General features: G+C 34.3%; 13 protein-coding genes and 1 pseudogene across 15 annotated transcripts in view; 7 read left to right on the top strand and 7 right to left on the bottom strand.

Moving 5' to 3' along the window:
- LOC117926573 (elongation factor 1-gamma-like) overlaps window positions 1-483 on the bottom strand; it is a 3,638-nt gene extending 3,155 nt beyond the window's left edge. Inside the window, exon 1 of the mRNA XM_034845710.1 lies at window positions 90-483. The gene's annotated coding sequence lies outside the window, so the exon portion shown is untranslated. The remainder of the gene's footprint in view (window positions 1-89) is intronic.
- A 25,917-nt stretch (window positions 484-26,400) lies between these two features.
- On the bottom strand, window positions 26,401-30,286 carry LOC117926571 (elongation factor 1-gamma-like). Its single transcript, XM_034845707.1, has 8 exons — window positions 30,220-30,286; window positions 29,670-29,713; window positions 29,198-29,347; window positions 29,069-29,129; window positions 28,939-28,991; window positions 28,669-28,770; window positions 27,326-27,842; window positions 26,401-26,964 (listed from the first exon to the last, which is right to left on the bottom strand). The coding sequence occupies exons 2-8, from the start codon at window positions 29,676-29,678 to the stop codon at window positions 26,585-26,587; spliced, it is 1,272 nt and encodes a 423-aa protein (XP_034701598.1). The 5' UTR covers window positions 29,679-29,713; window positions 30,220-30,286; the 3' UTR covers window positions 26,401-26,584.
- Window positions 30,287-38,063: 7,777 nt separating this feature from the next.
- Window positions 38,064-41,317, top strand: LOC117925871 (ras-related protein RABA2a). The gene is made up of 2 exons (XM_034844981.1): window positions 38,064-38,333; window positions 40,658-41,317. The coding sequence occupies exons 1-2, from the start codon at window positions 38,169-38,171 to the stop codon at window positions 41,138-41,140; spliced, it is 648 nt and encodes a 215-aa protein (XP_034700872.1). The 5' UTR covers window positions 38,064-38,168; the 3' UTR covers window positions 41,141-41,317.
- A 2,751-nt stretch (window positions 41,318-44,068) lies between these two features.
- On the bottom strand, window positions 44,069-48,087 carry LOC117925851 (ras-related protein RABD1). Of its 2 annotated transcripts, XM_034844963.1 has the most exons (8): window positions 47,988-48,087; window positions 47,804-47,876; window positions 47,630-47,677; window positions 47,488-47,535; window positions 46,241-46,312; window positions 45,304-45,459; window positions 44,451-44,554; window positions 44,069-44,280 (listed from the first exon to the last, which is right to left on the bottom strand). In XM_034844963.1, the coding sequence occupies exons 1-8, from the start codon at window positions 47,999-48,001 to the stop codon at window positions 44,187-44,189; spliced, it is 609 nt and encodes a 202-aa protein (XP_034700854.1). In that variant the 5' UTR covers window positions 48,002-48,087; the 3' UTR covers window positions 44,069-44,186. The 2 variants fall into 2 exon arrangements, with proteins under 2 accessions (XP_034700854.1, XP_034700855.1); XM_034844964.1 differs by lacking the exon at window positions 47,488-47,535.
- A 7,451-nt stretch (window positions 48,088-55,538) lies between these two features.
- On the top strand, window positions 55,539-58,321 carry LOC117926827 (cinnamoyl-CoA reductase 2-like). Its single transcript, XM_034846118.1, has 5 exons — window positions 55,539-55,694; window positions 56,221-56,352; window positions 56,884-57,000; window positions 57,102-57,411; window positions 57,510-58,321. Exons 1-5 carry the CDS (start codon window positions 55,539-55,541, stop codon window positions 58,319-58,321), a joined length of 1,527 nt encoding a protein of 508 aa, XP_034702009.1.
- Window positions 58,322-62,032: 3,711 nt separating this feature from the next.
- On the top strand, window positions 62,033-66,561 carry LOC117926898 (leucine--tRNA ligase, cytoplasmic). The gene is made up of 2 exons (XM_034846204.1): window positions 62,033-62,140; window positions 62,950-66,561. Exon 2 carries the CDS (start codon window positions 62,987-62,989, stop codon window positions 66,242-66,244), a length of 3,258 nt encoding a protein of 1,085 aa, XP_034702095.1. The 5' UTR covers window positions 62,033-62,140; window positions 62,950-62,986; the 3' UTR covers window positions 66,245-66,561.
- Window positions 66,562-66,893: 332 nt separating this feature from the next.
- On the bottom strand, window positions 66,894-68,706 carry LOC117926900 (glucuronoxylan 4-O-methyltransferase 1-like). Its single transcript, XM_034846207.1, has one exon. It carries the CDS (start codon window positions 68,219-68,221, stop codon window positions 67,133-67,135), a length of 1,089 nt encoding a protein of 362 aa, XP_034702098.1. The 5' UTR covers window positions 68,222-68,706; the 3' UTR covers window positions 66,894-67,132.
- Window positions 68,707-68,789: 83 nt separating this feature from the next.
- LOC117926899 (probable serine/threonine-protein kinase At1g09600) lies at window positions 68,790-74,739 on the bottom strand. 2 transcript variants are annotated; one of them, XM_034846205.1, is made up of 8 exons: window positions 73,459-74,739; window positions 72,625-72,909; window positions 72,008-72,325; window positions 71,148-71,375; window positions 70,641-70,741; window positions 70,312-70,426; window positions 69,703-70,209; window positions 68,790-69,510 (listed from the first exon to the last, which is right to left on the bottom strand). In XM_034846205.1, exons 1-8 carry the CDS (start codon window positions 73,921-73,923, stop codon window positions 69,304-69,306), a joined length of 2,226 nt encoding a protein of 741 aa, XP_034702096.1. In that variant the 5' UTR covers window positions 73,924-74,739; the 3' UTR covers window positions 68,790-69,303. The 2 variants fall into 2 exon arrangements, with proteins under 2 accessions (XP_034702096.1, XP_034702097.1); XM_034846206.1 differs by having other exon boundaries at window positions 69,703-70,206.
- A 3,281-nt stretch (window positions 74,740-78,020) lies between these two features.
- Window positions 78,021-81,934, top strand: LOC117926806. The gene is made up of 2 exons (XM_034846094.1): window positions 78,021-78,149; window positions 80,029-81,934. Exon 2 carries the CDS (start codon window positions 80,436-80,438, stop codon window positions 81,645-81,647), a length of 1,212 nt encoding a protein of 403 aa, XP_034701985.1. The 5' UTR covers window positions 78,021-78,149; window positions 80,029-80,435; the 3' UTR covers window positions 81,648-81,934.
- Window positions 81,935-84,019: 2,085 nt separating this feature from the next.
- LOC117927324 (cytochrome c) lies at window positions 84,020-90,411 on the top strand. Its single transcript, XM_034846811.1, has 3 exons — window positions 84,020-84,210; window positions 87,347-87,480; window positions 90,098-90,411. The coding sequence occupies exons 1-3, from the start codon at window positions 84,099-84,101 to the stop codon at window positions 90,188-90,190; spliced, it is 339 nt and encodes a 112-aa protein (XP_034702702.1). The 5' UTR covers window positions 84,020-84,098; the 3' UTR covers window positions 90,191-90,411.
- A 4,085-nt stretch (window positions 90,412-94,496) lies between these two features.
- On the top strand, window positions 94,497-110,003 carry LOC117926714 (non-lysosomal glucosylceramidase-like). Its single transcript, XM_034845964.1, has 20 exons — window positions 94,497-94,601; window positions 96,889-96,953; window positions 97,725-97,835; window positions 98,798-98,854; window positions 98,988-99,058; window positions 99,247-99,346; window positions 101,712-101,782; window positions 101,886-101,986; window positions 102,087-102,190; window positions 102,283-102,336; window positions 102,492-102,547; window positions 102,721-102,759; window positions 102,875-103,019; window positions 106,468-106,649; window positions 106,747-106,814; window positions 107,012-107,084; window positions 107,157-107,218; window positions 107,302-108,229; window positions 108,442-108,732; window positions 109,496-110,003. Exons 2-20 carry the CDS (start codon window positions 96,894-96,896, stop codon window positions 109,770-109,772), a joined length of 2,850 nt encoding a protein of 949 aa, XP_034701855.1. The 5' UTR covers window positions 94,497-94,601; window positions 96,889-96,893; the 3' UTR covers window positions 109,773-110,003.
- A 1,033-nt stretch (window positions 110,004-111,036) lies between these two features.
- LOC117926535 (mitogen-activated protein kinase kinase kinase NPK1-like) lies at window positions 111,037-112,774 on the top strand. Its single transcript, XM_034845652.1, has one exon. The coding sequence runs from the start codon at window positions 111,452-111,454 to the stop codon at window positions 112,541-112,543; it is 1,092 nt and encodes a 363-aa protein (XP_034701543.1). The 5' UTR covers window positions 111,037-111,451; the 3' UTR covers window positions 112,544-112,774.
- Window positions 112,775-112,793: 19 nt separating this feature from the next.
- Window positions 112,794-122,170, bottom strand: LOC117926826 (annotated as a pseudogene).
- Window positions 122,171-122,465: 295 nt separating this feature from the next.
- On the bottom strand, window positions 122,466-128,177 carry LOC117926825 (disease resistance protein RPS2-like). The gene is made up of 4 exons (XM_034846116.1): window positions 127,987-128,177; window positions 124,810-126,260; window positions 123,352-124,638; window positions 122,466-122,981 (listed from the first exon to the last, which is right to left on the bottom strand). Exons 1-4 carry the CDS (start codon window positions 128,175-128,177, stop codon window positions 122,911-122,913), a joined length of 3,000 nt encoding a protein of 999 aa, XP_034702007.1. The 3' UTR covers window positions 122,466-122,910.
- Window positions 128,178-143,720: the final 15,543 nt, after the last annotated feature.

Here is a 143,720-nt window from a genome sequence, read left to right as displayed (position 1 = left end):
TTTCAGAAACAGAAAGGACAATCAAAATGACCTGTACATAACTGGTGAAATTTGGATTCGGAAGAGAGAGATAGATCTGAGAGACGAACCTGAAAAGAATTGCAGAGAAATCGAAGAGAACAACAGGATTTGCAGAGATATCCGGCTCGAAGCTTCCATCATCCCTCTCTACTTTCTCTCTCTAAACCCCTCTCTCTTTCCCAGTGTTTAAAAAACCGGACCGGACCGGCCGGTCCAACCGACAACCGGTCGCAATTCCGCAACGATTTACCTATTAGACCGTTGTAACATTGAACCGGTCACGGACGCCTAAACCAACTATCGGACCGGTGAACCGGCGAAAACCAGAGAGTTCCAAACGAACCGAACGGTCCCATCGTTCTGCAAGCTACCCAATCATATAAAAACTGTAAGCAAAAATCCATACTGGTCCATGTCTTAATACGACAGAACCCACACCCAAATCTTTTAAGTAGGCTGAGTCTTGAGCCCACAAGATGTGAATACTGTGGCTTTCAACGAGGATACCTCTTATAGGCATCGTTTGCACCCTTATTTCTCTCACAATCCGATGTGGGATTGCAAACTGATATGATAATATCAATGAAAAAAAATTAACAAATGGAGGAATACGCTTTTTGTAGTATTCCTCCCATTTTTTGCTTTATTTTTTGGTAGGTACTAAATTATATGAAAAATGTGATTAAAATATTAAATTATAATAATTATAAAATAATGAAAAATATAACTAAAATACAAAAAATATTATTGAAATTTAAAAGATTTAATTATTGTACAAAATAGACTTTATGCATTTTTTGATATCCTAAAATTATTTTTAACAATATAAATAAATTTTTTAAACTTTTTTCTATTTTTTTAATGTAATTTTATTTTTTTGTTTTGTTCTTAAAAAAAAAACATATTTGAGAACCAAAAACCATTTTTTGTTTTTAAGAATATAAAATAGTGTGTTTTTAAAGAATATCTTTTGGTCGTTTTCTATTATTTTTACTTATTTTTGGTTGTTTTAAAAAACAATTATATAAACATGTAAAATAATTAAAAATAAAGTATTGGATACAAGAATGATTTTTGAAACTTATTTAAAAATATTAAAAAGAGGTTAAAAACATTTCGAATTTTCAAACAGACTTTTATTTTATAAAATATCATAGAGCAATTTTCAAATATTCTCAGAAATTATTTTTCATAACTATTTTTGAAAAGAGTTACTGAAGTTTTTAAATAACTTAATTTAAGGTTTTTCAAAATTTAATTTTTTTAAAGACTATAACCTTATTTGGTAATTGTTTTTTAGAATGGTTTTTCATTCTTCACAAAAAAGAAAAAAAGAAAAAAAGAAAAAACAAAACATGTTTAATAACTATAACATTGTTTTTATAAAATATCTTTTAATTATTTATAGTTTTTTTTAGGATTGTTTAAAAAAATAATTATACAAACATGTATGGTGATTAAAAATAAGACATTAAATATAAAAATTGCTTTTATAATTGTTTACCCCCATTTGGGGCTCATTTGCATGCAGTTCATTTTCCCAGGTGCTAGGATTGGAGTCAGCCACGTGTCGACTCTTAAGAGGCCATGAGAGAATCATAATAGTGGTTTGTTGAGAGCTATCAGAGGATGACACCTGTAAAGAGAGATTCTAGATGAGCGTTTTCGGTTAGCAGAGAGGGTGCTTTTCAGGTGGATTTTGAGAGATATTTTTAGAGAGTATTCTTTGGCTTGAGGGGCAAGCCAGAGGTGGGAGAGGAGGAACGTATGAGAGGATAGAGAGGGAGATATTTTTGGAGAGGTAATCTTGCTAGTGGATGGAGTATTCATTGTTGTGAGGCAAGTAGGAGAAGTTAGGGAGACAATACTAGAGGAGAAAATGTGAAACATAGAGGAAGTTTTCGGGAGCTTGAGAGGATTCTAGAGAACAAGTTTTGCTAGAGAGGGAGAAGAACGTATTCAATTTCCTTAAGGAGTGGGATATTCTGTTTTTTTTTTTTTCTAGAGATATTTGGTTTCCTTGAGGAGCAAGCTTGCCTAGAGGAAAAGACTGAGGAAAAAGATAACTGAGGAGAGGCAGAGGAAGGTTGCATTGTTGACTTCCCGGTAAGGTCACCTTTAAGCTCGGTATGTTTTTGTTTTTCTCAACGTACTATTTCATTTTCTGCTGAACTATGACCATGGTTTCATTGTTTGCTGTGGACATCAAGGGCCACAGGGTTATTTTGGTTGGACATTCTTATTTGCCTAAAATACTCTGTTTTTGTTGCCTTTCATACTCTTGATCTTTTCCCCTGTAATGACGGGATTCTCCTTTTGGGTTTGGGTTTGATGTTTAATAGTTGTATTGAAGACTTCTCGTTTGTCCCACAAGTTTTGAGCTCATTTATCATTCATGAAACCTGGCTTTGCCTGAATATTCCTTGAATCTGATCATTTTTTTTTTACTCTGTTTTTAAGTTATTTCATCATTCACACCTTTATGCTCTCATGAAACTAGTTGTGGAAAGTTTTGATCCGCATTTACTACCTAAGACTAGTAGCACCGGTGGCTTTATGAGAATGATGTTCCTTGAGAAATGGTTCCATGCTGAAGCTTTACTCAATGCCATTATGATCCCAGTCTCATCATTGCTCAGGTCGATCCTAATTGTATTCAATTCATCGAGTTTGATGTTGTTGGGGTTTGCTCAGATAAGTTAGTTGGAGAGGTGTGAACACACAAGTCAATTTCCAAAGATAGATTGACCAAGTATCATGCATAGACTGAAGCACATAAGGCAGTAATCACTCCGCATCAAAATTCTATTATTGGCTAAGTTGAAGTAGATGTTGGCTGAGACATGGACATTCTTTTCACATTTGGTGCTCGCGTTGGTATAGAAGGAGCACAAGTTGAGGATGCAGCTGAGATGGTTATCCAGAGTGAATGGGTATTACATGCCAAGCTGGAAAGGATCTGATGGTCGCAACAAGGAGAAAATGAATTGTGTGGGATTGATCTAATAAGAATAGGAAATAGTTGCCCAGAAATCATGAAGGAAGACAACGTATGGTGGCTGCATTTGTTATGCAATTACACACCCAAGGTCAGGTCTTGACAGATTCGATTTGGTGATTACCCTTCGTCATGATTATTATCCCATGACCCCTCATGCATAAAAACAAATCCCTTGGTCTTCTGGAAGGTGGATGGCCCTTCATGAACCTCCTAATGAACATGTGATTCTGACTGTCAGGGTTTTTCATCAAGGTGGTTTTACTACGCATAGGAGTGTTGTTTCTGCTTGGCATGACAAATCGGTATCTCTGCCCGGACTTTTATTTGTGGTTTACATTGGAGGACCTATAAGTGTTGTTTAGATGGGTAATTTGGATCTGTCTATGTTAAGCCATGTATAGTTGTAACTAAACAACATTAGTTAAAAACCTGTAACTAACCTCTAACTAGTTGATCAGTTCTGGTATTGTTAGATAATCAATTATAAGGCATAACTAACTTCAAATACATGTATATATGTTGAGTCACGACTCACAAAAACTAGAGATGAATCTCAGAAAATAAAGAATTCATAAGATTCAAGAATACTCTGTTCTACCCTGCTTTTCAGTTTTCATTCCTTTCAGCTTTTCACTTCTCACATGGTATCAGAGCAGACAATAATGGCAGATCACTCAACCAATGTGACTCCATTACAAGATTTTGGAGAGGTTCCAACTGCTGGAACTCGTCTGATTACGGGACAAACTACATCTCAGATGACGAATCAATCATTTCCATTACTCGGTCAATCCCTTATGATCAAACTCGATCGTAATAACTTTCTTATTTGGCGCAATAAGATGCTTAATGTGGTCATTGCCAGCGGATTTGATGATATTCTTGATGGAACCTGACCATGTCCACCACATTTTCTACCTGATCTGAACTCTACCTCTGCCACAACATTCAAATCTCCAGTTGTAAATCCAGAATACATCAATTGGTAGCGTCAAAATCGATTGGTGATGAGCTGGATTTACTCCTCACTCACCGAACCGATGATGACTCAGATTATGAGTTACAACACAGCTCATGAAATCTGGGAATCCTTACGACAAAGTTTCGCTTCTGCTTCTCGAGCTCATATAATTGAGCTTTGTTTGCATCTTCAAACTATAGGCAAATGTGGCTTGAACATGCTTGACTACATGCTACGAATACGTAATATTTGTGACAATCTGACTGGTGTTGGAGAACTAGTGTCTGAGCAAGATCAGATTATGACAATACTGGGTGGATTAGGGCCTAAGTACAATCCTTTTGTAGTGACTATTACTTCACGAGCTGAACCAATCTCTGTTGAAGAATTGCAAAGTCACCTCATCGTTTTTGAACGACATCTTGAACGACAAAGATCTGTAGAAGAATAGACTCTGATCCAAGCAAATGCTACTCTGTTTCAACAACAAAAGAACTGGAAGAAAACCCACAATTCTAATTTTCGTCCAAATACCGGACATAACTCAGGAAATGGTCAATTTTCTGGTGGTAACAATCAGAATTTTAAACCAAAGAATTCTGCTACTGGACATACCATAAACAATAGTGGTAACACACCGCTTTACAATGCTGGTATCGGTTCAACTCTAATTATCAACCAAAAGATTCTAAACATTCCACATCTAACAATCCTCAAGCTATGGCTGCAATTTCTACAACACTAGAAGACACTTCTTAGTTTCTTGATACAGGGGCTACCCATCATCTCACATCTGATCTTAACAATCTAACAATCCATAATCTGTTTACCAACAGTGACAAAGTAATTGTTGGAGATGGTAAGGGTTTATCCATTGCAAATATTGGTAAATTTTCTCTTGCCTCTTCAAATGGTTCCTTAGTTTTCAATAATGTCTTACATGTTGCCTCTATTACCACCAACTTAGTTAGTGTGCAACGATTTTGCTCAGACAATGGCACCTTTATTGAATTTCATCCTCTCATTTTGTGCTGAAGGATCAGAAAACGAGACTTGCTCTTCTTCAAGGAAAAATTGAAAAGGGTCTCTATAAACTTCCTGTTGCACCAAGAGTTGTTGGTCATCTACTAGCATTTTACTCTACTAGTAGTACTTCAGATGCTGGTCCTTTAAGGCTTTGGCATAATAGACTCGGTCATCCCTCTATTGATGTAGTTTCCAAAATTTTATCTCTTTGTAAAATACCTCTAAAACATGACAATAATAACTCCGTTTGTGAGTCTTGTCAGTTGGCTAAAAGCCATCGTTTGCCATTTGAAAGATCCACTTTTAGAGCAATAAAACCATTTGGTCTCATCCATGTTGATCTTTAGGGTGCAACTCCTATAGTTTTTGTCAATGGTACTCGATATTTCCTCTTGCTAATTGATGATTTTAGCAGATTCTCATGGTTGTACCTTTTGGAAACTAAAAATGAAGCTTTGCTTATGTTCCAACGTTTTCAAGTCATGGTTGAAAGACAATTTGATACTAAAATTTAATGTGTTCAGTTTGATGAGGGGGGAGGGGTGGGGAGAAGGAGGGTGAGTTTCAGGCTTTTCAGAATTATTTGGCTACAAATGGTCTTCTTCATCAAGTCTCTTGTCCTTATACTCCTCAGCAAAATAGAAGAGTTGAAAGGAAGAATCGTCATGTTGTGAAAGTTGGTATTTCTTTGTTAATACAAACTGGAATGCCTCTGAAACATTAGTCATTTGCATTTCAAACTGCCATTTTTCTCATAAATCGGCTTCCTTCTATTGTTCTTTAACAAAATTCTCCTTATGGAGTTCTTTATAATCGTTTACCTGATTATACATCTCTTCGAAGTTTTGGATGCTTGTGTTTTCCTTATCTTCGCCCTTATGCTTCTCACAAGCTAGCAAATAGATTTGTTGTTTGTTGTTTTTTGGGTTATAGTGCTAAACACAAGGGATTCCTCTGTTTGGATATGGCTTCCTCTCGAATATATGCTTCCCAACATGTTAACAAAATCTTTATTCTCTCAACCAGTATCATCATCCAACTCCTCTTCAACACTTCTTGATTATGGTATTCTCTCTATTTCCCCACCATCTACAAAGAATCCTCATCATCCTCCACCTCATTTTTCTTCTCCTATTACTGTCCCTACCGATTCTGTTCTATCTCTTCCACCTTCCTCTCCTACTTTACCACAATTCTCTATTCCAACCTCCACTCTTGATCCTTCTTCACTTCGAAACCGAACCATTGTTACTTGTAGCCAAAATGGTATTTTTAAACCTAAAAAAATATTCAGCCTTGTTGTCCAAGCTACTGCAGCTGAACCATCATCTTTCAAATAAGCAATGTTGCATCCTGACTGGCAAGCTGCTATGAAGACTGAGTATGATGCTCTTCTCACCAATTCCACATGGACATTGGTTCCCAAACCTGTTAACAAACGCATTATTGGTTGTAAATGGATATACAAGCTGAAACTCAAAGCTGATGGCTCAGTTGATCGTTTTAAAGCCCGCTTAGTTGCAAAGGGTTTTAATCAAACATATGGTATTGATTATTTTGAAACCTTTTGCTCTGTTGTAAAACCAACTACTATATGAATTGTTCTTTCTCTTGCTATATCTCATAGTTGGTTAGTGAAACAATTAGATGTTAATAATGCCTTTCTCAATGGTGTGGTAGAAGAAGAGGTTTACATGGTTCAACTTCCAGGCTTTGTTGATCATTCTAAACCCGGTTTTGTCTGTAAACTTCACAAAGCCTTGTATGGTCTGAAGCAAGCTCCTCGGGCATGGTTCACCAAATTGAAGAACTCCTTACTTGCTTGGGGCTTTTCTTGTTCTTTATCTGATTCCTCTATGTTTCGTTTTCGGAAAGGGACTGACATGATCATTATTCTTATCTATGTTGCTGACATTATTGTTACTGGTTCTAATACTGTGTTAGTCTACCAAGTGGTTTCTTCTTTACACTCTCAGTTTGCTCTCAAGGACCTTGGTATTCTGAATTACTTCTTGGGTGTTGAAGTATGTTGGCAAGGATCTTCTCTTCATATCTCCCAAACCAAATATATTCAGGACTTGTTAACTCGTGCTAGACTTGCAGATTTTAAAGCTATTGCTACACCAATGACTACCTCTCACACTTTATCTGCCTATGAAGGTTCCCTCTTGGCTGACCCTTCTCAATATCGCAGCATTGTTGGAGCCCTGCAATATTATACCATTACAAGGCCTGACATCTCTTTCTCTGTCAATAAACTTTGCCAATTCATGCAATCACCAACTAGACTTCATTGGCAAGCTGTTAAACCATTGTTGCGCTATCTTAAGGGCACTACTTCCTTTGGTCTTTCCTTTCATTCTTCTTTTAATTTTCAACTTACCGCTTATGCTGATGCTGATTGGGTTGGTTGCCCTGATGATCGTCGAAGTACAAGTGGTTATTACTTTTTTTTTTTTTTGCTCTAATCTAGTCTCCTGGAGCTCCAGTAAGCAGAAAGTTGTGTCTTGTTCGAGCACTGAAGCTGAATATAAGGCCTTAGCAAATGCTGCTTCTGAACTTCAGTAGATTCAACATCTTCTTCAGGAGCTTTCTATCTCATCTTTCTTTTCTCCTATTGTATACTGTGACAATCTTTTAGCCACATTTCTTGCTGCAAATCCTATTTTTCATTCTCGAGTCAAACATGTGGAACTAAATTGTCATTTTGTTTGGAAAAGGTGCTCAATAAGACTTTGGTGGTTCAACACATTCCTTCTTGTGACCAGATTGCGGATGCTCTTACCAAAGCCTTACCCGTTAAACAATTTCTCAATCTATGAAGCAAACTCACTGTTCTAGCTAGACTTTTGAGTTTGAGGGGGGATGTTAAGCCATGTATAGCTGTAACTAAATAGCATTAGTTAGAAACTTGTAACTAACCTCTAACTAGTTGATCAGTTTTGGTACTGTTAGATAATCAGTTATAAGGCATAACTAACTTCAAATACATGTATATATGTTGAGTCACGACTCACAAAAACTAGAGATGAATCTCAGAAAATAAAGAATTCAGTTTTCAGTTTTTAGTTTTCATTCCTTTCAGCTTTTCACTTCTCATAATCTAGATATCATTGGCAATTTGAAATTGGATTATGCAAAACCCATTGTGGCTGAAAACATTGTGGCAAAGGCTATTTGTGATGGTGCAATTGATGTCATATGGGATCATTTCAATGGCTGGATGGTATCAAAAGAGACTGGAGATGTCAACTTCCCAATTGAGCTGCAAATTGCTTTCAACTCACACATTGCGCTTTGCATGAACACGCCCAATGAAGCCGTTTGAGCCCTTTGGTACCCACCAAGTTCCTATGACCAATACCCATTTACCCACTTATCTCACCACTATTTCCATCCTACACCTACAAACTCATTTCATCTCACCACCATTATCACCATCGTCCATTACACCCATTTCCATTCTCATATCTCCCATTTTTTTATCCCACCACCCAATATATTCCTCTCTTCATGCCCACTACTCTTTCATACCCATGCATTTTGCTACTTGATCTCTATATCTTCCATACCCTTATCTCATACCTCCCACACAGATACTCATCAAGCCATCCCACTAAACCCACTTCTCTCTCTAAGCCTATTCATACCCATTTCTTACACCCTAGAGTTGCCACCCTCATTCCTCCATCTTATCTACCCATGAAATCATTATACTCATAAAATCTCATTACCCTTCATCTCTCATTCCATTTAGGCTAACCCATTTTTTTCATTTCCCGATACCCCTCCCACTAATCTCCAACTTCATATTCCATACCATACCCACCACATGATCAATATTCGGACCTATTCTCTTTGTAATCCCATGTACGTAGTCATCTTCTTTGGTCCCCATACAATCATCCACCTATACCCTACCCTCTACCCTACCTGCATGTCACTTTTTTCCTATTACCCTATCTGCATGGTGTGCATGATATCTTTCAACAAAGGCGGGAATATCGGCTTGATAGGACGAGTTTCTCAAGCTATTCATCGTGGAGACGTACATGCTCTTGAGGACATTCCCAGAACTCTAACATGCAAAGAAGTAACATGAGAGACGGTTTTGGAAGACAACGTATGTGGTCGACACGACTAAAGAATGACCAAAATAATGAACAAGTTGTTTGAAAATGGGATGAAAATAGGTATGGAAACAACATATTGAAAGAAAGAAAGATCTACACATGAACCATTTTATAGTTGTGTTCATACCCTCACAGAACCCACTTATGAGCATCATTGTTATGACCTTCATCAATGAGACGCTTGCCTCTTACTTTGTTTCATCTTGCACTTCTCGGCTACAGTCGGATTTCAGTAAGGCTTGGGAAGTCTTTGTTTGGTCAATCCTCGATCTAAAGACTTGGAACATCTAAGGAATTATACTCCGCGACACCCTGTTGTGATCCTTCCAATCTGCCCTCAAATACGGACACCCATTTTCAATGATCCTGCCTTCTGGGAACGGTTGGGTCTGGATGCTTTCGGCATCGACACCTTGCTCTTTATATTTTACTATCTGCAAAATACTTATGGGCAATATTTTTTATGCAAAAGAACTAAGGAAGCCATCGTGGAAATACCATAGGAAATGCAATGACATGTTCTTGTTAATGGGAATGATGATATCTTGAACTTTGAGAGCGCTATTTAGCCGAATGAAATGGTCAACTGTGTTTTCTAACAACGTTGATCTAACAGAAGACCACAACTTGCTTCCGGATGTTACTTTTGTTGGTGATGGATGGAAAGGAACAGGCAAGTGGAGAATATTTCCCAAGAACCAATGGGCCATAATTATGTGATTCATGCCTAATTGGTGTCTCAGCTGATTCGTGTCCAGCTGGTGCTCCTTGATTGAGGGAGTAATCAACAAAATTTATAACCTATTACACCATATACTAGGGTAGCAAAGACAAAGCTACTATAGCATAGTGGCTCTAGGATCGTTTACTGGGATGGGTTTTCACTTCACAAATGATATTAATTCAAAGCTGAATTGGTGCATTTTCATTTCAAGGTTAGCTTTAAAAGAAAACATAAAGATGTTTGAAAAAGGATTGGTTTTAAGCTAACAAAAAATAATAGTAACTAATTTTAATTACAAAGAAAAGTGTTTCTTGGAGTTTAGATCACTGGGCTCAGATTCCTTATACAAAAAGGAGAGTTCCGGTCACTTGTTTCTTTTCCTTGCATTAGAGAATTAACATATAGTTCCTTCTCCAACCGGTGTTGTACAGATGCTTCTCATTAATGGGTTCAAACACTAAATCTCTCTCACTGATGCATCTTGCAATGGCTCGTACCTCTCACCTAGCACTTGCCATTCAAGGTGATCTTTAACCTTGGATTACCCGTCAAAAGCTCGCAAGAGATAACTAATGGATGTCTCCTTGGAGTCCAAAAGCTTACCAAGTGTTGGCAATTCTAGAAAATCCTACCTTCAAGTCACCTCCCAGAGGCTCGCAAGGGGTAAACTAGTGAATCTCCATGGATGGAGATCACTTGCCTTACCAAGTGTTGGCCCAGGTGATTTAAAGGCATTTTAAGTTAACTAAAAAGATAAAAACCATTAACGGGTCACACTTTCTCTTCATTAAAAACTAAAACAACAAAACTTCCAATTTATGCATGTGGAAACTTACCCGGCTTTCTTCACTCCAAGAGACGAAGAACCTAGCCTCTCATCCTCTGAGGAAAAATCCTCAGAGTTTGGTTGGCTAGAAAGAAAAAGAACGAGAAAACAAGAATATATATGAAAAATAGAGCAAGTGCTCTGTTCGTTGATTCTATATATGATATATTATATGATGGATCTCCTGGAGAAAGCTCCCCGAGAGTTTATATAGGAAGGTAATTTACCCTTCCTTGGATACTTCCTACCTAAGGAATTACATGAGTGGTTGAATACAAGGAGAAAATGGAAATTTAGACACAAAAATCTGAAGAAAAATATCTCAAAGTGTCAGTCACAAATATCGGGAAGCACTAAGGATCATTTCGCAGGTGAAAACGAGGTCTGCGAGATTTCGCAGACACACAAAAAAGGCTGTGAAATCACTTCGCAGCAAAAGGCTGATTCCGCAGTACTGCGAAGTTGGCTTTCAGCTTGTGGTGTTCGGCTTCCAATGTGTCGTGAAACTTCAGGGGGAATTCCACAGCACTGTGAAAAAAGGCTGCGAAATCATTTCGCAACAAAAGGGTGATTTCGCAACGCTGTGCAAAATTCTTCCTTCAGCTTGGAGTGATTGGATTCCAATGGCTGTAACTTCCTCATTTCAGCTCCAAATCATACACGGTTTGAAGCGTTGGGTTTTTGACTTCCTAAGCTTTGAAATGGCATATAGCATGTAGAAAATGGACTTCGGGAAGTGCTCCAAAAGTGTGAAGGAAGATTGCAGCTGCTGTCCTCTATTTTCTTCACTCTGTTTTCCTCTTTGTTTTTCTCCTTTGCTTGGCTTGTCTTAATGATACAAAAAGCTGTCAAAACACTAAAACTAGCCACAAATATGATTAGAAGTCATTGCTAGGTCCTTAACATGCCAATTGGAATAAAAATGGAGAACTACTACACAAAAGTGCTTAAAACATAATGAATTAAAGGCACAAAATATCACTTTTTGGGTAGTAATCATTATGTTAATAGACATCACTCCTTGTCTTTGGTCCTTCACATGTAAGTTGTTTTGGTGAGTAAAGTCACATGGACTCATTGGAGAAGACTGGTGCTGCAATTAATTCATTCTCATCGAAATGACCAATTGGCAATGTTGTAGCTATCATTGAGAGGCCTCCTTGTCGTGTTGTTGTTGGTTTTCCTAGTGTTAAGCAGTGGCTTACTAGTCATGTACTTCACAGAAAGAGCGCTAAAATGAACAAAAAAACTTATTTGTCACTGTTTGATAGTGAGTACATCGAATTGACACCGACTGACCCTAAATTTTCAAAGATGGCGGTTCCTGTGAAAGGCTTGCCTAACTGCATCAAGAAACAATTGGAATATGGCGTTGCATAAATGGAAACGGAGCTTGTAGCTGCACAAATTAGTGATTGGGATGAAGGAAAGTTCTCTTTCCCTAGTTCACGTCGTGCATATTTTTGGGCGATGAGGAAATTGAAAGAAGAAGAGATCTCAGTTATTTGTGCTTATTTACTATTGATCCTTCTACTGCCATTGATTTTGATGATGCTCTATCAGTTGAAAAACTATCTGGTGGCAATCTCAAAGTGGGGGGTCCATATTGTTGATGCATACAAGAGGTAGCTTCAGAATGATCTATCTGGGACGCAAGATATGATGACTGGTGAGTCCCAAGGTCCCAGGATGATGAACCCGTATTGAAATGATGGAGCTTTGGAGTTCTTAACAGAGGCCTCAAGATAATTCTTTTCAATGCCAAGAATGGAATGTGTTTACACTTGCTGATGATGTTACTAAAGAAGCTTTGGTGACAATTGTCATGGAAAATTTCAGAATGGTAAACAAATTCTCTTAGGGCATGAGCAGAGAAGATAGAAAGAGACCCTTGTTTCTGCAAGCATTCATTTCCACCCTGACACATATTCTTGCATCTTTGCATGACCACCTTGGACATGCAGCTTTTGACCATGTGCCATCTCCTTTTATTTTCTCATTCTCTGATTTTGAAAATAATATTCCCAAAACCCATTTTGTAAGTAATTTCTCCAATTCTTGTTTTAAAATATTTTCAAATCTCCAAATTTTTTCCATCCTTAGCATTTTTTTAGGTTCCAAAAATCTTTTTTCCAATAAAATTTGCCGCCATCTTCTTCCTGGCAAGCCTTATTTTCACATCTTCCATGATTCTTAAAGTGTTTTAAAATAAGCGTGAATTTAATCCCTTAATTCCAAATAATGGAGTTATTGGAATTGATTCATGCAAATAAAATGGGCTTTGGTGGGAATCCAACATATGTGATTTTATGATTGATTGATTGACCGGTTGATTGCTATATTTGTGTGAATTATTCCACTCCATGACTTACATGCAATTATTCTATGTTTGTTTACTGACATTTGTTTTCCCTAAAGTAAACTAGTTCATCACTCAGGTATGTTCTTTGCCTCTCATATTCATTTGGGTATTTTGTTGTGTTTTTCATTCGATATCCATTGATTTACTCATCAATCGCCATGTTTGCTTCATTTTATTAGTAGAGACCCGTTTTTAGGGACTTAGAGGGGTGCTACAGTCTTTACTGTACCTTCCCGATAAGTAACCTGATCCCCGAGCCTCGATTCGGTTTTTCGCGGACAATATTTTCCGAAATAAGGAGTCACACTTAGGGTTTTCTTTCTTATTTTGTTTACCTTTTAAAAATAAAACAAAAATAAGTGGCGACTCCAAGTCATTTTTCTAAAAAAATAAAAATAAATCATTTTTCAAATAAAAATCGAGCTTGTCATCGAGCTTGAGCCGAAATGTGGGGTTCACAATAATATATTTAAAAATATTAAAAATAGTTTAAAAATATTTTAGGTTTTAAACATACTTTTGTTTTGCAAAACATCAAAAAACAATTTTTAAAAAACTATTATCAATTTTTTTAAAAAAATAAAAATAAAAAACGGTTGTTAAACCATATATATGTTTAATTTTTCAAAAATACTAAAAAATGATTTTTTTTTTGTATTTTATTTTAATATAGAAAAAATAAAAAATAATTAAAATTATTTTTAAACTTATATTTATTATTATTTTTATCTTTTACCTCTATTTTCTTTTTCTCACATTTTCCCCCCCATTTTCTTAAACCAAATATGATTTTTTTAAAAAAAATTTTAGATAAAAAAAACTTTATTAACAAATTTCATATATTCCAAAGGATTACGGATGGTGAGGTGGGGTTGTGTGTGGTGGAAGTGGAACCGCCCAAAAAGTTTCAGTCTCTTCATTGACAAACACTCAATTTTAACTGTAGTGCACTAAAAAGTTTGCAACCAAAGTAGTGTTTACTTAAAAAGAAAAAAAAAAACCAAACTAATACATCTTTCAAACTATTTGTCAAACTAGTCTTTTGAATCCATATTAGCAATCCACTACTCTGAAAACCCAATTTTTCATCCGAAATCATTCAACAAAGAAACCCTAACTATTATTTTCTCCTCTGCGGCTCTCACCATCTACGACTCCCACCAGCAACTCCACTAGCAACATCTTGCAGTGGCTAGGTAAGTTTTTTTCCCCCATTTTCCTTAGCTTTCTTCCTAACCAAATAGAGGAAAACGAAAAATTAAAAACAACCTTTAAAAATTTTAAAAATCTCAAGTTGTTTTTTGTGGTTTCTACTTGTAAACGGAAGAAAAAAAAAACACCAAAAAATGATGGAGAAGAAAAAAAGAAAGATTGACAGAGAGAGATAAGAGCACTAAAGGAAATTGGTTTATGTACTTTGGGGGTTTGGGTAGATTTCGAATTTGGGCGATGGTGGGTTAGGGTTCAAAGAGGAAAAAGAAGTGCAGGTCAATGTGCAAAAATAACGAATTTTTTACCCAAATGCAAATTCTTTGATTTTGCCCAGTTTAAAAATAAAAATAAAAAATCTTCTAGCTCTGTTCTTAACCCAACGAAACCCACCTCTCAAGGAGGCCTTCATCTTTCCCTCGACGTCATAAGCCTTATACAATGCGATCCTCTTCCTTCTCTTGATCTCAGGATCACTGAATCCCCATGATGAAGACAAGGAGTCCTCGTAATAATAGTTTTTGGAAACGAAGGTTCTGTCGGAGCAAGGAGGAGGGTATGACACCCCACTCACCTGCATGTTGGTGGAATAGGCCCTCGGCTCGCCCGACCTTTTATAGCTGTCATGGGAATATTGTGGATCTCTCATCTTTCTCACCTCTCTCATCTCTGCAGGTTGAAGCTTGGAATTTTTTAGTTTTGATGATAGAAAGAGGACAAGAAGGAAGGTAGGGAGGGCTGCCGGAAATGATGGTCTGGAGAGCGCAAAAAGAAATTATTTTAACTTTCTTTGAGGGATATTTGATAATTATTTTTGAATTAATTTTTATAATTTTAAAATTGTGAAAATTGATTGAATTTTTTAATATAAAAATTATTTGTTTAATCATTTTTTATTTTCCTTTTTTTAATAAAAAAAATTAAAAATTAATCATAATCCACTTGTTTAAAAATCAAGTGGGAACAAAAAGAAATAAAAAATAGAAGAAAATTAAAATAAATAAAAAAAACCACAAAGGAATATATATATATTTCACTTATTATTATTATTATTATGAAAACTAAAAAATATCAAATTGTGTATAGTTATTAATTGTTTTCAAACACAAGTTTTTGATAGATAAAATATTATAAATAAAATATATTTTTAATAAATATTTGAAAAACAAGAAAACATGTCCAAAATCTTCCCATATGTATTTTTATTCTATAAAAATATTACAAATAGAATCAAATTTAAAACTATTTTCAAAACACTTCCTAATAAATCCTTAGGGTTATGAGTTATAATTACTTGTTTATTATTAAAATATTTTATCTTCTTATTTATTATAATTACTAGATTTACCGAGAAACCATCATTACAAATGCTTAAGTTTTTCAAATTATTTTCATAATTTATTAACTTTATAAAATTGGAAGTGATTATTAAATTTATTTTTCTTTCTTTTTCTCCTCTAAAAAAATATATTCTTTTTATTATATATATTTTTATAAAAAAAAAAATATTAGGATCAAGGAGATCTGAGTGTGTCATTTTTCAATCATCATTTTTCTAAAGATAATATTATTGCGCATATAACAATCTCTTCCACATTACAGGGCTCCTAGAACTCAAATCATGACCAAACTCTAGGGCTCTTAGAACTCAAATCATTTAATGGCATGTGGAACATTTAATAGCACCTCTACAAATGCTAACAACTTTATAAAACTGTAAAAAGACATATAGAACCTAGGTTGGATCTCCAAACCATGAAAATTGCTTGTAATTATTGGTTAACTTTTGAATTGTATCATATATTAGAAAGTGTATCAAATTCTCAATTAGTATAAATTCCTTTTTGTAAAGAATATTGTATAAAGTATTTTCTAAGTTAATTTATTATTGTGATATCATATTTCCTCATAGAATAAGGAAAGTTATTTAGAATATTTTTATAAATATTTTAGGTCATAGAGGGAAAAATCTATAAGATCGAGATAGACTCCTAAAGATTATAAGATATTTGAAGAACTCAATAGTTATAAAAAAAAAAACACTAAAAACAAATTTAATATATATAAAATATTAGTTTTTACTTCAAATTTAACTTATTAAATTATAAATTGTAGAAATTTAATTAAATTTAAAAAATTTAAAAATTAACCAAACATAAGCAAAAATGTATTAACTATTCCGCTTTCTCTCTTTTAATTATTTTAATGGAAAATATTAAAATATTTATAGTCGTAACTATTAATTATGTTGAATATGTACACATTACATCCATTTTTGAAACTTATATAAAATCAAATTTTGAACAAATTTAAAAAAAAAAAATCCCACTTAATTTGGGTAGCTTAAACAAAGACATTTTAATTGTTAATGGAAAAATAACAACCTTTTATTCAATTTTATTGGTAATAAATAATAAGAAAATATTATTAATAAAAAACATTGAATTATTTGGATATTAAGGTGTTATTTGTTATTTGATTATTGTTAATAACATACCCTATTATTGTTATTTGTTATTTCATTACAAATTGATGTTATTACTAATGTTTTCTATTGTGTAATTTTGTGGTTAAAAATGAAATTGATTTGATTTTTTTGGCTTCTTCTATAGGTAAACTATGTCTAATTTATCGGTGGCAATAGTTTGTCTTTGTAATGGGAAAATGGTGAGAACACAAACCGATGTTGATTATGTTGGGGATAGAGTTGTGGTTGAACCTATTGATGTGCCTCTTGGGACAACATATGAACAACTGTTGGAAATGATATACTCAGTCACTGACATCAATAAAGAACATTTTCGATTAATTCTTAGTTGTAAGTATCCTATGAAAAAAGGGAATAAATTCCAACCTTGCCTAGTAAAGAATGATAGTGATGTAGCTCGAATGTTAGAAATGCATAACAGATTTGGGATGGATGAAGTTGAGTTATTTGTTGAACAAGTACCTATTGACTTATAAATGAATTCACCAGTTGGTAATTTCATGCCTTTGTTACATGATGAAAATGATGGTACTAGTAATGTTTAAAATCCATTTACTTTTGAGCATAGATTAGAAGAGGATGAGGAAGACGAAGAAGGAAGACAATGTGATGATGATAGTATAGGAGCCGATGATGTTCATAATGATGATAATCAAGATAGAGAAGGTAGCTCGCATTTTTTAGTTGTTCGTGAGGCAATTGAAAGAGAACAAATGAGATATGTAGTTGTGGATGGGGAAGGATGTAACTTGTCAAACAATCCAAATACAGAGGATTTAGATGACCTAATTGAATTATCGCTAATGCAATATCATTTGGCACCATTACCACAGTTTGAAAATGTTGAAAACAATGGTCATGTTGTGTCAAGTGAATGGACCCCATGGGGAAACACTCTTATGGGACATCCAATTGGAGAGTTCATAATTGGACAAATATTTAATTCCAAAGGAGATTTGCAACATGCTGTAAAGATGTACTCTATTAATTCGCACCAAGAGTATATCATTTTGTCATCCACAAAAAAAAATTGTTGGTCCTAAGATGCAAGAAAGCTGAACAGTCTCAATGTCCTTGGAGACTTTGTGCTACGGTTGTTAAAGGGACATCTTTATTTGAGATCAACAAATATAGTGGCCCACACACATTTGTCAATCCTTGCATGAACCAAGATCATCATCAGTTAGACTCAAACCTGATAGCCACCCATATAGAGGGAATGATTAAGACACAATTCACACTTTTCAGTGGCTGCCATTCAAGCAAGTGTTGTAGAAAGATTCGGGTACCATATCTCATACACTAAAGCTTCAAAAGGCAAGCGTAAAGCATTAACTATTTTTTTTTAGAGCAAGCCAATCCAAGATGTGTTGTAATTTCTAAAACATTCCCAAGAAATATGTGAAATGAAGAGGTATTTCGGCGAGTCTTTTGGGCATTTCATCCTTCCATAGAGGGCTTCAAGCATTGTCGTCCTGTGCTAACTATTGATGGTACACACTTGTACGGGACGTATAAGAGCACTGTAATGATTGTCATGGGATGTGATGGAAATAATCAATTGTTTCCTCTTGCTTTTACATTAACCGAGGGTGAAAATGTTGATAGTTGAGGATGGTTTTTGACATGTATTAGAAATCGAGTAACTCAAAGGAGGGGTCTTTGTGTTATCTCTGATCGTCATCCAAGCATTATGGCTGCGTTTGCTGATGTTTATCTTGGTTGGTCTGAGTCAAATGCATATCATCGAATTTGTATGCGTCATCTTACTAGCAACTTTATGACTCACTTTAAGGACAAATGCTTGAAACAACTTTTATGCAGAGCCGCCTTAGAAACTAAGGTAGAAAAATTCAACATGCATATGGAGACAATTGGGAGAATCAATCAAGACGCACTCAGCTGGTTGGAGGTTATTCCCTTTGAGAAATGGGCACTATCACATGATGGAGGTCGACGATATGGCATAATGACTACGAACATGTCAGAAGTGTTCAATAGTGTGCTTAAAGGGGCATGAAGTTTCCCTATCACCGCATTTGTTCAATTGACATTCTATCGAGTTAATAGTTACTTTGCTGTAAGAAGAGAACATGGTGCTAGTCAACTTGCTTCAAGTGAACAATACACTCCTTATGTTGATACTAAGATTAATGCAAAGGTTGTTAAGGCAGGTTCTCATGAGGTTGTTTTGTATGACCACTTCCAAGGATTGTTTCATGTGAAGGCCAGTAGGGGTAGTAAAAAGACATCATCTGGTGGAAGAACATATCGTGTTAACGTACATGAGCATGGATGCACATGTGGCAAAACACTCATATATGGATTCCCATGTAGTCATATTCTAGCGGCATGTCATTTTCGTTCAATTGATTTTAGATCATTTGTTCAACATTATTATACTATACAATCGTACTTTAGCACTTGGGCACCACTGTTTAACCCCATACACAATGAGTACGAGTGGCCACCATATGTTGGTCCAGTTATTGTGCTTGCAGATTCAATGAAACGTGTGTCAGGTGGATGACCTAAATATACTCGTTTACATAATGAAATGGATGTTAGAGAAGGTAAAACCTCGGTTACATGTGGTTTGTGCAAACAAAGTGGTCACAATCGTCGTTCTTGTCCAAATAAGAACATGGGTGCTAGGCCTTCATGATGGGTGCTAGGCTTTGGATGCTGATATTATATTATTTGTATTTTGGACAATACTTATGTTATAAAAGAGACTTTGCTGTTAATTTCAAAATTGTAATATGAATATTTTGATGAATCAGGTTGTTTGTATTTTGGAGAATACCCTATTTATAGGGAAGACTCTGTCAAAATTTTTAATATTTGGATGCGAACATTATATTATTACATTTTTTTTCATTATTGTACTTGGATATTGATATTGGTTGCAGATGAATATTTTGATTAATCAGGTTGTTTGTATTTTGGAGAATACCCTATTTATAGGGGATACTCTGCCGAAATTTTTAAAATTTGGATGTGAACATTAGTGTTAGACAATTTTTTTTTAAAATTATTGTACTTGGATATTGATATTGGTTGCAAATCAATATTTTGATTAATCAGGTTGTTTGTATTTTAGAGAATACCCTATTTATAGGGGATACTCTGTCGAAATTTTTAAAATTTGGATGTGAGCATTAGTGTTTGACAATTTTTAAAAAAAATTATTGTACTTGGATATTGATATTGGTTGCAAATAAATATTTTGATTAATCAGAATCTTTGTATTTTGGAAAATACCTTTTTATAGGGGTGACTTTGTCGAAATTGTTTAAATTATAATATTAACATTAGTTTATTATGACAGTATAGTAATGGAGCATAGAGAGGGCAGATTCAATCCAGATCCATTAGATCGCGCTATTTGAGTGCTACAGGACAAACATAGGTCTCAATTAGTGGATTCTGATCAAGTATATATGTATATATAAATATAGATGTATAGAAAAACATAATCATAAACCTTAATTAAGTTCTTATTTAATCGAAATGGTATCTTTTGTAGCTTAATCAGGTATTGACATGTCGACAACATTTATGGACATTCATGCGAGAGTGGGATATGGACCCTCGTATTCGGCGATATGTGATGCAGTCTGGATTTTATGGTGTATATTGTGTCGAACACATTTCACTAGATTGGCCATTGATCATGAGTCTTGCTGAGCGATGGCGGCCCGAGACACACACATTTCATTTACCTATTGGAGAGATGACTGTTACTTTACAAGATGTAGTCATGATTCTAAGATTACGTATTCATGGGCCTCCTATCACTGGCACATGTGACATAGATTGGTCACAACTATGTTCTGAGCTTTTAGGTGTCGTCCCACCTCCATCTCATATTAGAGGGTCATCTATATCAGCACGATGGTTGTGTGAGCAGTTCTCATATCCACCAGCAGGGGTCGATGATGTTATTTTACAGCGTTATGCGCGTGCTTTCATATTAGCACTATTGGGTTGAGCATTGTTCACAGACAAGACTGGCACACATGTACAGTTATGTTACCTTCCACTGTTGAGAGACTTCACTGAGATTTCTCACTATAGTTGGGACAATGCAGTGTTGGCATACCTATATAGAGAGCTATGTCGTGCGAGTTTGGATAGTGCCACAGAGATTTCTGGACCTATCACACTATTACAGGTACTTCGACATAACTATCTATTCTAATTAATTGACTCACATTATTGTTGTAAGTTGTCTAATTTTGATAATGCTATCTGATTTTGTAGTTGTGGTCATGGGAGAGACTTTATGTGGGTTGACTTGATTTCGGTCGTCCTCCAGTGCCTATAGTAGTCCCACATGTACATGATGATGTAGTTGATGGTTTACATGATCATCTAGTGCCAGATGAGGCACTCCCATTCAATCCATTGGGCCACAGGTGGAGAGTACCCCTATCTTGGTCTCATAACCCATCACCACATGTGTTGACATTCTATCGAGATCAATTGGATGCCCAGACACAGGATCAGGTAAAGTGTAGATGCGTAAGATTACCTTTGCAATATTTTCCACCAATGTGACTAATTATTTTTTAAAAAAAAAATTACAGGTATTATGGGAACCATATACAGCAGATTTGATTGCACATCTTTCGGCTATATGTCAGGCTGATGAAGAAATTTGGCGAACTATGTCGCCTCTAATTTGCTTTGATATTACTGAGTGGCATAGACCAGAACGAGTTTTATGCCAGTTTCGTATGCAACAAGGGATACCTCCACCTTGTTTGATAGATATGGAGCTACATTTAGTGGATAGGCGAGGACGACATTAGTATGATTGGGTCACATTCCATGCTCAGTATATTTCTCTTTGGGCTACTCGTTCTGAGCGTATTGCGACAGCACCATTTGCGATTACTACCATGGATTTTTATGATCCATATATGCAGTGGTATCGATGTATCACGCGACGCCTGATCGCACCTGTTTTGCATAGAGATCATATGAGGTTCCATAGTACAACTTTTGCCACTGAGTTATTAGTGAGAACATTTGAGATACAAAACCATTTTTTAATGAATGTTAAACTTAAATTATGTGCAAATGCCTCATGTTTCATTTTCTTATACAGATCACCGTCATATCGTAGATGGTTATTTCAAATGATTTGGAAGAAACTCATTGAATTGCTATTGATGTTTTACGTGCTATAGGAGAGGACCATCGTGTACACTTGACACATGAGCCATCCACATCTTCAAGGTCATTCATGAGACCACCATAATTGATTACGCCTGTTAGGGTACCACCCATTAGAGGTCGGGGGAGAGGTGGTCGTCGAGCTAGTCACCGACATGTACCTTTGGCATTTACTTTGGTACAACCCTCACATCCACCAGTCACATCTGCCTTTCCTCTATTTCAGCCATCTGCATCATTAGAGTCGCTACTCTCTCCCTCTGATGTATCCATACCAGCCCATTCATCTCGACCCGAGACTACCATACCATCTACCCTTACCCCTGTTCAGCCATCTATACCATTGGATGCACCCCCACCTATTACAGAGTTTATTGCACCCCCACCTGTTACAGAGTCTATTACACCTCCACCTATTACAGAGTCCATTGCACCTCTACCTTTTCTTCAGGGGACAGCTCATGCTGCACGATTACATGTACGGGTACCTAGAGGACATCGAGCTCCACGTGTACATCGAGTTCTACCTCCATCAGTTCCATCTAACTCGACAACTCGTGTAGATGACGTGTCACAATCTATAGAGATGGAGACTTTTTAGATAGCACAAATGGATACAACAAATATGGCCATCTACCGTAGATGTTCACAACGAAAGAGAAAGATTCCATCATGTGGGACACATTGAGATCTTTTTTCATGTTTGTAGAACTATAATACTTTGGTTTATACATTTAAGGTTATATAAAGTGTTAATTCAAATTAGTGATGTTATGTTATTCACCTATTTCCTTGATAATTTAAACAAATAAAACTCAAATGCATCCTAAAGTCTAAATGAAAGAAATTCTAACTAAATAAACTATTATAACCATTACCTATTTTTCTTTCATATAATCAAAAAATTATACATTTTAACCAAGACATAAGTTCAAATCATACTTAATAAGAAATAACCTAAAATCATAATCATTGGCATTAATTTTCATATGAAAATATAAAATTTTAAAATAATATAAACAATTTCTTTAGTTATTTTAAAATTTAAAAATAATATGAATAAATAATTTTCTTTAATTCATATGTGAAAATATTCGTAAAACAAAAAAAATTTTATTTACCATAAATATATAAATTTTTATGGGAATGCATGTAGACCAAATTATTTTCTCAAAATTTCAAGGAAAATATGAAAAAATAAAAATAATATATATATATATATATATATATATATATATATATATATATATATATATATATATATATATATATATATATATATATATATATATATATATATTAAAATAGTCGTAACGAAAAAATTTGTGAAAAGCAAAGTTCTAAAATCCCATACTTTTTTACACATGAGTTCCCCTTAAAAATATTTGTGAAAATTGTAAAACCACAATCTGTGACTGTGGTTTTAAAGAAAATTATAAAACTACCATCTGTGACTGTGGTTTTTATAACATTTTTAAAACCACAGTTACTAATTGTGGTTTTATGGTTATTTTGATAAAAAAATATTTTAAAAATAATATTAAAATTACAACACCATTAAAATAGACGTGGATTAAAAATAATTGTAAAACTACAGTTACTAACTGTGGTTTTATGGTTATTTTGATAAAAAAATATTTTAAAAATAATATTAAAATTACAATACCATTAAAATAGACGTGGATTGAAAATAATTGTAAAACCACAGTTACTAACTGTGGTTTTATGGTTATTTTGATAAAAAAAATGTTTTAAAAATAATATTAAAATTACAACACCATTAAAATAGATGCGGATTAAAAATAATTGTAAAACCACAGTTACTAACTGTGGTTTTAAGGGAAATTGTAAAACCACAGTTTGTAACTATGGTTTTAAGGATATTTTTGTAGGTTTTAAAACCACAAACACCAATGGTGGTTTTTTCCCCTTAAAGAATAAAAATCCATGTGGATGCTTACGTGGATAAAGAAGATTACTTTGATAAAAATATTTTGAAATGGGTACTATTCTTACCATTTTTTTTTACAAATAAATTATTTTGGTCTTAAACTCTGCATTAAACGGCATCCACACCTTCTCAATATGCTCCATTCAATGTAGCATATTATTTGCTTTTTCAAATTCAAACCGACGCTTTACGACTTTAGAAGAAAGAAAGAGAATAAGGGAATCAAGATTGAAATATTTATAAATTATAAAATTTATTAAAAAACAGAACATGTATAATTTTATTCTTATGCCCTTGTTTGGGAGGGAAAATATAAAAAAAAATCAAAAAATCAAAATCAAAATTAGAATTAAAAATTTCATGTAGATGTTTGCAAATTACAATATTCACAAAAAAAAATGAATTCAACCCGGTTTCTAGTGAAAGTGTTTTCATTGAAAGTGTTTTCTTTTACGATATTTTTATGAAAAACATTTTTATGAGAATTTAGAAAAGTAATTCAAATAATATTTTTGTTAATATATTACATAAGTTAAAAAACATATTTTTAATAATAATAAATTAACCATTATTAAAAAAAAGAAAATATTATAATAAAACCAAAACCTTTATTACACAAATATATATATATATATAAACATTTATATCGTTAAAAAAACTCAAAAATCATTTTTATAAAAAGAAAGTGAAGAAGGAAAAAGAGAGTAAGAAAGAAATGGAAGTGCTTCTCTATAAAACACTCTTAGGGTTTTTTAAAATTTTCAAAAATGTTTTTTAAAATATTATCAAACACCCTTCTTTTTTTTTTTTACCATAAAAAGGTTTTTAAATGCTTTTAGGACTATAATTATGTAACGGATAGAGTCCATATGAAAGTAATTTTAAAAAACACTTTTAGCCTAAGAAAACATTTTAAAAAAAAGTTAAAGAATTGGGTAAAATTTAAAAAGTACTTTTAAAAGTTGAAAAATCACTTACAATACTTACCCGAGAAACACCTAATAATCGATTTTTTTTAAAAAAAATGCTTTTAGAGAGAGCATTTCAATGAAACAAAATTGAAAAATCACTTATAGTTATTCAAGGAATTTAGGAGAGAGAGTTAGAATTGAAATGCTCATTGATCACAAACTATTTTAATGGAGCAACTAGAGCTAAGAGGAAAGCCCATGGCATTTTAAGAAGCCAATACAAACAAGATCTAAGCCTCTTCTAGGCTCCCTTGGACACATCATGATGCAGAGAGAGATATCGTTTCAGGCATTTGGTAATTCATCTGAGAATGCAAATGAAATTAAATTCTAAATGCTAATGCAAGAATAGAAAGAAGAAAAGCACATCAGCATTCAAAGATTGCCAGTCAAAGTGGGCTCTCAGATTTCCTACGGTACCCTGAAAGGATTTATACCCGTCTTCTAAGAACACGGGCATGCACGCACGGACACAGATTCTGTTGGTACAGACTGAAGAAGTAACACCTATATCTCGACAGTAGTTCTTCTCTAGGCTTGTCAATGAGAGCATCAGAACAGCTGTAGTTTCCCTTTCTCACCCAAAAACCAGAATCATACAATGAGATGAATCTATTGGGCAGATTGGTCTCCTTCCTGGGTTTTTGGTTATTCATGGGAGAATGCAGATGAAGAACCTAAATGCAAAGAAATTTCAACGCTAAATGCCCAAAAAAGAATTGGAAATAGAAGACCAATTACCCTTCTTGAAGAGGTTCAAGAACAGAGCAGGCAGCTAGGCGTGCCCACAGTTTTCTTTGGTGGTGAGACCTCTTATATAGTCAGAGGCAGATCCCTTGAACTTCCTACCATCCGCAATGTCAATATTCAATACAACCAAAACGGCCAAGAGGGCAGACCCGAAAGAGGAATAATACAGTTGTTTTCAAGCCATTTCAAGGTCTTCACTTTCACAAGACTAACAATTTTCAACTCACCCCATGCATCATGCGATGAGAAAAACATCTTGCTTATATACATCCAGCAAATGATCGAATGACAAACACAAGGACTATGTTGACTTGATGTATGCGCTATCGAATTGATTTTGAATATGTTGATTTCTATGTTTTTTGGAGAGCTTGATGTTTGGTTTTTTTTCCTAATTCCTTTTGTTATATATGGAATCATTTGATTCCCTTTTAACTGCATTTTGTCATAGGATGTTATTTTCTTTTTCTCGTCACGAGAAAAAGAAAATAACATCCTATGACAACGAGAAAAAGAAAATAACATCCTATGACAAAAAAGGGAATCAAATTATTCTCATATACAACAAAATAAAGAAATAAAAAATCAAACATTAAGCTCTCAAACAAACATAGAAATCAATATATTCAAAATCAATTCTATCATGCATACATCAAGTCACATAGACATGTATGATTTTTTATTTCTCATCAAGTCAAAATGAATATGTTGATTTCTATGTTTGTTTGAGAGTTTGATGTTTGATTTTTTATTTCTCATACACAACAAAAGAAATGAGAAATCAAACATCAAGTTCACAAACAAGCATAGAAATCAACATATCACTTAAATAACAATTTTTTTTTTTGATAGGTAACGTATCACTTAAATAACAAATATAAACTAAGGATTCAATCTGTCTAGGAAAGGAAGAGAGAACAAGCTCTACCAGGAAAATAAAAAACAAAAACATATCCTTTCAGCTAGGGATGGTTTTCTCACTTGAAGCACTTGGCATCCAGAAGAGCCTCTCCCTCAAAAGGCTCCTGATCTTCTATCATCTGATTCACACGCTCCTTTTGGGCCTCATCCGAGATGTCAACCTTCTTCCACTCATAGAGTTCCATGTCATAGCACTCATCAATTATAAATTGAGGTATCTCTTGCCCGCGGAAAAGCCACAGCCCCTTCACCTTGAATGGGGCCTCTGAGCCGATTACAAGCATCTTCCCAAAAGCATACTTGCGTGCCAGATCCATCCGCTGAAGGAATCCACCAACCTTGTTCAGAGTTACGAATGAGACGGTATTCTCGTCATTGTATTTGTAATCACAGAACCAAAGAGAATATCCCTCGGGATCATACATGTCCCAGAATCCTGCATAATCATGAACATATTCATTGTGAACTTCAAAGTTTTAAACCTTGAAGAATGAGAAGTAGAAAGCAGAGCAACCATAGCAACTTATCAACTAGGCTTGTTGTCACAGCTTAGCTGCCCAGGCCCACAAAATAAGTATAAATAATAACAATTGCTCAGTCAGAGTTCCAATTATTCCTATGTGGGAAGGCCTAATATAGTGGACTGACTATGTCAAGTCAAATTCACCTGTAATGGGCTTGCATCAATAAGGATTACCATTTATAGAAGATGAGAAAAGAGGCTTGCATCCATAACAGATTTCTTTTTTCATTTTTTTAATTAAAAAAAAAAGAAAGAAAAAGAAAGAGAGAGATACCTTTAATTGCAACCTCACGGAAATTGGTCTTGGTATTTGAGTAGAGTCTCTTCCATTCATCCAGAATCATCTTACTTGGGGGCAGCAGATCAAGAGGATTCTTAGGTTTGGGTTTTGGTGCTTCTTCCTCTTCCCCAACAGGAGCCTCTTTGGGCTTTGCTGGCTCCTTCTTGACTTCTTTCTTTGGTTCATCCTTGTGCTTTGGTTTGGCATGTTCTTTTGGCAGGGCAGGCTTCTTTGCAGACGAAACAGGTGGGACTGATGCAGTTTGCTCTACCTCACCCAAGATCTTGCTGAAATTTGGTTGATTAACCATGGTCCAGAAGTATCTCTCAACATGAGGGAACTCCGAGGTAAAGCTCTTAGTCATGAGCCGACTGAATCCCATATACAAATTGCATGTCATGACAATGTCAGCCAGGGTGACAGAATGCCCAACCAGGAAAGTGTTTGAAGCAAGATGTGTGTTCAAAGCACCTAATGCTCTCTTCAATGCAGCAATTGCAGCCTCCTCAAACTATACACAGAAAACTATGATCAGGAAGGATTAAACAATCAAGGAGCTAAACTGGAAAGCAAAAGGGTAGAATGCATTTATGATGTAAGAACATTAAAATTTTTGTGAAGAATAATAGATTAAAGAACAATATTACAACTACAAATGAACCCTAAAAATGTCTTTACTTAGGAGTATAGTTTATCATTATGTCATAGGAAATGACACATGAAAAATGAATCATTCCATTAATTTGTGATCACATGGGAAGGCACATGTCCATCCTCTCAAGAGAAGTCACTGTGCCATCAACAGCATTGTGGGAAAAAAAAAAGAAGAAATCCATGTTTGGTTTCTGCATATAAAAAGGAAATAGACAGGGAACACAAGAAACATTGAAATAAATATCCGTCTCCTGAGCAAAGAGACATTGAAGGACACAAAATTATTGGAACAGTTGACTGCTTTCTTACTTGGCCATTCTACCCCTAATTTTCATAAATGGGAAAACTCGACAATTTTCAATGCCAGAAAAAGTGCAAGAAATGCAATTCCATGCAAGCAGAAAATTTGGACTTATAGAGCCTCCATTTTTGGGCTCATTTTTCCCAAGAAGCAAAGAAAGCTTACTGTGAAATGATAAATGTCAAATTCAATGCCATACAGACAGAAGTACTCCTTTTCAATGCTATGACAAAATTCATAGGAAATACTGATTTCCATTCAATGTCCAAAGGCAAACAAGAATATTGACTCCACCCAACCCCCTTTCCTTTCTTGCCTCTAGGCGTGGAGTGAAGCATAGCAGAGAAATGAGAAAAATTATTAAAGATGATAATGGACCAACCGGTGGAAGGTATACAGCACGTCCCATCCTTGGTCTAAACCAATGCCCAATATTAGCATCAATCTCCAATGATGCAAAATCAATCCACTGCTCAATGTGGCCCTGGGAAAAACAAGAGGCAGAAGATAATAAGCCTAATTGTCCACAAGAAAGCAACAACACTTGTTTTTATACATTTATGGGCAGTGATGAACACACCACAGAAACAAATTAGAGTAAATAAACAAAAATTAAATAAGGAAAAAAATCAACTGGAACAGAAAATCTTACATATTCAATTGGAGAAGAGCCATAAAGGGGGTTGTCAGCCTTCAATCGTGTGACTGCAGCAACAAATAAAACTGTAAGTTTCACTCTATGCAACAAAGGAACATAAGGAAAACCATGAATGTTGTCCCACCATAACGTGCTATGGCATTGCTCTCAAATACAGGACCATCAGGTGTTTCCAACACGGGAACCTACATCAAAATAACATCCTTTTAGAATATTAAAAACCTAAACTCAAGTACCACAGATGATTCTGTACCTTCCCGATAGGGTTCATCTTAAGGAACTCGGGAGTCTTGTTGGAGACACCCATCTCAAAGTTCTGAGCCAGTTCAACTTTGATACCGCTGTACTCCGCAGCAATGAGTGTCTTGTAAGCATTTTTGTTCGTTTTCCCTGCATGCAAGACCTGCAAAGCAAGTCAAACAAATGTATTATTTCAAGAGATAATCAGTATGCTCAGAATCAAATCCTTTATCAACAGCTTTTCTTCCCCAAATTGCAAAAATTCCAAAATTGAAAACAAAAGAAAATTTGGAATAAAGGGAGTTGTTATGCCAGGTGGACGCTCCAACTTTCCACCTTAAGTGATTAGGTAAAAAGATTAATTTCCTTGTTCGATTCATCATGAGGGCGTCTCAGGAATACATAAATTACCAAACAAACATGTTTTTCACACTAAGCCAATTGAAAAAAAAAATCGTGAAAAGAAAAATATGCTATCAACTCACCAGAGCCATGGCTTATCGGAAAAACGTCTCCCTTCGATTTAGATCTGAACACATAAACAAAACACAAACCCATCAAAAAGGAACAACCAAAACCTCCGTTTGTTTCACTAGAAAACATTGGAAAAAGAAATAGAAAACCCAAACTTTACACTCAATTCGCTTAATTCTCCGGCTAAATAGTCTCTCCATCAAACCCAATACCAAAACTCAAATCCTTCTCCTTAGAAAAACTTCTCACTTAAATGAACCACAAACCCGACAAAAAGACACAATCAGAACTCCCGTTTGTTTCACTAGAAAACATTCCCTAAGAGAAAGACCCAAACTTTACGCCTCGTTCGATCTATATTCTAATAAAGCTACCAAAATTCACGTCCTTATCAATGGTAAAATCTTTTCCCCAAATAACATAAAAGAAATCGAAACTTTTTCAACTTCAAGAAACAATTTTCAATGCAAGCGAAAGGAGCAAACTGAAAGCAAACTGTGGAAGAAGAAGAATTAAGGAAATTGAGATCCAGTCATTCGGATTTGGGGTCGGAGAGAGTACCTTTGACCAGGAGAGTTCTTCCGAAGGCACACGAGAAGTGCGGCAGAGTGATAGACAAAAAGTGAAGAGGGATGCAACCTAGGGTTTTTGTAGAGAAGGGAAAGGATCCAAGGGTCAGATTAATAGGCTTCGGTCTTTTTATTTATTTATTTATTTTATTATTTTTGGGTCGGGTTATCAACCGGGTTTGAATATTCGGACATTAGTCTTGTTTGATTCCAACCCGGTTTTCCCATCTTCCTTATTAGGCCGTGTTTGGCTGCCTCATTCCTATTCAACTGATCCTTATATTTGATGGGCACCGGATGTGGGTCTCTCTGTCGGTCAAGGCATGAGCACCGTCCATATTTGTTGTGCAAGTAATATATGATCCGAACCGTTACATCAAGAGTAATTATGAGTTTAAACGCATAACTTTAAACCTAGAAAATATCGAAATTGTATAACAAAAATTCCTTAAAAAAATCATAGCCCATTTCTTTGAAAGATTGACTAAAACTTACGAGGGACATGCTCAAAAAATTCTTTGGGAGATACCTTGTTGCAGGGATATTAAGTGTTGGTACATGACCAATAATTATTATAAAATAGTTTTTGAAAATATTTTCCAAAAATAAATTGAGAATAATTTCCAAGAACAATTTTATAATGTTTTTTAAATAAATAAAAAAAAAACTATTTGGAAACTTATAATATTTTCAACTTATTTTATATATTTTTTAAAAACAATTTTTTATGTAATGCTTTATTTTCAATTATTTTTCATTATTTTTTAAAATAACTCTAAAAAATAGAAAACAACATATTATTTTATGTTATTAAGAACAAAAATAATTAAAAAATTTTGATTGTTAGATATATTTTCTCTTTTTTGAAGGCAATCAACAAATAAACATTTTTGTTTATATAGATGTTAGCCTAGATGTGAGATTATAATGTGTTTCATTACTCCCACTCACTCCATATCTCTCTCCCTCATCCTATGTATTAGAAAAATTAGGCTAATCCAATATAAGATAATCACCCTAGAGGGGGGTGAATAGGGTGATGGTTCATTTTTGCAAATTTAAATTATATGAATGTAAGAGACAATTATATGCAAATATAAAATAAAACAATATAAAGCCCATTGCATATAAAGTAAAATAATATGGAAGAGAAAATGCAAATACAAGATTTTTATAGTGGTTTGGCGCAACCCAACCTATGTTCACTCTCCTTTAACTTCAATCCTAAGCTTGAAGTTCCACTAATTCAATGCTTTAAATACAAGTCTTTAAGCAATACAATTGAATTATGATTGTAATCCACTCTCTTGGACTTTTGGTTCCAAGCACCTTTTATAATTCTTAAGAGATACTTCATTCTTGAACAACCCCTCAAGTGATTTCTTCTCAAAGATTTACAAAAGATAAGAATTAATCTCACAAAATCGTAGTACAAAATTTTAGACTTAAATGTACAAGAAAAACTAGGATTAAATGATGCACTAATGATATGCAAGTTTTAGAATAATAGTGCACTAAAAAACACTCTCCCAAGGCTCAAATATATTCAAGAAATATTTAAGAAAGTTAAGTACATGAAAAAATGAAGATTAAAAGGCTTTTTATATAGGAAAAATGTTAAATTAGCTATTGAGGGTGAGAAAATAAATGTTATACTTAATTAAGAAAAACACCCAAAGGGGGAGGGGGGGGGGTGAATTGAGTTTTTAAAATCTTTTCAATCACAACAAATTCAAGCACAATATAAGCAAAATAAAGAGATAGAGTTAAAGAATTCAAACTCGGGTTTTATAGTGGTTCGACACTTCCTTACCTACGTCCACTCTCCTCAATCTCCTAACCGAGTGAGAGTTCCACTAACTTGAAGCTTCAACCAAGCTTCCAATCTTCTTACACTTGAATTCCGGCTCCAATGAGCTCTTGCATAATCTCTTTAAGATTCAAGCCTCTTGAAGGCTTTAACACTCAGATTTTACAAGAACGAATCTCTCAACCTAACTTAAGGATAGCTCAAATACAAGACAAACCTAGGATGACACACAAGAGTGAACTAAAGGATATGCAAGTGATGATTTAATGCACTAAGAAAGAAATGAGAGCTTTTTGGTCAAGAACAAGTAGGTAGACAATTGATTGCAAGTGTTCTCTTGTCAATAAATGAAGCGAAGCTCTCGATTTATAGGTTTCTAAACTCGGGAGTCAAAAACAGCAAAAGGTAACCTCGATCAGTCAAGCTAGGGGTCGACCGGTTCACTAGCCGTTGGAGCATTTAATGCTTAACAGGTTACCGTTGCCTCGTCCGGACCTCGACCGGGAAGAGAAGGCTACTGGGAGAGAGAGAAACTTTTTGTGCATCCCTCGACCGGTCCTCGATCGAACGAGGGCAACCGGTCGACCGGTTCCTCAACCGGTTGAGCCGGTTGGGCATAGCCTCAACCAATTGAGCTTTTTGGCCTTGAAAACATCTCTTTTTCAATTCATTTCTTTTCTAACACTTAGGTAAGGTCTTTAGGTAAATTATTAAGCCAATTATAAAACATTTTGCCTAAGGTACATTTGTTAAAAACTCGAGTTTTAATGAAATCGAAGTTTTAAAGAATAAACTGAGTTTTCTAAGTTGCATGAAATGTGTGAAAATCCTAAGTGCACTCATGCATTCATTTTATATTAGTTTCTTATGATCACAAGTCTTCCAAGCATCTCGATCTTGTATCCATTTGGTCTTTTGATGAATTTTCGAGTTTATGCCTGAGATTCTTAACCATTAAACCAATTAGTCACTTAACCATGGTTTGTTATCATCAAAACCCGATTAGGAGAACCCTTGGGCTAACATAGGGGTTTGTTTGATCAAGCTCATGTTCAACCGGTTCACTAGTCGTTAGCATTTAATGTATGACAGGTGGTCGTTGAACCTTGACCACCCTTTGACTGCCTCCTCGACTGAAACTCGACCAGTTGAGGTTGAACCTTGACCGGTTGAACAAGCATTCTAGACAAGAGAGAAGGTTTTTGCACCCCTTGACCAATTGAGTTGAATAGGTCGACTGGTTCCTCATCCAGTTCAACCGGTTCAACCGGTTGAGCTGTTTTTAGCTCAACAACCATTTTTTTCAACTTAAAACCTTTTAAATAAGATTGGAAAACATTTTACACAAGATTTTAGTTGAAAACATGAAATCATTTTATTTTAAAATATTTAAAACAAAATAAATTTTGAATGATTTTAGTGCATAAATAAAGAATGTAATGCATGAAAAACCTAGTGCAGCAACAACTTTACAAAGAGATCTTATGAAACTTAGGTCTTGAAAAATACTTTTTTTTTAGGTCTTTTTCTTCTTATGAATTTCCATTTGGTTTGATTTTGTCTTTGTGATTGTCACTTTGGAAATCTTTTTTCCTAATCACACTTGAAATATAATCATTAGTTCTAAACTTTATTTTATTATCATAAAAAATGAGACTAGCCAAACTTTGATTTTACACTATGTTTTATACTATGCTTACCAAATTCATACAGTAAATTTTTCCTAATGTATGAATGTCTAGGATTATTGACAATGAAGCAAATCCTAAGGTAAAAAAATATTATAACCTTTCTAGCATGTCTATTATATTTTTAAAAATAAATTTATGTTTCCAATAATGATAAAAATGAAAAATGGAAATGCTTAAGGTTACATTTGGTTTCCATAAAATTTGAGAAAAAATGAAGGAAAATAAAAAATAGATTAAAACTCAATTATTTGTTATTTCAAACCTATTTTATTTATTTTAACTTATCAATAAAATGATTAATTAATTTTAAAATGCATAAGTTTCTAACTAGTTTTAATTATATTTGATTTTTTTTAGTATTTTTTATAGGACAACCAAACATAAGAAAATCATTTTTCTTACTATTTTTTTTCTTTCCTTAATATTTTATAGGAACCAAACATAACTTAAAAATTTAATCTATTGTGTTAATAAAAAAACTATTTTCAAATATACAAACAAAATAATAAACCGGTTCCAAAAAACAAAGCTCATTGTTGTTTAACCCTTTTGACATGGCATGTTATTTGAAGGGTTTGATGGAGTTGAGATCCATAAAACAAATGGATACTTGATAGATCAATTCATGATAGAACCTTTCACATCCTTTTTTAGAATCGAGCATCCAAAGTAGGTGATACTTAAAATGGTTATCCGTGGTTATCCACTAAAAACAAAAGACTAACATTGAAATAATGAATGGAGTTGGCTCATTCTATCCTATGTACCGATATTAATGATTGATATTAAAAAAGTTGTCTTTCGTCCTAACCCATAATTTAAACAAGACACTTATATGTCCTTATAGATGTTTCAAATCCTAAGGTAAAAAAATATTATAACCTTTCTAGCATGTTTATTATATTTTTTAAAATAAATTTATGTTTCCAATAATGATAAAAATGAAAAATGGAAATGCTTAAGGTTATATTTGGTTTCCATAAAATTTGAGAAAAAATGAAGGAAAATAAAAAATAGATTAAAACTCAATTATTTGTTATTTCAAACTTATTTTATTTATTTTAACTTATCAATATAATGATTAATTAATTTTAAAATGAATAAGTTTCTAACTAGTTTTAATTATATTTGATTTTTTTAGTATTTTTTATAGGAAAACCAAACATGAGAAAATCATTTTTCTTACTATTTTTTTCTTTCCTTAATATTTTACAGGAACCAAACATAACTTAAAAATCTAATCTATTGTGTTAATAAAAAAAAACTATTTTCAAATATACAAACAAAATAATAAACCGGTTCCAAAGAACAAAGCTCATTGTTGTTTAACCCTTTTGACATGGTATGTTATTTGAAGGGTTTGATGGAGTTGAGATCCATAAAACAAATGGATACTTGATAGATCAATTCATGATAGAACCTTTCGCATCCTTTTTTAGAATCGAGCATCCAAAGTAGGTGATACTTAAAATGATTATCCGTGGTTATCCACTAAAAACAAAAGACTAACATTGAAATAATGAATGGAGTTGGCTCATTCTATCCTATGTACCGATATTAATGATTGATATTGAAAAAGTTGTCTTTCGTCCTAACCCATAATTTAAACAAGACGCTTATACGTCCTTATAGATGTTTCAAATCCTAAGGTAAAAAAATATTATAACCTTTCTAGCATGTTTATTATATTTTTAAAAATAAATTTATGTTTCCAATAATGATAAAAATGAAAAATGGAAATGTTTAAGGTTATATTTGGTTTCCATAAAATTTGAGAAAAAATGAAGGAAAATAAAAAATAGATTAAAACTCAATTATTTGTTATTTCAAACTTATTTTATTTATTTTAACTTATCAATATAATGATTAATTAATTTTAAAATGAATAAGTTTCTAACTAGTTTTAATTATATTTGATTTTTTTAGTATTTTTTATAGGAAAACCAAACATGAGAAAATCATTTTTCTTACTATTTTTTTCTTTCCTTAATATTTTACAGGAACCAAACATAACTTAAAAATCTAATCTATTGTGTTAATAAAAAAACTATTCTCAAATATACAAACAAAATAATAAACCGGTTCCAAAAAACAAAGCACATTGTTGTTTAACCCTTTTGACATGGTAAGTTATTTGAAGGGTTTGATGGAGTTGAGATCCATAAAACAAATGGATACTCGATAGATCAATTCATGATAGAACCTTTCGCATCCTTTTTTAGAATCGAGCATCCAATGTAGGTGATACTTAAAATGGTTATCCGTGGTTATCCACTAAAAACAAAAGACTAACATTGAAATAATGAATGGAGTTGGCTCATTCTATCCTATGTACCGATATTAATGATTGATATCGAAAAAATTGTCTTTCGTCCTAACCCATAATTTAAACAAGACGCTTATACGTCCTCATAGATGTTTCTTCTTATTAAGTAAGATACTCAAATAACTAGGATTTGGCCATGCAAATGGATGAAAAAAGTATTGTTGTTTGATGAATGAAATGTTCTTTCTATGCAAAAACCCTAGTTCATAGTAGCCTCTTTGAGGGCATCATGTGCCTCTAGAAAGGCAATGAACATATTGTTATCCAAAGTTGGTGCAATGATGTAATCCCAAATTTAAGCAAAGAAATAAGAACACCAACCATATGCTTTTTAAAATCCCCCCATGTGGCATGTATGAGATTAGTTAACCCAAGTTTCTATTTGGTTTGACTAATTATCTTTCACTGATAAAGTTGGGTGCAAGATGGTGTTACAAGATAAACAATTATTATTTAACTTGATCCTGTTGAATTTCGAGTTTTGATCCCTGGTTTTGATTAGATGGGGTAATCTAATTTGTGGGGAAATGTTGCCTTAAACTACTAGTTTTTTTTTTAAGATTCATTATGTTTCTTTATACTATGTTTGGTTCACGTAAAGTATTATGGAAAGAAATTTTTTTTAAAAGTTAAATATAATTAAAATTATTAAGAAATTTGTATATTTTTAAATTATTTAACCTTTATATAAAAGATTTAAATATGCAAAAAAATGAAGTAGTATATAAAAATATTTTTATTTTCTTCATTCTTTTTTTTTCTGTATTTTCTCTTTATTTTCTTTCCCTCACATTTTCTTTCAAACTTTATAGGAATCAAACATAACTTTAAAGATTTATATTAAACTAAAAGGTTTTATATAAGAAAAATGCTATTATTTTCTAAATTATAGCTTATAGTACATTTTGAAAAATGTCACTCATCATGTGTGGATGATAAAAATTAATGGTAGAAAAACTCAATTAAATCAAAATAAATATTTATAAACCTTAATTTAAAAACATTGGCTAATTAATTTAGAATATATAATTTAATTAATTTGGTGAAAATCTAAATATAGATGACTAAAAGGAGAAAAGTATCAAAAGAATTTCAAAATGAAAAATAACGGTATGTTTGAGAACCGTTTTTTAGAATAATTTTCTATTAAAAAAAAACACTTTTGGTAATTAAAAACTATTTTTTGTTTTTTATGTTCTTAAAAATAGGAAATAAAGTGTTTTCAGATAACATTTTTTTAATTATTTTTCATTTTTTTCTAAGGGTTATTTTAAAAATAATTATATAAATATGTAGAATGATTAAAAATAAAATATAAGCTGTAAAAATTATATTTAAAACATATTTAAAAATATAAAAACAAGTTAAAAACATTTTAAAATTTTAAACAAAATTTTGTTTTTATAAAAATCCTAAAACAGTTTTTAAAGTCTATTTTCAAAAACTATTTTCTAGAATTGTTTTTAAAAAGAGTTATCAAACACACCCTAATACTTTCGTACTCTTTTTAATCAAACTAATAATTAGATACTTCGTACATATCATTATAAAAAATTGAAAAATTACTTTAAAAAGGCATCAAAAATATTTTTCTTGATTTTTATTACATAATTATTATGTTTTCATTTTTCATTTCTAAAAATAAAAAAATAAAATTAGAAAATGTCCAATATGTCTAATCGTGGAAAAAATAGAAGCATATCCAAATTGTAACTTAATAAATAGTATAATTAAATAAAGCTGTGTTTTATTAATTCTATATTTAAAATTTATTTATTTTAATGATTTGAATTTTGAATTTATTTAATTGGTATATATTTTATTTATTTATTTTTTTGGGAATCAAAATCAAATTTAATGAAAAAATTCAAATTAATTGGATTGGGAATTTGGGGAAAAGTCTAGGGGCAAATCGGTGAAATCAAATGATGGTCTGACAGCTCAGAGGGGCATTTTGGTCATATAAAGAAACCTCTCATGGAAACTCTCTCTTACTCGCTTTGTCCGCTCAGACTTTCTCTCTCAGGCGATTTCCTAGGGCTTCTGAGATTTTCTTTTCTTTTCTCGGGAAGGAAAAGAAAAAAAACAGTAACCAAACCAAACGGGCCAGATAGATGGCGAGAAGACCGGACGAGGAGTACGATTACCTGTTCAAGGTAGTTTTGATCGGCGATTCCGGCGTCGGCAAATCCAACCTCCTCTCCCGATTCACTCGCAACGAGTTTTGTTTGGAGTCTAAGTCTACTATCGGCGTTGAATTCGCCACTCGCACACTTCAGGTTGCTATCTATACATCTGTACATACATACACACTGTCAGTCATATGTTTTGTTTTTGAATTTAGTATGTTTGGTGTGTGTTTATTTGATTTGGAGTGATTATGTGTGGTTTGATGCAATTGAATTTTTATTTTTTTTCTAGAAGTTTATTGTAGATCTGGATTTGAGGAATGTTATTTGAAATTCGGATCAGTTTTAGTGGTTTTGTTGTTGGAAATGTGGTCGATCTGTTTGATTTGATTAATTGAATCGTGGACTGCAAGTGGAAGATTTGGTTTGGCGTGATGTTTGAAATTCGGGGAGAAATTTGTCATTTACTATGTTTTATACAAATGGAAATCCTTAGTACTAAATTTGTACTGCCGATAGTGTAAACTAAGGCAGATTTGTAACTTTCATTTGGTTATTTTAAGTCAGGAGTGTAAGCAGTAGTCGCTGTATCTCAATAATTTAGGGCTTGTTTGGTAGACGGGGTGAGGGCTTTTTTTCATTTTTGAAATTTGGAAAATTGGAATTGACAAAGAAAACATAGTTGTTAGCACATTTTTGAGAAAATTTCCAGAAAATTGGCTATTTTTTAAAAACATTAAATGTTTCTCTTAGTTTAAAAAGACAAGCACTCTAATAATTGAAAATGATCCAAAATGAGCATGTCAATTATGAAAATGAAAATGTTTTGAAAATTCCACCTTCATTTCCACTTTGAAACAAGTCCTGAAATTCAACCCATTTTGAATGGACATGGAAGTTTCTTTGCTTATGATAAGAAGTTACCCGACACTAAACTTGGAAATTTTCAGCAATCTTCAAGCAATGTCGATCAATCAGTCAATGATGTTTCATAATCATGTTGATTTGGGGTGAGCAACTGGAATCCAATTATTTCATGCTAACTTTCTATTTTAAACCATAATGTTGGAGGGTGTCTAAATATCATCTAGAAATGAGATTATAACAATAATATTTTAACATAGTATGTGAATTAACTAGTTACGGTCTTCTCATATTTTATATTTTAGTTTATGGTGTATGATGTGATTGGATCAATTTTTATGTTTTTTGAGGAAGTGGCATCACTAGTTGTTTATATCTATATTCTCATGTTTGGCTTACAATGAATTAATTCTAAAATGATGGAAAAGCTATTAATGACCACATAAAAATTTAAAATGGGTCTGTTGCAGATGCTTTAAGAGCGTCTTTTCAGCGTGGAAGGTAAGAAATCGTATGTTTGTGTGTCAAATTCTTTAATACAATGATGTGGACAATTTAATTGTTCTAAGATTGGACCTAAGAATCAATTTCACAAAGTTGACATGAATAGAGAGCATACAACAAATTTATCATACAGGAGGAAATTAATTAAATTAGTATAGAAAGGAAATTTGAGGTTTTGATACTATGAGGAGATTGGTTGACATCAATTTAGCTGATTCACTTGCTATTATTGGGAAAGCTGCAGCAGATGTGACTCTGCCTCAACATACAAGGAAAGTCTGCATATTTATCAAGTAAATATAATGTGTCCAATTTGATGCAAGACTCTTAAGAGTATGGAAAACAATATATTCTTAAAGTAGTTTGAATCATGTACAATCTATCTGACAGTCATTGAGATCTCTCTCGACAACCCACTTCTCTGTGGGGAAAAATTAAAACAGGAGGCCAACTATCAGCCAACTGTGAAATAAACCTTACCATGATGAACTAGACCTTATCAGCAATATACTTCTAAAGTAGTTTGAATCATGTGCTTAAATCTATCCAAAATGGGCGAGATCTCTCTCATTATCTTGCCTCTCTGCATGGAATAAGACAAAAGCAGGAAGGACACCATCGGCTAGCTTCAACTTAAAATTCAACCAAACCCTTTTAAAATATGGAGGTTCAAGACCTTACCTCGAGTTTTATGTGGGAGTCTTTTATTAGATGATGGTCCTTTGTCTTTAATCAGTTTTATTGATTGGTTGGGTTCTCGTTGAGGGGAGGTGTTTTTTTTATAGCCCCTCTTTTCTCTTGGTTGTGCCTTTTGGTGACCAGTGTATAGGACTCTTAATTGGCACCTCCTTTTAAGTATAGGACACTTTTATTTTACCTATCAAAAAAAAAATGGAGTCTTTTATTAGTATTATTATAAACTGCTATTGTCAGTGTTGAGAAGCAAAAGAAAGGTGACAACCTCCTTCAAGTGGTCAGACTAGTAATTAACAAGTTTAGACATTGTTGTGCATTAAAAAGCATCTGACATGTTGATTGTTGACTAGGAAAAGTGTTCTACATGTTGTAGATTTATGGTTATTTTTATATTGTATTAATTGTTACAGGTCGAGGGACGAACTGTGAAAGCTCAGATATGGGACACAGCAGGGCAGGAGCGGTACAGAGCAATTACCAGTGCCTACTATAGGGGTGCCCTTGGAGCTCTTCTAGTTTATGATGTAACAAAACCAACGACCTTTGAAAATGTAAGCAGGTGGCTGAAGGAGTTGAGGGACCACGCTGACTCCAACATTGTCATCATGCTAATTGGAAACAAGACTGATTTGAAGCATCTTCGAGCAGTTGCCACAGAGGATGCACAGGGTTTTGCTGAGAAAGAAGGGCTTTCATTCATCGAAACTTCAGCCCTCGAAGCAACCAATGTTGAGAAGGCCTTCCAGACAATTCTTGGAGAGATATACAGGATAATAAGCAAGAAGACCCTTTCTTCTGATGACCCTGCACCTGCTGGCATCAAAGAAGGAAAGACCCTTGTAGTCGACGGATCCGACACCAACACAAAGAAGACTTGCTGCTCTTCATTCTAAAAAGGTGATCTTAGTTTACCCTTCTTTTCTTATCCTCCTTTTTTTTTTTCTCCCAATTGGGGTGTTATTGTTTTGAATCTGCATTTTTTTTTTTTCATATCTACTTCCGAACTATATTTCATGGTTTGTTATTGGGATTATTTTTAAGGCTTTTTATTTATTGGCGTGCTTGCATAAGGTGATTCTTATGCATATTTATCTTAAATTAATTGATAATTTATTTTAAATTATTAAATTAGCATATTTATCTTCATAAATTATAATTAGGGTAAAGGAGACTGAGTAATAATGAAAGTTGTGAAATAATAAAAGATATTGTTGAGATAATTAAGGTAAACGAAGATAAAAAAGTAAAATAAATTAATTATTTTTACTTATTCTATAAAACTGTTTTTAATTCTAAGTTGTTTTATCGAATATATTTAATTTATATAATAATTTAAATTAAATTATTAGTTATTTTAAATTATTAAGTTGGCTTATCAAACATCCCCTTATAATAGATTTGAAAATAATTTTAAAAATATTATATTTTAATTAAACAAAATTGAAATGATTGTATTTTTTTTAAAAAAATCCCTTGGTTATATTGTCTTTCTTATTCCTTACTTTAGCAGTTGTAAATTCATGTTGACTGCGGACCGGGAAGGATCGGTGGCGTAAACTTTTCCTTACACCCATTACTGAGAAGTTCCTTCCCTTCCCCTGATTGGTTTGTTAGCGTCATCTGCGGATTTATACTATAATTTCATTTTAAATGTAAAACGATCATCAATCATCATCCTCCTTAAATTTCTAGAATACCATTTCTGTCCTCTAGAAACCCTTCATTTTCATTGCAGTTTTCATGTTGAGGAATGTTAGGAATTAGGATCGAAATCTCCCTCCGTACTTACATAATTTTCATGGGAAACTTGCTGTGGGACACACAGGATTCATTCCTTCTGTGTTCCTAGTCAGAAATGGAATTTGATCCCAAGGTACTCTGTTTGGAGCATATACTTTCCGACAGGTTTCTCGGAAATATTTTGGTTATGTTTAGTTTTTGAAAACATCAGTTTGTCATTTGCTTCCCTTCTAAAACACGGTTTTATTTGGAAATTGTTTTCAAAATAATTTTTTTTTTCTCCTAAATAAAAAAAGAAAAAAAATTATTTTCAATTTTTAGATTTTGGAGAAACAACCCAACTGTTATCTAAAACAGTTTTGTGCTCTCTAGAAAAAGAAAAAACAAGATTAGACCATCAAAAAAACTAATTTTTGTTTTTAAAAAATAGAAAAGATGGTATTTTTAGAAAATATATTTTAAAGTTATTTTTACTTGTTTTTTATTGAGTATTTTGAAAATAACTATATAAATACCTAAAATGATTAAAAATAAAATATTAAATATAAAAATTATTTTTAAAAACATTACAAATAAGTTTAAAATATTTTAAATTTACAGATGTATTTTTATTTTGCAAATCATGACAAAATAGTTTTCAAAAGTTATTTTTTAAAATTATTTTCTAAAACAGTTACTAAAGAGGACTTAAATATTTTGTTTTTGCAAACTCAATTTTATTTTACATTTTTCTTTTTATTAAATACTTTTCAATGTCGTAGGTAAAATTTTGATCTGATTAATTTATGCTTTCAGCATATACCTCTTAGTTTTTTTTTTTTTTTTTCAATAACACCAAATAAGCTGCGTTAAAAATATTAACGGTTTTATATTTGTAAAAACTTAAATCGAATTTAACGCCACTCGCGACTTCGGGTAAAGAGTGATCAATTTACGAGAAATAAAAGTTTTAAAACAAAAATATTTTATGGTAATAGTTTTCAAAAACAGTTTTTATAAACTATTATTCTATGTTTTATAAAAAAAAATATGTTTAGAAACCTAAAATATTTTTAATATTTTTTTTACATGTTTTAAATATTTTAAAATTAATTTTTATATATAATGTTTTATTTTTAATTAATTTAAATTTTTATATAATTATTTTAAAATAATTTTCAAAAATCAAATAAAAATAACTAAAAAAATTTATCTAAAAACACTCTATTTTCTATTCTTAAAAAAAAAAAACACACATACACACAATTTTTTATTACAAAACGTGCTTTCTGATTTTTTTGTCCTCAAATTCCCAATTAGACCCATAAATTTTATTATTACTATAAAGTACTAAATAAGAAAACCATTCCAAATCATTCGCCAAACATTTTAGAACTTGATTGTTAAAACTTTACCAATCCCTTCTTGTTTGTTGCAGGTAAACCCTATCAAACATAAGAAATTTCATGTTATGTTTGATTTCTAGGAAAATACAAGGAAAAAAGAAAGAAAGAAAGAAAGAAAATAAAACATAAATATACGATGCTTCAAACTCATTTTATTTAGAATAAATCCTTATTATAAAAATTAAATAATTTAAAAATATATAAATTTCTAACTTATTTTAATCCTATTTGATTTTCTTTCCCATTTTTTCATTAATACAAGAAAATCATTTTCCTAACCTTTGATATCGGTTTAGCACTCCAAGAACCACTCTAGTTGGGCGTATTCTTGAAGGTAGAAAAATAAGCAAACATACACTGGCATCAATTATCAGATGTTTGTCCCTTACGGAATTCCAAATGAAAGACATGGTCGGTCAATCTTGTAGCTGAATCTTGTCTGCTAACAAACCCACCCCTCCCAATCTACTCAAATCTTATCTCCCCCACAACCCAAGGCCCCAGGTCTTGACTACTTGTGTATGAAAACAGGCAAAATGTTTCATGTCCTACTGGCACACTCCTCCCAAAAAATTCGCCGACACTTGAGACAAATATGTCGCATTCTAAGACTTCTATCAAGCATGCAAAACCGATCCTGTGAGACATTGTGAGCATTTTCATTTCTGTTTTTCACAGGTTGAGTGGGGGTTTTGAGAGGCGAATGTGGGTAATTGTTTATGAAAGATGGATATGATAACATTCAGTCTACCAAATATTTACCACCTGGTTCACCATCTTACAACAGAGTTTCAAAAGTAACAAATAAAAATAGCTAACCGCAGCAGTTGCTGTTCTGCTGAATCGGCTGTCCCTTCATTTGAACGGTGCTTGATGACCGGGCGGTAGCATTTGGCTGGTTGCCCATTCTGCAAATGAAATTCGAGATTACTTTGTAGAAACTTGCAAAAGAGATGACTCCATTTTTTATAGCAGTAAGAAGGATGTAATCAATAATGGTAATCAGGGTATATGAATTGGTGAAGAAAGGTTATGTAATCTGAAAGTAGGAAAATGGGAAAGAAAGAAGTTGCTTTACTTTTTCTTAATCTCGCCAGCCATAGTTAGGAAAGCCTGCTCCACATTGATTGAGTCTTTAGCACTTGTCTCGAGGAAAGGGATCCCGAGCTCATCTGCAAATGCCTGCAGTTTGTATAGGTCCAGGACAGAGACGATAAGTGAGACCAGGATAGGCAGTGAAGTATGATCAAACGATAGCCACACCCTTCTCCCCCCAAAATACAGAAATTGTATGCTAAGAAACATTACTGATATATATGTCGATCCTTTGGCATCTGCTGTAGGACTGTATTGCATCAATCAATAAATTATCTATAATTATAAACAAATTTTGCAAACCCCAAGGAAAGCTACTTCATGCAGCCGGGTAACAACTTATATACAACCATGCAGAATTCTAGAAATATGGAGAGGTAAATACCAAATAAGCAGCTCAAAAGAAAAGCGCAACCCTGCAAAAGTTCACTCTTTAGAATGGGAACTCTTTGAGGCATAACCCATGCAAGTTTGGACTCGTCAAATGTCTCGAACAGACATTTTTGGAAATCAATGCAAACTAAAATTCTCCTCATAAAATGTATTTTAGAATTTATATGAAAATACCGTTCATGCATTCTCTTTAAGTATTTGAAACTTGTTCAATGCTCCACTTTAACCATTTCTCCAGAGAATGATGGGGACTTGAAGAGATATGCATATATCTAGCTTCAAATGAAAATATACAATCACAGCAAGAAAGTTTCTTTTTTTTTAGCAGAAAAACAGCACAGAAGTTCCTAGATCGAATTGTTGAGCAGTAAATCAGTAGTCAAGAATACCAAACAAAGCTGGATTCAATAAATGAGAATTCAAACTACAATAACAAACAATACCTTTGCAGTTTCTGTGTCCACGACCTTGTTCTCAACTAAATCACATTTATTCCCAACAAGAAGCTTGCACACAGAGTCATTTGCATATCTATCAATCTCATTCAACCACTGCTTCACGTTGTTGAAGCTCTCCATCTCAGTAACATCATAGACAATCTGTTGCAATCATGATGCATGTAAGAAATATTGAGCATATTACAACCTCAATAAAGAAATGAATGCATTTTGAATACATTAAATAAAAATACCATTTGATGTTCTTTTAGTTTTGGGAAATTGAAGTGCCCTTCAGAGTGCGCTTGGTAGTAATTTTAGGAAGTGTTTTTAGTCTTTTTTAACACTTGAAAAATTTTATCTTTTAAGTATTAGAAATATTAGAAACGCTTCCTAAAATCACCACCAAACATACTCCAATTTGTGAAATGTTACAAAATAAAGTGTTACTATGTGAGACCTTGACCCACAATTCCCAAATAAAAAATTTTGATCTGGAAAATTGATGTTAAGTCCATGTATTCCAAGGATAAAAGTTGGTGATAAGCATCTCAGTCGAATATATATATAAATAAAATGACAAAATCACACTCTCATTTGAATATATACTGATTAAAAATGACAAAAACATTCTCATTACTCATTAGTAACAAGATCTTCATGAATTGAAGATCTAAGGTTTGGAATGTATGTAAGAACTTGATGTGAGTCAACTTAATGTTAAATAAGAAGTGATCCTAGAAATATGAAGGATGAAGAACCGTATTTGCACTCAGCATCGCTGTTAAGCAAGGCATACTTCTATACAGAACCAGAACCAGAACCAGAAAAGTCACCCCAATCTTGATCCAATGCATGAAAGAAGAATCACATTAAAGGGACTCAAGTTTTATTGCACAAATAAATGGTCCCATGTAGAAAGCTAAAGGGAAATTTTTCTTACAATGATCCCATGTGCTCCTCGGTAGTAACTGCTTGTTATGGTCCGAAACCGCTCCTGTCCAGCAGTATCCCACTGAACGGACAAACAAGTAGAAACTACATCAAATGTTACACAAAATCAAGATGAAGATTCTCTTAAACAATTACAAAAATGAATCTCTCTTGAATGCAAATGTTCCAAGAGCATAAAAGTGCAATGATCAAAAGTGAAACAAGGGAGAAAGGAAAAACATACAAATGAAGTTGACATATACTCTCCTATGATCGTACTCGGTAATAGGTATCAAATGATTTATAAGATAGGCACTAGCACATATACTTATAACAAATATTGTATAATTAGGTATTCATTTTCTCATGAAATGCAAGCCACGTAAAAGACGAGTTAAGAAATCTATAGAATTTTCCTCTTCTTCCATAAACAATTCAGAACAATTAATTCTAACATCATCATAAACATTTTTAGATCTCTATTTGACACTATAAATTGTTCCAAGAAAACCTAATTACTAACTGTAAATTGAAATCTTGAAATGCACCAGAGTAGCAAAAGTGTTATGACCAATTGACAGTGCAGCATCCTTGCAAATAAGTTCCAACTAAGCAATATTTATAAGCATAAAATAAATAATAAGTGCAAGTACCAGATTTTCTTAATTTACATGATTAGGGAAACCCGTTGTAATTGAGCTTTAAGGCTCAAAAGGAAAAACTGTCTTGATAATTCCAAAAAAGTGCACTGGGTATTTCCACCTATTTAATATGTATATAATAATCTACTAAGATGCCAAATCAAATCGTACCAAATCTGAATGTAGTGCTTTTAAGGCTCTCGATCACCAAATGGAGATCACTAAAACTCAGACTGGTTGATCAATGCTTGTACTCGGGAAATGTGAGCAATTAGATTTGATTTAGGAGTGTCCCCACTATTCATTACAGTTTCTTTCAAAGAGACATTTTGCAAAATTGGTAAGTAGGGAATCAACCGACAAAAAGATTGTAAGTATGAGTTAGAAATGGGAAAACCCATCAGTCAGCAAGAGAACATGAAGAATAGCTAGTCTTTGAATACAATTCTAGAGATGAATCAAATTGCCATCCAAATTAAATTCCTCTAAATTTCCAAACACCCAAACATAACCAAAATTTATTTTAAATGAATGCTCAGAAAAATTCTATTTGTTGAAATTTCAGAGTTAAACGAAAACAACAAACAAAAACAAAAAAAAAAGGATCTTTACTCACAATCTGCAGCTTGATTGTCTTCCCATCCAGCTCCACAGTTCTTATTTTCTAACGAGAAAGAAAAAGAAACCGAAATTTTCAATTCAAATCATCCACAAGACAAACACTTATACTATCAACAAATATATATAGAAAGACTCACGAAATCAACTCCGATGGTGCTAATGTAGCTGTCCACATACGAATCATCCTGAGATCACAAAAGTTGACATTGATTAACTACAAAACCAACTTCCAAGCAAAACATTAATGCCCTATCAAGAAAAAAAATTCAACAACAGAGCAAATGTCCAACGCCATGAGAAGGCCAACTCACGGCGAATCTGAGAAGAAGGCACGATTTTCCGACAGACGAGTCTCCGATGAGCAGAAGCTTGAACAGATAATCGCTGCAAGCAAAGTTAGTGTTAAAATTTGCGGAAAGAGTGAGGGGAAAAAAGAAGAAAAAAAGTGGAAGCGGAGGTGTTTGTATAGAAGGAAGAAGAAAAAAAGTGACATACTAGTCGTTGCTCATGTTTGGCCAGAAGGAAAGATTTTCCGGGAAAATGGAAGGGAAAGTGATCTCTCTCTCTCTCACTCAGTCTAAGCTGTCAAATAAATGCCTTCCCACCTTATGATTTTGTTGGCTATTTTTTTTTTAATTGGAAGCCGTCCTTTTCTGCTTTGTGTGAAATGACTAACTTACCCTTCAGTCCTACTGTCATTTATGGCTAGGGTTTTATCCTGTTTGGGCCATGGGAAAGTGGAGTTCATCCAATGGGAAAGTAATTTTTTCATAAGTTGCTTGAATTGATTATCGAAATGATATTGAATGGTAGGATTTTTTGGTTTTCTAAAATGAAAATGATTGGTTTTTTGAAATTTGATTTTTCCTAAACCTTCATTGTTGAACACGAAAAAGAAAATGATTGAATTTTTGAAAATTTATTTTTCTTAAAACTTCATTGTTGAAGACTCAGAAGAAAATGATTGATTTTTTTAATATTAATTTTTTTTTTGAAAACTTCATTGTAGGAGACAAAACGTGGGAGTTGTGTTTGGATGCCAGGAAACTATGATTGTGTTTGGACGACAAGAATCCAAATTCATTATTGTCGTATTAATCCTTTGATTGGTTATTCATTTAATTAACAATAAATAAAAAGGAAGGTGATTTAGAACATGGAAATTATGAGGGAGGAATTAGGGAAAAAAAATTATAAAAGTAAAATAAAAAAATGATTTTTAATTGATATATTTTTTTTCATAAAAAAAATATGAAAATGTTCAAACTCCTAAACAAAATTTTTTCCTAAAATAAAAAATAAAAATTTAAGGTTGTGTTTGGTTTATAAAATATTTTCTAGATTTTATTTATTTTAAATAAGATTTTCATTTTTAATATATATATATATATATTAATTTCTCTAATAAATAAATAAAATACAAATACAATAATTCTAAAATAATATCTAATGTTAAATATATACGAACTTATTTTAATTGAATTTATATTTCTCTTTATGTTTATAATATTGAGTTGTTTTAGCAAGATATTTTATGTAATTTTTTTTTTTCAAATAAAATTATGAAACCATAAGGCTTTGTATGGTATCTATTTTTTTTTTATAATAACTTTTGAAAGTTGTTTTATATTTGTTATAAAAAAAAAGTTTGTTTATAATAACTTTTTAACATTTTTAAATTTGTCTTTAAAATAATTTTTATATCTAATACTTTATTTTTAATCATTTTACATATTTTTATAATTATTTTTTAAAATCGCTCTTAAAAAATAAATGAAAATAATTAAAAATATCATCCAAAAACACTATATTTTATATTTTTAATAACATAAAATAAATAACAATTTTTAAGTTGTGAGTTTTTCTTGTTTTTTATTTTTTTATATTTTGAATAATATAAAAATTTTTTAAAAACAATTGTCAAATAAACCCTTAGTATTTTTGTTTCTTTGATCCATTGGTTTTGAAAGTTATTTTTAAAAGTAGCTTTTTAAAAAGAGTCTATTTGGCCGCACAATTTAAAAACAATTTTTTTGTTTTTGAAAAATAGTATTTTTATTTTTTTAAAATAGAAAACTATTTTTAAAAATTCATAACATTATTTGGTCATTGTTCTTTGGAAACAGTTTTTAAAAACAAAATGAAATAAAAAATAAATTTTATATAATAATTAAAATACATTTGATAGAGTGTTTTTAACAGTGATTTTAAAAAATATTTTTAACTTTTATAATATTTGAAAGATAAAAATTTTCAAATATTACTACTAAAAGCTTCCTGAAATTTTAGAAATGTTTTGTAAGATCACTATCACGATCTTACTCAAATTTCTAATCATAATACTTTATCATCTTTAATCTCTTTGCTCAATTTGGAAGGAATTGTAAAATATTAAAATGTGAAATGTGAAGAAAAGTTAGAAAATAAAATATGATTTAAATAAACTTCAAGTTGATCATAAGTGATATCCTAAATATTAGTATATTTTATGATCTTAATTTTTAATTATATTTTAGATCTTGGAAATCCCACTTCTATCCGCATCGTGGAAGCATTACACATTTAAAATATAATGCGTAAAGTTGTATTTTTTTTTTAATGTTTTATTTAATAATTATAAGCATATAATATTTAATTTTTTTATTAATTTTCTTGTTGACCAAACAATGTTTGACAACCAAGAAAGAAAATTCCACCATTTTGCATGAATGACATGTTTTATTACAAATGAACCTACCTTTTGTCTATTGATAAAGTAATAAAAGGATGGTAAAAATAATATAACGAGGATACGAGAAGTGGAAGCAAAAGAAGAAAACATATTAGAAAAAAAAAAATTTATTATGGCATGTTTGACGGGAGTTTTAAAAATAGTTTTTTATTTTTAAAATCAGAGGTTTTTAAAAATTCATAATAAAAAACAATTTTTAGAGAACAAAATAAAATAGAGAATAACTTTTAAAGAACAAGTAATAAATATAAGTCTGTTTAACCCTTTTTAAAAAAACCGTCTTTTATTCTTTAATTTAAAAGTAATTTTTAAAAACAAGTTTCAAACATGACTAAACAGACCTATATTTACTTTTTCTTTTTAAAAACCAATAAAAACAACTCATTCTCTAAAAAATTATTATTTATTTCATTTTATTTTTTAAATTTGTTTATAAAGAATAACGACCAAATTTGTTTTAAAAAACATAAAACTGTTTTTAAATTACACAACCCAATAAGCTTTTAATTTATTTGAAATTTCTACTTCACCCTTCAAAATTTCAAGAACCAAATATAAACAAAGTCTCATGATTTACAAAGATATTAGACAAGTTCAATAACAATTAAACTATACAAATCACTATCTTTCACATTAAATCAAAAAGTAATGAACAGTTTCAAATAGTGATTTTTGTCCACCACTATGATTTTCAAAAGCAACGTGATGGAAAATAAGAGGAAGAAAATTTCTTCTCCTCTAAAAGGCATCTGACAAGGAAAAGAAAACTTACCTTCTTCTTCAGACTTCATGCTTCAACTGTCCTAACATGTGGTGACGAATTTCAAAATTTTCTCAAACATGAAGACTCAATTTCGACTCAAGTCTGAATTTTCATCTATAAATAGGGTTGCAACCCTCTTCATTAGGCAAAGCTCAAGAGTGCAAGTATAGAGTGTTCAAAAAAATTATCTCTCTTGTTTTGTAATCTCCTCTTAAAAAATTCTAGTCCTTTGTATTCATATTTTTTAGTCATCACCTGCTGTCAACAAGTTTGTATTTATCAACTCTCTATAATCAAAATATATTTTCAATAAAAGTTATTTTCAGATTCAACTATCTATGTTTTTATGTTTAAATTTATGCAATAAATTTGTGGACCCCGCATTTATGCTCATGCACTTCCAATGACAAACTCGTTTTTTATTTTGAAAATGATTTATTGTTTAAAAAATGATTTGGAATTACCACTTATTTTTGTTTTATTTTTAAAGGGTAAACAAAATAAGAGATAAAACCCTCAGTGTGACTCCTTATTTGGAAAAAGTGGTTTGTGAAAAACCAAATATGAGCCTGGGGTCAGGTTACTTATTGGGAAAGTACGGTAAAAATCATAACATCCCTTTAAATCCTTAAAAACGGGTCTTTACTAATAAAATGAAACAGGCATAACAATTGGTTAGTAGATCAAAAGATACCAGAATGATCACATGTAAGGGTGTCAAAACAATGCATAGAGAATGACCAAAGGAGAGGGCATGCGGACTTTAGCAACAAACGAGTAATGCACTATCATGAAATGAGGGTTAGTACACAATAATGAGCATAAAATATGTCACATGCATCACTAAATAAAATATGAAACCATCAAAGGCACACATGACACTTCACTCAAATTTATTTTTATTTTAAAGAAAACTTCTTTGATGTTGGGCGAGTATTAAAGCTTAATTTATTTTTGCATGAATCAATTCCGTAAATTCTACCACTTGGAATTACAAAAATAAATTCACGCTTATTTTAAAACATTTTAAAAATCAAGGAAAATGTGAAAATTGCTTGACGAATAAAAAAATGGCAGCTAAATTTATTAAAATAAAAGAAATTTTTGGACCTAAAAAAAATCCTAAGAAGAAAATTTGAAGATTTGAAAACCAGAATTTAGAAAGTTATCTGAAAACTGAAGTTTTTGGAAATTATTTTTTTAAAATCAAGAATGAAGACATGGAAGCATGACACGTGCCCACTTGGATTGCATGCCAAAGGTGGCCATGCAGAGAGCATTCCCTTCTGGGCCCATTCTAGAGGAGTACTTCTACTGGAATGTGCTGAGAGATGCCACTATTGACCATCCGATCCAGACACAGCACTTTCTAGCGGGGGTGCCACCATCTTGATCTTCATGCTTGGCGGGTTTGAGTCTTCTCTTAGGCAGCCTACGGTTTATAAAGCCAGCAAGTGTCATGTCATCTGCGTCATCATGTAAAATAGTACTAATGGGATCCACATCTATTGCTCCAAAACTCTGCTCAGAATTAGGTTTTTTTTTTTTTTACCTTGACCTTGACCTTTTGGGCCTATCTTGCTGGCAAACAATTACTCTTGAATCTCCATGCAAGGAAGTATCAGGCCCATTCTCTGTTGGTTCCACACATATTTGCATTTGTGGTTTTGGAGCTCCTTCCTCAGTAGCCCCCAACAGATGTACCAACTGCTTGACCACTGGTTGTTGATTCCAGACAAACGGACGAAGCTTGGTGTTCTTCTGATTGTTAGATATATATTCTCCTTCTGGGATGCAACTTAAGAGTTATTTTCTTCATATTTGAGGTAGCATTATTCCCATCAAATGTTGAATCTACATGAGATGATGAAGCCTGGTGTTCCTCTGATTGATCAACACACATTTTTCTTTTAAGAGTCCACTTAGGAGCCCTTCTCATCCTTTTTTTTTTACATTGCACCATTCACATTCAAGGTAGAGTCTTGGTGTTCCCTTTATCACTTCCATAAGCTCATTATATCTTTTCACATCTTCATCTATCCGACTTCGAGGTGGTGGTGTGTGACTCTCATCAAAACCATTAGCTTTCTTCTTGGAAGAGAGATTTCATGGGGCCGTCTTTGGAAGTGGAAGACCCTTCTTCTTCATCTCTTTCTTCAGCTTCTCATCAGCAACCTACCATTCAAGAAGATGCACTACCGCGCACTACATGAGATTTCTTGAACTTTCTGCCACCACTGTTTCATCCAGGAGGTTTCTAAATCGATATCGACACCTCACTATAACAACCTCCTCGCTACTGATCTTGAGATCCTCAACTTGAACTGTTTCAAACTTTTGTGCAAGGGCATTGAACTGAAATGGGACATTGAAACTCTTGGCATAATTTGCTATCCAATGCCCTGTCTCTTTAACCCTTTGTGCCTGTCGGAAGGCAGGTTCTGGAAAATCAATCCTGGTAATCCGAAGCTTGGGAGGCCTACCAGGCCTAGTTGAGAGACGTTGTATGAGTGAAGGCCATGAGAAACTATAGAGAACACCAAAATCAATAATATGGAGTCTCTTTGCTTTCTTAGCTGCTTTTGCGATTGTCTTATTGGAGAAGAAATTAAGGACTTTTTTTTTTTTTAAAGGCACACTGCAAGAAGTAGGTGGTAAACTTCCAAGAAATGGGTAGCTGAAGGTTTGGTAATAACCACTTTGCAAATCTGTGATCCAGAGCCATCCAAGCGTGCCTCAAGCGCATTAGCGAAATAGTGAGCCAGTCTCTGCATCCCATCACCCATAAGCATCTGTACATAAATTGATTCTGCTTTTGATACAACACTCTTCTTCTATGCTAACACTCTTAGTTGAATATCCAACCCATGCTCTCAAAGTGCCAGTGTCTCATATCTGATGACTAGCTAACAACCTTGCCCCTTGCTAAGACCCAATTAAGTATCCAGAACCACCAACAACCGAGAGACAACACTAATACCCAGATATGGCCGTCACCAATTTTTGAGTAAAATAACCCAGCAATCTCATGAACAAATGAAACAACAGCTACCCAAGATTAGAAACTTTGCCCATATGAAAACCAATGGCAATGCTAGCAAAACTCTTTTCCTTGGGAGTACAAATGGCCATCGAGAGTAGAGAGTAAACAACAAGGGAGCAAGCACAAAAATAGAGTATCAAATGAACTAAAGAAAACACTGATTCGAGCCCTATCTCATATTTGAAGTCGATGAGCTCGTGTATGGGTAGGAAAAACCAGGTGGAAATAAGATCAAAGATATGTGTAGACCCCCATTTGGGTCATTCTTTGCTGCACTGATTTTGCCACGTGGAAGAGCCCCAGCGAGCCATGTGTCGCCTCCTTAGTGGCTATAAGGGAATCAGCCTTGCTTTTTGGGTAGCAAATCAGAGGATCACACTTGGAGGAATGTTCTAGAAGGTCCTGCAGGCTGTTAGCAGGAGCGGAGGAGAGAGAAAGAGGCTGCAGGCTGGTGGTGGTGCTTTGGGTGGTTTTCTGCAGGTTGTTAGAGGGGCAAATCCGGGGAGAGAGAAAAAAAGAGAAGGAAAAGAAAAGAAAAGCTGCAGGAGAGTGGGGGAGGTATGGGTTTTTAGCTGTGACAGAGAGAGCTTTTGGGAGAGGAGCTTTTTGTTTGGCTGTGTGGAGGTATCCGTTTTTTTGGGGAGGAGGCTACCAGAGAGAGCTGGAGAAGGAAGAGCTTTTGTTTGGTTTTTTTGGGCAGGGAGGATTCTGCAGAGAGGGAGCTTTGAGAGGGTTAGAGATATTCTGAGAAAGAGGAGAGTAGAGTTTTCTGAGAGGCTTTTCTTTTTGGAAGTGAGGGAGAGAGAGAGAGAGGGCTTTTGGTAGAGGGGAAGGTTTCCATGGAGGACTGTGAGAGGTTTTGAGGAGTTTTTTTTGGAAGTTGTTCGAGCGTAAGGGGGGACGATTGAAAAGATTTTGGGGGGAGCTCTCAGGCTAGAGACAAGTTCAGAGACGGAGGAATTTTTTGGGGTCATTCTCTTTCCTTTTTGCTGGTGAAGAAGCTTTTCAGGTATAGACTCTGTTCATCCTCTTCTCCATCTTGTCTTTGAATATCATTGAGCTTCTGTCTGGGTGTTCAAAGGTGACCATTAGATATCTCGTTGTATTCTTATGGAATCTGAGTTTCATTTGCCTCTATGTTATGCTTGATTTCTGGTTTGGTTTTCAACCTATTTTACACTTGATATTTTGAACTATCCTCTGCTGTTCTTGTTGTTTGTGGGTTGCTTTTGATGCCTGAAGCATACTTGCGCATTTCCTCAGTTCTGGAAAATTTTGAGGGTATATTCCTCACAGTCTTTGATTTTGGAGTTTATACCTGTGTCTCTTTCTGATCCCACCTAAGCTCTTTCCCCTTGATATTTTACGGAATGTGATGGACTTAAGAGTCTATATGCATGTTCTGTTTTCTCCTCATCTTTCCTGTCTCGGTATTTCTTTTTGAGATGTTGGGTATTGCATTCGGACTGGCAATCTGGGTTGGGGTGCTTTGAGAAAATCCAGGCATCAATGTTAGTTATCAAGAATTCTCTGAAACGCGAGACTGGAAGCAAAATGCAACATGCTAATATCCAAGCCTCAAGGGCTGTTGCTGCCATAATATGTACTACCTTGGGTCCGCGATCTCCATTGAAGAAGCTACTTGATGCTGGTGAAGGATTTGCAGTGACTAATGGGGGGAAATGCTATTCTCTAAGAATTAGATCTTGCGCACCCTACAGCAAAATCAATGGTTGAGTTAAGCCGCACACAAGATGAGTAAGCAGGAGGTTGGACAAACATCTGTCATTGTTCTTGCTGGTGAGATGCTCCATGTCGCTGGAGTTTTCTTTGATAAGAGTTGACAACCTATGAATCATTCTTCTTGTTTGTTCCTTGGAGTACAAGAAGGGCGAGAACCAAACAAATGCTGAATGGGTTAAAGAAGAAGACTGAGGAGTCTGCCTTAATTGTCCCTGAGCCGGAGAAACAGATGTGACATGAGAAGCCTCATAGTTCATTGGATCTTTGTTGTGAGATCAACTATTTCGAGTTGGCTTTGGAGTCGTTGCAGAGAAACTAAGTTTTGCTGAAAGCTTTCCTGTAACTTAGAGAGGCTTGAGATATTATTTGGTTTGGATGGCTGATCAATGAATTCTTCATACCTTGGAAGATCCCCAGATTGGTTGTTCTCACCATGCCTGTTGTGCAGAAACTATATAATGCATGTGAAGAATCCTTCTCCGTTGATGGTCCCTTATCAGATGAAGCTTTTGGAAAAGCTCGTTCTATTCTAGATGATATGAAGCTTTCTAATGTGGGTCTCGAACAGGAGGCACAGCTGGCATGGGGATGGAAAGGTTCCATGCATGGTGCCAATGAAAAAAAAAAAAAGTGCGTAGTGGCAGTCATTAGTACCCACCTCCAATCAAATACCTGCACTTATATGAATGTGACAGATTCTCTATAGGAATGTTCCACTATACCACATTTTCTCTCTCTTCATTTCAATAACCCATCATCTATATCTTTTTTTCCATCATTCAAACCCATTTCTTTGCCTTCGTTTCCATCACTAGTAGCTCATTTCCCTCACCACCTTTTATCTCTCTATGCTGTATCCCCACCATACCCATTTCCTATCATCTTTTCTCTCTCTACCCTTTCATACCCATCTTTCTCTCTCTACATTTCCATTCCTATTCTCATACTCTTTCTCTCATCACCTCTCATCATTTGATCCATCAACCACATCCTGCATCCTTCCCGTGCACCCATCAAATCCCATCATTCACCCCCATTCACATGCATGAAGTCCTTTGCCTAGTCACCTTCATCAATAAATCTTTGCCCCTATGCCTGGAATTTCCAATAGCAGCAGTCGTTACTCAGGACAGTGTACCAGTTTCTGACTGATGGCATTGTCGGCGCTTTTAGCCAAACTTGCATGGCTCCTCTTGCTCGCCTCACTATCTTCCTTCAGGTTCAAGAGGTACTCTCAATGACGTGTATACGTACACGGAAAGGCAATGGAAGAGTCTTTTGTGATGTTGCCCTCAACACCATTAATATCATGCTGATTTATCTATCCAGTGGCGAGCCAATTGGCTGCATGATGAAGACCGGTCCATCAAGCCAAGGAAGAAAGATGGTTTTGCTCTGTCATTTGGCTTTAATCAGACAGCTGACACGGAGGATGATAGAGCAGATGGATCTCGCAATTCAGGTGACTTCCCCATTAATCACAAAGATGGAACAATTTCGATCTTCAGCGGAGCAAGGAGTTTAGTTGATACATGGAAGAAACGTGTTGAGGCAGAAATGAATATTAATGATGCGAAGTCTGGTTCAAGTCAGGCTGTTGCATGGTCTTCGAGGCCACGTCTTTCTGAAGTTTCTCATGGTGGGAACAGACACTCTGGAAGCTTCTCTGAGCTTGCCATGAAGAGCTCAGTCACACAGCTTTCTTCATCTAAAACAGCTCCAGTTAAGCTTGTGCAGGAGGGTATATAGCTTCGTGGGTCGTCAAGTTTCTCCTCTCAAAGGGTTATATTGTTCATGGAACGGTCAGAGACCCAAGTGATGAAAAGAACAGCCATCTAAAGAAATTGGAGAAGGCTTTGGAGAATCTTCAACTTTTTAAGACAGATTTGCTGGACTATGAAGGCCTTTGCGCTGCCTTTGCTGGATGCTCTGGGGTTTTCCATGTTGCCAGCCCAGTCCATATTGGCCCAATATCTAACCCTGAGGTGGAACTGATTGAACCAGCTGTAGTGGGCACGCGTAATGTCTCAAGCGCATGTGAGAAGGCCAAAGTGAAGAAAGTTGTGGTTGTTTCATCCACTGGTGCTGTTGCCATGACCCCCAACAGGCCTAAGGATCGGCCCATGGACGAAGAATGTTGGTCTGACCTTGAATATTGCAAGGCAAATCAGAATTATTATTGCCTTGCCAAAACAATAGCAGAGAGTGAAGCCCTGGAGCATACAAAGAAAAGTGAGCTCAACATTGTAACAGTTTGTCTATCCTTTGTATTCGGGCCAATGCTGCAATCCACAATGAATGGCAGCTGCTTGCTTCTCCTATCATTTATGAAAGATGGTGGCGAATCAGTGAAAAATATTGTTTATCCTGTTGTTGATGTGCGCGATGTGGCTGAATCAATTTTGCTGGTATATGAGAACCCTGATGCAGTGGGAAGATACATATGCTCAGCACACTCAATCCAAGCTCAAGCTTTAGCAGAGAAGTTGAAGAGCATGTATCCTAACTGCAACTACCCTAAAAGTTGTATTGAAGATGAGGAGACATGAAAGACCAGACTTGAGAGATGAATCCCACGTTTCTATTGCGGACTATTTTAATTGATTCCATCAAGGTTCTCACGTATGAGTTATGGATGGCAATGAATACCTTTATTACGTTGGTTCATGGGACCAACAATCATTGGTTATATTGATGATGGAACGTTGACGGTTTTGGTTGAAGTAATGAAGAAAGGAAAAATGCTTTGGTGCCGGTGCCTTCTAGAAAATGTTCTGACCAAGATAGTTATATTTGTGTTACGGCAGGCCAGGCCCCACAACACTACTGTCCGAGCTAATGATCATTCAAGCACCCTTTCTCATGGAGTGGCCACCTTTGATCCAGATGCCATCCCATTCCATCATCTTTTGACTTAGAAAATAATCTTCCCAAACCAATCTTGCAAATAGCTTTTCAGTATTGTTTTCCAAATAATTTTAACTCCTCCATCTTTCATCTTTAGATTTGTTTCCTTAGGTTCCAAAAATCTGTTTTTCAAATAAAATTCGCTGCCATTTTTTCCTTCTGGCAAGCAATTTTCACAACTCCTCTGATTTTTAAAAACGTTTTAAAATAAACATGAACATTAATTCCGTAATTCCGAATAATGGAATTTATGGAATTAATTCATGCAAAAATAAACGGGCTTTGGTGGGGGCCCTACATCAAAGAATTTTCTTTAAAATAAAAGTTAATTTGAATGAATTGTGACATGTGATGACTTTTGTGCTCAATTTAGTGACATGTGAGCTATGTTTATGATCTTTATTGTACACTAACCCCATTTTGTGATAGCGCGTTGTCGTTTGCGGATCAGGTACGCATCCACTCGCATCCTATTCATTTTCTTTGCATGTTTTGATTCTCGTATGTGCATGATTCGTCCTAGGTATTCATTGATTTGCTCATCAATTGCCACGTCAGCTTCGTTTTTATTAGTAGAGACCCGACTTTAGGGACTTAGAGGGGTGCTACGGTCCTTACCGTACCTTCCCGATAAGTAACCTGACCCCCGAACCCGATCCGATTTTTCGCAGACCACCTTTTCCAAAAATAAGGAATCACACTTAGGGTTTTCTTTCTTATTTTGTTTACCCTTTAAAAATAAAACAAAAATAAGTGGCGACTCCAAGTCATTTTTTTTAAATAATAAATAAAAATCAATTTTTCAAATAAAAATCGAGCTCGCCATCGAGTGAAAAACGCATTGAGCCGAAATGCGGGGTCCACAATATGACTTAGACGTCCAAAAGAAAACTAAAAAAAGGAATTGGATCACTCTTGAACAAATTTCACATAAAGAACAAGGAACGGATATAATATAACATAGTCACAACAACTTAAAGGATATCAACGGCAATCGACATGTGGTCTAGCAAACGTACCTGAGAATGCTCCCCTTATCTCCTCTGTTTCAGCTCTCTCCAGAAAATCCTCTCTCTCCTATCTTCAGCCAGTCCTCTTCAAGCTCTCTCAACCCTGCACCCCTCTCTCTGGTTTTCTTCTCTGTGAAAAAAAACTCTAACTTCAGCTCATCTCCCCCTCCCTTGCTCTCTGCTCTTCTTTTAGCTCCCTTCCTCTCCTCAAGTTTTTTCTCTCGTTTTCTGGCTATGTCTCTCTAAGTGTCTTGCCTCCCAAGCCACCCCAAAATATCTCTCTAACTAGCAACCAAATCACCCTCCTCTCTAACGGCCTCACTGTCCTTATAATCAAAAGTACGCTCCTCTGCTGAATATTCCCTCAACACATGTCCATTTCCCATTGCATCTTCTATCCACTAATATGATTCTCCCCAGCTACTACAAGGCGACACGTGGCTCTTTAAGAGCCCTCCACTTGGTAAGAAAAGCCGGCAGAAAAGTGAGAAAAAAATGAGCCGGGTCTACAAAATTAGACAGTAAATATTTATGTTTTTATGACAGGAGTTCCCTCGGTTTTCTTTTTCCTTTTTAAAAACAACCCATTCTCTAAAAATTATTATTTATTTCATTTTATTTTTGAAATTTTTTTTTAGAGAATAACGACCAAATTTGTTTTAAAAAACAGAAAACCGTTTTTAAATTACACAAACCCAATAAGCTTTAAATTTATTTGACGTTTTCATTGATATTTTAATGTTAATACTTTTCCGAAACTAAATATCATATACTTATATATATTTGGCCTCCAAATGAAGACCACTTCTCAAACATTTTCTTTTTCATTTGTTTAGACTACGTTTGGATGGGGAAAAAATATTAAAAAGTAATTTTTTTTTTCTTTTTTTTCATAATGAAAATTATAAAATTAAATCAAATATAATTAAAATTAATTAATTTTTTATATAGTTTTTAATTATTTAATTTTTACATAGAAATGAAAAAAATATATGAAATGAGTTTCAAGTAACACATAAAAATAATTTATTAAATTTAAATCTAATTTTTATTTTCATTTTTTTTATTATATTTTTCCTCTTTATTTTTTTTTTCACATTTTTTTCAAGTAATCTTATCATTTTCCGATTATCAAATATAATCTTATCAATTTTATTACTTTAACTTTTTAATATGACATAGAATTTATTATAAAATTTTAAAATATATCACCAAATTTCTCAATTGATGTAGAATTTGTTATTAAAATTTTAAAATTATATCTTCAAAATTTTATGGAGGATAAATGAAAGGAAAAAAAAAAAATCATTTACGGTTATTTTTTCTATAGCTATCAAAAAATACCACCAAGTAGTGTTATATATATATAATTTTTTGTACTATAATCTTATTGTTTGTACTATATCTCGATCTCATTCCTTTATATATTTATTTAACGGTCTAGATCTTATTATATGTATTTCAACGGCCTTGATGTCACAATACATATTTCAAAGTCCTAAAGATGGAATTTTCATATAGTATGTTGTATTAAATTATTAGCACGGTTTACCCAATGGAGAGCTGCCACATGGAATTCCATTTGTTGCCGATGTGGACCTTATTTATTGGAGAATTACAGTAACATACCTGATCTCAACTGCATACAATCAGCCCACAGATAACTGATCAAGTGATGTCGTATATATAATTTTTCGATTCATTGTTTATGCTTTGATCAAATCATTCATATGTCAGTGGCCTAGATATATTATTGGGAAGATAAAGGTTGGTAATTGTTTTCGAAAACAATTATAAAAAATAGTTTTTGAAAACAATTTTTAAAAAACGTTTTTTGATTTTTCATAGGACAAAAGTCTGCTTAGAAATTTAAAATATTTTTAACATATTTTTAAATATGTTTCAAAAATAATTTTTATGTATAATACTTTTATTTTTAATTATTCTATATATTTGTATAATTATTTCTTAAAATAACTTTTAGAAAACAAATGAAAATAATATAAAACAATTAAAAGATGTTCTTAAAAAATACTTTGTTTTCTGTTTTTAAAAATATAAAAGAGAAAACGGTTTTTAATTGTTAAATATATTTTCTTTATTTTTTGTGTGGGAGAATAGAAAATTGTTACCCAAAAACAGTTTCAAACCGGTCCTAAATTTTTGGTAGCTTGCAATTTTCACATACTTTCATATTAAGTTATTGATGTGGTTTACCCAATGGAGAGCTGCCACATAGAATTGCCTTTTTGCTGATGTGGGCCTTATTGATTGGAGATTTACAGTAACATACCTGGTCTCAACTGCATACAATCAGCCCACGGAACACACCAAAAACCTTTTCTCTTCGTCTCAAAAACCCTAGTGTTTCTCCCTGGCGTCTCTTATCTTCAGACAGAGTCTACGCAAGCTGTCAGCAAATGCCCTTCACAAATCTGCTTTGATTCAGAGGTTAGTACGCAAGTTATTCACAAAATTTGATGACTTTGGCTTTGTTTCCCATCGTTCAATTTTCGTTTTCTGCTGTTTTCTGGGGATTTGTGGATTGGCTTAGCCTTTAATTCAAGTTGAATGAGCAAACCAGTTTTCGGCTGTACCAAGCTTATTTCCCGGAAACTGATTCCCCTTCATTTCCCTACCAGCAACCCAACAACATATTAGTGTATCTAGGATGTTGATGGTAGGTATTTGATTGCTGACTGAGAGAAATCAAAACTTAATGAACCCTAGTTTTTGCTTCTGGGAACGAACAGGAGTGTTACTTCCCAATAGGTCTGGATCCAAATTAGGTTCGAGGGGAATATCCTCTTAAGGGTTACCTGCTGTTTCTCATATGGGGAAGTGGCGATTCAGTTTGTCCGTAGTCATTTTATGTTTTCCGGGTACTCACTTTGTCTAGACGAGCTTTGCGGACAGCATGTCATTGACTTTCTATTGATTTTTGGGGATCGAGGGGATTGGGAAATTCTTTGATGAGAGTTTGAACTGTATCTGATGTGTTCGTATTTATGGGTTTTGGCCTGAATCTCATATTGATGTTGTTGTTGTCATTGATTTTTGTTTAATTATTTTCTTGAAAAAAAATTTTCATTTTTTTTTCAATTGTTTTCTGTGTGTTCTGTTGGTTAGGCTTTCAGGTTTTACCAGTTCTAACATGTTCAGTGGTTCTGACTGCTGGTGTATTTCCCTTGTAATTGTTTATATCTCGTGTATTTTTCCTGGTGTAGCAGTATTGGTTATGGTGGTACTGTCTTTTACAGGTTTTTTCAGCTTTCTAGTAACGGGATTGGAGTAGAGATGGAGGGTAGCAAAAGCTTTGCTAGGAGGGACAGGCTTCTTGAGATTGAGGTGAAGGTCCGAAACTGGTGGGAGGAGAAAGATGTTTTTAGAGCTGAAGCTGGTGAAAAACCTCCTGAGCCTGGAGAGAAATTCTTTGGAAATTTTCCGTATCCATATATGAATGGTTTTCTGCATCTTGGACATGCATTCTCACTGTCCAAGCTTGAATTTGCTGCAGCTTTTCATAGGCTGAGAGGTGCTAATGTACTATTGCCTTTTGGTTTCCACTGCACGGGTATGCCCATTAAGGCCTCGGCTGATAAATTGGCACGGGAGATCCAGCAATTTGGGGATCCACCGGTATTTCCTACTGAGGTGGAGGAACAACCTGGGGAAGAACCAGAACCTGAGGATCCCAATGGAGGGGCACCAGCATTGCCTGATAAGTTTAAGGGCAAGAAGTCAAAGGCTGCATCAAAGTCAAGTGGACAAATGTACCAGTGGGAAATAATGCGGAGTTTTGGCCTTTCTGATAGTGAGATTTCGAAGTTCCAAAATCCATATAACTGGTTATCTTTCTTCCCCCCATTGGCCATGGAAGACCTTAAGGCTTTTGGCTTGGGTTGCGACTGGAGACGCTCCTTCATCACTACAGATATGAATCCATACTATGATAATTTCATAAAGTGGCAGATGAGGAAGTTGAAAGCAATAGGTAAGATTGTCAAAGATGTTAGATACACAATCTACTCTCCCTTAGATGGCCAGCCATGTGCAGATCATGACAGGGCATCAGGTGAAGGAGTTCAGCCCCAAGAGTATACACTCATTAAAATGGAAGTAGTTTCACCTTATCCTCCTAAATTGAGCTCTTTGGAGGGCAAAAAGGTGTATTTAGCTGCTGCAACATTGAGGCCTGAGACCATGTACGGCCAAACAAATGCCTGGGTATTGCCTGATGGGAAGTATGGAGCCTTTGAAATCAATGATGATGAAGTGTTTATCATCACTCAAAGAGCAGCTCTTAATCTTGCATATCAGAATTTCTCCAAGGTGCCAGAGAAACCTACTTGCTTAGTTGAGCTAACTGGATATGATCTTATTGGTCTACCCTTAAAGTCCCCTCTTTCATTCAATGAGATCATATATTCTCTACCCATGTTGAGCATCCTAACTGACAAAGGTACAGGGATTGTGACCAGTGTTCCAAGTGATGCTCCTGATGATTACATGGCCCTGCATGATTTGAAATCAAAGCCAGCTTTTAGGGCAAAGTATGGTGTGAAGGATGAATGGATTATGCCCTTTGAGATTATACCTATCATTGACATCCCAGAATACGGAGACAGGTCTGCTGAAAAAGTTTGTAATGATCTGAAGATCAAGAGCCAGAATGAGAAAGAGAAGCTTGCAGAAGCAAAGAGGCTGACATACTTGAGAGGATTTACTGAAGGAACAATGCTTGTTGGAGAATTTGCTGGGAGAAAAGTTCAAGAAGCAAAGCCCTTGATCAGGAGCAAGCTTATAGAGATTGGCCAAGCAATCGTGTATAGTGAACCCGAGAAGCGAGTGATGTCAAGATCAGGGGATGAATGCGTTGTGGCTCTGACTGATCAATGGTACATCATTTATGGGGAACCGGAATGGAAGAAATTGGCTGAGGACTGTTTGTCTAACATGAATCTCTACTCTGATGAGACACGGCATGGCTTTGAGCACACCTTAAGCTGGCTTAACCAGTGGGCTTGCTCACGTTCATTTGGGCTTGGAACTCGTTTTCCTTGGGATGAAGAGTTCCTTGTTGAATCCTTATCCGACTCCACCATTTACATGGCCTATTACACTGTTGCTCATATATTGCAGAATGGAGACTTGTATGGATCCGGAACCTCTTCAGTAAAACCAGAGCAAATGACAGATGAGGTTTGGGATTTTCTCTTCTCTGGTGGACCGTATCCCACCTCATCAGATATCCCTTCATCTATTCTTAATAAGATGAAGCAAGAGTTTGAATATTGGTATCCATTTGATCTTCGTGTCTCTGGGAAAGATCTCATCCAGAATCATTTAACGTTTTGCATCTACAACCATACAGCGATAATGTCCAAAAACCATTGGCCTCGTGGGTTTAGATGCAATGGGCACATCATGCTTAATTCTGAGAAGATGTCCAAGTCTACTGGAAATTTCAGAACTTTGCGTCAGGCAATTGAGGAATTCTCTGCTGATGCAACACGTTTCTCTTTGGCTGATGCTGGGGATGGCGTTGATGATGCAAATTTTGTATTTGAGACAGCTAATGCTGCAATACTGCGGCTCACAAAAGAGCTTTCATGGATGGAGGAAGTTCTGGAGGCTGAAGCATCTTTGAGAACAGGTGCCTTATCTACCTATGCTGACCAGGTGTTTGCAAATGAGATAAATATTGCTGTCACGTTGACTGAGCAGCATTATCGGAACTGCATGTTTCGAGAGGCTCTCAAAACTGGATTTTATGATCTTCAAGCTGCTAGGGATGAGTATAGATTCTCATGTGGTGCTGGGGGCATGAACCATGATTTAGTGTGGCGGTTTATGGATGTGCAGACATGCCTTATCACTCCAATCTGCCCACACTATGCAGAATATGTTCGGAGGGAGATTTTGAAGAAGGATGGGTTTGCGGTGCATGCAGGCTGGCCTACTGCTGATTCACCTGATTTAACCCTCAAGGCAGCCAATAAATATTTGCAAGACTCAATAGTTCTGATGAGGAAGCTGCTTCAAAAGCAAATTCTAGGTTCGAAGAAGGCTAATAAAAAGGGGGCTCCGGTTACTTCCTTGACTGAAAGCAACCTAAAAGGCTTGATTTATGTGAATGAGCAATATGACGGATGGAAAGAAGAGTGCTTGAGAATACTCCAAAGCAAATTTGACAGTAGAAACCGTACTTTTGCAGCAGACAAAGAAATATTGGAGGCATTACAGAGGAGTTCTGTTGGTCAGGCTACAAACTCTAAACAAGTTCAAAAGCTCTGTATGCCTTTCTTGAGGTTTAAGAAGGATGAAGCAGTTGCCCTTGGACCTCAGGCCTTGGATCTGAGGCTACCATTTGGTGAGATTGAGGTCCTTCGCGGGAACTTGGACCTGATTAAGAGACAGCTGGGTCTTGAACAGGTGGAAATTTTGTCTGGTACAGATCCTGATGCTCTTGCTAAAGCTGGTAATCTGGTATCACTGTTAAATCAGAATCCTCCATCTCCCGGAAATCCAACTGCAATCTTCCTGACTATTTGAGGAATTTCTTTGAAGCATCTCAATACATCATAGCTTAACAGGTCTTTGATTATTTATATTTGCATACTATATGCATTTTTGTTTTGGGAATGAACTGTATTTGCTTTAACATGGTTGATAATTTGCTTGTGTTTGGAATTTGAGTGCAAAAGCTTTCTTTCCATCTTTCTTTTTCGCTGTTTTTTTGCTGAGAAATTGAAGGCAAAGAAGAAAAGGTGGTGAGACATGCAACCTCCATTCCAACCCTTGTATTTGTAAGAATGCAAACTTTAATTTGTTTGCCACCATTTATAAGCAATCAATTAGGATTTAAGCTAGAACCTTAGTGTTTTTTCTCATTTTTTATGTCACCTCCCATCACTTGCCCCTCAACCTTCTGGAGATCTCTTTTGTCACTCTTTGCACACAGTGTGAGTGCCTTTAGATAGACACATTGCATCCAAGAAAGGGACTGTACCTGTTTGGTTAAACTGTTCTAGGGACATTCTGTTCTTCCTTGTCATATTTCCCTTATTTTTGCAATGGACTGGAATTACATCAGGCTTCTTGATCTGAAATGAACCCGGTAAAGTCATGCTGCTCCTGCAATGCAATTTATTGAACAATATGGACTGAAATAAAAGATGAATTCAGTATGTAACATAAGAAATTGGAAACCCGAATGGATATTAATTTCATTTCATGTTGCACTCCTATAAAAGAAGTTTTCCTTTTTTATTGCATTCCATTCTGACTGTTGTTGAGGTTCAACAATATTTCTGTTGCTCTACCTTTCGATTGAGTAGAGCATATAAATCTCCACAACTCATTGCTCATTAGATCATTTCGCCTGAAAAAAAAATTACTCAACTTCCCTTACATGGGCAAAAACAGATGAGCAGCAAAAAATTACAAAGGGCAGAAGGGCTTGGCTGAGCCATCCCTGTGACTTGGAATTCTGAAGTGCCTTAACCTCCCTGTTTGTTTTCTCATGTACCCATCACACAAGAATGCTCTGGAAAACTTATCCTCCACCACCCTATTCACATCATGCACAAATACATCAGTCTCTCCATCTTTTCTATTCCTCGCCATCATCCCTGCTGTATATATGGCAGCCATCCTCCCAGGTGCCTCCTCATAGTAACCTGTTGGAGCATCAACCATAATTAAATCCCATTTTATGTCATAAACCTCATTAGGCAAACCCTTCAGGGCAAGTTGGCATGTAGAGTGTCTTATATCACCAACCCCTATGCACTCTGGCCCTTTGCCAACCTCCATGAGATTATCAGCCTGGTTCACTTTGCTATCATACATGACATGATAGGATTCTAACTTGGGGAAACGCTGTCTGATTTGCTCAATCCATGCCTCATCTTCTTCTAGGAAAATTGTACGTCCACCATGGTTGAGTTCCCTCCACATGAGGCTGTCATGACCTAGGCCAAAAACTAAGAAGTTGCATGGGGACTTATTCACTAGAATTTTGGATGTCACTGAGATTTCTTTGAGAGTTTGTTGCGGGGTAATGGTTGAGGTTGTGTAGTGAATGAGGGCTTGAGCTAATGAGGTTGGGATCTTGGTGCAAGTTGGTGAGCAGTTTGCTGCCTTTCCTTCTTTTATGGTATTTGAAACCTTTGGTAAAGAAGTTGGTGATATGGGAGACAGGTCTTCCTGGGGAGATGATAAGCTTGATCTTAATGCAAACAGAAGGAAAAAGGCAAAGAAGATGCCAAGGAGAAGGAGCCTAAGGTTGAGGGCTTGGGATTTAGGCCTCATGTTTCCCTGTGTAAAACTGCTTTGTGGGGATGAGAGTTGGAGAGACTGAACTGCTCCTTTTTTGTATCGTTGGGTATGAAAGTGAAAGAAAAAGATGGAGTTTAGGGTTGTACATAAAGTTATATGTTTTTGAAGAAAGATAGGGGTGTGAGTTGAGGTGAGAGGTGAAGGTTGTGGTTGCTGTAATGCTTGGAAATGAAGCAAAGAAAACTGCATGACTGATGATGACAATAGAGCTAAAAAGAGTTTGGATTAAGCAAAAAGGGTGGTTGGTAGATCTGTAAGTTTGGTAGAGTTCTATGACTTGACATTTAATCTTTTTGGTTACTCATACATTATCAATAGTCTGGTAAGTTGCTATGCATCTTTGGTCAATTTTATTTTTTTTGGTTAGTTTGTCCTACATTGTTCTGCTAAACATCAGGAAATGCAGTTAGACGGTTTTATCAAGCCTCAAAAAGAGGGGTCGTTTTCAGTAAACCCCCTTTCTATATTGTGCTCAAAACCTTGACATCCTTAACCTGGGCCTTTCAGTTACTACATCCGTCACTGAAAAGGAAGGGCTTGGAAAAGGGATGTGAGAAAATGAAAGGGAAAGTCTGAAGTTGGGATCTGGAAAATGAAAATTAACCTGAACACCAGTTTTTCCAGCCTTTGAAACTGACCATGGATGCTAATATTGTGTACACTATGTATGCAACACAGGACGTACTAAAAAACTAATACAATCATTTAACTGTAGAACCTGAATGGTATGCTGATGGCATAACGAGGAGTAGTTTGCTAACAAGCAAGAACAAATCAGTTATATTGATGTATTTCTTGTCAGAAACTGTGTTCTTCTGTGGTTTGAATCACATTGTGGACTGTGCTTATAAATTCATTCAAGCTTGGGAAGGGATGGGCTTAGCCTTTACATCAAATGGGGTGAAAAAAATTGAATGAGCAAACCAGTTTTCAGCTGTACAAAGCATATTTTCCAGCAATTGACTCCCCTTAGCTCCCCCCTTCCAGCAACCAAACAACTGACCAGCGTATCAAGAAGCTCAATAATCACCAGATCATTTTGTATAGTCATTGGCCATGGATTTTATTTGTCCATCTTTCTGAATTGCGTAAAGCTTCTCGGTATGATCCGAGCTTTATGGCATATCTAGGATTTAGATAATAGGTATCTGATCATAAACCCCAAGTTTTTGCTTCTGGTGATGGAAAGGACGATCAGTTCCTAATATGAGAACTGTTCTTCTGGAGCTTCTGGATCCAAATCAAGTTTGCCAGTAATCCCCACTCAAGGGTTACCTGTTGTTTCTCCCATGGGGAAGTAGCGATTCAGTTTGTCCGTTGTCATTGTATGCTTTCTTGGTCTTCACTTTGTCAAGACGAGCTTTGCGGACAGCAAGCTGGATTTGTTTCTCATGCTCTTTGAGCATTTCCTCAAGATTTCCCCCAGGAGGCATCAATGGTCCTGAGTAGTGAATCCGATTCTTCTTTGGGGCGTAACCCTAGGATTCATCACAAACAACGGCAACTGATCAGTACATGACTCCAAAAAAAATTAGTAATTAAAACTTCTAATAGGGTTTTTTAAGGCCAAAATGAGATGCCTAGATAGATGTGACAATAAGATCAACGAAAACCCTCACTCTGTTAGGTGAAAGAAATCTGATTAATTCAATTTTTGATAATTTCTTTACCATTGATGACCCCTTTTCAGAGGGTTGTTCATCCTTCTTGTGAGAAGACTTTGGCCTGTCCAGCAAATGGTGAGACCACTGGTGCTTCTCCGAGGACTCAGCACCACCCAGCTCGTTATATCTGGCATTGCAGCGCTCCTCTGGCCAGTGCCGATTCATTCCATTCTCTCTGTCATTGTCAAACCGTGAAGAGCCTTGGACTGCAACTGACCCAGAAAACATGGACAGTTGGGATCCTCCCCTATGTGAGTAGGATTTCTGTATCCTCAATTCTGCACCATTCCTTGAAGAATTAGACCCACGACCAGGACCCATTTGAGCCTCATCCTCATTCACATCCATGTTTCTTGCAGATCCAAATGCAGTGGGGTGAATTGACTTGCCAGAGTGGGAGAAACCATTCCTTGTTGTCCCTTTGGTAGGCTCAATGGGGAAGCCAGACCCACCATCCTCTTCTGGGATGAACTTTTCGCTTTTGCTTTTGGGGTTTGATTGCTCTCGACGCTTCTGATTTAACCATAAAAACAAAGACAAATTATGAACAAAAAACCCAACGATATACACACATGCAGACACATCAACATGTAAACCTTGTAGGTAGAAAAATACCTGTATGGACACCTGCAACTCAGCATTGGCATCTGGTGCTGGCACTGCTTTAGATTCTCTAGAAACCTTTCTGGTAGACTCGTGTCCACGCCCTTTACTGCCAGCTGCTCTTCGCCTGGTATTTGAATGAACAACAAATGCATAACTCAGTTTCTCCTTTTTTTAAGTGAAAAGAAGGGGAAAAGGGCATGGCAATACTGATAATGCTTGTAAATAAATCAAGATTAAACAATAAAGTTAAGAAATAATCATTTCTACATAAATTTACGATCATGAGATTCCCTCAAATTTGTATAACAATCAGCAAATCTATTTCTTTTTTGCCTTACCTTCTAGCTTCCTCTTCTCGAAGCTTGGCATCGAACTCCTTGCTTGGTGGGTACTTGGGCAAATTTGACGTGTCACAGGGAAGAGGCTTTGTTGTGAAGAACTGCAAAAGAAAACTCAAAGATTAACTTGGGGAATCAATCTTATTGAAACCACAATTTTCAATTTCCAATTAAATATGCATGGAGAGTCTGTTCATTGTCAGTTTTGGCCATTGCTAGCAGATTTTGCAGGTTTCTATACATTTTCATTGCAATCATTCATGAATAAACCACCTTCAGAGAAAAGTACAGAAGCTAGGATCCTCAATCCCAGATCTTGATACAATTTCTATTCATTTTCATCTCCCATACTAAAAGACCATTTATCAGATATATGGTAAAAGCAGTCCCTATTAACATTTTGGGAGAGATTCCAAGGAAGTGGTTCTTGGAAAAAGCTAATTAAAATGGCAGAATCTAAGATAGAATAGGGTCACAACTGTAGAATTTCAAATAACTGAGGATTACCTCATTATGAAGTGCAGAAGAAGCTGATCCCCGGCGCTCAGGCTCTATTGCAAGAAGGACATCCATAAGGGACAAGGCTGGTGAAGGGAAGTCACAAAAAGTTTCAGCAACACAACGCCTGTAAGGATGCTGAGGTTTGAAAATGGTTGCATGTGGAAGTTTTGCTCTCTTCCAATACTCTTCAGAAGGTGAGCCACAGAGTTTGAAGATCCTATGCAGTTGCTCCACCTATAAAATGATGAAATATATCTCAGTAATCAAATTTTTATCTCTTATCCATGCACAAACACATACTGGAATGTGACCTTGGCCAGTGAGTGATACCAAAGTAAAACTACATGAGCATGTATTTTCTTGTGTCCAAAAATCTAGATGACAATGCTTACTAGCAAAGAGACCGGTCCGGCATTTTACATAAAGTTGAAACACATCCTCATGATTATTGATCCAAATAAAGTAACTAGTTCAAAACTTAAAAGAGGACAAAAAATAAGGGAAATCAATTAGCATATCAATCAATATTGCCTGTTGTATGAACTTATTACAGTTGGACGTTCAAACACTCCACAAGGAGGGCTACCCATTGAATGGCCTTTAAAACAAATGGCCAAAGCAGTTATGCTAATTCCTAAAATCCCAGCTGATCAGACCTGTACAAGCCCCTACTCAGGAGAGCTTTGGCCTGCATGCCCACACCTATAATGTGCAGGCACCCAGATGAGCATACACAAAGACAGGGTTGTTGATTAATACTTGTACTTAAATGCAGAAAAAACTGTTCTTAATTGATGAAAGTGATGAAAAAATGTACTCCAAGGAATTCAATACTGTAACAAAGTGAAAAGCACATGGGAAAGTACCTCTGTTCTTCCTTGCATGATGGGCTTTCCTGCATACAGTTCAGCGAGAATGCAACCAGCACTCCACAAATCCACAGCAACTCCATATGATGTAGCACCAAGCAAAAGCTCAGGTGGCCGGTACCACAAAGTAACTACACGACTCGTTAGAGGCTGCTTTTGGTATGGTTGGAAAAATGTCGCCAGCCCAAAATCACCAATCTTGAGATTTCCATTATTATCAATAAGAAGGTTTGAACCCTTGATGTCACGGTGAAGAACCCCACGACTGTGGCAGTGTTCAAGTCCACGAAGTAGCTGTTGCATATAACATTTTATCTGCAATTCCAAAATATTGACTCCCATATAAGAAAAGGAATGGTGAAACACATAATATTTCACTCTGCTTCAATCAATCCACCTAATTCATTTTTCACCATAGGCCTCAATATTCCCACAATGATCTGAGAAGCTTTTAAGATTTACCTAACTCTTTGTGCCAACATACAAACTGGCTTATGGGATCTTATGACAAGCTATTTCAAATTGTGGGTTCAACTCCATCAGACTAATTGCTTTCTTAAGATTGATTACAAATATTATAAACAGATTAAAACTAGAAGGGAAGGAGCCGGTACCTGCGGTTCAGTAAACTTGATCTTGGGTGATGATGCAAGTCCAGCAAGATCATGGTCCATATATTCAAATACAAGATATAAACTACCAGACATCCTTGAAGTGATCAGACCTTCAAGCTTCATGACATTTGGGTGATCAAGCCTACGCAGAATATGGATTTCTCTTGCCATAAACCGAACACTTTCTGGGTCCATGTTTGCAAACCTCACCTTCTTCAATGCAACGGTTTTTCCAGTCTCAAGGTCACGTGCCTTGTACACACTGCTGTAAGTTCCTTGTCCAATCTGCATCACCAGCAAGGTCCATGAAATAATAGAGGAAAATCAATAGAATTAACACCAAATCCTAGATTAAACTTAAATCCTACTTCTAAATGGACTGACAATCAAATCTGAAAGACGGTGCTAGCCAAATTTAAACTAAGTTTCCCGTTCTTCTTTAAGTGTGGATTTAGTTGGCAGTTGTCCAGTTAATGATCCCACAAACAGGCAAAGAATCTAGAGAAGAACTATATGCCAAAGCAATAGGTTCGAAAATCTTCTAGATAAAGATTTGGGTGAAATCGTATGCTCAGGCTCAGACATAGTAGTGTTTGTTAACTAACTTTACACAATAAATGACTATACACAATCTTTGCCTGAAGTACACATAAAGAAAGAGATGAGAATCACAAGTATATGCATCCTGACAAAAGCAATAATTAAAAATCCAAATTATGTGCAATGTGAAGACTTATCAAGGGAACTATAATTCTTCTTTTTCCTGAAATCAAGTCATAGTACAGAGGAATCAGAATCCAGATAAGCAAACAATCATAAGGATACAAAACTGACCTTGTCCAACCTCTCAAATGAGTCAGCCTTTCGGGGCACCCACCCATCGATGGCCTCTGCAGCCACTGCAGTCAGCCAAGATGGCCACCCAGCAGCAGCTTGAGCTGCTTCAACCCCGTTTCCCATGCTGACAATCCTAGTCATCTGGGGTTGTCCAGCATTCATCCCAACTTCCATTGTTGAGGGTTTTTGAACCGCGGCCCTCGTGGAATTGTCAATAGCCATTGATTTCTTCTGCCCCTTATCCCATGAAACTGGGGTGGATGCCGCGTTGTCCTCGGCTGATTGAGTCGGTATCAGCCGGGCGGTTGCATCATTGCTTCCCCCATAACCCTCCACTACAACTCCCTCTCTCCTTGAGGAAGCAACAAGGCGTTTAGACGATTTTTTGCTCAATTCTTTGTCCCTAGCATTCTTCTCAACATACTCGTTGACAGAACTTCCTTTTGAGCAAATGCAGCCCATAATCCTACCTCACAGTTTCTTCTGCTCAGTTCCCTGTATCCAAACAGGAAACTGTCTTCTTCCCAGAGCTCCCAGCACCAAACTCAGTTGTGATTCCGCCAATTCTTGCTACATTAAGCTCAAGATTGAATCAGCATTCCTTCTAAAACCACTAACACTCCGATCATCACAGCTTTTTTCTTACAATTGCTTGTAAATTTGAATTCTTGATATTGATTCTTGGTACAAGCACAGCCACTGATTCAATCAGACACGCCCCAGATCCCCAAATCAACAGAAATCGCTAAAGCCGCACCAGAGATACAAAAAAGACCCCAGATCAACGAACCCAGAGAAAGTTCTTTCACTCAATCAACAAAATCCCAGATCCCCAAACCAAATGAATTCACCAAAAATCAACCCAATTCATCAAACAGACGAGAATGCAGACCCTTCGAGATGACCCAAACCCGGAAAAGCCGAACCCCAGACCGGGAATTCAATGCAAGATTGAACCCTGATCCAGGAGTTCTGGTTTTGGGTCACGAATTTTCCGTGAAACCAATTCTCTGAGACCCAAAAAAATGGAATTTAAAAAGGAGGAAAAAAAGGAAAATATCGTTTTTTCAGTTCTCGAATGTGGGTTGTGAAAGCCAAGAGTGAGTTAGAGAGATTTTCGGATCTGGTAAAGCCCTAGAAATCCGAAGAACCGATTGAAATTTGGAAGGAACAGTGTGGAAGATTTGAACTGAACTCAGAAGAGAGCTCTCCTAACTCTCTCAATCTAGATAGAGAATGTGAGTTCTAGAGATAGAAAGTAGAAAGAGAGAGCGCACACAGAACACGGCTCTCGAGAGAGGGGGGAGTTGTCTGACGAGCGCCGCACGAGCAGAGTGTGGGGTACGCGTCGCGTGACGTGCGCGTGGGGTCAACCTTTTTTTTTTTGAAGTTTTGCCACGTGGCAAATAGGGGTTGTTATTGCAACCAATGGGCCCATTGAAAAGTTCCTAGTACTAGTAGGAGAGAGAGAGAGAGAGAGAGAGAAGGCTGTTCATATGGGCCTCAATAGGGCCGGATTATATTGGGCCTGATCCGACCCGGAATGGGCTCAATGATCTTAGTGGCCTAAAAACACTAAAGTCATTTTTTGTTATCTTAATCTAAAAATTGCATCGACATTATCTCTAAGATATTGGTGACATGGCACCCACAACAACCCTTTTATAATTTTCAAAAATATCATATTAATTTAGTATTAAAAAATTAATATTATTTTTTTTCCATATATTTAGGAACCATCTTCTATCTCAAAAACATAAAATAAATCACAAAACTTGATGACATGGCACCCACAACAACCCTTTTATAATTTTCAAAAATATTATATTAATTTAGTATTAAAAATTAAATATTAATTTTTTCCCCATATATTTAGGAACCATCTTCTATAACAAAAACATAAAATAAATCACAAAAATTGATGACATGGCACCCACAACTAAAATTGATGGCAAAGCATTTGTATTTATCTTAATATGAAATCAATTAAAAATAAATAAATTAAAATGATGCCTTAACTTATAATTGATTGATTTGACATTTAATTACCTCCCATATGAATGCACTTGGGAAAAGGTTGAAGATGGTCTCACATGTGAGGGCAAAATGGGAAAGGGATGTATGGTATATTATAATTTATTAATATGTTAATAAATAAATAAATGAGCAATAAAATAATTTGACTATAAGTTGAAGAAATTGAATATGAAGGCAAGATGTGGGTTGGTTGAAAAAGAGATGAGGTTAGGAGTCGTGAAAAGTTAATTTAAAAAATTATTAAATTATTCCACAAGGCATTTGAGTTCCTTCTTTAAAAATAATAAAAAATAATTAATTTAATTTTGTTATACTCAATATTTTTTGAAATAAAAGTAGCGTTTAAACGTATGTTTGGTAAAATTTAATGATTAAGTTATTATTTGATGATTTAAATTAACTTTAAGTTAAATTATATTTAAGTTATAGACTTTAAATTTATTCTAAATCATTAAATTTACATATTTATTTTTATAAATTATAATTAGGGTGAATAAAGTCGAGTAACAATGGGATTGTGGAATAACAAGAGAGACCGTAAAGGTAATTAGAGTAAATAAAAAAAATAAAATTGTGGACTTAAAAATAAGTTATTTATTTTTACTTATTATTTGAAGTTGTTTTTTACCTTAAGTCATGTCATTAAACTATTTTACTAAACATACTTAATTTATTTAATAAACTTAAATTAAATTATTAAGTCACTTTAAGTTTATAAGTTAGTTTATTAAACATCACTTCAAGTAAGTGATTAATAAAACTTAATATTTATTACTAATGAATTAATTAAATTATTACTTAAAACTTATTTATTTTTTACTTTAATAGTATTAAGATTGTTTGATAAATTCATTAAATTCATATATTTATCGTCGTTAATTTTAATTAATATTTAAAATTTATCGTTAAACATTCATATTTAAAGTATTATAAATAAATAAATTAACTATAAAAATACGAGTTTTGGTTATAAAATAGATACTAAGCCCAAATAAATGGGATAAAAATGATTTGGGACTAAAAATGAATTAAACTATTTTCATTTAGTATATTATATTATTTTTTATTTTAAATTATAATATAAATTATTTAACTAGACATATTTAATTTGTTTAATGATTTTAATTAAATAATTGAATCATATTAAATCATTAATTTGATTTACTAGATATCCCGACTTATTATAACTTTTAATCATACACTCAACATTTTTTATATATAAAAATAAATAAATTTAAACTAGATCGTTTATAGCAAATCATATAAGAAGATGGTTTAAATTTATTTATTTATTTTTCATTTTTCTATCCATTTCCACTGCTTAAATAAAAAGGAGAATTAGTTAAGATTTTATAAAGTGAACTTTTATACTCCATTTAGATCTCAAATAATTCAAGATTAAAAAAGGGAAAAAAAAGACAAAAAAAAAAAAATCTTTATTCAACATGTATGAAAATTTTCATATTTTTTATAATTGTTACTTAATAATAAAGCCCACTAATTATTTTTTTTATTTTATTAAATTTTCAATTTCTTTTACTAATAAATTTTTATTATTAGCTTAAAATTATAAGATAGAAGAATAATTTTTTATTAAGTTTTCAATTTCTTTTACTAATAATTTTTACAATTTTTTTTTCTAAAAATCTCTTAAAATATATTATTCATTAATTTATTTCCAATTAAATTCACTTTATTTATTACCAAATTTTTATACAAAAAAATTATATTAACATCTAGAGATTTTCTTGTAAGTAAGCCTATCATAATAAGGTTATTAATTTATTAATACAAATAAAATAATAATTTAATCTATGAATCAAGTCTGACCGTTGATTTTTACATCTAAAGAAGACTACAGATCATCACAGTTGGAATGAACGGTTCAGATCGAGCCACCAAAAGACCACCAAAAGAATTTCCCAAATTTAAAATTATTTCTAAAAATTTAATCTTATAAATAAATATTTAAAAAAAATATTACCAAATATAACCTTCACTCATGGATGCCCTATAATTTATATATATATAATTAAAATTTAAAATACCATAATTTTAATAATTTTTTTTTTTCATTTTATGTCATATTTAAAATAAAAACCAGTTAAGCTTTATTTTTAATAAATAATTTTCTAATTTTGAAATTATTTTTAGTTTAAAATTTTCGAAAAATAAAGGCGTAAAATATAATAAATTTAGATTTTTTTAAATTCTAAATTCTATATTAAAAATAAAATTATGTCTAATTTTAATGGGCTGGGATCAGGTGTAAGTACACACACGGAACCCCAGCATTTCCATGAATCATCAAGACAAGAGCGGACGGTAGGGATGGACCCAACTGACGAGAAGACCACCAGAGGAATTTCCCGAAATCGCCGCCAGCGAGAAATGCCAGGTAGGCTCGGGGGCTCCCGCAGCGAGGGCTTTTGGACCGAGCCTGGAGGCTCGGAAAACACAGCTGTATCCAGCCTGTCACCAACAAAGTCCCACTCCTTAGTCCTCTATCTACGTTCACAGATCCCCCCGCCCCTCTCTCCTCTCTCTCAGCCTCTCTTTCTTTCTAATTTCTCTCTCTAGATTTCTCCCATTAGGGTTTCTTGATCTCCTCCCTCGTCGCTCGACCTCGCCGGATCACTAGTCTCCGTTTTGTAAGCTCTCGATTGATCTGCTTTTCTCTCAATTTCGTTCTCCTGTTGATGTAATTAGGGTTTCGTTCTTTTGTTGTTTTTTGCTTGCTTGGGATTGTGTGGATCGGCGGAGGTGTTCATGTTGAAATACTAGTTAATTTGTGGTTCGGTTTGTGGTTTGGTGTTTTTTTTTGTTTGGGGGATATTTGTGGTGGAATTTGGAGTTTTTAGGGAGCATTTTGGATCTTGGATGGTTGGATAAGCCTTGGTTAAGCGGGCTTTTTATTTTTTCTTTTTGAATATATGTGCTGGAATTGGTGTATGGGTGATGTTGTGGGAGGATTTTAGTTTGGGTGTGGTTGGTGGGAAAGGAAGGGGTAAGAAAAAAACATTTTGAATCTTGTGTTTTGGGTTGAATGATTGGATTTGGCAGTGATAGGTGTAGGTTGATATTTGGTTTCTTACTTTTTCTTTTTTTGAATTTTTGTGGGGGAATTGGTCTAAAGGTGATTCTTTGGGAGAACGTTTATGTTTCTGGATAAACTGAGGAAAAGAAAAAAAATTTTTGGATCTTGGGTTTTATTTTGAATGGTTGGACTGGGGGGGGGGGGTGCTGTTAAGAGAGGTGTCTTTATTTTCTTAGGGGCCAAACAATGGAAATTGTGGGATTTTGAATTTTTATTTATTTTATTGATTCTGCGTTTGTTTAACAGTCAAGGGGAGCAGATAAGCTAGGAAATGTGAAATAATGATGGATTAATCTTTTGGAGCTTTTCAATTGGAAAGAGGATTTAGAGTTATAAGAGAAATATTAGGGAACAATTGTAATGCTACTAACGGAGGAACATTTTTCAAACAATAGGGAAAAAATGGATATCACTAGATTCACAAGTGTCCTGAAAAGGCCTGATAAAAAGAAGCCATGTATGATTACAGGGAGCACTGTTTGTTGGTTTACTAATACTTTAACTGTTTCACTGCAAACTGTTCTTCCTTTGTAAAGTAGTTTGTGCATAATTTTTGTCATAGTTCATAAAGGTTTTCAATTGGAATTTGACTTATATGTATGACTTTGAGTATTGTGAATAAAACATGAATGATGGTTCATATGGAAACTTGAATGGTAAAGTTAATGGGATTCTATCTTGTGGAATAGTTGAGGATTGATGTCATTATGATAATTTTTTTGCCAAAAAGTATGCCTTCTTTTGTAAAAGATATAAATGGCTTTTCAAAAACATATATGGTATATGATCTGGGACAAATTTTTCTTGATATTTTTGGTTGATATCTCTCATTTGTGACGTCCTAGAGTAGTTTTGAATCATTTGTAAAATTTTATACATTTTTTTCATCATTTTTTTTTTTATAAAATTTCAATGCAGTGGTTGGCACGGAGCGAGAAAAATAAACAAGGGGTTAGGTTGACTTAAGTCTTATCTGTTGTCTGGTACCACCTCTCTATTGCTATCTGTTAACCTGTAGCACATAAGAAAAATGATTGGCCCCTCCATGTATGGTAAATTGAAGGAGTGTTCAAACTGTTGGATTGAATTGATGCTTTTGCCCTCTGCTTTTACTTAAGCTTGTCTGGTGGTGCAAAAATTTGCAAGCCTTGAAAAAGTGCTGCCAAGTGAGGCTAGAGTTTCTGGATTATGCTTGGTATTACTGGATGATCCTATGAGATGGTATTTGAGGCTTACATATTTTCTCATATGGTTTCTTTGAAGTTGTTTTCCCTTAACAAAGTTAATGTCAATGATGGGATTTGATGTTTAATTGCTTAAAAAGTATCACGTTGGAGTATTGTAGATGATGAGCTGATAAACTCCCTTCTTATGCTCTCATCTTTTTATATCCTTTTGGCTCATTATTGAGTTTATTTATATCTGTGCTGTAGGTGGCTGGGCTGGACAATCAAATAAAAGGCTCTTCTGACTGATGTAAGCGCAAACCCCATTCTCAGTATAGTTACTTTCGAGCTGGATAATGCATTTGCCACACCAATTTCTCAACATACAAATGAAGAAAGAGAGAGTTGCACATTAGATGAAACAGGAAGTCACTGCTTCTTGTAGGTTGGTGGAACTGTGATTAGCTGATGGGGGTTTCGCTACATGATTGCTGGATTGTCATCTTGAGTGATTATATATCGTTACGTTGGGTTTGACTCGAGCCATCCAGTATTTTTTGGGGAACTGCTTCTTTAATTCTCGTTTACTTTGAGAAGCAAAGCCCATACATTACTGGAGGAATTTTCTGTATCCATGCTGGCAGAGAGCATGCGTGGAATCTGTGCTTCGGGTAATGCCCCTGACGAGATTAGCTGCCGATGCATTCGGTGTGGTGACAATTTGCCTAGTTTCTCTTTTGACTCTTCTCGGTTTTCTTTGCATCATTTACTCGTGTTACTTCCGCACTCGCATCCATAGCCAAGGTTTCGTTCAACTTGGTTATTTTAGCGGTCCTTGGATTATCCGAATCATATTTATCTTGTTTGCAATCTGGTGGGGTTTTGGTGAGATTATTCGGTTAAGTTTGTTGAGAAGTGAGGGAAGAGTATTGAATGCCCTTAACTTGAAATGGCAGGAAACAGTCTGCAAGTATTACATTGTTTCAAATCTGGGGTTTGCCGAACCTTGCCTGTTCCTCACCCTTGTGTTTCTACTTCGTGCACCCTTACAGAAGATGGAGTCGGGGATTTTAAGCCAGAAATGGAATGGAAAAACAGCTGGTTATGTTTTTCTCTGTTGTCTCCCAGTGTTTGCTCTTCAGCTCATTGTTATTCTAATTGGACCCGACTTTAACAAGGGTAAGAATAATACATTTGAATTGCCGCACTATTTTACAAGCACAGCTGTTCCTTCTAGGATGAAGGATGGTGGTGATGATATTGCGCTCTGCACTTACCCTTTACTGAGTACTATTCTCCTGGGGTTTTTTGCCACTGTCCTAACTACCTATTTGTTCTGGCTTGGGAGGCGGATTTTGAACTTGGTCATCAATAAGGGTTTGCAAAGGAGAGTTTACACATTGATATTCTCGGTGTCAGGTTTTCTTCCGTTAAGGGTTCTTTTGCTTGGTTTATCAGTTCTATATAAGCCAGAGCAGGTTGTGTTTGAAGCACTTGCATTCTTGGCTTTTCTTTCCCTTCTATGTTGTGCTGGGGTGAGCATTTGGATGCTTGTATATTGCCCGGTTGCAGATTCTTTAGCCCTGAGGAGTCTGCTGGATTTGGAGGCTAGGAGAAGGATTAGTGATGACCACAATGAAACCATTTCTCTTATTGCTAACCAGAGCCTTCTTGGGGAAAGTATGGGAGTTAGCCCTGAGAGAAACTCTGATGCCTCAACAAAGCGTGGATCAATTTCTTTTCGAACTGCGGAGAAAGATGGAACCTCAGTGGATACATATGTTGAACTTAGCCTCTTCTCTCCTAGCCGGCATGCAACCCCTCCAGGCTCACCTCGACCTCTTGGCTGGCCAATGGTCCCTCGCGCCCAATTTTATGGACCTTAGAATCAAACAACAAACTGGGAAGTCGTGGTAAAGATTCAGTTTTGTGGTTAAGGAAAAAAACTGTTTGTAAAGGGTTTAGTTTCAATAAGGATCTCTCTATTCTTGGCTTTTTGTTTCTATTTGAGATATGCTGGTTTTGCCTGCTACCACCTGCTTGTTTTGTTTTAATTTACCCTTGGGTGGAATTCACCATCTTTGCTATTTCTTCATTTTCATTCCTGTAACATTTAGGCTTTTTTTGCTTAGAGCTGAGGCCATATCAATCCTTTCGTCAGTTGGGATCTCGATATTTTGTGCTTGTTTTGGTAGAAAAAGAAACTAGGAAGAGATTTTGCATATTTAGCTATAGGAATAGGATAATGTATTTTTTTTTGAAAAATTGTCATGATATAAGATGAGTTTGGCCCACATTCCTACCTCTTTTTTCTGGTTAGAGAAAATACAAGTAGTCAAAGCGTGGAAGGTGGAATTATTAGGCTGAAATCTCGGCTTTCTTGTGAAAGATGGAAGTTTCCTATGAAATTTACTGGGAAACACTTTTGTAGGGAAAATGCAGGAAAATGTGGTCCTGTAGGGGCCTCTGTATTTCTCATGATGGAAAAGTAGACTTTATGGTATCAAACATGGCAGCATGGAAAAGATTCTTCAGGTAAGACAGTGCATCATTGAAAAGTCCCTCTGCATCATCATAATTTTATAGAAGTCTTTTGTTGGTCTTCTTTTTGATTGCTTTTTCCAGGGAAAGGAAAGAAAAAAATTGAAAAGCCAACTTTGGTCTCTGTTCTGGTAGTTAAATGCCCGTGATTTTCCCACATTAAAAATGTCCAGAATTTGTGTTATTCTCTGTTTGAATGACAGGTTCTGAGAATGGCTTGTTGCAAATGATGACTCTCGAGACTAGTATTCAGGTCTGATCTATCCTGATTGAAGATGTATAATGTTCTATTCAAGAATCAGTATCATAACTAATAGTCATGGGAGCACGCACACCATGTTGCGGCCAGGGATTGGTAGGGTGTTAACAATGTTGCTGATAAGGGTAATGTGATGGTCAAAGTTTGAGCCCATGGATTCAAATTTCTAGTTGATTTCTAAATTTCTAATGTAAAGGGCTTGGTATATGATGCCTCAAAAGCCCATGTTTCAAAATCAAACAAAAATAGTTCTAGAAACTTCATGCATAGAAAAATTGAACAAATCGAGAGAGTGAGGCGTGGAGGAGAGGGGCATTTGGTCAATGGCTCGAGAGATGGGAAGGTGCTGGTATGGTGTGCAAGTGATTGGGGGCTGTGTCTCAGGCTCTGTTTGTTTCCTGAGAAAATTGTAAAAATTTTATGGGGGAACTGGAATGATTCCATGGACCTATGTCCCTGCCACCCACCACTTTAAAGGCCGGTATGCCTTTTAACCATTGGTTTGTGTTGATTGGTAATTGAATTTTTATGTAATAAGGGTAATTTAATATTTTAGTTCTGTTTAAAATTTGTTTTAGCCAATTTTCTCAAGAACCAAACAAATGCAGCAGCCAAACGTTGATAGACATTATGAAATTGAAGTTTGCATCATACTTAAATTTTAATTTCAATGTCCATCCAAATAAAAATTATTTTTAAAATATATTTAAAAACATAGAAAATATATTAACGGCATTTTAAGTTTTTAATTAGATTTTTATTTTATAAAATATTAAAAATGATTTTTAAAATTTTTTTCATATTTGTTTTGGAAAATACTTCCCAAATATAACCCAAAATTTTATTGCAACGTACTCTCCTTTTTAATCAATAAATAAGAAGAAATCTTATAATTTTTCTTAAAATGTTTTTAAAAAGTGTTTTCCAAAAACATGTTATGGAACACCAGAATTCAAGGCATTTGCTATTCAATTACAAAACGGGGTTTTTTTTTATTTTTATTTCCTTTAACTTTTCCAATCTTATTTGTAATTTTTTTTTTTTTCAAAAAGAAGACAATATGAGAGGAATATATTCAAATTGGACGGCTCCGATTATTCCAGGAGAACACGGTACTAATGCCGACTTGACGGCCAATAATTTGCCACGTTTTTCCACCCTCGACCAATGGACACAAAAAGCGCAGAAAAGTTCAACCTTATGGAATAGTCCCCTTACACAACAGCCACTAAACCATTTGAAGCAAACGCACACCTTCTCGAGTACACGATTCGGGAACTACTCGCCCCCCACAGGAAACCACCACAGCCCCATTTCGGTAATTTCACTGTGCTACTCCTCCCACGAGCGAGTACGCCCTCTTCCTCATACGCGCAGCGTGTGCAGTCAAAGTCAGAGAACCCAGGGACAGTCTCGTCATTTCATCTCTGCCACAGCCACTTCCTTCCCCCAAGTTAGAAGGAGATCGAAAATTCTGAAACCTAACTGCGATCGTCTCTGAGAATTTTAGGGCTGACGTGGCATTGTGATCTGAGAGATGGCGACGTTCGCTGATGCACCGGCGGGTAATGCTGCCGCGGGAGAGAAGATCTTCAGGACCAAGTGCGCCCAGTGCCACACCGTCGATAAAGGAGCTGGTCACAAGCAAGGTTTGTGTTCCGATCTGGATCTGTTGCCTGTTTTGTTGCTGGGAAATCCAGAGTGATAATCGTAAAGAATGCATTTTCTGGAAATTTCGGGAAGAGGTGGTGGGAAATGAAGTTTACTGAAATTCCAATAGAAGGAAGAGGCTAATCGCATTTGTTTCGTTTTAAATGTTGTTGTTTAATCTCAGTTTCTACTTTGTTGATGTTTAGCTGCTGGGAAGAAATGATAGCAAAAAATTAAATGTATGAAAATAAAAGAAGCGAAAAATCGTATGTTTGTCCGTTTTCAGCGTTTTCGTGTCTTTCTTCTTTTGGCTTTTCCGTTGAAATCGTAATTTCCTTTTATGATTTGTGTGTAAAATGATGTGAAAACATTGTTGGCAGAGTTTTGTTGCTATTTGATTGGTGAGAAAACCTGAGGGAAATAATAGTAAATGGAATTTCAGAAATTTCTGGGAAAACGAACTGACTTGTCTTATTTTTGTTGGTTATTAAATGTTGTAGTTTTCTCAATCTTCTTTGATCTGGTTTTGATTCAGGTGTGTTGTGTTTTCTATTGATGATTCTGACCTGTTTGCTGGTGGAGTCGTGATCTTTTTGTCTTTAGAAATCACTTGGATGAAAAGGATGCAAAAAATTTTAATTAGAGGAAATTAGCTTAAAACGAGCAATTGAAAATGTCATTTATTTTTCTTCTGTATCTTAACACATGCACATGAATGAAAACAATTAGGGGTATTTGATTAAAAGGGATGAAACAATTAGGGTTATTTGATTAAAAGGGCTGAAACAGTTAGGGTATTTTTGTCAAAAATGGGCCGTTTTTTAGGCTGAAATAGATGGAGGGTTAGACTTGCAAATTTGGGATTATTTCATCCCTTGTAATCAAAGAATCCAAACAATTACGGTTATAAGGTTGTAAGATGATTTTATATTTTCCAAAAAATAAGTTTTTGGAAGGAAATATTTTTCATTCTCACCATAACAAAGGCTATTTTTATCATGTATATCTTGATCTTAAATGCTGTTGCCGTTTGATTTGGTGGTCTATCTTTGTGTTTATATGTTGATTTTGATGATTTGTGGAGGAATTGTTCATATTTCTCTCCTTGTATATTTTGATGTGTATGATGTAATTTGACAATTGCTTTTACAAAAATATCCCAATCTATTTGTTGACCATCTCTTTGTGTCATGTGATCCCAAAGCTTCAACTCTTTTACTTCTGTATACTTAACTGCTGGTCTCCAACATATATTAATTTGTATTTATTTATACAACCATTTCTTTCTAGTTATGTTATATGTTTTATGAGATGCAATGCAACTTTTGGTTGTTATTTGTAAGCGAAATCTGAAGTGTTACACTATATGTTAATGAAGATGATCACATAGAGTTTTTTACATTTTAACTGTTATGTCAGTCCCAGCTCATGCAGCTATTAGATTACTTAAGTTGTCTTTTGAATTTGATTAGGAACTAAGCACAAAAAGTATTAGGACTGAAGGAGTTTTTTAAAGTTTAGGGGCTTCTTATATGACCATTTTTGTGAAAGATGAGAATAACTGTTTTAAGTATGGAGGCTTCTCCTACATTGTAAGGAATTTTCAGGTATCTCATGGCCATTGAATGAGTCCATTGGTTTCGGTAGAATTTGGGCAAAAAATTTGGTGATGTTTTTGCAATTAGAAGCACATTTGTTGGGGGAAGAAGGAGATTTAAAGCTTATGGCCCTGTTTGGTGGCTATTTTCGAAAATAGTTCTGGAAAAAAAGAGGTTTTTGAAAATTGTTCTTTGATGTTTTGTAGAACAAATGTTTGTTTGAGAATTTGAAATGTTTTTAACCTGCTTTTTATGTTTTTAAATATGTTTTAAAAATAACTTTTATATGTAGTGTTTTATTGTTAATCATTCTCCATTTCTGTATAATTATTTCTTAAAACAACTTGAAAACAACTAAAAGATGTACTCTAGAAATACTATATTTTCTATTTTTAAGATTAGAAATCAGTTTTCTGTTTTCTGGTTGCCAAACATGTTTTTTTGTTTTGGAGAACAGAAAAAACAGTTGCCAAACAAACCCTATGTTTTCGAGAGCACACAAGTTCATTTCCAAGCCTAAATGCCCCTCTTTTTTCCTAGTTTTCCAGTTATGAACATGAGACATGTAATGTTTCCCCTTGCCACACATGCTGAGCTGGTTGATTATTTGGCTTGTTGGGGTTTAATGGTCTTCTAGGTGGCTGCCTGATCTTTACAACACGATCTATTTTTGTGGAATGTGCTTGTGAGTAATATCATTATGACACAATTTTTAGCAAAATGTCTCAATGCCATGCTAATTTTTGGTGTCTTATTTCAAATATTATATACCTTTTTTTTGGGGTGGCTTTTTGCTGCTATTTTCTTGATAGTATGGAAGATCTAAAATTTTGATTTAATTTCAACTTTGAGACCTGGTTCTATTTTATATCCCTTGTTTTGACTTGTTCAATGCTTTACAATAAATTTTAACACTGTACAAATTTTATCATTGTTAGAAATTAGATTTGATTTCTACTTTCTGTTCTTGTGGATTCAAACAGAAATGTGAAACCACTCAGAAATTAAAATTGGCCAAGCTATAATACTGAGCGAATAATTAATCTTTAGAAGTTGTGGTTTCTCTCTTTGTGTAATTACTTATTCAGAATGATGCAAGGATCTTGAACTTTATTTATATGTTTTCATTGAAATAGAATTCTATCCACTTCAGTCTTGTTTTACTTTGATGTCGGGCAAAGCAGTCGCTATAAGATGGATGCTGTATGAAAAATTAGTAATACTGATAAAACAACTATTTTGATCTTGATAGTGCATCCAAGTATTAGTGCAACATTCTAATTTTGCAAAAGATTTCCTTCTTACAAGCTTTTAGCAGTGAATTTTTGTATCAATTAGATATTAATATTGTTTAAGGGATGAAAAACCAATATCGTTGGTCTATTTGTTGTGTGTGTATATATATATATATGTGTGTGTGTGTTTATGTTATTTTCATTTCCCACAAGATTTTACATTGGTTGCATAGTTTTTTTCTGTTGTTTTTCTCTTGCCATTCCTGTTGTTTTATTTATGAGGATTGGTTGAAAATTTGCAGGACCTAATTTGAATGGTCTTTTTGGGAGGCAGTCTGGCACAACTGCTGGGTACTCCTATTCTGCTGCTAACAAGAACATGGCTGTGGCTTGGGGAGAGAATACATTGTATGATTACTTGCTTAACCCAAAGAAGGTACAAGCTTTTGTTTCACCTTGGAAATTATTAATTCTGCAATTTTATCTGCACGATAAGTTACAGAAAACCAGAGTTTGTGCTACTATCAGGATGGATACCTCTGCATTTAACAGTTCCAAATGTAAAAACTAAAGGATCAAGTAGAAGTCTCACTCCCTCTTCACTCTTCTAGAAGTAGTTGTTCCCTCTTCATGATCCCTTTAATTTCTTTACAAATCATTGTACCTGCCTCCCTCAAACTCCCTTTATGTGTCTCTGTTCCAGCGTAGTGCCTTTTGAGATGTCCCCTGGGATTGCTGGCATCATATGCAGTGTGAAGTGGATTGTTCTCTCTTTCTCATTAGTCTGGAAGTTTTTTTTCATTTTTGTTTCATTTTATATATTTACACCATATGGTGTTTAAACAGCTTTCCCTAGTTCAGTTTTGGATTAGTGATACAGTATCCTGGGTATTTTTTATGTTTTTCTTTAAGATTGGGAACTGTCCTTCCAGCTTGAGAACTTGTGGTTTACTGGTTTCATGTTTCTTTCCAAGATGTGATCCCTGGTTATTACAGGTGGAGAGGTTTCACATTCATGGAGAAACTGAAAATGGTTAAGGGTATATCTGTCACCATTTTCAAAAACAGTTCTTAAAAAACTGTTTTTTAATTGTTTTCAAGAATAAAATTCTGTTTTAAAATAACAGTTTTCTCAATTTATTCTCCTTGAAGATATTTTGCCCTTATGTACAATGCTAAAATTCTCAAAATTTTAGAATACCTCACGGAGAATACTTCAAATTGGTTGTAAAAACCAATATTCTTTCAAAACAAGATCTTAAAAACTATTTTTATTGAAAAAATTCTCAAACATGTTTTTTGAGTTAGAAAACTGATTTCTATTTTAAAGAAGCACAAATTCCAATGACCTCCTCTCTCTTAAGTCTTCCCATAAATCTACTACCCAAGCATCCTTTGACAAAGCCAACACACACAAGGAGGGAAAGGAATTACACAGGAGCTCCTTGGCACACCATCTATCCATCCAAAACATAACCTTTTTAGGCTTCTACCATTACCCACTTCAAAGGAAGTCTACTAAACAAAAGATCTCATCCCTTATAGCTTCCTAAATACCGACCCTATAACCATCTCTAACTTTGTAAGGGTGCCAACCTGCACCTTCCTTCCCATCCTTTCCCCTCTATAATCTGCTTCCAAAAAACTTCTCCATCAAAAACATATCTTTAGCTCCACTTACCAAGGAGGGCCCAATTTAGAAGGGAGACTTTTAATGCCCAAACTCCCCTTTCCCTTATCTAAACAAACAACCGACCAACTAACCAAATGAGACTTTTTCTCCAAAGTCCCACCTCTGAAAGAAAGTCCTTTGAATCTTCTTTAATCTCAATTTGACCTTTCTAGGGATTACAAACAGAGACATGTAATAGATTGACAAACTTGACAAATTACTTCTAATCAACGTAACCCCCCCTTTAGAAATATCTTGTCTTTTTTACTTTGACAGTCTTCTACGAAACCTCTCTTACATTACATCCCATACTGTTGCTAATCTGAAAGGGGCTCCTAGAGGCTGACCTAGGTAAGTAGCTGGAATTTCCCTCACCTTGCAACCTAGCTCTATTGCCAAATCTTCTACATGTACGACCCTTCCCATTGGAATCAATTCACTTTTATCCTTGTTTATTTTAAACCTTGATAATGCTTCAAATCACATGAGTAGCCAACTTAGATGAACCAATTGATCTTGGGAATCCTCATAAAAGACCAAAGTATCGTCTGCAAACAAAAGATGAGACACCTCCACCCCCTTTCTTTAGGATTAAAGTCAGAAAAGTAGCATGTAGACTTCTTTTAAACTTGCCATGGATAAAAAAATCCTTAAAAAACCCCATAACCTCATCTTTAACAAAATCTCAAATAAATTGCCAAAAAGCCATAGAAAAACCATTAGGACCAGGAGCTTTGTCCTATTTAAATTAGACAAGGCACTAAATACTTCCTCTTCTGAAAAAGACCAAGCCCACTGCCTTCTGAAATCCTGTGAGAGTTACTCCCCTTCACCTTGATCTTGGCCGAAAATTTCCTCCTACTTTAGGCATTATTATTTTGTGATGCATAATAGGTGATCATACGGCATTAGAGTCAAATGTCTTCAGGAAGGCTATCGAATTGCCAAAAATTTCTATAGGACCTTAATGGGTAGTGAAGCCTCGGATTTAGATTGATAACCTTTGGACGGGAAGATGTTGTTTGGGTGGATTTCAATGCACTTGAATTTGTCTTGAAAGTGATTGCCAGAGAATGGGGGTCTCAATGAGGTTATCATTTTTTGGTAAAGCACTAGTAGTTTGTTACATAGAATAGCTGCTTTTCTCGTATGTTTCTGTTTCTTATTTGTCCAATTAGGAATTCATTCTTCTCCCTATAAATGGGTATAGGATCTATGGAGCAATTACCGAAATGAATTTAAAAGATTCACATCTCAACTTTTTTCCTGCATTAACCAAACATATATTTTTTCTTTTGTTCCTCAAATTTTCCGAGAACCAAACATAGGATAAATGTTTGAACCGAGATTGAATGATGTTTGTAAATTTGGTTTATTGCAGTACATTCCCGGGACAAAGATGGTTTTCCCGGGATTGAAGAAGCCACAGGATCGCGCAGACCTCATTGCTTATCTGAAGGAATCAACTGCTTGAACCACCCCCGCCTACCTTTACACAACACGATCATGTTTTTCTTTCTTGGGCACACCGGAAGAGTCTGTTCATTGAACTCAAATTTTTTCTCCTGAAAAATGGGAAACAATATTTCTTATTTTTCTTGTTCAAAATAAGACCATCTAAGGTCTGCAATGTGCTGTCTGTTTGAAACATAAGACTAGTAAATCATTTTTGTGGAAGACCGAAGATCTTTTGCATCCTGGCTTGGATCATTCCTAGGTTTGTTCTCGCAAATGGGTGCTTTCTAATCAAATAATTTAAATTTAAAATTTTAAAAATAAAAATATCAAATGATTATTATATATTTTTATGAATATTAATGAAATATTTCTTTATTTTTAAATTTTTAGAAAATTATATGAAAGAGTTAGGTAGTTAATTTAAGGGACAATTGTGGTTTGGATCGGTTGGGTTCAAAAATTAAGATTTGGTCTATAAAAGTTATATAATTGATGATAATAATATAAAATGTGAAGAGACCAATATGTCATTTAAAACTATTTTAAGTATTTTTTATCATTATATTTGATAAATTTTTTTATCATAATTTTTTTAATAATTATTTTGAAAATTTATTATTTTTAGAAAACCAATTTTTTTTTTAAATATGTTTTAAAAATATATTATTTAAAAAAAATAATTTTGACATATTTTTAGTTATTTTTTACATATATAATTTTTAAAAAATATATTTTTTAAGATGTTTGATTTTTAAATAAGAATAATAATAATAATAATTTATTTTTATTTTTTTGAAAAATGGTGTTTTTTTTTAAATCATTAAATTAAATTAAATTTTATTGATGTTTATAAAATGAATAAAATTTAAATTTATTTTTTTATATTTTTTTTCATAGTAAAAAAAATTTGTTTTTGGAAAGATAAAAATTTTATATCATTCTTCTCAATTTTCGTACTTCTTTTAGGTCTTGGGGTTAAACAGTGAATTTATATAGATTAAAATTTAATTTTTAAGTCAACTAAGTCTAAAACACAACTATCCCTTAATTTAACACGCAACCGAGGTGGTCCAAAAATGGTGGGGCCCACGCACCCGCAATGACGCACATTGGACATAAACACGTCCGTCGGCCAGCCGGCGCGCAGCCCTTTCATGCCCTTTCATGCCCTTTCATGCCCTTTCATGACTGGCTGAACGTAAGAAATTATTGGTGGCGCGCAGCCCGTTCATGAATTGGTGGGAGTGAATGTTGACGGGTGAAGATGATGAATGGGTTGGACTGTCGACTATTGGTGGGTTGCCTTCTATCATGCTACGTACCAAAAGTCACAATCAACGAAAGTGGACACGTGCCACGTTCCCATACAATTTCAGTATTTCTTTATACTTTTGAAAATTTGAATAATAATTTATTTTTCTTAAAAAAATTAATTAAGTTTATTTATATTACAACCCAATCCCACTATACAAAGAATGTGAATATCCACAATTTTAGGTATTTGGAAAAATAGTTTTTAAAGTTTAAAACATGTTACATAAAATGATTTTTTTTAATAATTTATTTTCAAAATAAATTATTCTTAAAATATGTTTTACATATTTTTATAAAATATTTTGAATAGTAATTGAAAATGTGAATTTTGTTCTTAGATAAAATTTTATTTTTAGAAAAAAATAATAATAATTTTTTAGAATCAAAAACTATATTTTAAAAAACGTTGTGAAACAAAAGGACAACTGTTTTAAAATCAGTTCTCAAGAAATAGTCTTGAAAACAATTATTAAAAACAATCATTAATTATTTACAAAAAAACAAAAAAAATTTGTTTGCGATTTAACTATGGAAAACACTTTTCTTGATTTGTTAGATATGAAATCAATCCATTATTGAACATTTATATTTCAATTTGTTTTAATCTATTTAGACAAATAAGAAAATTCCAAAAATGTTATTTTCTTTAAAAATTCAGTTAAATATGTTTTTAAAATGAGAAAATTATTTTCAATTTTAGAATATGAAATTAGTTTCAAGAATAGTTATCCAATAATTTTTGAACTTTTTGACAATGCCTTTTTTAAAAAGCAAAAATAAAAGGTAAAATTGTTTTCAAAGAATAAAATTATGAAGGTTCTATTTAGTAATTGTGTTAAAAATAATTAAAAATGGTTTTTAAAAATAGTTTTTGATGTTTTATAAAAGAAATGTTTGTTTGAGAATTTGAAATATTTGTAATATGTTTTAAAAATAATTTTTATACTTATAGTTTTATTTTTAATGTTTTACCCATTTTGTATAATTTTTTTTAAACAAGAGAAAATAAGTGAAAATAACTTAAAACATCTAAAAAATAATTTTTTAAAAATATCTTATTTTTTATTCTTAAAAACAAAAACAGAAATAATTTTCTGTTTGTAGAAGTGTTTTTCTACATTCACAAAATAGATCCGAAATATTTTATATTCTAACAAACCCGACAATGGAAAAGTGAGGAGATTTTTCCGGTGACGTTTCAAATTTTCCATTGAAAGTTGGTTAGAAGGTGAGGAAAATGGAAAAATGGGAGGAAAGTGTTGGAAGTATTAATAATTGAAATCGATTAAGGAAGGAACGAGTCTTCCTACATATTAGTTATTGAAATAGACTAAGGAAAGAGTCAAGATGAATATTCTTTGTTTAGAAACATGACAAGTAAATTAGATAAGATAGAAGTCCTACAAAAAGACAATCCAATCAAACCCACTCTAACCCACCCACGATTCCATTCCTTCTTTCACACTTCTTGTGGAATTTTCTTTCTTTCATTGATATTAGTGTTTACTAAAATAAATAAATAAATTATGGGCGGTTAAAATCCAGTATTAGTTGATAATAATTACTATCAAATAATTATTTATTTCATAATATTATCAATCATTATGATCGGGTTTTTTGATTTGATTTGTTCTTGATGGTCATAAGATCATCATCTTTTAGTCATACAGGTGTATTTTAAAATTATGACAGTGGTCAAAGTTGACTATGGAAATAAGCAAGTTGTTAACAAATTGTATTAGAATCGATCCCCTCTATGAATTTGTTTGACATTATAAGGATGTTTATCTATTTAACTACAGAGTCTTATAAATACGATGAGGATGAAATGTCTACATGGGATGATTGTGGTATCTTATCTCAAATATTGGTAGAAGTTCTTAATATTATATACTTTAAAGCCATAAGGGTTTATTGGGTTTAAAACGACCATTTTCTACATGGAAGGAAGTGAGTTATTATAAATAGGGTTACAATTGATCCCAACCTTGGTAGAGTTTGTTTATTTGACCTTGTAAGAGGTGTTTGATTATTTGACTTTATGATTTTATGGAATACAATGAAGACATTGTTTTTGCATCGAATAGAGGGAAAAATTCATGACACGATATGTATGGATGACTCTTAATCATATAAACGTGTTTTAAAATTACAAAAAACTATTTTCTAACAGCTAATAATTTACTTGGAAAGGAGTGAGTCGATAGAAGTAGTATCAAAGTGGTTCTTGATTTCGGTGTAAGATTTTATTTGAGACACGATATTGTATTTGTTTTGGAGGTGATTATGATATCTTATATTGGATGAAGGAATAAATTCATGACACTATATGTGTATGAGTTTTCTTTTAATCATGTACATGTGAAACCATAAGGGCTCATTAGACGTACAGTGAATAATATTTGCACCATCCTTGACTCTGATCTAAGCAATCTCATGAGACAACTTCTGATGAGAGAAATAATTTTTAATACTATATATGTATGAATTTTTTTTAATTATATAAACAATTTTTAAAAGTTGCGAAGACTTATTGGATTTAGAATAAATCATATCTATATGATAGGAATTAGATTACAAGGATGATCTTATGTCTTAAGATAATAACTTCTCTTTATATAATGCAAAAATGATAACAAACTAATATATATGTGTAGATACCTAAAATACCCCTTAAAAAAATTTGTGTCCCGATCACCACATCAACTTTATTGGAAAGTCGAGATTTACATTATAATTAGATTCTACACAACTCAACAATAATAAATTAATCATCTTTGAAAGAGAAGGAATTATTGAAAAGGGGCATTTTGTTGTGAAGATGATCGAAATTAAAGGCCATTTATGAGCCAGGCCGTCAAATATTTTCCCAAAAAAAAGGGAAAAAAGATTAGGTTATTACAGAAAAATCCAACAAAATGGAGGACGCAAACCAAAATAAACTACAAAAGAGGGACCCACGAGAATAAAATACAAGCTCATATATGTTCATAAATATCAAAATCAAGATGGCCTGAACGCTTGACCATTTGCCAATCCTTCTCCCACCCAGGAAAGCTTTGAGCATTTTCACCATTTTCAGATTCATTCTCTTCAGATTGATTTCTTCTCAGGTTGGGTTTCTCACACTTATATCATCATCTTCAGCTTCTTCTTCCTGTTCTGTACTGGTTTTCATCTTCAAAAACTCAATCTACATTTCAAACTTGGTCACGGTTTCTCCAATTTTTGTGGGCTTCATTGGATTTTTTTTCCGTTCTGTTTGGTGGGGCCAGGTGATGATTTTGGACTTAGTTTGATTTGTATTGTGAATTGGGTTACTTGAATTTGATAGTTTGATGAATTTGCAGTATAATGGTGGATGGGTTGATGTGGTGTTAACTTGTTTGATGTAGACATGGATTTCTTGGGATGAAAATTATGGAGGAGATGGGTTTACACTTGGTCATAATCATCATCTTCTTTTCCTTCTCCTTCTGCACTTGTTTTCATTGTCAAAACTCACTCTGCATTTCAACGTTGGTGACTTCTCTCCAATTTTTGTGTGGTTCTTGGGTTTTTTCTCTTTAATATTTGATTGACCCAGATAACTTGTTTCGACTTGTTCTGATTTGTATGGTCAGTTGGGTTACTTGAATTTGATGATCTGATGAATTTGTAGTGTGATGGTGGACGGGTTGATGTGCTGTTGACTTGTCTGATGAAGAGAAGGATTAACGAAAGTAATTTTTTGGGATGAAAATTATGGAGGAGACCGGTTTATATTTTATCATCATTATTTTCTTCTCCTCCCCCTTCTGAACTTGTTTTTGTCAAAACTCACTCCACATTTCAAAGTTGGTGACTCTTCCTCCAATTTGTTTGATTGATCCCAATTGACATGTTTTCATTTGTATGTCGAATCGGGTTACTTGAATTTGATAATCTGATAAGTATAATGGTGAATGGTGTGATTTGCTTTTTGTAGAATTGTATTATCAAATGTGGTTTTTTGGGATGATAATTGTGGAGGAGATGGGTTTTGGGGGTTTGATGACTTTACTCACTGCCTTTATTTGAGGAATTATGTTTATATGTGGCTATGTATATTTGTGTTTGGATAAAAATTACATGGTGCGAGAGTTGTTAGTTTGTTCTTTTTGATAACTTCTTTTGGGGTTCATGTTTGGCCAAGTCTGCCATTTGGCTGGATATGTTTTTAATGTTGCATTTATTGGGCAGTATTCGAATCTAAAGACATGCATTTCTTTTTATAGAATGTTGAAATGAAACTCTAATTGTTGATGGGTGGGGTGGCTCTCAATCTCCGATTGAATTGAAAATATAATGCAGATTTTAGCAAAACATGGTCTAGTTTTTTGAGAATGAAAAGTTTTATATCTGGTGTACATTGATCCTTACAAATAAATAAGCACACAAATATGTGATATGTTAAAGATTGTTAGCCTATGTGTCAGCAACTTAAGAGGAATTTTGTGGTTTGGTTTGATGAGTATGCTCAAACAGTAAAAAGGATTAAAGCAAAAGTTCAATTTTGCCATGTCTGATTCCAAAAGCCTATAAAATAATTGAATAGAGGGATTCTAGTGTAGAAAAGGCAATATTCTAAATAAAACAATACAAAATGACTAAACAGCTAGTGTGGTGCACCTTTGATTTACTGACTAAAATACAAGAAATTATTCCATTTGAAAGGAATTTTTAGTAGTTGTTTATTGTGCATCCAAATGGGAGATACCCCAAAGCACAGTGTTTTTTTTTTCTTTCTATTTTTGTGTGGAAACTGGAAAGAAACTAAATTTAAGGTTGTCATAAATGATCAAAAAGATGCCAAGGTCTTGATTCTGCACAAACTTTTATAAAATGATGAGCTTTCCCATGTGTCCTTTTTCTACTCGAGTTGAATTTTTTTATAATGGTGAGTATATTCGCCTTGGTGACTCCTTAGATTGAGAAATCTTACATAAAAAACATGAAGATTACATCGCTTGGGGGCTTTTTCATCTTTAAAATTATTTTGATGCTAATGAAGGTGTTCAATCCGAAAATAACTCTCGTATAGAGAAATAAGGATTCTGACCCAAGTCATCCACTGTGATCTTAAGGGCCTAATATTGTACCAAAATCTTACTCATTTTGGGTCAGATAAAAGGAATGTTCAATGTATTCTTGTTTTATAATTCTCAATATTCCCATCATTGGTTGGTTTTAAATCCTTTAAGGATTTTCTGCCTTGGTTTAAATGTGAACTTTTTACTTGGGAATCGATCTATGCTGTCATGGTGAAACTCTTAACGGGTGTGTTTGTTGAACTAAATGGAGCATAATCCAATAGTGAGATAAGTTGTTTGAATCTTTGAATTCAACCGTGTTAATTTATCTTCTACTATTCTTATTCAGAAAAGATGTGTGAGAACGGTCTTGAGGAAGGAGAAAGGGAACCTTCAAATTCTTCTATTGAAGAGGTAGGCCATGTTCTTTGTTATATGTTGGGCAGAGTAAGCTGGCAGTTCTCTTTGCTCCCCATTAAGGGATATTTAGTTCATACTGTGGCCTCTCTTCAGCTTGTTTTAGTTGTTCTTCCAGTTTTCTATTTTTCAAATGATGCAAATACATATAAATATAGTTTGGTTAACCATTTGATAAATCTGTGTCCTGTATTGCGATTGCAACATTTAACATATTATAGTTATCAACACTGCAATATCATTTAATGACAGTGTCCTACCTTTGGTGATCGGCATTGTTGGATGTGTTATGAAGTGGGACGGTAGATTTTGATCATGATGCCCCTCACTTTGACTATTTTCTAATAAAGATAATGCCATAAATCTACGTAGAGTGCCTTGATAGTATTCAGCCAAATTCATCCACACACACTTTGTAAAAGAAAACACCCAATCTGCTTTTTGTATTTTTGCTTTATTTAACCTACTATTAAGAAGCCAAGCACTTTTTTCATGTCTGAAAATTTGATTATCAACTTAAAGTACCATTTTATCGTTCAATTCCGTTTTGGCTTTTTACTGTCAAGCATCATGCTTCACACACTCATTGCACTATGGATGCTAGTAAATAAGAACTGTCAGCATGTATATGACTTCAGGTACTGTTTCATGACCTTGAGTGACATAACGTCAGTTGATATTTATTACTGAGTTGATGTTTATTTCTGGTTTGATGCTTTTGGACCCTTTACATGGTGGTCTCATTTCTCATGTCTTTTGTATTCCCAGATTAAGGTTGACCCTGGGAAACCTGGATCCCTGACTTGGCAACGAAAACTAAACGGTGATGGAAATGCCCCTGTAGAGTTCAAAATAAATCTTCGAGAAACATTCCATTTGGTATGTTCACAAATTTACATGAATCTTGTCTACTTCTGTATTCATTCTAACCTTGCAAGAGAAAATCTTTATGTCTAGACTTCTTTGAATCTTTTGCGAATCTTTGACAGGGCAATTTTAGGAATGCGAATTAAAACTTTAGCACTTCTTTTTTGAGATCCTTAAAAACCCGATGCATCCTTGATATAATAGATAAATCATAAAGAAAGAAGGAGTTTACAGAGGATGTTTAAAATACTTTGTATATGAATATGGATGGATCAATTTCAGTCTAATAGTTTCTGCACAATGATCTGGTCAGAACATAAAAGTAGTCATGCTCGATCCATCATGATCATATTGAAGTAACCATGCTTAATAATTCTACAATGATATGGCAGCAAGATCTTCAATGTTCCATTATTTTTCATAAATTAAAGATTTACCTTCTGACATGCAGCTTCTTTTCGATAACAAATTTGAATCTTGCCCCTTGTCCCCAAGCATTGATATATCTTGTTTCATAACTTAAACTGAATCATGTTGACACTGAAAAGAATTTGTTCTCTTATTCATTGTTGGACTGTGCAACTGAAAAAACTGAATCATGTTGAAGCTGAAAAGAATTTGTTCTTTCATTCATTGTTGGACTGTGCAACTGAAGTGGAATAGGTCAACTGCAATTGGTGACAAACTGAACTCAACTGTCATACTGTTTACCTATTCTACACCATGCACCGCAGATATAAACTGTAAATTGGTGCATACATGTACATAAACACATAGAAAAATATAGACTTGCCTATTCCCATGTCAACAATCGCCACACTTGTGGTTCAGAGGGAGGACATGAGAAATTCTCAAGCCTCAGGGTCTTAATCCATTTATGTAGGTTCCTCTTATAATGTTTATCAACTTGGGTGAAAATGATTGCCCTTCTCTTGCTATCTATCATAGCTTAATTTCTGTTTGATTTTTGGTAGGCTCCAATAGGTTTTCGGCTATGGCGTCATGTCCGAGAAGAAACCGCCAAAGGAAGGGTAATTCTATTTAACCTCACAATGTCCAGATTACCTTCATGGGTGTTTTTGGTAATCATGATTTGTGAGGAATCTCATTTTATCGAATTCTCATCCTAACTCCTTTTGTTACATCTCTGTTTCCTTCTTCCAGGGTGCAATGATCGATCCTTTTGTAAAGCGTTACATTTCATCTAGTCAGGGAGTCCCTCTAGGTGGTATTGGGTAGGTCTTTATTATTCCCAATTATTACTCTAGAAATTACTTTGTGTAGCATTGTTTGGAAATTTCAGATGTTTAATCTGTGTACACTGTTCTATACTTCTATCACAATTGTAAAACTAGAGCTTTCATTGATCATTTCAGAACTACCTCCTTTAATATTTTCCATGGTTGAAAATACCAAATTTCAGTGCAGGAAGTATTGGAAGAAGTTATAGAGGAGAATTTCAGCGCTTTCAACTATTTCCTATAACATCAGAAAATGAACCAGTTTTAGAAAATCAATTTTCTGTAAGTTCATTAATGCTTTTTGAAAGCATTTCATTATTGCCATCCTCAAGTGATACACCCTTAGAAAAAATACTCATCTCAATGCATGCATGTTTTCCATCTATGATCTATTGGCTGCTGGGGCTCAATTTGCCTGTACTCTTTTTCCTGGAGGCCGCCCCCAAAATTGGCTCCTTTTAGGGGTTGTGCTTCAGGACTGCTGATTTTCTTGTTAAAATAAATGGGGGATTTCATTTTATGTGTACAGATATAAATAGCAATAATTTTGGAGGGTTCAGGAAAATAGATAGAAGAGGAGATGAGGCCTGACCATCAAAGATCACTAATCCAAGCTGTTACTATGAATCTTCAAATGATAGTTTTTATTCCTAGTAAAACCTTTTGTAGTTAATATAAGATTGTTATTCTTTCATTGACTTGTCATGCATGTCTAGGACTGCATCATCCTAATGATATTATATGGCTAGACATATTTTTATAGCTTCAATTTCTTTCATTATGGAGTCTATTCTTAAGATGATGTTTTTATACACAGTTCATTAATTTACTTCATTTATCAGAATGTATCTTTGCATTTCCAGACAGTTAAGACTTGTACCCACTTGTGTCTGAGGCTAATTTGGATACCTAAGAGAATCTATCTTTGTTTACTTAAAACGTGCGGAAATTGGGTCCTCATCCTTTTATAACTTTCTTGCTATTTGTAGTTGTTATTTCTTGATTCATCTGGTTTTTCCAAGAAAACACAAACTCAAACACTGATTACTATGTGTTCAGTGTACTTCTGAATTAGAGATTAATGTCTACAGCATTTTTATGGTTGTACTTGTTACCACTTTAGTTGTGCATTTCCATTGACATCCAAAGTAGATTTTTTTTTTTTTGCTTTTGATCAGAGTTGTGCGGTGTTCGTGTTTTAATGGCTAGATTTGGGAGATTTTTATTTTTGAAAAGGCTACAACCATGTATGCTTGTTGGAAGGCAAAACATGTCTGAGTCCAAAAAATGCTAGTCAAGAAGCAATAAAATAATACTTGAATGATACTGAATTTTAAGATCTTTATGTCTGCCCTTATGTCCTAGTTTTTCAATGGCAACCTAACTAAAATGTTTGAAATATTGAATCGATTGGATGCCTTCTGGTTTAGATGCCCTAAAATGGGAACTATTGTATAGCTGTTTGAAAAAGGTTGAGGTGTTTGTTAAGGTTGACATTTTTTTTCTGGTAAGTAGTGTTTGTTAAGGTTGATTTGTTTGGTTGTCTTTCTTTTCTACCAATTACCAAAAGAATCCTTGGCCTTTCCAGTTGATCTTTAGTAGTTTTTTCACAAAACTAACCAAAATACAACATAGAAAGAGGTGGGGAAAAAAAATGTATGCTTTAACCTTGTTCTCCTTAAATTTCTTCGCCTGCTCTTCCCTTGTAAAAAAGGTCATAATGGGGTAGTGACACTCAATTAATCATCACACTCAACCTTAGAAAATCTTAATCCCAATTACTTGGGATTGGCTAGATGGATGCTTTTCCTTTGTTAAACTTGATTCATGATCATCATTATTTGAATTTCATATAGTCCACTGGCCTCCAAATCTCTATTTCAGGATTTTGTATTCATTTTTTTTCTTCCAGAAGTTTTATGGAGAACATGGAAATGCTAGTAATCTAACACTTCTCTCATTTTATGAATTCTTGAATAAGTATTAGTTAAAATCATTCAATGATAAGCAAAGAATAGGCTATTTCCTTCTTCCTTCTTGACACAAAATCACCTCTTTTGTGTCTGATGTACAAACAAATGTGGAAACTGAACTTGTGGATTATATATGTGTGGCTATTTACATAGATAAAGACATCTTTTATAGGGAACTTGGAGAATTCTCTTCCATGCATCCTCCTGAACAAAGAAAGTAACTAGAAGCAACCATCTATAGATAACTTCTACACTAATTTATCCTCCCTGGGTGCAAGTAGCTGCATATTCTGAACATATCATTGTTTTAATTAGATTGGTATTCAGAATTGACAAGAAAAATGTTTGAGTGTGACTAAATGGAGGATGGGGTTGGATGACTGGCAAGAAGGAGACATCTATGGCCTATCACTTAACATAAGATATGGACAACAATGGTCTATGATTTGACCAATATTTTTTAGTTGGTCAAGGATAAAGAATATAAAAAAAAATAATTGGTGTAGTCAAGGTATTGGATCATCTCACATGTGACCTTAAACTTGGATATGTTTCCTAGAAAAGGGTATATTCCTGGATTTGTTTTAAAAGCTTATTGTCATTATTGCTGGTTACTTGCTCTTTGATTCATAGTATTATAGGTTTCTAAATCTCAATGTGAATTCTTCATACAGGTATTTGTTACACGCCCAAATGGTGAAAAATATTCTACTGTATTGTGCCGACAGAGCCCAGAGGCACTCAAGTAAGCGACCATGCCCATACATAATCTAAATAGTCTATACTTCTCAAGGGAATTAATTTATTGTGTAAAAGTTAAAAACTCTTGAATGGTTGTGCATGAACAGAGAATGTCCACCATCAGGGATTGGATCTTGGGATTGGAATCTGAATGGGAACAAATCTACATATCTTGCTTTGTATCCGAGGGCTTGGACTGTTTATGATGGTAATCTGTATTTTTAAGCTGTATATTTCTGAGTCTTATAACCTAGTCTTCATCATGGGGATTTATCTTATACATGGGCCAATTTTCTTTCTAAATGCAGGAGAACCTGACCCTGCACTTAAAATTGTTTGCCGACAAATTTCTCCTATTATTCCCCATAATTATAAGGAGAGCAGCTTCCCTGTAGCAGTTTTTACTTTCACGGTAAGAATGGGCCTCTTAGAAATCTGATTGTTACATGGTAGGTTTACTGCTGGATAGTTTTGATATTAAGCAGGTGAACCTCTTTTCTTCAGCTATTTAATTCAGGGAAGACTGCTGCAGACATCACCTTACTTTTCACATGGGCAGTAAGTCAATTTTCCATTGCATTTTTGTTGATTTCAACTTGTCTTTGGGTCCCATCACCAACATTTATCAGTAGTGTCTTCCTAGGCAAAAGAATGTGGAATTAGAGAAGCTATGACAGCTTATCTAAAATCACTTTTTGTTTGTGTGAATTCAGAATTCTGTAGGAGGGGTTTCTGGACTTTCTGGTCAGCACTTGAATTCAAAGTTTATGTAAGAACACTGCCAGCAGCTTGAACTCTTTTCAGAATTTTGAAATGATATTTATTTATCATGAAATCATTGTTGTTACTGGTTTTTTTAGACGTTACCTACACAAAAGTCACATATCTAGTTTAAGCCTGTATTTCATGTAATTTAACCCTCAAGATATTTTGTTCTTCTAGGATGAAGGATGGTGTGCGGGGTGTACTCTTACATCATAAGTAAGTTCCTTCACTTGATATACATGGAAAAATTTCAGCACTTGGTTTGATCAGTTTAATCATCCTAGTATGCATGTTTTGATCCTTGATTTTTAACCAATATGCACCGATACAGGACTGCAAATGGACGACCCCCAGTGACTTATGCAATTGCAGCACAAGAAATGGATGGTGTTCACATATCAGAGTGTCCTTGCTTTTTTATATCTGGAAACACCCCCGGTATAACAGCCAAAGATATGTGGAATGAAATAAAAGAGGTTGGTTGACCCACTCCTTTATGTTTCATTTGTGTTGCAAACTTGCAATGAAATAAATTTGCTTGGTGCTTCACTTCACCCATGAGGTTTGCTCTTTTGTATTATAAGGTCTGATAGATTCTCTTGTGGTTTCAACTTTTTAACACTCGTTAGACATACACACTTGGTTTAAATATTCAGTTTTGAAAATTTGTTTGGGAAAAAAAACAAAATCTCAAAATTCAGGGATAATTGCAATTTCTAAACCAGCTAGAATAGAGCATGTAAATCCGTGTTGATCAAGTAGGTGTTTAATCCAACATCCTGTTCTCTGGGTTTGATATTGCACCTAGGAGTTGGACTTGGGTTTAGTCTAACTTCATATGTGGGTTGAACCTGGCTTTAAAAAGTGAAAAAATGCTTAGGCCCAGTCCAATATCAACTGCCCCTGGCTTTAACATTGGAGCTTTTTGGCCTGGATTGTTTTATTTGTGCTGAATGAGGTTCGGTTGCAACTGATCCTACCATTTCTCAAACTAGCAATTGGATTGGATTTAAGGGTGGTTTCTGTAATGATAATGCTTTTCTTTTGTATGCTTCATATGTGTGTATAGCATATTGTTATAGAAAATATTGTGAAGATTACCCTATCAGAAAATACTTATTATAGCATATTTATTTATGTGCCTCTTGATGGGCTCTTGGCTTTTTTTGGGTGAATCTTTCCCTAAGACTTGAAGTTTTTTTTTTTTTGATAGGTAATGAAAGGGGCTTGCATTAAAAGCATCTAAAAGATGACGAAACAAGTACACACGAAGTATACAAACAAAGCCTAAAAAAAGCTAGGAAGCAGACAAAAAAGGCCTTCCTCTTACCTGACAAGCAACCAATCTACAAAATCAATCAAAGACAATGCGTGAACCTCTGTATACACTCTAGCCTAATTCATAAAAGTATACATGAAAATAGATTTAATTGCTTGGTCGGACCACTTGATGTCACTGAAAGCTCTTCTATTTCTTTCCTTCCAAATAGTCTACAATAAGCATAAGGGGGCGACCCTCCACACTTTCTCCTGTTTTTTACCCACAAACGAGCCATGCCAACTTAACAGATTCCTTCTAACTGAGGAAAGCATAACCTACTACACACCAAAAGGGAGTAAATCAAGTTCCGCAACATTCTAACCTTGTGCAAAAAGATGAGGTTTTTTTTTGCACAAGTAACACCTATTTGGATATTCCAACCTCTCATTTTCAGCTGGTTAAGAGTCAAGAGTCTGCTCCAAGACACTTCCTAAGCAAAAAACTGATCCTCACAAGAGCCTAGGACCTCTAAATAATACTAAATGGAAAAGGATCTTTAGAAGCTCTAATGTAGGAGCAATAAGTAGATCTAACTTAAAATTTTCTGTTCTTGCTTTCTCCTTAGCTCAGAATGTCCTCTACTTCCCTTCTAACAACCAAAGATTGTAGTTTATGAAATAAATTCTCCACTTTTCCCATCTCCCAGTCATTAAGATGTCTTGAAAAGCGAGGGCTCCGACTACCCAAATCCCTAGACTCCTCCCATTCCAACAAAAATAAGTTAGGGAAAGTTTCTTTCAAAGTTTGGTCCTCGCACAAGTTTTTCCAAAATTTGACCCTTCTCTTGTTCCCAACTATAAAGCGAGATCTTCTTCTTATACCCTCACATTCATTTCTGATGGCTTTCCACACCCCCACACCATAACCTTCTCTCATTCCTCTTGAACACCATCCCCTTTCCTCTTCTCCAAACTTCCCAATAATGATTTGTTTTCAAAGGGGCTCCCTCTTCAACAAATCTCCAACTCCACTTCCCGAGCAAGGCTTTGTTTAGGACAACACGGTTACAAATTCCAAGGCTTCCCTCCTTATCTACACGAACTAAATTCCAATTCACCAAATGAGACATTTTCTCTAGGGCCCCATTGCCCCATAAAAAATCCCTTTGGATCTTTTCAAGTCTTGAACTCACTTTTCTTGAAATAACAAATAGAGACATGAAATAAATTGGGAGACTTGATAATGTGCTTTTGATCAAAGTAATCATCCCGTCCTTATAAAGGTAGTGCCTCTTCCACTTTGTTAATCTTTTTCTAAATCTCTCTTCCACTGCACACCTTGAAAGATTTAAAAGGCGCACCTAAAGGAAGACCCAAGTAGGAGGTGGGTAGCTTCCTTACTTTACACCCTAACATTGAAGCAACATCCTCCACTGTCGCAACCCCCTATAGGAATTACCTCACTCTTATCCATATTCACTCGTAACCCAAAGATCATCTCAAACCACATAATCACCTAACTTAGATATCTCAATTGATCACTATTGATCTCACAAAAGATTAGGGTGTTCTCGGCAAACAAATGATGGGACACATCTATCCCCTCTCCACTGCTTCTTCCTACCTTAAACCCAGAAATGAAGCGACTGCTTTTGGATTTGAACAACAATTGGCTAAGAGCCTCCATGGCCAACATAAACAGATAAGGGGATAACGGATCATTTTGTCTCAAGCCCTTAGAGCTACGAAAAAAGTCTAAAGGGGTTCTATTGATAAGGACAAAAAAGCTTGCTATGGAAATGCACTATTTTATCCAACTTATCCACCTTTGCCCAAACCCCATTTTAGTCATGACCACTAGTAGGAAATCCTAATTGACATGATCATAAGCCTTCTCAATATCCATCTTTAAAAAGAGACTTGGAATGTTGCCCTTTTAACTTAGAATTAATAGCCTCACTAGCAATGAGCAGTACATCCAAAATCTGTCTACCTTGAATAAAATCATGCTGAGTATCTGAAACCACCTCCCCCACTATTGTCTTAAGCAAGTTTGCTAAAACTTTGGCAAGCAACTTGTACAAACCCCCTACCAAACTAATTGGTTTAATGTCTTTCAAATCTTCAACTCCCCCTTTTTTGGGATCAATACTAGGAAAGTGGAATTTAAGCTTCTTTGAAAGGTGCCATGAAGGAAGAACTCCCTAAAGAAAGCTATAATCTTTGACTTGACAAAATCCCAACAAAAATACCAAAAAGCCATGGTAAAAATGTCTGGGCCTGAGACTCGAAGTTTTATTTAATCCTAAAATATGAAATATAGTAGTCATCGCCTCTCTGTATGTGTTTGTTATTGAAACTGACAAGACATGTGAATGACTTCCCTATTAAAGATTTTAGTTAGATCGTAGAGGACTTAGCTGTTGGGTATTTTACTTTCCAGCTCCAGCTGCTGTTCTTGTGCTCTTCCTGTTCCTTTTTCAAGGACATGCTTATCTTTTGTAGGCAGTCATAGTTGTTTGAGACATATTTTCAGCTGTTTAGTGGTACTTAAGATCTTCCCTTCTTGTACATACAGACTACAAATATTTTTTCTTTTTTGCTGTGGCCACTTTTTGCTGTTATTCTCCACAGAACTTGATAACTGTACATCTATTTTAATAGCATGGATCCTTTGACCGCCTAAATTCTGCTGAAACATCAATGCCTTCAGAACTGGGATCATCAGTAGGGGCAGCCGTTGCTGCTTCCCTGACAATTCCATCAGACTCAGAGCAAACAGTGACGTTTTCATTGGCATGGGACTGCCCTGAAATAAACTTTTCAAAAGAAAGGACTTACTACAGGTTGGCTGCCAAAAACTAGTCCCAGAAATATAAATTTTTTCATCAGAAACATCATAAGCTTAAATGTATGGTGTTGCTGAAAATTTTTCACCAACAGGCGTTACACAAAATTCTATGGCACCCGTGGGGATGCGGCAGCAAAAATTGCTCATGATGCTATTCTTGGTAATATTCTGTTCCTCCTTTAGGATTTTTGAGTGTATATATCTTTGGGCACAAACATTTTGGGAATGGGACTGAATAGTAGCACTAGAAGGATTCCAAATCTGGTTGCCATGCTCTTGATCAATATGTGTGAAAAGATGTTCTATTTGATTTTCATCATTTAAGAATCAGTTGGTTTCATTTTCTTTGGGATGTAGATCATGGCCACTGGGAGTCTCAGATAGAAGCATGGCAAAAACCCGTTCTCGAAGACAAGAGGTTCCCTGAATGGTGAGCTTACTTGTGTCATTTGTTGATTGCATGTTTGTCAGATGCTGAACAGTTTTGGGAGGTTCTCTGCAGGTACCCCATCACTCTCTTCAATGAGCTCTACTATCTTAATTCAGGGGGAACGGTTTGGACAGGTATTTGTGGAGTTCAGACCCTATTCTTCTGAAAGGTTGTTCATTTATGCAGACCCAAATTGAATTTCTTCTTTAATTTGCAGATGGATCACCTCCAGTACATAGTTTCACAAGCATTATAGAAAGAAAGTTCTCCCTAGATAGGTCCAGATCAGATTTGAAGAACACCATCAGTATATCCCATCACAATGACACTGCTGTTGACATCCTTGAAAGGATGACATCAGTACTTGAGCAAGTACACACTCCTGTTACATCGAATTCTGCTTTTGGACCAAATTTGCTTCAACAAGGAGAAGAAAATATTGGTCAATTCCTCTATCTTGAAGGGGTTGAGTATTTTATGTGGAATACAAATGATGTTCATTTCTACTCATCTTTTGCACTAATCATGCTATTCCCAAAACTTGAGCTCAGCATTCAAAGAGACTTTGCAGCATCAGTAATGATGCATGATCCCAGTAAAATGAAACTTCTATGTAATGGGAAATGGGTTTCGAGAAAGGTTCTTGGTGCTGTTCCTCATGATGTCGGAAACTATGACCCCTGGTTTGAAGTAAACGGTTATAACCTTTATAATACAGATAGGTGGAAAGATTTGAATCCAAAATTCGTTCTCCAAGTTTACAGGGATGTGGTTGCTACAGGTGATAAGAATTTTGCAAAAGCGGTTTGGCCCTCTGTTTATGTTGCATTGGCGTATATGAATCAGTTCGATAAGGATGGGGATGGGATGATTGAGAATGAAGGCTTCCCTGATCAGACATACGACACATGGTCAGTTTCTGGCGTGAGTGCATATAGTGGTGGGCTCTGGGTGGCAGCCTTGCAGGCTGCTTCCGCCTTGGCACGAGTGGTAGGGGACAAGGGTTCTGAGGATTATTTTTGGTTTAAGTTTCAGAAGGCAAAGGGGGTATACCAAAAGTTGTGGAATGGCTCTTACTTCAATTATGATGACAGTGATGGTAGCTCAAGTTCATCTATTCAAGCGGATCAGTTGGCCGGACAATGGTCTGTTGTGATTGAAGTCACTTCCTTATCTTTTTTCAAATTCTAATGCCTCTAGTTCACTTTAACAAACCTTACACTTGCACACATGTATAAATGCATGTCTTCACCATGATAAGAATTTTAAATATGCCTAAGCTGTTGGATGCAAATGCATATGCTTTTCTATTCCTTCTAGTAGTATATAAATGAGATCTTACTGAGCTCCCTTTCAGGTATGCTCGGGCTTGTGGTCTTTCTCCAATTGTTGATGAAGACAAAGCAAAAAGTGCACTGGAGAAGGTTTATCACTACAATGTGTTGAAGGTAGGGGGTGGGAAGCGGGGGGCTGTGAATGGGATGCTGCCTGATGGAAAGGTTGACATGACAACAATGCAGTCAAGAGAAATATGGTCTGGAGTCACATATGGTGTTGCTGCAACGATGATCCATGAAGGCCTGGTGGATATGGCCTTTCAGACAGCAAGTGGAGTGTATGAAGCTGCATGGTCCCAAGAGGGACTTGGGTAAGTTGCCCATTCCTTTCTCTTTTCTTCTTCTCTGGCTACCATCCATGTTGTTGAAGCTAAGAAGACCAACAACTTGTAAAGAACTTTTGGCTTAATCTTTGCTGTGGATTGTGATACACCATAAGCTGGGAAAAACCCTAAAAGAAAATGAAAACCTTATGATGCCCTGATCTTCAAGCACCATATCTTCAAACAAGTGCTTTAGTCCATAACCACTAGATGATGTTCTCCAATCTGTATTCATGAAACTAAGCTAAAGTGTAACCTTGTCCATGTTTTCTCTAATCAGCATTTTAGCTAGCTAGCAAATTTCCTTCCTCTTCAAGCATATTATTAGAGACTCCGTACTTGTCCAATACCATGAGACTCGTTATTAAAGTGGCAATGGTTATGATCAACAATTATTTCCCTACTTTTTTCATTCAACTGCTACAAGATCTACAATTCCATGAGTTTGGGATTCTGTTGCTGACACAAAAACATCCTTTGCCATGTCTTTGGATACGACCCATAAGGGTTTGCTCGTTCTTATACATAAACCCTTGTCATGGTTTTGTTCAGTTTAAGGAGTTTTCCCTCTTCTAGGATAAATTCTCCCATTTGTGCCTCAATAAGAACTAACCAGTTGATGGATCATTACCCGGTGATATGACATTATGATGAATCAAAGGGCACTTGTGATAATATCTTTGAACTGATATTTTGTGACATTTCTCTTCCATTGCTTTGTTTATACTAATCAGACCATTCTCTTCCACAGTTATTCTTTTCAAACTCCAGAGAGTTGGAACACAGACGACCAATACAGATCGCTATGTTACATGCGACCTCTGGCCATATGGGCAATGCAGTGGGCATTCTCGCAGCCAAAACTTCACAAGTACGAGGCGAACCCAGAAATGAATGAAGATTCTCTAGTACTGCAGCATGCTGGATTCTCAAGAGTCGCCCGCCTCCTAAGGCTGCCAGACGAGGATGTCTCCAGGAGCGCTTTACAGGTTATCTATGACTACACTTGCAAGAGGATGTGGCTCTGAGGAAAGTTTCATCAATTCAACTTCATTGTTGTATAGATCATTGATTCATCATGGATGAAGGCTTGAAGACGATGTGATAAAAAACATATACGAGTCTGTTTGTTATTTTTTCGGGTTCTAAGATAAGGTAGCTATTGTATCATCTGTCTACAAGGATATTGTCCTATTGTAGATTGGTGATTATAGAAAATACTCATATTTATGGAAAATTATGCAAATTTGAAACATCTCTACTTTGTCTAAGGCTATGAAATGCTTACTCTTGTTTGATACACTAAAACCCTTACAAAATATTTCCTTTACGACTAAGAGCAATTATTATTTTAGTGGGTTATTAATTTATGATAAATAAAATTTTTATTAATTTATAAAAAATATTATGTCTCTACTATTCCATACTCTTACATATATAACATATAAATCTAAAAACGATAAATATCGTAAATTTTTTATTTTTTATTATTTATAACCATGGATGTCCGAGTACTTCAACTAATCCCACGAGCCCAGCCTCAGTGACCTTAAAGGGATAGATGTCAACTAATCCCACGGGCCCAGTCTCAGTGACCTTAAAGGGATAGATGTTGTAAAAATTAATACATGAAAACTTAAAAGATTAAAAAATAAAAAATGATTATTATTAATTGTATTTGCTATATTATGAATTTTTATTTATTATATATTTGGTGTCGGGTTTAATAAAAATTAATACGTCTATGGTTTCAACTTAAAAAAAAAAATCTAAATAAACATTAGCCAAAAATTGATTTTGTGGTCATAATTTCAAAGGGATTGATAGTATTATTAAATTTTCATTAAATATGGATCAGTTTCTTGAAAAAACTAAAAAAAAAGAAAAAAAAAAAGATCTTCTATAATTATTTATTCGAAACTGAAGTAGTTTTAAATGCGTACATTGTACCTAGCCTCGATTCTGTATAGAACATAAGTACAATGTACCTCTCCTTAACTTCATGGACCACATGTGAGGCTAGTATTTTGGTCCCGACAGTTAATAACTGAAATTAACTACCTGAGGGCAGCGTTGTACTATTCTAAATTACCAGAATACCCTTGTCTTCTACATGAGATTATAAAATGCCTACCAACATTTCAACCACAGGTAAAAGCAAGGATGCAGGGCCCGCCACGTGGTGGAGCCCCAATGACCCAAAAATTTCCCGGGATTTCCACAAAGTGAGGATCACCAACCACCCCACTTCCATCAATCTCCCTCAGTTTAATCTAAATCAAACCTTACAATTCCCTTTTCTTCAACAAAAATTTGGGACAACCCAGAGTGGGAATCATCAACCACTGCTGGTGAAACGGTTGTTTTTTTTTTCATCTGCAGTCTTGGAGGGCGGTTTTCCAGCTCGGGAAACCGCTCTTCTTGTCAGATTTTGGGTTTTTTTCTTTTTTTTTTTTGCTGAAAATTACACGAAAAATAAAGTAAATATTTTGTGTTAGTAGTGTTTCTTCTGTCAGCATAATCAAATCCTCTGTTTTTGTCCTTTCGGAATTTTGGTACATTTCTCTGTATTTGATCAGTGGCTGTATGTGGGAGTATCTTTGAAGTGTAATGCACATAAGAATTTCAGGCTGTGAGTTGGGTTTCTGAACCCAATTCAGGACTGAGACAACAATTTTCAAGATTTTTTCATTCATGATCAAGAGAAATGTCCTTAGACAAGCAGTGTTTGGCTCCTCAGCCTGGTGAATGGGTGAAGGGGAAGATGGTTGGATCAGGATCTTTCGGGACCGTGCATTTGGCCATGAGCAAAGCCACTGGAGGTCTTTTTGTTGTGAAGTCTGCACAGGAGGGACTGGGTCTCAAGTCTCTAGAGAATGAGGCTACCATGCTTGAGAAACTACATTCTCCATATATTGTCCGGTGTATGGGGAGGGACTCCTTTGTTGGCAGGCAAGGGGAAGGAAGACTCAATCTCTTCATGGAGTACATGGCTGGAGGCAGTTTGAGCAATGTTGCAGACAAGTTTGGTGGGATCCTGGAGGAGAAGGTGATCCGATTGTACACGAGAGAGATTCTCCAGGGACTCAAGTACCTTCACAAGAATGAGATTGTGCATTGTGATCTCAAGTGCCAAAATGTGCTCTTGGGATCGAGTGGAAATGTCAAACTCGCAGACTTTGGATGTGCCAAGAGGCTCAGGGACCTGAAATCCAAGGGGGCTTCAATGACTTCCTGGCAATCAATTAGCGGGACTCCTCTGTGGATGGCCCCTGAAGTTTTGAGGAATGAGGGTGTGACGCTTGCTTCAGACATTTGGTCCTTAGGATGCACCATCATTGAGATGGCCACAGGAAGGCCTCCATGGAGTGGTGAGGTTTCTAACCCAATGGCTGCAGTTATGATGATAGCATGTAGCAATAAGATACCTCAGATCCCAACTCATCTTTCAAAGGAGGGGTTGGATTTTTTGGCCAAATGCCTGGATAGGAACCCAGCAAAGAGGTGGACAGCCGAGGAATTGCTTAGCCATCCCTTTGTTTCAAGGCATTTGGAGAGGGAGAATTTGAGAAAGGTAGATTTTGACTCACCCAAAAGCATCCTAGATGTCAGAAACCATGAGGATGGTTCTGACTCAGATCAACCAGAGTGTGTTGATGGATGTGGGTTTTTTCGAAGAATCTCATTCTCAAAAAGGCATGGCTGCAAAGGAAAGAAAATGAACAAAAAATCACGAAAGCAGTTAGTAGAAGGTGACTTGGCTTCATCTGGCAATTGGGTTACTGTTAGATCAGGATGAAAACCTAAAATCTGTGCAAAAGGTTTCAAGTAAATATAAACATAGACTTACTGGATTTGAGTGTACAGCTAACAAGTAGAGACAAATAGGTTCTTCACATTACATTGTATTTTCCCAAGAAAATCTTTCCTTTTCAATGCACACTAGTAGGTTTGCCATAGAAACAATTCATTCTCCAAACAATTCAATCAGAAAACCAGATCATAATCTTTTGAAGCACACAGAGGCTAGGCAACTTAATGGAAAAATGTAGATTATAACAGAGTGAGTTCATTTATTCAACACAACATCAGTCCCAACCAGAGCAATTTTCCTCATCATTTATACAAAAATACAGCATTCATTGATAAAGAATTCAACTGGGTTAAATATCTTGTCTGTTAAGATGCCAACAATGAGGTCCTACTCGATTCATGTAAATGATGGTACAGGTCACAGGATATTGAGGCGCCCATTGACTATAATTGCAGGCAGAACCTTGAACAGGGTTCTATTCAGTATCTTTTATAGCATCCTGCACCAGAAACAATAAAAGAACGAGCAAATGAATTATTGTTTCAAATTTGTTGGGAATTCTGCTATAACATTTTCTTCATCAGTTCAAGTTGATTATGTCTAGTGAATTATTGCTAGATCTCAGAAGGGCTGTCTCAGCATTTTCTCAGAACAGATCAAAGGCTTAGAAACAAATAGGTAAAAATATGAAACAGATCAATAAGTCATGGAATTACCTTTGCTAGGCGTGTCACATAAGCTGCAGCCAGGGCTGTTGCTAAGAGTCCCAGGCCCAGTGTCAATAACTGGCCATTTCCTCCAGGTAAGCCAAACTCTGATTCTTCTTGCTGCAGAAACCCCCAACAAATCCCAGCCCAGAACACCAAAAAGGGAGTAAAAAGGATGAGCAAAGCAACAAAAAAAAAAAAAAAAAGCCTTCTAGATTGAATCAAATTACAAAATGTGAGATCAAAGATGATGCCACACAATTTTTCTAAAACATCCAGATGGTAAGAGTAGAAGAGCTTCAAATATTAAAACAGTCCAAAAAACAAAGGAATTCAAGGCTATGAGTACAATTTCTTATCTTTTCACAATTATTTCTTCTGCATCAAAATCTGAAAAAACGCAGTTGTATATAAACTTTGAGCATTTTCTTCATTTCCCAACAAGGACAAAGTTCAAAAACTGAAAAAAAAATCAACAAGATACACACACACACACACACACACACGGAGAGTAGATATGACACTACTATATTGTCAAATACTTTACTCACAATGATTGCTTGCCCAAATGCACCAGCACTGACATAAGCCCATGTCCCAGGAAGCATTCCCAACCAACTGCACCAAAATTTGTGGTTGAATTGGTAACAGGCATAAGATGCTCTTGATCCTCAGCTCATTTCCAATTTAATCAACAAACTATAAAAATAGGACTGCATGTATATGGGCATTTCGCCTTTCACTGAGAAAATGACTATAAATAGGGCAGAAAGGAGAGACATGATTTGAGTCACTGATCCTAGGAGAATTGGCATAAGACTCAGTTAAACTATGATCTGATATTATTCTGGTTTGAATTCACATGAAAGGCTGAATCTCCATTAGCTAACATCAATCAAGCACCTCAGGTATAAGAACTTAAGAATGCCTTTCTGGTTTTGCTTTAAATGCAATAGCATCCAGAATTTCATTCATTTTAAATAATTTCTTATATTCAAGAATTTGATTTCAAATTTGGCCAAAAGAACTAAAGAAAAAGAAGCAAATCTGATAAATGCCCTCAAGAAGAAGTGCATGAAACTGTACATACCTATTGAAGCTGATAGTGTGACAATGAGGTGGTACTGGTGTGTCAACAAGAGAGAGCTCATACAGGTTGTTAGAAGTTGAAGCAACAAAAAATATATATATAAACAAAAGGCATGTACTGTTTTGCTTCCCTTCTCTATATAAAAACAAGGGAACTCCTGTGTAAAAATTTCTGAATAGAATTACCAGAAATTATTCTTTTTCTTCTCTAATTCTCTATATGGTATCAGAGCTCCTGAGAGCTTGAAATCTAACAATGGCATATTCTCCCCAAACACCACCAACCTATTCAAGTATTTTGCAACAACAGTCAGCAACAGTTCCAGTGACGATGACGAAAGTCAAAGCAGCTACCCAACTTATTGCAATGAAGCTCGACGACAATTACTATCTCTTGTGGAAGCAGCAGATCTTTGCTGCTGCAGAAGGTTTTGGCCTGGAGGGATTCCCAACTGGATCTACCCGTGCATCCATCAGAATTTGTCTCAGCCACTCCCAGCAACAACTCTCAATTCAAATGCAACCCGGATTTTGATCTGTAGAATCACCAAGATAAGTTGATAGTTTCCTGATTGGTCAGCTTAATTTTGGTGAGCATTCTACCACAACTTGTAGTCTGTAAAACCTCTTGTGAGATTTGGGATGTTTTAACATCTTATTTTTCTGTTCGAAATGGAGCTCATATTATGCAATATAAATATGATCTACAAAAACTTCAATAGGGAGGTTTAATAATGAGGGAATATCATTTAATCAGAAGAAAACTCTCATTTATTCACTAGCCTCTGTCGGAGATATCATCTCCAAACATGATCAGATTCTGGCTGTTACTACAGGACTTGATAAAGAATATGAATCTGAATTTGTTCAGATCACTTCACCTTTGGATTTATACAAATCTTCTGATGTCTCTGCTCTTTTATTGGCTCATGAGAAGAGAATCGAACAACATAACACTACTACTACTGAATATGTTATGTCTACTAGCTTGGTATATCAGGGACAAACAAAAGAAATTCAATCCCAACTCACGGAATCAATTTCAAAACAATCCAGGAAATAAGTGGAAAGGAAAAGGTAGAAACAATGGTGAACAATTTGGTGGTGGCTCTAAACCTCAAATGCCAACTCCGGAAAATTTGGTCATACAGTGATAAAAAGCTATAAGTCTTTTGATCCCTTTTTCACTAGACTCAACAATTCCTCCTGTAACACTGCTGGAGATGGCATAAATCCTATGGAGGGTAAAGACCAAATGAGAGCTATGGTTGCTGCACCTGGTATGAACAGTGACATGTCTAGTGGAGCATGTGGGCTACAAATTGTGTCACCAATAATTTCAACAATCTCAACATTCGTACTGAATATTAGGGCAACAACAAGCAGCATATGGGCAATGGAGCAGGTTTAAATATTCTTCACATTAGCCAAGCTACTTTCTCTTCACCCACATCTTCCAAAACACTCATTCTTAGAAATATATTAAAGGTTCCTCAAAACTAATTAGTGCTATCTCAATTTGTAAGAGATAATCAGGTGTATTTTGAATTTACCCCTCTCTCTGTTTTGTCAAGGCTTTGGGAATGGATCAAATTTTACTCTAAGGGGATGCTTAAGAATGGATTGTATTGGTTCAAGCTGTCTTGCTCACAACATCAGCTCAGTTCACTAGTTACAACCTCAGTCCGTCCCAATTCCATCATTGCTTCCACCAAGCCTATCTGCCATACTTGCTAATTCTGCAGTTTCTAGCTTAGATTCCATTTGATCAAGTTGTAACTAACAACATCAGAACAATTTTGTTCTGTGTTATCAAAGACTAAGTCATCCAACTGCCAAGGTTGTTAAAATTATTTCTCTTGATGTAATGAAGTTTTGTCATATAATAAAAATTTTCTGTTTTGTGTTGTTTGTCATTTGGGTAGAAGTCATAAGCTCCCTTTCCCTATTTCTGAAACTCAGTACACAAAACCACTACAACCTGTGCATTATGCTGTTTGGGGTCCTTTACCATCAGTTTCCACAATTGATTTAAAATATTATGTTACATTAATCAATGCCTATTCTCGCTTTACCTGGATTTATTCTCTTAAAACTAGATTTGAGGTGTTTCAAGCATTCCAAAACCAAAACACAAGTTGAATTGCATCTGAACTACCCCTTCAAAAATATGAGGACTAACTGGGGAGGAGAATATCATTCCTTGACAAAACTCTGACATAATTCATCAACTTTCCCACCCTGACACTCCTGAACAAAATGGAGTAGCTGAATGTAAACATAGACATATTGTTGAGCAGGGTCTTACACTCTTAGCGTAAGCATGTCTTACACTCTTAGGTCAAGCATCTCTACCTCTGAAATACTGGGCCTATTCCTTTGCCATTGCAGCATATCTTATCAATCACTTGCCAACTCTAGTGCTCAACAACACTTGCCCGATGAAAGTTCTCTTTCATATCAAGCCAAATTACTCCGAACTAAAAGTATCTGGCTGTACTTGTTTTCCTTATCTCAGCCCTATAATGCCAATAAGCTTGAATATAGATCAACCCCTTGCACACTCCTTGGGTACAACAATCATCACAAAGGTTACAAGTGCCTGTCTCACAATGGTAGACTTTACATCTCCAGGCATGTTAAATTTGATGAGCAATCCTTCCTATTTACTCAATTTAGTGCCTCATCTTTACCCTAGTCTAGTCCAACTTCACCCCTGTCAATTCCGTTCCATGTGTTGGACCCCCAGTCCCTGCACCTATTCTATCATCTTCTACTCAATCCCAGCATGATAGTCCATTCAACAACACTCTTGAGTCTCCCGTGCTACCAACTACCGTCAAAATCCATTAGCGCCGACTCCTGTAGAATTGGTGAATTGAGTTGAATGCTCTAATTAAAACTCATCCCATGCCCCTGTAGAATTTGGTGTCATGGAGCTTCAACAAATAACAAATTGTTTCAAGGTCTTCAACAGAAGCTGTGTATTGCAGTTTAGCTCATGTAACTGCAGAGATATTGTGGTTATAATGTGGTTACAAAGTCTTCTTGGAGTTCTGGGTGTCCAACAAATGAAGCCGCCACTAGTATGGTATGACAATTTTAGCACAGTATCCTTAGCAGTGAATCCAGTATTACATTCCCATACCAAACACATGGAACAAGATTTATAATTTGTGAGAGAAAGTCATTGAAAAGAAATTGCAAGTTCAACACTGGATCAAACATCATACATACTCACAAAGGCCTTATTAGCCTCACATTTTCATAGACTAAAAGGCAAGCTACATATGGTCTCACTAACCTTGATTAGCTTGAGGTGAAGAATTAAAGCCGATAGTGTGAAAATGAAGTGGTACTGGTGTGTCAATGAGAGAGAGCTTTTGACACATATTCAGGTTGTTAGAAGTTAAAGAATATAAATGAATAAATTAATAAAAGGCATGTATTGTTTTGCTCCCCTTTTTTGTATAAAAAAGAGGTGAACTCTTATGTAAAAATGTCTTAACAGAAGAAATTCTTCTTCTTCTTCTTCTCTGATTCTCTATAATATCTCACCTCCAATAGCTTGCATTCTAGACATCATCTGCAACATAATCAGCAACTAGCTGAAAAAGTGTGCCTTAGTGGCCTTTCATGTGTGTGCCTATGTATGTGGATGCATATTCAGGCAAGCCAAAGGGGTGTCAAATTTTGATACAGATTTGTCGACACACTTGAACCCGACATGTTTTACGGGTTTAAGTTCAATATAATCATGTTCTACATGACCCGTTTGATAAATAAGTTGGTTTTAAGCCAACCTGAATAACTGAAATTTAACTCGAATTGACTTTTAAATAATTATGCTAATTAACCAACTCGATTATAAACATAACCTATTTAGCCCGCAATGGACTAGTTTAAGATTTGATTTTGAATAAAATTCATCGATTGAATCATAAATGTATTAGCTTGGAGGTTAATCATATTGACTCAAAAAAGATTTAAATCAACTTAATTATTAAATGGGTTACACCGGTTGTTACCTATTTAATAACTAGGTAAATTTTCTTTTATAAGTAAATTTTTGTTCCCATTGGGACTTGAACCTATAACCTCCCACAAACCCTCCCCATCCCTTTACCACTTGAGCCAGGCCTCAAGGGCGAACATAAATTTTGAATTTTGAAAACAATCTTTAAGAATATTTGGATAAAATGCTTCAATGTAAATTTTATCAATGTTTTCAGAACCGGACCAGTGAGCGAACCAAAAAAGTTATTGGTTCATGGTTTAGTGGTAGAACAGGTGGTCGAACTGTGGTCATAAATATATAATTTCTCTTTTATTAAAATTAAAAATAATTTTAAAAAATATAAATATAAATAAAATTAAAAATCACTAATATTTTTTTTAATCTTTCATATGAATATATTAATATTTTAAAGTTTATTAAATAAAACATATATAATACTACATATGGAAAATGGAAGTGTTTAAAAAATATTAGATATTTGAGATGATTTTATTATGTTTTTTTACAACCATTGGCACAAACCAATTAGCAATAGATTGGTGCAACCATGATCACCTTGAACCCTTGGTCCAAGGTTCAAGCCCCAAGGCTGCACACCGTGAAAGATGTGTGGCCCATTGGTAATTGAGGCTTGTTTTGACCCAAAAACCCAGATTCTTAGTTGAACCGTGGTGGGCTGGGCCGTGAATCCATTCACGGCCCATTGGTAATTGAGGCTTGTTTTGGCCCAAAAACCCAAATTCTTAGTTGAACCAAATTGAACCGTCCCGGTTCTGTTCGGTTTGGGCATTGAACCACCGGTTCGAAGCCCTTTCCACCTCAACAGCTCAACTGAACCAGATCAGGGTCTGGTCAAGGGCTCTACCGGCCGCCGTCCCGGTTCTGTCCGGTTTGGCCGTTGAACCACTGGTTCGAAGCCCTTTCCGCCTCAAAAGTTCAACTGAACCAGATCAGGGTCAGGTCAACGGTTCAACCGGCTGAACCACCGGTCCGGTTTTTAAAACATTGAATCTTATGTATGTTAAAACTTGATAAAGAAACTCAAAATCCAGGAGAAAAGGGAGAGATCCTGGATTCCATACTCAAATCACAAAATTTAACCAATCTAAGAACCATTCTTTTTTTTTTTCTTTTTCGGTGTCTAAGTGCTGAATGACTCCTCATTTTTTTCTTTCCCATTTTCTGAATTGCCACCCCTACCAAAGGATATGCAAACAATGATAGCTAGCAAGACTCTGGTCCCTTAACATGCACCAAAGTTGTAAGACCAACATAAAAGGGGAAAAGGACAGAGACGCCAGCCAAGGAACACACAGATGAGAAGAGAACAAAGAAAATGGATCTCCACAACCATATATAATCACCATAACTCAGCATGTCTACGCTAGAAATATCAGAATGGCAAGAGATGAACAGAATTTTACCTTCACAACACATACGGAATGAATTTAACAGACGTCAACCCATACAGAAAATGGAAGCAAAGGGCTCGGCCGGAGAAGGGTTACAACCCTAAAACCATTCCCCCCGATCGCTTTGTCGATGGCCATGCCAGAAACTTTTTGTTTCCCTCCACCAGTCTGAGAATCCGCTCACGCGCAAAATATCTTGCAATAAGAAAGGCAACGGCTGCAGCCACCTGCAAAGGGGGCCATTGATTAATCTTAACGAAGCAAGATATTTTAAAGATATTTTCAAGATACTTTTTGGGCTTTTTTTATCAAATGACCAAATTACCCTCCTCTTCAACCACCAAACACCTCCCCACCCTAAGTATCTTCATCCAATTTCTTCCCTTGACGAAGAAGAGGTTGTTTTGGACATTGAATATATAACTTTTATTTTATTTTTTTTAAAAAAAGGGAAAAATGGGTAGTTGAAGAGTTTCGGTGCATGAATATAAAACTTCTCATTTAATAATCAATTTTCAATTGTTTTAATGATTATATTAATAATTTATTTATTTATACTATTTATCATATTTTGGATGGTTATAGAATATAGTTTTGGACTATATTATAATATGTTTATGTATTTTAATGAAAAGTATTAAAGTATAAAATTAATGTATAAAATACCGTAATTTAAATTGAGTTCAGATTAAACTTAGATTATATAACTTGAACTCAACCCAATTCAAATTGGGTTTGGATTGAAAATCCCCATTCAAATCAAACCTGAGTATTAAAAATGATTATTGATCAACCCGGGAAAAAACGGAATTCGACCGAGTAAACCCATCCAAATAGCAAAAAGCATCTTACCGTCCCACTGATAGAGACAATGATGGTGCCAATCAAAGTCCCAAAAAGAAGACCTGCAGACATGGTTAATGGAATTGCTGGAATGGCAAGAATCTGGAACAAGAAAAATGAATCCAACTCAGAGCAAGAAGAGGAAGAAAAAGAACTGAACCCAGAGATTTCAACTGAATACTTCCAGTCCTGCATAAACAGCCACAATTAAAGCATATCCAGCTGGTCCATACCCTGTTTGTGACAAAACTAGAAGGAGAACTTCTGGCAAACTCTCAAATGGGCTTCCAACTAATTCCAAGAACTGCAACTATTCATACTTTAGGTGTAGAATTCTTGGAACATCTCAAATGGGTACCCCATTAGCTGAATATTAGGCTATTTTATAAAGATTTTTGAAAATAATTTTTATGACCGATTTTTGAGAACAATTTTGAAAAATGATTCATTTTATCGAGCAAAATTTAGTTTAAGAATTTGAAATATATTTAGGTAGTGTTTTTTTTATTTAATTCTAAATAAAACTTAAAATAAAAAAATACTTAATAATATTAAATATTAAGATGTTTGTTTTTTTTTAATATTTCTTTTTAAGTATTAAAAAATAAAAAAAAATCGATATAATATTTTTAATAGAAAAAGTCATATATTTGAATTTTTTTATTCAATCAAAAAATTTAAGAAATAAGAAATAAGTCAATAAAAAAAAAAATTTCAATATGAAAATAAAATACTTTATTTTTTATGTTTTTAAATATATTTAAAATAACTTTTATTTAGATGGTTTTATTTTTAATATATCAATATATTTATAGAAAACAACTCAAAACATTTATCTGAAAAAAAATCATATTTTATGTTTTTCTTTTTTATTGCCAACACAATATTTTGTATTAAAAGACAAAACAGGGCTTTAGTTCAAGGAAACCAGGGAATGATTGATCAATCTTACCCATAATTGAGTATAATGAAAATGCTGCAATTGACCTAAGAAATCTCAAACGGGTATGGCAGAATTAGTCTGAAATGGGGCTGCCAATATCCCATGCACAAGCACAATTTTCATCTAAATCTCTGAAATATTCACAGAATGGCATGGCAATACCACATACAGAAGCACAGATTTTCTCTAGAAAGTTCTCAAAAAGCTGAAATGGGCATGGCATTATCACAAAATTTAAAGTGACATCTTCTTCAAGCTTGGAAGATGTACGATTTTGAACCATTCATTTTCAACACCAAATTCACAGGTCACTAGGCTGTTGATTTCAGGGCAGTCTTCAATCACAAGCTCCTCCAAGATGTTGAGATTTTCAAGCAGATTCAAAGTAAAAATGGTACTCAATCGGGGGCATGTACACAACACCAAGGATTTTAGATTGGACAGAGAGAAACCCTTATGAACTGGCCCCTTCCAGATGCATTCCAAATTCTTCATATAATGAATACCCAACTACCGCAATGACACTGTTACAGTATCTTCATTAACATCTCCTTCATCGTGTTTGCCAGCCCGTTGCTTATGAATTTCTGCTCCATCCATGGTTTGAATTTCATTACATTCCCACAAAACACAAAACTCTAGCTTCTTCATATTTCCAATTCCAAATTTAGATAGCTTGGTAACAGTTAACAGGCGATCCAAAAAGAGAGCAGTAGACGTGATAAAAAATCTATTTCATCCCCTTGGAGACGTATGACAACTCGATTTTAATTCTCCAAAACTTCTACTGCTTTGGTATAGAGGAGTATGAATATCATGCCAGTGTGTGCAGCTGCGTGATGTTTATTGAATCAAAGGCCAAGTTTGCCCACTGCCACCAGAGATTCTGGCAAACTTTTCAAATCAACATCAAAATTTATTGGAGGGTAACACTGCTTAAACAAGGGTACATTATATAAAACTGATTGTCACTTCAATACAAACAAACTGAAGGATGTTGTTTTTGAATACCGGATTCAAAAGCATAAACAAGTCCACATCACAATTTATTCAAAGAGATTAGAGAAGTAAGGTTCTGAGTTCCCTTTTCTCCACAACCAAGCACAACATGAAATAACTAAACAAACAACAATCAATAAGACAATCGGCAGCTGTCCAGAAAATACCAAACTAGATGCCTTAATCTGTCACATGCAGGGAGCTTGAATGAGAAAACGATGGAGTTCTGAGAGTGGCCACTTCATGAAAAGATACCCATGTATCAACCCTTTCTTTTTTTTAGCTAAAAGGAGCAGCAGTTCCATAGTAGCTCTAGCTTAGCTAGTACTGCATATGTACAACTAAGCAACTTGCTTCTGCTTTGAGCTTGTTTCGACCTCAACTGCAGGGTTCTCCAGGGAGTCATCAAGACCTGTTCCTCATAGATAAATTAATACCCAACAAAATTACCCCGTATGAGACAGTAGAATAAAGAGTCTACATAGAGTAATAAACTTGGACATGTAATACGTATAATACAAATGTTGTTGGGGTAATTCAAACAGTGCCTTCCCACCCATGTTTTGGGGCATGGCTGTGTAGCAAAACATAAACGTTGGTTAGCCAAAATGTGCACAGCAGCACTGGCTTGTTTGGATTCTACCTTCAACTCTATAATGAATCATTTTCCAGTAGGGAGAGATTCAAATAGTAATAGGACAATTAATGTAGCAGCTGTGGATAAGATAGATACAATGGAGATCACCCTTATTTTTGAAAAGAAAGAGAAACGGAAAACCAACCTGACTGTTGAGAGGGCTCTGTTTCTTGCATCTGAGCTTGAAGTTGATCATTGATTTCTGCTAACTGTGTCCTCAAATCTATGTCCCTTTCAATTGGAAAAAAGATAGCACCCAAATTTTGTAGCAGAAACCGTTCTGATTCATTCAATGCACTCCACCAGTCTGCCTCCCCTATTATCACCTTTAATTTATGACTGCTAACTTCCTCCGAGAAGAGAATTTTGAGGCTCGGGCAATCATAGAAGCTTAGCCATTCCAAGCTTGGTGCAATCAGTACATTTCCGAAAATGCTGACCAATTTAGGCAAGTAATGAAGTGATATCTTCTTCAAATTTGGTAGGCAGCTTTGCTCCCTTTGCCCCCAATTTAGACCATCAGCAGGCCCCACTATGCTGGTCATTTCCGGGCAGTCTTCAACCACAAGCTCCTCTAATTTGTTAAGCATTCCAGCCAAATCCAAAGTAAAAGTATTAGTCAAATTGGGGCAGGAATACAATGCCAAAACTTTTAGAAAGTGTAGAGGACCCCTCCATCTAGGTGGTGGCCCTTTCCAGATGCTCCTTAAGTTCTTCATATAATGAAGACTCAAGTACTCCAGTGATTCAAGTACAATATCTTGACCATGATCATTTGCATCAACAATGGTTTTAATCTCACTACATTCCTGTAATACACAACATTTTAAATTCATCTTATTTTCAATCCCAAATTCAGACAAACTGGTTGCACTTAAATGACGATCCAGGAAAAATGCAGTAGCATGCTGGAGTATCTCCTTAATTTCAATTGAAATGTCTTTACCGTTCACATACTTCAAGCAACTTTCTTGTTCTTCAAATTTAATTGCAGATTCATGTGGCAACCGGGATATTATGCGCTTCAGATGATTGCCAACAATAAATCTAAAGTGCATCCGTGACAGGTTTATCAACGATGATCCATTTCTCAAATCATTCAAAAGCAAAACTTCTGGCAAGTGAAGTTTAAGAAAATGCAACCGATTTAAGCAACAAACTTCCTCTACAATATCTTTAATGGTCGCATTCCACCTCTCATCCTCTGGATTCACATCTATGCTTAACTCTTCTAATTGAAGCAAGCTGGATATCACATTTTGGGGAATGATTCTATTGGACAGATTGTTTTTTCTATTGCCATTAGCTTGGGGATAAAATGACACTTTCAAGCATGTCAAATTTGTCAATTTCCCAATAGAAACAGGTAAATTTATGATTTCAGTCCCTTCAAGATCAAGTACCTCAAGATGACAGAATTCTCCAACTTCAGCTGGCAGCTCCGAGAATAGTTCACAGCTTCTTAAAATGAATTTTCGGAGTTGAACCAACTTAAAAAGAGATTGTGGTAAAGATTTTATTTTAGTTTGGGACAAGTCTAGGATTTGGAGGATAGGCATGCATTGGAAAAAAGATGGAGAAATAACTCTCAGATGATGGTTACCTTGTAAGAACAATGCGCTGAGTTTAGGGCAATTCGGATTATCCAATAGCTTGGATATTTTATTATTCATCAAATACATCTCATTAGCTTCCTCCCATGTCTCATTTTTTGGTGCCTCCATGAGTCCTCTTCCATCTAATTCAACAAGTGGTATTGGATTCATTTCAGCTTCATAAAAATTCACTAACTCCTTACGAATTTCTTTTCGCATTCGGATTGACTCTCCATTTTGAAAGCTTTCCAACAAGAGGGCATTGACAAGATGTTGAACAATCTTCTCTCCTTCATTGAGTGTTTTGATTAAGTCTTCCTTCATCCAGCTATCAAGCAAATCCACTCTGTATGTTCCTTCCATCTCTAGGTGAGATGCACAATATTTTACACATTTATTTGCAGAACCTAAATGCTCCAGAACGAACGCTAATGCATTAAACAAAATTCTATCTTCAGCGTGTGATGTTGGTAGACAGCCTATTACCCGAGATGCATGCTGCCAGATGCGAACATTCTTGACATCTTTTAAGGCTCTTGCCATTAGAACAGTGGCTAGTAAATGACCCGAGCATTGTCTCAACAGATGCACAGCTAGTTGTTGGATACTCGACATAACTTCACCAACATTCTTACAAAATAATTCCCATGATAATAGATGATGGCTCCCCCTAATCTCCAGATCCGCCACTGGCACGACTGAAAAACTAGAATAGCCCATCAGAACTATCTTTTGAGTGGTGTCTGAGTTCCACCACCCATTCCCCAGGTCATGCAAATCCATTTCCACCATCCATGGATTGAAGCCATCAAGAAAGATTAAGAAATTTTGGCTTCTCAACAATTGCTCTGCTTCCCCTCTGCTAGATTTTGAGAAACCCAATTCTTCTATGATTCTATCCTGCATATGTTCAATTGCCCAACAAGACTTGACATTAACTTGAATGACGAGATCAAACATTTGCCTTATTGGTGGAAGATTCTTCAGTCTGCGCGGAAAGGTTTTATCATTTACTCCTGAAATCAAAATACTCTGAATTTCGGAAATTTGTATATTTTGTAAAATTTGGCGAATCATAAAATCGTCAATACACAAATCCAGCATTGCGTTCTTAGGCGTTGTATGCCCTGAAGACCACCGCCCACACATCGCGTCAAGGATGTGTGATGGAACATGAGCTTCGATATCATGGATGGAATGATGAAGCAATCCAGTGATTTTAGAAGAGAGGTCTGAAACACTCACTTCGTACTTCATGGAGAGGTCTGAAACACTCACTTTGTACTTCCCGTATTTTTTTTTTCTTACTTCGCGAGTAATCTCCAAAACATCTCGAATCCAGCCTCTGTGTGTTTCAATGTTCCGGGAGTTGAAAGGAGGATATGATAAAATAAGGCACACAACATCCTTCTTCCTGTTCAATTCCCCATTCAATTCCCAAAGTTTGTCCTTCATGATTCTGTATAGGATAAAATGCAAGAAAAATAAATAAATCATTAGAGTGAGTTGAGAATGCAGTTCTAGAAGACTAATTGTAGCCGAGAGATTCTTAAGCCGGAATTCAATAACATCTCTCACCCATATTGTGTTAAAATAAATTTTATGATAAAGTGGGCGATGGTGATTGGGGAAGTTGAAACAATGCTATTCATTTTCAAATCATGGAGGATTTTTTTTTTTTTAATCAGGAATTAATCTTAGGCTACTAAAATTTAATTTAGGGACCCTAAAAATATAATAATTTCTTAAAAAATGTTTTTCAATTTTTTTTATTAAAAATGAAAAATAAATCTCATTTTTAAATATGATATACTTCTCAACTCAAAAAAATAAATCTCACTTTCTAAAGATTTAAATATGATGCCAGCTAAACGAAATCATGTTTGAAATTTCTACATCATGGGAGTTATTTTATATTATATATGAATTACTTTATCACTTTTAAATAAATAATTTAGGCTAAAAATTAAAACTATTAAAATCTTATCCTATCTTCATTCAAACATGAGATAATATTAGTGGTGATTTATCATATAATTTTTATTATTTTTTATATCAATTTTTTATTTTTATATGTTATTTATTTTTTAAAATAAAAAAATTTAATTAAAAAAATTAAATTTGTAGTTAAAAAAGAAGAATTAAAAAACTTGAAGTGTGTCATATATAACTTATTATTTTAAATTAATTTGGACTAAAGTAGTGTATTAAAGTCATAAAGTGGTTTCGGAAGGGATAGCCCTAAAGCTACGTTTGATTGGCAGAACAAGATAAGATATAATATGTATATCTTAAGATATCATATTTTATTGGATATAATATATATATATATATATATATATATTAAGATATATATTTTCTATCTATTGGGATATGATACTCTTGAATATACATATGTTATGAATATGATATTATAAGATAATATGTCCAATGTGATATATTATGTCTATATTTAATTTGTGAAATAAATAAAAAATAATATGAAATATATATATATTTTAATATTTAAAATAAAAATTATATCACATTCCAAAATTTTCCATTTAAAAAATTGAAATTTCTCTTATATTTAACAATATTTATGATTATAATATTTAAACTTTATAAATAAATTTTTTATATTATGGTATTCAATATATATATATATATATATATATATATATATATATATATATATATATATATATATATACTATATTAATATTAGTTTATAATTTTTTTTAGTTTTTATTTTTTAACCATAAATTTAATTTATAATAAAAAATTATTTTGCAAAATGAGTAAATAAAAAACTAAAAAATTGATAAAAAAAAAAAGAAAAAAGTTTATGATACATGGATATGCATATCCCATATCATAGCATAGATTAATAACATATCCCATGTAGAAGGGAAAAAAACAAGAACGTGAATAATATATCTCATCACTTATCTTATCTCATATTTAATTGAACATAAGATATAATAAATGATTAGTTAACTTATCCTGTCTCATTACCAATCAAATATGGGATAAAAATATAAGATATAATATCCATCCTTTTATCCTATCTTATACTATATGCGGTCAATTAAACATGAACTAAATTAAAAAAACTTTTTGATTCCAAAATTCAATCTTTCTTAATCATTAAAAGCGTACGTACGTTGCATGCAATAAGGGAGGATAAGGAAGAGAAAGCTTACCGAAGCCTAGCCAGCCTTGCTTGCAAATCAATCTCACTCCTTGTCAAGGCTCCTGATTTCGAAGCAATCTCAAAGGTACCGATATTCTCACTCTTCCCTGCCAAGGAACCAATCTCACTCTTCCCTGCCAAGGTACCAATCTCACTCTTCCCCGCTAAGTCTTGGGAGGTTTCGCTCTTCTTCGGCTCCATGATCAGGCTTGAGAGGGAAGGTATGGATCCACGAGAATCGATCCGCTTCTATCTAGGAGCAACTTGCAGTCCACGGATGATCATTTAAGCAAACTCAGGGCCTTTCCTCTTCCAACTCCAACTACTATATCAAACCTTCTCTTCCACTCTGCCTCTCTTTGACCTGTAGTGGATAAACAGCGGCTAGACAGCATTTCATAAACTTATAATATATTAAAAATTTAAGAGCGTTGTGTGATTTAAAAACTGTTTTTAAAAATTCTTAACACTACTACATTGTTTAGAGCATGTTTGACACTGCTTTTAGTGAAAGTATTTTCTTCTACAACACTTCTATGAAAACCGCTTTTATGAGAATCTAGAAAAGTGATTCTACTAATTTTTTATTTATTTTTATAATATATCACATATATACAAAAACGATTATAATAATCATAAATTATTAAAAAGGACATTTATTACAAAAAGAAAATATTATAATAAATAAAAAACTTTTATTACAAAAAAATATATAAACATTTATATTGTTAAAAAAACTAAAAAAAAATTATTTTTATCAAAGGGAAGTGAAAGATGAAGAGGAGAGTGAGAAGGAAGTGAACAGTAAAAGGGAAATAGAGAATAGCTGGAAATGACATTTTAGTAATATATGAAAAAGTTTGAATTGTTTTTTTTAAAGAAACATCTTCCAAGTGCTTCTCTAAAAAACACTTAAAGTGTTTTTCAAAATATTGTCAAACACCTATTTTTTTACATTAAGAATGCTTTTAGGTGTTTTTAGGGCTAAAAACACTTTTAAAAAGCATAGCCAAATGGGCTCTTAGTCATAGTTATTTGAAAACAATTTTTGAAAACAAAGTGAAATAGAGAACGATACAATTTTTAAAATCAGAGTGAAATAAAAAATAATTTTTAGAAAACAAATACAAGTTATTTTCATTAGTTTTTAAAAATAAAATTTTAAAAATGAATAAAAAAATTGAACATGATATCATTCCTTTTCCCTATCCATGATATAATATCGAAAATCTTCAAATATGATATTCTTTTAAAGTACATGTATTTTTATGAAAATCCTTTAACATCTCTAAAGTTTTTCATTGAACAAATAAATTTCAAATCAAGTTATACTTGATATATAAAATTCATTAATTTCAAAATTACTTTGAAACCCAAAAACCAATTTAATTAATATTAAAAATTCATAGAACTCAATATCATTAAAGAGTTATAGATCAACTTTTTGTATTTAAAATAAATTTTGGCCTATAACTTTCTAATGTTATTGAGTTCTATAGTTTCTCATTTATATATATATTAAGCAAATAAACTTCAAATTAAGCCTTGCAAATAAACTCCAAATTAAGCAAGATTTAATGTTTTGGATTTATTAACGGGTTTAATAATTTCAAAAAATTGACTTAAAATTTAAATAGTGAAACAATTAATATAAAAAATTTATGTACAAAAATTAAACAACTTTTTGAGTTATGGGCATTCCTTTTCATAATTCAGTCTTTCTTAATCATTAATAGGGAAGAGAAAACTTACTCATCAGTTAATTGGCCCTTTCTGCAGGCTTACTGAATCCAACATCACCTGATTTCAAACCAATCTTACTCTTCGCTGCTAAATCTTGGGAGGTTTTGCCTGGCTTCGACTACCACTTCCACTTTGGAAACCTCTACGGCAACCGCTCTCGCAAACCACCCTTTATGTCAGTATCCGAATAGGAAGCAAAGCTATCGAAATCACTCTCTCTCCGCTGCCAAGTCTTGGGAGGTTCCGCTCTTCTTCAGCTCCATTGTTGGAATATCCAAAATCTGATAGATGAATTAGAGTTAAAATCACAAATAGCCAAACAGAATTCATCTAACTAATGTCAGTTAAATTAGTTATATTAGTTGTCAATACTTAACAGCTTTATTAATCTGATTTCAAGTGTATAAATAGACCTCATCTGTACCTTTTTAGATCATCTGAATGTAAGGAGAATTTCAGTTTCAGTGCTCCTCTGTTTCTCCCCTGTTTTCTCCTCTGTTTTACTTGCAATTCTGCATATCTTCACATGGTATCAGAGCATCATATTTCCTGCTGTTCTTGATCTTTCTTGATCTTTCTTGATTCTTCTTCATCTTTCTTGGTTGATTGTTACTTCACAATGACTGAGGAAGAACATGCTTCTATGGCTAACTCTCATTCATCAAATGGACCTGTACAGAATCTTTCAGACGATTCATCCAGCTGCTATTACTTACATCCATCTGATAATCCTGGTGCACTTCTGGTTTCCGAGATATTCACTGGTGAGAATTATATTGCATGGAGTCGATCTATGTCAATTGCTCTAACAGTGAAAAATAAAATTGCATTTGTTGATGGTTCTTTGGTTCAACCAATCACTAATGATCCTCATCTTCGTGTTGCTTGGCTAAGAGCAAATAATCTTGTCTTGTCTTGGCTAATGAATTCAATTGCCAAAGAAATCCGTGGTAGTCTTCTCTATTTCACAAATGCTTTTGATATCTGGGAGGAACTGAAAATCAGATATCTCAGAAGTGATGGACCAAGGGTTTTCTCCCTGGAAAAATCCTTAAGTTCCATTTCTCAAAATTCCAAATCTGTCACTGAATATTTTAGTGAATTCAAGGCTTTATGGGATGAATACATTAGCTACCGTCCTATTCCCAGTTGCAGATGTGGGAACCTTAATCGTTGTTCTTGCAATATTTTGAAGGACTTGACTGATAGACAACAATCAGACTATGTAATGAAATTTCTTGTGGGGCTTCACGATTCTTATTCAGCAATTAGAAGTCAATTGCTACTGCAATCTCCTTTACCATCTATGAGCAGAGTTTTCTCCTTACTTTTACAAGAAGAGAGTCAAAGATCATTAACTAATGCAGTTGGCATTTCCATTGATTCACAAGCAATGGCTGTTGAACAATCATCAAGAATCATTTCAACAAGCAATACTCAATTCACAAAGCAGAAAGGAAAGTCTGATGCAATCTGCTCTCATTGTGGTTATTCGGGTCACTTGGTTGATAAATGTTTTCAGCTAATTGGATATCCTCCTGGATGGAAAGGACCAAGAGGAAAAAGATTCAACTCTACACCAACTGCAGCCAAAAATTTTCAAAGATTGCCCACTGCAAATAATACTAATGTTTTGGAGCAAAATTCAAGTAATTCCAACATGATTTTTTCTCAAGAACAAATCCAAAATCTGCTCACTCTAGCAAACAGCCTTTCCAGCTCAAACACAAATTCTAATGCAACTGCCAATGTTGCATCCATCTCAGGTAATCCATTTTTCTGCAATACCGTTTCCTCATCAAAGAATCAGTTTACTTGGATTCTTGATACAGGAGCAACAGATCATATGATATGTTCTCCCCTTCTATTTGACTCGATTGTTTTACCTAAAACATCTTCCAAAGTTCATTTACCAAATGGACAAACAGTTCCAATTATCTTCACTGGATCTGTAAAATTCTCACCTGATATTACTTTACACAATGCTCTTTATGTTCCATCTTTCAATATCAATCTTGTTTCTGCATCAAGATTAACTAAAGATAATTCAATTGGATTATTTTTTCTTCAATCCAAATGTATCTTGCAGGATCTCAGCAAATGGAGGATGATTGGGCTTGCTGAAGTTCAATCTGGTTTATACCATCTTCAACAATTATCTGCTCAAACAAATAAAGAAATGCTTTCTAGTTCAATTGGTTTACCTTCTAGTTCTTTAGTTGAGTCTTGTACTGTTAATTCTGATCTATGGCATTTTCGTTTAGGCCATATTCCAAATGCAAAAATACAACTCATAAATAGTTCTGATTCTTCTGTAAAGGCTATTCATAACAAAGTTTGTGAGATCTGTCCATTAGCTAAGCAGAAAAAGCTACCATTTCCTATATCAAATAGTCAATCAAATAAAGCTTTTCAATTGGTTCACACTGACATTTGGGGGCCTTTTTCCATTCCTTCATATTCTGGTTATAGATTCTTTCTAACTATTGTTGATGATTTCACAAGATTCACTTGGTTATTCTTAATGAAAACCAAAACAGAAACTCGAGCTATACTTACCAACTTCCTAGCTTATGTTCACACTCATTTCAACACTAATATTCAAACTCTTAGATCAGATAATGGTCAAGAATTTAATATGCCTACTTTCTATCAAGAACATGGCATTATTCATCAATTATCATGTGTTGAAACACCTGAACAAAATGGAAGGGTTGAAAGAAAACATCAACACCTATTGAATGTAGCTAGATCTCTCATGTTTCAGTCAAAATTACCCTTGTCCTATTGGACAGATTGTGTATTAACAGCCACACATCTGATAAATCGTACTCCATCATACATTCTAAATAATCAAACACCATATCAGTTATTGTTTCAAAAGCCACCTAACTACAATTACTTCAAAGTCTTCGGTTGTTTATGCTTTGCTAGTACAATCACAAACAATCGAGGCAAATTCCAGCCAAGAGCAACAAAATGTATTTTTCTTGGTTATCCACCAAACATTAAAGGATACAAAGTTCTTGACTTAACAACTCTCAAAACTTTTGTTTCTCGGAATGTACTCTTTCATGAATCTACATTTCCCTCTATTCCGGACACAATTCACAAACCTTTTGTTTTTCCAGATTTTCCCCAAATATATGAATCCAAATCCTACAAACCAAACAACTCAGTTTCTATAACTTCTGGTTCTACAAATTCTACTGATCCAACCTCTATTATTGAATCTTCAATTCCTGAAAATACAATTCATGCAAACAATGATGCTAATAGTCTTAGAAGGTCTGAAAGAACTAAGCATTTACCTAAATACTTGCAGAATTACTATTGTGGTAATATGACTAAGATTGATTCAGCAACTCAAGCACCTTCAAGCTGCTCCTCATCTGGTAAGCCCTACTGCATATTCTCCTTTTTATCTGATTCCAGATTATCTTCCAAACACAAAGCCTTCATTTCTGTTATTTCATCCACTTTTGAACCAAAAACTTACAAACAGGCTGTCTCAATTCCTCATTGGCAAACTGCCATGACTGATGAAATAAAAGCTCTTGAGCATAATAAAACTTGGGATCTTGCAATTTTACCTCCAAACAAAACTGCTATAGGTTGTAAGTGGGTATATCGAGTGAAATTTAAGGCGGATGGAAGTGTAGAAAGGTACAAAGCCAGGCTTGTAGCCAAGGGCTACACTCAACAAGAGGGGCTTGATTTTTTTGACACATACTCTCCTGTTGCAAAGATGACAACAGTTAGAGTGCTTCTAGCTATTGCAGCAGCTAAACAATGGTATTTGCATCAACTTGATGTAAATAATGCCTTCTTACATGGAGACTTAAATGAGGAGGTCTACATGCAATTGCCACCAGGTTTTTCAACACCAAATGACCCTCGGGTTTGTAAACTCAAAAAGAGTTTATATGGTTTGAGACAAGCTTCAAGGCAGTGGTACTCAAAGTTGTCTTCATCTTTACTCAAGTTTGGTTTCAGTCAAGCAAAGACAGATTCAAGCCTTTTTGTCAGACAAACATCAACTAGTTTCATTGCTCTATTAATCTATGTTGATGATGTTATAATAGCTTCAAATGATCTCAAGGAAATAGATGGTGTGAAAAAGTTTCTCCATGAATCTTTTACTATAAAAGATTTAGGTGAACTGAAATATTTTTTAGGCATTGAAGTAGCCAGATCAGCAAAAGGTATTGTGTTGTCTCAACGAAAGTATGCTCTGGATATATTGAAAGATAGTGGTTTCTCTGGCTCTAAACCAGTTGGTTTTCCTATGGAATCAAGTTTAAAACTTACTGCCAATGATTCAAGTCCTTTATTGTCTGATCCTGCATCATATAGAAGACTCATTGGTAGACTTCTTTACTTAACAATCACTAGACCCGACTTGGCATATGCAGTACAAGCTCTCAGCCAGTTTATGTCTAATCCTCATTCAACACATTTACAAGCTGCAGAAAGAGTTCTTCGATACATTAAGGCAACACCAGGTCAAGGTTTATTCCTAAAGGCTTCATCTGATCTACATTTAAAGGCATATTCTGATAGTGATTGGGGTGGCTGCATTGACACTAGGCGAAGTGTTACTGGTTTCACAGTTTTCATGGGAGACTCTCTCATATCTTGGAAATCAAAGAAGCAACCTACTGTAAGTAGGTCCTCGGCAGAAGCTGAATACAGGGCTTTAGCCACTACAACTTGTGAGCTTCAATGGTTGGTTTATTTGTTGGCTGATTTGAATGTTAAGCATCCTCAACCAGCACTGCTATATACTGACAGCAAACCTGCTTCAGAATATAGCTTCCAACCCAGTACACCACGAACGAACAAAACATATACAGCTCGATTGCCATCTAGTTAGAGAGAAATTGCAAGAGGGTTTGATCAAAATAATCCACATTCCTTCCAAGCATCAACTGGCGGATATATTGACCAAACCTCTCGGATGTCTCAATTTTCATCATCTTATCAGCAAGATGGGAATGATAAACATTCATTCTCATCTTGAGGGGGGGTGTTGGAATATCCAAAATCTGATAGATGAATTAGAGTTAAAATCACAAATAGCCAAACAGAATTCATCTAACTAATGTCAGTTAAATTAGTTATATTAGTTGTCAATACTTAACAGCTTTATTAATCTGATTTCAAGTGTATAAATAGACCTCATCTGTACCTTTTTAGATCATCTGAATGTAAGGAGAATTTCAGTTTCAGTGCTCCTCTGTTTCTCCCTGTTTTCTCCTCTGTTTTACTTGCAATTCTGCATATCTTCACATCCATGGTCAGGCTTGAGAATGGAAGGCATGGATCCATGAGAATCGATCCGCTTGTATGTGCTCTTCTTCGGCTCCAGATCAGGCTTGAGATGGAAGGTATGGATCCATGAGTTGTATGTAAAAGCAACTCACACCGTACAGATGCTTTAAGCCAACTCAGGGCCTTCTTCCAACCCTAACTACTAACCTTCTCTCCCAAACTTTGCCCATCTTTGACCTGTTGCTTCAGTGGATAAGAACATGGACTAGACAGCATGTTATAAAAAATTTAGATGCTGTTTGATTAACCAACTTAATAACTTAAGTGACTTTATAACTTAATTTTATCATTCATTTCTTTTTTAAACATCGTTCTAGATTTAAATAAGAATAAATTAATTTTAAGTATTAAGTCAAAATAATTAATTTATTTTTATTTAAATATAAAACTATATTTACAAAAAAAATTTGAAATTAATATAAATTAAGTTAAGTTGATTTATCAAATATCCTTTTACAGTACAAAACAAGTTTTATTCATCCTTATTTTTTCTTCCATTTTTTCTTAATTTCCATTTTTTTAAGCTTTCCAATAAATACTAATACATATAGTTTTTTTAAATAATATAAAAAAGAAAATCAATAAAAATAAATTGCAATAGTAAAAAAAACAAAATGTATTACCTAGTTTTTTTCATCATCATTTTTATTTATTTATTGTTAAAATCATTCTTTTTCTAAAAAAAATAAAAATAAAAATGTTACATGCATCAACATTTTTTCTTTTCACATTCACTTCTTTTTATTGTTTTAAGTAAGGTAGATATCAAGAGAGAAATGTGAATGCATTTAACATCTCTATTAATGAAATATAATCATCATTTTAATTTTTCATTAACCCTTTTATTAAAAATTATTACTTTTTATAAATAAATTAAGTTGATTTTATTTGGAATCATATCTTTATTATACTAAATGAATAAAAATAAAGGATTCTATTTAAAAAAATTTAATTACATGAAGGAATTAGTAGTACAAATTTGATTTAAAAAAGAGACATTTTAGTATATTTAATAATGAAAACCTTTATTTTACAAAAGGATAAATATGTAATACAAAATATTATAAAATTTAAAATTTACTTATCGTGTTTTATCGTAAGTGGTCACTCAAGTTCCTTTTAGTAAACAAATTCAAAGTTTTTGGATGGTGTTTAAACCTAAGTGGTTGGTTTAAAATTTATGTTATTAAATGTGCTTAAAATATGGACAAACCATTATTAAGTTTATATTTTATTTTGGTAGTCTATAAAAAATAAGGACAATAAGACAAGTTCAAGAGGGGTTGCCCCATCCTAACTCCACTCCATTTATTCAAAACAATTCATATCTCCATCCCATTAAAAAAAAAATTAAATGGGACGGTTTAGGTATGTGAATTTTCCATACCTATTCGGCCTATCCCACCCCATTTAACTTTTTTCTTGAATTTTTATTTATTTTTAAATTATTTAAATTTTTTTAATTATATTAAAATAAATATATTTTACTAATAATTAAAATATTATAATTTTTTATAACTTATTTTATTGAAAAGTTTATTATTATTATTATTATATAAAAAAATAAGAAAATATAAAATAAATTAAATTAATTTTTAAAATTAATTTTATATATAATCGTGACGGGGCAAGGTGGGATAAGTTAATATCCAAACCCACCCCAAACTCATTGTAGGTTTTAAAATAAAATTTCAAATTTATCTTTAACCTATTTATTTAAAATTTTAATTTATTCCATCTGGAGCGAGGTGAGGTACTTGAAAAAACATACCTCATTACTATCTAAGTTAACAAGGAATAATAAAATTGAATTGTTAAAGTAAAGTTTAGATACACTTCTTCTTTTGTTTTTAATAACAAAAAGTGGTATAACTTTCAAATAAAAAAATAGAAACTCATGAAAAAAAAAAGTATGAACTTATATTATGTTTTTAAAAATTATTTGAATTTAAAAACCATTTCTTCTTAATGTAAATCTATGACATTCTTATGTTTAATATAGAAGTTATTGCAGTTTTTTGTTTTCAAATGTAGAAAATATTAAGTGTACCCAAAAAAACAATGTTTTTATTACCGTATTTATTAAAGACAAATCCAACAACAAATTAATCTAAGAAAAGTGGAGGCAATTTCTAACAATAGGTTTGAATGGTGGAAATTACTCAAATACAAAAAAAAAAAAAAAATGGTGCCTTAAATTATTCCATTTCGTTGAGAATATAAAATATAATGATTGATAATTACAATCATTTAAATTTTAAATCCACATATATCTAACATTTGAGAAGCTTACTAGGAGAAACAATTTTAGGTTAAAATACAACTTTTTTCTTTTTTTTTTTAATCTTTTCTTCTTCCCTTTTTTACTTAATTAAAAAAAAAAAAAAATTCTATAATCCCAATGGTACCTTAGTAAATACTAAATAGCATACCTAAGACAAAAAATTACACCAATCTGATTTGGACATCAAAAATGTTCTCTGCCTAGACTACCTTGCCAAATGCATATCACATTAACCAAGGTAATTTTAAAATTAAAAAAATACAAAAATAAAAACACAGTTATGAGTTGATTGTTTCCTAATTTATTTTAAATAAATAAAAACGCAATCCTAAGCTGCGATTTCTCCCTATTTGTTTTTAAAATATATATATATTTTTTTAACTCTTCCCTCTTTATTAAAATCATCTTTTAAAACATTTCATCTTCTTGTCTCTTTCACTAAAACATAATAAAGTCTCTAGTAATAAAAACAAATTTAAAAATACAATTTAATATATATATATATATATATATTAGAAATATAACAGCTAATAAATCCCTACAGATAATAAAAATAAGAATAAGAATAAGAAAAGACAACCTCGCAATCAAGGGGCCTCACCTCACTAGTTGATCACATTGGAAAGACAAGTCAAAGGCTTCATGGAAAAAATGAATAAACATCCAAAATTTGAAATTAGAGGCATAGAATTGCCATAAAATTGTTGTATAATCATCTTTATCTCATAAAGAGGAACAAATTTCAATTTTAAGACCCGATATCTTTATATTATAAAAGCTGAGATGACAGTTTGTCGTAACTTTTCTTTTTATCCTTTTTTTTTTTTTTTGAATATTTACGAACCTATCATTAATTCAATTTGTAATTTCACCCTACTTCATGCCCCTTTACACAATCCTTTGTATGATGCGTGCACAAACCTTTGCCATGATTTGTGGCAAGTCGAATTCTTGCCATTACACCTTCTGTCTCAAATTCACTTCTCATGTTAACAACTATGTATCATTTATTTCCCATCATTTATAATTAACAAATAAACATCATTTCCTCATAAAACTTTAATTTAAAAACTCATATGATAAGTAAAAATGTAAGACATGTCAAATTGTAAGATTTTGTTTTTTAATATATATTCTCGCTACAAATCCAAAGCTTTAAATATTGAATTTTTTAGTCTTTTGACCTCACCCTTTGTCACCTCGTCAAAATGAAAGACGTGGATCATAGATTATTGGGTAGTAAAAAAAAATTGTGTTTGAATCCTCTATTGTCTTTTGCTTTATATGATATCCATGTGGAGATGAACTAGTCATTCAGCTAGCTAAAACATTCTTTTTAATTTCTTAAAGGGAGATTGTTTTAGTTTTGATATATATATATATATATATATATATATATATATATATATATATATATATATATATATATATTTTAGTTTCTGCAATACACTAGTTTAGTGAAGATATCTCCATGATTCTATCAACTTTATGGAGTACTAAAACATATGGGTGATGTTGTTCATAGCCTAAACTTCACTAATGTTTGAGAAAGAAACTGGGAAAACATATATTAGCTCAGAATCACTTGCCAAACAAAGAGATTTGTTTAGTACAATAATCAAACTGTCATCAACGTCCTTGTTCAGTGGCTTAATTTCCCAGCTAAATTTTTTAGGATTTGCCAATACTCAGCCTTGATGGCAAGACTGAAACTAAGGGTAGAGGAATGGTATTTGGTTCTGTATTAGTCATTGACTCCTTTTCCTTTTCTAAAACATTACTGCTTTACCCATTATTTGAGAATCAATCGATGAAGTAATTGCCTCTGGATTTTGCATTCTATTGAAGAAATTTTTGGGAGTTCTATCAATTCTTTCAGGGGAAAACCAGAAAAACTTTAAATTCTAATGAATCCCATCACGTTTCTAAGTGGGTAGAGAACTTACAGCTCATTAGATTTGGATAAAAACTCATTTTTTGAACGGAAATCCAAGTCAATCTCAAGATGGTCAGGCTCAGGGTCATCAGACCTCTTGCTCTGCTTCGGCTCCATCATCCATCCACTACTTGGTAGAATTGCAGGAGGTCATGGATTTAGAGGAAGATCTGAAAATTTAGAGATTTTGGAAAGAGGAAAGCCAATTGGAATAATAAGGAAAGAAACAAGGTACTAAAAAAACAAATGATTTCATTATAGAAAATATAAAATATAATATAATATAATTAAAATTTATCAAAAAATTATATATTTGTTAAATTATTTAATCTTTATATTATAAAAGAAAATAAATGAAATGAATTTGAAAAAAAAAATATAATTTATTAAATTTAAATTTATTTTTCATTTTATTTTTTGCCTTTTTTTTTTTTTTCTTTTCCATTTTTCCTCAAATATTCCAAAAACCAACCTACATAAAAATGGAAAATATAAAATGAGACATGAACAATTATATATATTATATGTTTGTATATTCCGGAGTTGGTGGCATGAAATTGTCATATGACTATTCCCTGTGAATTATATGTTAAACAAATGAGACATGCTTTATTGAGAAAAGTGAATAGGAATTTAAATTCCGAAGTTGGTGGCATGAAATTATCATATATATATACTTGTACTTGTGAATTATATGTGAAATATATATATGTATGCATGTATTTCACATATAACAATATAAAATGAACGTAGGACCATAGAGGATCAATAGCTCTACTTTTCATATGATTAATATTTTTATTTTTGATTGAATATTTTAATGGATAATTGTGATTCCACCCCTGTTAGACTAGATAATTGAGCTAAGGTTCTCCTATCGCCCATAATTAAACTCAAAACTCAATGAAAGAGTAGAAATTAAGAGGAAGTATATTGCCTTAAAAAACAATAAAATACCCTTGACTATTAAATGAAAATACCACTAGTCACTCCCAACTTTCTCATTGTCTCTTTGAATTTTTCACCATTCTCTCACGTATTTATTAGTAGGACCAAGTTGAATGATTTAACAATCATTTTTCTCCAACTAATTGAATATGAAAGATAAATGATTAAAAATTATTATTATCAAATGCATTTTTGAAGTAAATAAATTTTAAATACCTTATCAAATATTTTTTTTTTCAAACTTCCATAATATATAATAAATATTATTCTTTATTTCAAACTTATATTATTTCTCATATATATTAAATAATTTTTAAACACCTTATAAAATATTAATATTATTTGTTTGTTCTAACTTGCAAATTTAATATCATTAAATATATATATATATATATATATATATATTTTCAAACTTATAGAATATATGATAAATATTTTTTAAATACCTTAGCAAATATTTTTTTGTTTCTTACTTACAAAATAATAAATATGTTGTACATTATTTCTCATAGGTCTTAATGGCATAGTCTGGTAAAAAAAAATATCAATAATCGTTCTAATGTCAAGGTCAAGTTGTTTAAAAACCGTACAAAACCTATTAGGAGTCTTGTACGTACACTTGACACATTTCCCTAGTATAATTAGTGTAATCTTGTACAGTGGTGCAAATTTTATATCCCTCCTAAGTTATGTGTTCATGTAAGTATATTAACCATGTTTTCAATGGTTTGGTTGAGAAAATGGTGGATTACTTATGGTCAAAATATTTTTAAACCAAACTCAAACATAATTTATATCATTTTTAACTTCTTGTTTTCATCTAAAATGAGTAAATATACCTTTTAACCATTTTATATAAGAAAAATTCAATATCTACTATGCATTGATATAATTCACTTCTAAAATTAAGTCATAAGAAAACATTTTAATTGGATATTTAAAATAAAAACTTTTCATCAATCCTCTTTCTTTATTTTTCTTTTTCTTTTTCTTATTTTGATAAATTTTCAATTAATTCAAATCATTTTTTTTAAAAATCCTTATTAAAAAATTTACAACATTTCATACAACTTATTACTAAAAGTCATGTTCAAAAAGTTATTAAAATAAGGAAGGAAGAAGATTTTAAAAAAAAAATTTAAACTTTTTATTTTATAACAGAAAAAAGAAAACTTTAAAATACTTTTTAGTAAAAAATAAAAAAAAAACAATGAATATTATAAGTAGTGTTTTAATAATTAAATTATTTACTTATAAAATGTAAAAGATAATTTTTATTTATTTAAATTAACATTTTTTGGAAAGCATTTTCCAAAATAGTTTTTTAATCATCAATATAATTTTTTGTTTATTTATAATTTAAAAATATAAAATAATGTTGATTTTTCAATTATTTATAAAAATATTTAAAAAAACCAATAAAAAAAATCTAAAAATGGTTAAATAAGAGAGAATTTGTTGATAATGACATGTAAAGAGTGGTAGAATAAAGAAAAAAATGAGTCAAATGAGTATTTTTGTTCATTATATCTCTTATTCTTATAATCAATTATGGTTGATAGAAGGACTTTAACTCAATTATTTAGTCCAACCGGGTGAAAACACAATTCTCCCTTATTTTAAAAGTCCTCTTTACCTAACCCACCTTCCCCTATTTTACCTAACCTTCAATAATTAATATTTTTAAGGACTTTACCTTACCCACCTGTAGACCCTTGTTAGGGTGAAGACCCAGAGAGAGTGGAGTTTTTTGTTCTTTTTATTATTTTTCATTGCGTTCCTTTTGAAGTGTGATGGGGACCCCCTCTCTTACCATGAATCCCGGCCAGATGGGACGGGCAGCCATGCTGATGATGAAGAAGGCCATCCTTGCTGATGAGAGGAGTAGGGGAGCTGGTGATGACTGGCTGAGGAAGACAAAAACAGGAGAGGAAGAGAAAAAAAGAGGAGAAAGGAGGAGCAGCTTTGGGGGGGATTCTTCTTCTGAGAGTCACAAAGGGAGTTTAATCAGTTGCTTGAGGAGCCCGTTCTTCTGGGAGTTGCAGTCTGATTACAAGGAGATAACGGAGAAAAAGAGAGTGGTTGCACACGAGTTTGAGGTAAATTCCTTGCTTATTTTGATTGATATATTTCTCATTTATTTCCTATTTGGTTTGCTCCACGTTGCTCGTCGATTTGGGTTGGGAAAATATGGATTATATGCTGCATGTTGCTGATTTCTGGACCTTTCTTTTATGCCCTGTTGCTGCTGATCTCATTGCCATTTTCTTTAATACCCACCAGCCCACTCCATTTCGTCACCTTTGAACCACACCTTCATACCCATCATTCACTCACCCATTTCTCTCTAGACTTTCACACCCATTTATCAACTGCCCATATCCCTTTTTTCTAACCTTCATGCTCACCCATCTCAGCACTCACCTCTCCCGTCCATCCCCATGCATATTGCCATTTCTTTGCAAACACCACCATGTCCATCCTCCATATCAGCTACCCTTCCACCCATGCACCCTAAATCTCACGTCATGACCACTCAACATTCCCCCCAAGCCTCCTTTTAAGAGCCCTAAGTTCCTGCTTACCCTCATGCACGAGAAATCCACGTCAATGACCACTTTGCACACCCGGTTGCCCACCATGCCCGCGCCTAGCTCATCCCCATAGGAACCCCAAAACCACCCGCCTACCTGCATGGGAGCCATGCGTGCAAGCCCTTCCCCTGCGGTTGCCATTCGGTAACATCCTTGGCAGCCCCTACTCCCCAACCAGTCCGGCCACCTTCCTACGCTGAATTTTCCTTTTTGCTGGATGAATGACGCGAATAGGAGCTTTCCCGTTGCATTCCCAGTGCCGCCGGAGGACTCTGAAGGCCGGTCCTATGAGCTAAATCCCATTGGCAGCAGCTCCACCGTCTCGAAACCGCCACCCTTTCCCTCTCCCCTACGTCGTTGCTGGTGGAGGCTTCGCCTGAAGGAGTTGCCCAGATGGAGAGGGATGCCTTGGGCTGTGAAGGAGCTCGTGTTGGTGACGGGCTTGGTTTTGCCCATGATGGCTTTGGGCTTATGAATTTGGAGCCCAGGCCCAAGCCTATGCTGAAGATGGAGCCTTGAGTTTTGCCCATGCATGTCATTGGACTTGGGCCTGGTTGGAAGCTCAAGCCCAGTTGCATTAATGAAGGGCCTCATGCCCCCCTGTACTATTCACTCTCATGGCCCATACCCATTCCAGGATAGCCCACTTGGCCACTTCATTCCTAAATAATCCTTTTTTTAAAAAAAAGTAAACAAAACCTCTAATATCCATAATTAATTAATCAAACCATTCCCTTTTATTTGTTACCTTATTTCTACCAATTTAGTTAACTCATACTTAAAGACGAATTATTATTGATTAATTATATTTTTATCTTGAAATTTATATTATTCAATTCCACTAGCTTAAACATTATGATTAGTAATTATTATTTCGCGTGTATCTATTTGTCATCTTTTAAAAA

The sequence above is a fragment of the Vitis riparia genome, chromosome 12 (assembly GCF_004353265.1).
Source record: "Vitis riparia cultivar Riparia Gloire de Montpellier isolate 1030 chromosome 12, EGFV_Vit.rip_1.0, whole genome shotgun sequence".
Classification (NCBI taxonomy): domain Eukaryota; kingdom Viridiplantae; phylum Streptophyta; class Magnoliopsida; order Vitales; family Vitaceae; genus Vitis; species Vitis riparia.
Note: the sequence above shows the minus strand (reverse complement) of the source record. Positions and strands in the feature narration are given on the sequence as shown.

What these genes read in the sequence shown, in the direction of transcription:
- LOC117926571 (XM_034845707.1), bottom strand. An exon ending in CAATGCCATAGCACGTTATG is followed by an intron (nt 28,992 to 29,068) that starts GTGGGACAACAT and finishes TTGTTGCTGCAG; the next exon opens with TCACACGATTGAAGGCTGAC. An exon ending in GCTCTTCTCCAATTGAATAT is followed by an intron (nt 28,771 to 28,938) that starts GTAAGATTTTCT and finishes TGTTTTTCCCAG; the next exon opens with GGCCACATTGAGCAGTGGAT.
- LOC117925871 (XM_034844981.1), top strand. Translation starts at nt 38,169, where the DNA reads ATGGCGAGAAGACCGGACGAGGAGTACGATTACCTGTTCAAGGTAGTT. An exon ending in TCGCCACTCGCACACTTCAG is followed by an intron (nt 38,334 to 40,657) that starts GTTGCTATCTAT and finishes TAATTGTTACAG; the next exon opens with GTCGAGGGACGAACTGTGAA.
- LOC117925851 (XM_034844963.1), bottom strand. An exon ending in AGACAATCAAGCTGCAGATT is followed by an intron (nt 46,313 to 47,487) that starts GTGAGTAAAGAT and finishes TTGTCCGTTCAG; the next exon opens with TGGGATACTGCTGGACAGGA. An exon ending in TGGACACAGAAACTGCAAAG is followed by an intron (nt 44,555 to 45,303) that starts GTATTGTTTGTT and finishes TACAAACTGCAG; the next exon opens with GCATTTGCAGATGAGCTCGG.
- LOC117926827 (XM_034846118.1), top strand. Translation starts at nt 55,539, where the DNA reads ATGTTAGTTATCAAGAATTCTCTGAAACGCGAGACTGGAAGCAAAATG. An exon ending in TCTTCCTTCAGGTTCAAGAG is followed by an intron (nt 57,001 to 57,101) that starts GTACTCTCAATG and finishes TTATCTATCCAG; the next exon opens with TGGCGAGCCAATTGGCTGCA. An exon ending in TCTTTCTGAAGTTTCTCATG is followed by an intron (nt 57,412 to 57,509) that starts GTGGGAACAGAC and finishes AAGCTTGTGCAG; the next exon opens with GAGGGTATATAGCTTCGTGG.
- LOC117926898 (XM_034846204.1), top strand. Translation starts at nt 62,987, where the DNA reads ATGGAGGGTAGCAAAAGCTTTGCTAGGAGGGACAGGCTTCTTGAGATT.
- LOC117926900 (XM_034846207.1), bottom strand. Translation starts at nt 68,221, where the DNA reads ATGCAGTTTTCTTTGCTTCATTTCCAAGCATTACAGCAACCACAACCT.
- LOC117926899 (XM_034846205.1), bottom strand. Translation starts at nt 73,923, where the DNA reads ATGGGCTGCATTTGCTCAAAAGGAAGTTCTGTCAACGAGTATGTTGAG. An exon ending in CGAGAAGAGGAAGCTAGAAG is followed by an intron (nt 70,427 to 70,640) that starts GTAAGGCAAAAA and finishes TTCAAATACCAG; the next exon opens with GCGAAGAGCAGCTGGCAGTA. An exon ending in CTGAAAAGGGGTCATCAATG is followed by an intron (nt 69,511 to 69,702) that starts GTAAAGAAATTA and finishes GATGAATCCTAG; the next exon opens with GGTTACGCCCCAAAGAAGAA.
- LOC117926806 (XM_034846094.1), top strand. Translation starts at nt 80,436, where the DNA reads ATGCCCCTGACGAGATTAGCTGCCGATGCATTCGGTGTGGTGACAATT.
- LOC117927324 (XM_034846811.1), top strand. Translation starts at nt 84,099, where the DNA reads ATGGCGACGTTCGCTGATGCACCGGCGGGTAATGCTGCCGCGGGAGAG. An exon ending in AGGAGCTGGTCACAAGCAAG is followed by an intron (nt 84,211 to 87,346) that starts GTTTGTGTTCCG and finishes GAAAATTTGCAG; the next exon opens with GACCTAATTTGAATGGTCTT. An exon ending in ACTTGCTTAACCCAAAGAAG is followed by an intron (nt 87,481 to 90,097) that starts GTACAAGCTTTT and finishes GGTTTATTGCAG; the next exon opens with TACATTCCCGGGACAAAGAT.
- LOC117926714 (XM_034845964.1), top strand. Translation starts at nt 96,894, where the DNA reads ATGTGTGAGAACGGTCTTGAGGAAGGAGAAAGGGAACCTTCAAATTCT. An exon ending in CAAATTCTTCTATTGAAGAG is followed by an intron (nt 96,954 to 97,724) that starts GTAGGCCATGTT and finishes TTGTATTCCCAG; the next exon opens with ATTAAGGTTGACCCTGGGAA. An exon ending in GGCTTGGACTGTTTATGATG is followed by an intron (nt 101,987 to 102,086) that starts GTAATCTGTATT and finishes TTCTAAATGCAG; the next exon opens with GAGAACCTGACCCTGCACTT.
- LOC117926535 (XM_034845652.1), top strand. Translation starts at nt 111,452, where the DNA reads ATGTCCTTAGACAAGCAGTGTTTGGCTCCTCAGCCTGGTGAATGGGTG.
- LOC117926825 (XM_034846116.1), bottom strand. Translation starts at nt 128,177, where the DNA reads ATGGAGCCGAAGAAGAGCGAAACCTCCCAAGACTTAGCGGGGAAGAGT. An exon ending in CAGCGCATTGTTCTTACAAG is followed by an intron (nt 124,639 to 124,809) that starts GTAACCATCATC and finishes CGGAGCTGCCAG; the next exon opens with CTGAAGTTGGAGAATTCTGT. An exon ending in AGAGCCCTCTCAACAGTCAG is followed by an intron (nt 122,982 to 123,351) that starts GTTGGTTTTCCG and finishes TATGAGGAACAG; the next exon opens with GTCTTGATGACTCCCTGGAG.